Genomic DNA, 144,179 nt, shown 5'->3' with positions numbered 1-144,179 from the left:
CCCCCCCATAATTAAATCCCACTTATCCACCCACCTGTTAACCCCACCAGGCCTACAAAATACTATGCCTGGTGGTCTGGGGAGGGGGGCGTTGGTGCAGGAGCAATCCTCAGTTGCTCCTGTGACCTGTAGCAGGGAGCTCGCTGTACTAAATAGTGAGCACCTTCTACAGGGGGGAGTACTTAGCAGCAGTATAAGCTGCTAGAAAGGAGAGGTTAAAACTAAGTGCCAGTTGGGCAAAAAGGCGGAAAGAAATCAAGGAGAAGCCCCAGGGAGAGATATTAACAGAGTTGACAACTTTTTGACAGAGAAAAACCTGACACCTGCCCCGCTCTATGACCCTCCCTTGCTCTGCTCTAAGAGACACCAAAGATGGCCCATCCCAAAGAGTGACAATGAAGGTGAGATTTTTGTTGTGTGGCATCTGGGCATTTGGTGCAGTAGTGAAGGGACTCAAGCCTGACGAAGGACTGTTGGCTACTCTTGACTATTAAGGCTTTCATGTGCAGCTAAAAATGGATTTCTGTATCATGAGTGACATGTTACATTTTTGAAACTCAATTATTTCAAGCATTTACCAACACTAAATCACACACTCATTTATGGATACAACTCAACTGAATTTAAAGATCCCTCAAAAGCAGTATATCAGTTTAAACCTGATCACACACAAGTGTAATATAAAGACAAACCCCGACATACATCAGATTTGCAAAACGTTCTAAAACCCCGTCTGATCTTAAAACAAATTAAAATTAAAGTTCTGATGTCACCTCAAGCCAACACACAATCCCTTCACTGCCAAACACTATGCAGAAACTTGTTCAAAAATACACTCAGTAGTTAGTGCTGTTATGGTATAGTAAGGTCCTAAGACTGAAAAAGCAACAACCTTACCTGTGAAAAGGCAGCACTGTAAATATTAGATCAGGCCATAAAACACCAATACACCACCTAATGAGAAAACAGAATAGATAGGACTACTATAAGATCTCCATACAGAAACTATATGCTAGCAGAATACTGTACCTTTGTCACATGTGCAAAACACAGACAAACATGACACAAGAAACTACAGAATAGTAACAGAGATATGAATGCAAAACATTGATTTGGAAACTTCAAGAAGTCAGATTGGGCATCTACAGCAATTCTAGAGAAATAGAAACTGAAATGCAAGATATCAGAGATGTGCATTTCTAAAACGTGACATATTCCAATTAATAAATTCAAAATAAAATACTTTTTTCTACCTTTGCTGTCTGAACATTTTACTTTGGTCTCTATTTTTTTTTTCCTATCACTGCAGGGTCTCCTGTCCATTTTAAATTTCTTCTCTCTCCATGTTCACTGTTCATCCTCCCTCTCTCTTCCCTTTTCCAGCCTTGCTCCTCTGTGTCCCTAACCCCTCCCCATCCAGCATTACTCCTCTGTGTCCATATGTTTCCTCACTGCCCAGCATCCCTTCCTACGATACCCTCCACCTCCCACCCTGATGAAAGTATCTTTCTCCTGCCTCCCTGGGCCCAACCCTCCCTGGGTCCACTGGTCCTTTGCCTCTCTCCCCCTTCCCCCAGATCCAGTCTCTCTCACTCCCCCCTGCCCACCTATGGGTCTAGACTCCAGCAGCAATCTATCCCTTCCTCCGGGTGCCTCTAGCCCTCAACACCCAGCATGGCCGGCCTGGCACTTGCAGCAGCCATGCTCTCGGCAGTAAAAATTAATTTCAATTTTATTCTCTCATTACACTCCCCCCCCCCCCCCCCCCCCCCATGGTCTTCCAAATCTGAATTCAGTTAGTGGCCAGCAGCAATTAAGACAGGCTGCCTCTGGGGCCCTCTCTCTGCTGTATCCCACCTATGCAAAAACAAAGTTGCTTCAGAGAAGGGAAGGCCCTGTGGCTGGCCAGAAGCAGCCTATCTTAATCATGGACAGCCACCAAATAAAAGTTGAGAAGATCCCAGGAAGGGGGAGGGAGAGATGCTGGACCTATGGGGGAAGGAAGGGAGGATGACCATGACAGATGCTGGCAGGCTGGCGTGGGCTGATGTCTTTTTAATCACCTTGGCAGTGAAAAAAGAAAAGAAATGGCTCTACTATTGGTGGTTTTACAGGTCTACCAGCAGCCAGACAGGCCATTAAAAAATAGGCCAGACCAGTTGAAAACCAGCCAGTTGGTAACCCTAGAGACAGAGTAAAAAGGCTCCTGCAAGAGCAACCTCTTGTGACAGTCTGCATGCTTTGCTGCTCATTACTATGTGTCCCATGGCACCTAATATTGTGTGCTACAGTAATATAAAGCATGTTATTACTTTTTAATGCACATTAACAAGTAAATAACACAGGTTAGGGCCGTAAATCATCCTAATAATTACTATCCCCCACTATAAACTACAAACCTCCACAGGTCAATTTGTACCTGGACATCTATACAAAGACATATACATACCGACATCTATCTATATCTGCATACACAAAACTATTTCCTCTTCCTGGAGCCATTTTCACCTGGGTCCAACTGGACCTCCTATATTAACTGGTTCATATGGTATCAGCAATAATTGTGCTCAAACCAACACAATTATAAAATGACTGGAGATTCCTTTCATGCCCTGTTATCCCCTTTATAACAATTTCTCTAAGTGTTCCAATCAGTGCCTCTGATCCATCCCATCATACACCACACCCTCTGATATAAACCCAGCCTCCCCCTAATGACCTAAATTGGCCCAAACCCCCCCCCCCCCAAATCAACAGCCCTGCACTCCCTCACTCCCTGCCCCTAACAGAAAATCTGCCCCCCCCCAACCCTGACCCTTCCACTAAGGCTTACCCAGGGGTCAGACATGGTGAGTGAGGCTGGGTAGCAGCAATCCTCCAATGCTGCCACCTGGGTTGAGGACTGATTTCAACATGGCAAAAATGATCCCTTGTAGTTGTCTCACAGTACTTGCAGTAGTAGGATTTGGGTGCATTATTGGAAGTGGGGGGAATAGGAGGCTAGGGGCAGTATTGGAGAGTGTGGGGTGTGATTGAGGAGGCAAATGGAAGCTGGGGCCTGTTATCGGAGAGTGAGAGGTATGATGACAGCAGGATCGGGGTCTGTGCAACTGCGCCTCCTGTGACAGTTCGTTGCACTACTGACATTCCTGACAGCTAGTGCTTAGTAATGATTCTTCCACCCTCCCATAATGCACCCAGATCCCACCCACCCCCAAATCAAGAGTTAACATGGGGATTTTACCGCAGTAATTGCAGAATTAATGCAGGTGACAGCAGCATGGGTCTGCGATACTGTCTACCGTGCAGTAAACCCTAAGTTAGCTGCTTAACACAGCTTAGTAAAGGGTAAATTAGGCCTTACCTGCTAATTTGCTTTCCTTTAGTCCCTCCAGACCGGCCCAGAATGTGACTGATGGGTTGTGTACGCATTCCAGCAGGTGGAGACTGAGAAAAAAAACTGACTCTAGGGAGCCAATAAGAGCCCTTGCCAGCTAGAGAAAGATCCAGTAATAAAGTACCAAAGCAAAAGTAAAGCCATAGAAGAAATACATAACCTGTGCATCCAAAAAACCTGAGCAGCCACTGGCACATTGTCAACAAAGGGTGAGTGCCTCCACACATATCATGGTCCTTCAAACAGGACAACTTAGTAAACCAGAAAAACATTCCTTTTATATATATATATATTAATAAAGAAATCAACTAACACAGCTCCAATAAAGAACTTCTAACTTCTGAAAACACAGATACCTGAAGGGAGGGATCCGGGCCGGTCCGGAGGGACTAAAGAAAACCAAATTAGCAGGTAAGGCCTAATTTATTTATTTATCAGTTGTATCCCACATTTTCCCACCTATTTGCAGGCTCAATGTGGCTTACAATGTGTTGTTAAAGGCAATTGCCTTACCAGAATATATAACAGTAGTATTGCATAGAGAACATGTCTTGCATAGTAAGATGAAGTAAACAAACATGAAATGAGCAAATATGAGAGGGTTACAATTCCAAATTGTAGATAAGTAAGAAGTGTTACATTTACAGTTATTGATCACTGTGGTATGCCTTGTTGAAGAGATAGGTCTTTAGAGATTTCCAGAAGTTTGTTAGTTCATAAATGTTTTTTAGGTTAAGTGGTAGTGCATTCCATTGCTGCATGCATAGGTAGGAAAAACTGCAAGTAGAAGATGGCTCCCAGCTGGAGGACGTTTTTAGTCTATCTTAATTTTAATATTTGATATTGAAACATTTATTTATGCTAGACATCCCATGCCCTTATTTTTCACGTCATTATAATACATGTTCTATATTTTGGCACATGGGTGGAACGTGTACACACTAACTCATAAATCTAGATAGTCCTTCTTCGTTGTTGTCCTTTTTATCCTGAGATATTCCTGCTTATTAATTAGCGATTATTCTGCTATTATTTATAGGATAAAATACCTATATCCGGTATTACGTAACACCAATATATCACAGATAATAGAATATACAAAATAGTACACTATAAGGTCAGTAAAAAATGTATTCGTTTATTCATATATTATTTTTGATTTTGTCCTTAATTCTGCATTTTAAATAATAATGTTTTTTTAGGCCAGTGGTATGCATACATAATTCGAATATTTTTATGTGAGCATGAAACCAGCATGTAGATCTATAAGTTTATATAGCGAATGCTACATACCTGTAGAAGGTATTCTCCGAGGACAGCAGGCTGATTGTTCTCACTGATGGGTTGACGTCCTCGGCAGCCCCCTCCATCGGAAAGTTTACTAGCAAAGGCCTTTGCTAGTCCTCGCGCGCCCATGCGCACCGCGCATGCGCGGCCGTCTTCCCGCCCGAAACCGGCTCGAGCCGGCCAGTCCAGTATGTAGCAAGACAATACACTTCAAGGGAAGACTCAACTCCAAAGGGGAGGCGGGCGGGTTTGTGAGAACAATCAGCCTGCTGTCCTCGGAGAATACCTTCTACAGGTATGTAGCATTCGCTTTCTCCGAGGACAAGCAGGCTGCTTGTTCTCACTGATGGGGTATCCCTAGCCCCCAGGCTCACTCAAAACAACAACCATGGTCAATTGGGCCTCGCAACGCGAGGACAATAATGAGATTGACCTAAAAAATTTACCAACTAACTGAGAGTGCAGCCTGGAACAGAACAAACAGGGCCCTCGGGGGGTGGAGTTGGATCCTAAAGCCCAAACAGGTTCTGAAGAACTGACTGCCCGAACCGACTGTCGCGTCGGGTGTCCTGCTGCAGGCAGTAATGAGATGTGAATGTGTGGACAGATGACCACGTCGCAGCTTTGCAAATTTCTTCAATGGAGGCTGACTTCAAGTGGGCTACCGACGCAGCCATGGCTCTAACATTATGAGCCGTGACATGACCCTCAAGAGCCAGCCCCGCCTGGGCGTAAGTGAAGGAAATGCAATCTGCTAGCCAATTGGATATGGTGCGTTTCCCTACAGCCACTCCCCTCCTATTGGGGTCAAAAGAAATAAACAATTGGGCGGACTGTCTGGTGGGCTGTGTCCGCTCCAGGTAGAAGGCCAATGCTCTCTTGCAGTCCAATGTGTGCAGCTGACGTTCAGCAGGGCAGGAATGAGGACGGGGAAAAAATGTTGGCAAGACAATTGACTGGTTCAGATGGAACTCCGACACAACCTTTGGCAGGAACTTAGGGTGAGTGCGGAGGACTACTCTGTTATGATGAAATTTGGTGTACGGGGCCTGGGCTACCAGGGCCTGAAGCTCACTGACTCTACGAGCTGAAGTAACTGCCACCAAGAAAATGACCTTCCAGGTCAAGTACTTCAGATGGCAGGAATTCAGTGGCTCAAAAGGAGGTTTCATCAGCTGGGTGAGAACGACATTGAGATCCCATGACACTGTAGGAGGCTTGACAGGGGGCTTTGACAAAAGCAAACCTCTCATGAAGCGAACAACTAAAGGCTGTCCTGAGATCGGCTTACCTTCCACACGGTAATGGTATGCACTGATTGCACTAAGGTGAACCCTTACAGAGTTGGTCTTGAGACCAGACTCAGACAAGTGCAGAAGGTTTTCAAGCAGGGTCTGTGTAGGACAAGAGCGAGGATCTAGGGCCTTGCTGTCACACCAGACGGCAAACCTCCTCCAATGGAAGAAGTAACTTCTCTTAGTGGAGTCTTTCCTGGAAGCAAGCAAGATGCGGGAGACACCCTCTGACAGACCCAAAGAGGCAAAGTCTACGCCCTCAACATCCAGGCCGTGAGAGCCAGGGACCGGAGGCTGGGATGCAGAAGAGCCCCTTCGTCCTGAGTGATGAGGGTCGGAAAACACTCCAATCTCCACGGTTCTTCGGAGGATAACTCCAGAAGAAGAGGGAACCAGATCTGACGCGGCCAAAAAGGAGCAATCAGAATCATGGTGCCTTGGTCTTGCTTGAGTTTCAACAAAGTCTTCCCCACCAGAGGAATGGGAGGATAAGCATACAGCAGGCCCTCCCCCCAATCCAGGAGGAAGGCATCCGATGCCAGTCTGCCGGGGGCCTGAAGCCTGGAACAGAACTGAGGGACTTTGTGGTTCGCTCGAGATGCGAAGAGATCCACCAAGGGGGTGCCCCACGCTTGGAAGATCTGGCGCACCACTCGGGAGTTGAGCGACCATTCGTGAGGTTGCATAATCCTGCTCAGTCTGTCGGCCAGACTGTTGTTTACGCCTGCCAGATATGTGGCTTGGAGCACCATGCCTTGACGGCGAGCCCAGAGCCACATGCTGACGGCTTCCTGACACAGGGGGCGAGATCCGGTGCCCCCCTGCTTGTTGACATAGTACATGGCAACCTGGTTGTCTGTCTGAATTTGGATAATTTGGTGGGACAGCCGATCTCTGAAAGCCTTCAGAGCGTTCCAGATCGCTCGCAACTCCAGAAGATTGATCTGTAGATCGCGTTCTTGGAGGGACCAACTTCCTTGGGTGTGAAGCCCATCGACATGAGCTCCCCATCCCAGGAGAGACGCATCCGTGGTCAGCACTTTTTGTGGCTGAGGAATTTGGAAGGGACGTCCCAGAGTCAAATTGGACCAAATCGTCCACCAATACAGGGATTTGAGAAAACTCGTGGACAGGTGGATCACGTCCTCTAGACCCCCAGCGGCCTGATACCACTGGGAGGCTAGGGTCCATTGAGCAGATCTCATGTGAAGGCGGGCCATGGAATTCACATGAACTGTGGAGGCCATGTGGCCCAGCAATCTCAACATCTGCCGAGCTGTGATCTGCTGGGACGCACGCACCCGCGAGACGAGGGACAACAAGTTGTTGGCCCTCGCCTCTGGGAGATAGGCGCGAGCCGTCCGAGAATCCAGCAGGGCTCCTATGAATTCGAGTTTCTGCACTGGGAGAAGATGGGACTTTGGGTAATTTATCACAAACCCCAGTAGCTCCAGGAGGCGAATAGTCATCTGCATGGACTGCAGGGCTCCTGCCTCGGATGTGTTCTTCACCAGCCAATCGTCGAGATATGGGAACACGTGCACTCCCATCCTGCGAAGTGCCGCTGCTACCACAGCTAGGCACTTTGTGAACACTCTGGGCGCAGAGGCGAGCCCAAAGGGTAGCACACAGTACTGGAAGTGGCGTGTGCCCAACTGAAATCGCAGATACTGTCTGTGAGCTGGCAGTATCGGGATGTGTGTGTAGGCATCCTTCAAGTCCAGAGAGCATAGCCAATCGTTTTGCTGAATCATGGGGAGAAGGGTGCCCAGGGAAAGCATCCTGAACTTTTCTTTTACGAGATATTTGTTCCGGGCCCTTAGGTCTAGGATGGGACGCATCCCCCCTGTTTTCTTTTCCACAAGGAAGTACCTGGAATAGAATCCCAGCCCTTCTTGCCCGGATGGCACGGGCTCGACCGCATTGGCGCTGAGAAGGGCGGAGAGTTCCTCTGCAAGTACCTGCTTGTGCTGGAAGCTGTAAGACTGAGCTCCCGGTGGACAATTTGGAGGTTTTGAGGCCAAATTGAGGGTGTATCCCTGCCGGACTATTTGGAGAACCCACTGATCGGAGGTTATGAGAGGCCACTTTTGGTGAAAAGCTTTCAACCTCCCCCCGACCGGCAGGTCGCCCGGCACTGAAACTTGGATGTCGGCTATGCTCTACTGGAGCCAGTCAAAAGCTCGCCCCTTGCTTTTGCTGGGGAGCCGCGGGGCCTTGCTGAGGCGCACGCTGCTGACGAGAGCGAGCGCGCTGGGGCTTAGCCTGGGCCGCAGGCTGTCGGGAAGGAGGATTGTACCTACGCTTACCAGAAGCATAGGGACCAGTCTTCCTTCCCCCGAAAAATCGTCTACCTGTAGAGGTAGAGGCTGAAGGCTGCCGGCGGGAGAACTTGTCGAATGCGGTGTCCCGCTGGTGGAGAGACTCTACCACCTGCTCGACTTTTTCTCCAAAAATGTTGTCCGCACGGCAAGGCGAGTCCGCAATCCGCTGCTGGAGTCTATTCTCCAGGTCGGCGGCACGCAGCCATGAGAGCCTGCGCATCACCACACCTTGAGCAGCGGCCCTGGACGCAACATCAAAAGTGTCATAAACTCCTCTGGCCAGGAATTTTCTGCACGCCTTCAGCTGCCTGACCACCTCCTGAAAAGGCTTGGCTCGCTCAGGGGGAAGAGCATCAACCAAGCCCGCCAACTGCCGCACATTGTTCCGCATGTGTATGCTCGTGTAGAGCTGGTAAGACTGGATCTTGGCCACGAGCATAGAAGAATGGTAGGCCTTCCTCCCAAAGGAGTCTAAGGTCCTAGGGTCTTTGCCCGGGGGCGCCGAAGCATGCTCCCTAGAACCCTTAGCCTTCTTTAGGGCCAGATCCACAACTCCAGAGTCATGAGGCAACTGAGTGCGCATCAGCTCTGGGTCCCCATGGATCCGGTACTGGGACTCAATCTTCTTGGGAATGTGGGGATTACTTAGTGGCTTGGTCCAGTTCGCAAGCAATGTCTTTTTCAGGACATGGTGCAAGGGAACAGTGGACGCTTCCTTAGGTGGAGAAGGATAGTCCAGGAGCTCAAACATTTCAGCCCTGGGCTCGTCCTCCACAACCACCGGGAAGGGGATGGCCGTAGACATCTCCCGGACAAAGGAAGCAAAAGACAGACTCTCGGGAGGAGAAAGCTGTCTCTCAGGAGAGGGAGTGGGATCGGAAGGAAGACCTTCAGACTCCTCGTCAGAGAAATATCTGGGGTCTTCTTCCTCTTCCCACGAGGCCTCACCCTCGGTGTCAGACACAAGTTCACGGACCTGTGTCTGCAACCTCGCCCGACTCGACTCTGTGGAGCCACGTCCACGATGGGGGCGTCGAGAGGTAGACTCCCTCGCCCGCATCGGCGAAGCTCCCTCTGCCGACGTAGTCGGGGAGCCTTCCTGGGAGGTGGCCGCTGTCGGCACCGCACGCGGTACCGACGTCGGGGACCTCAACCTGGGCGATGGGCCAGCCGGCGCCACGCTCGACGGTACCGGAGGGGTAGGGCGCAACAGCTCTCCCAGAATCTCTGGGAGAACGGCCCGGAGGCTCTCGTTTAGAGCGGCTGCAGAGAAAGGCTGAGAGGTCGATGCAGGCGTCGACGTCAGAACCTGTTCCGGGCGAGGAGGCTGTTCCGGGCTGTCCAGAGTGGAGCGCATCGACACCTCCTGAACAGAGGGTGAGCGGTCCTCTCGGTGCCGATGCCTGCTGGGTGCCGAATCCCTCGGCGACCCAGAGCTCTCGGTGCCGACATGGGGAGGAGACCGGTGTCGATGCTTCTTCGACTTCTTCCGAAGCATGTCACCGGAGCTCCCCGGCACCGACGAGGAGGACGTAGAATCCATCCGTCGCTTCCTCGGGGCCAAGACCGAAGAGGGTCGATCCCGGGGGGGCTGTACCGCAGGAGCCCTCAGGGTAGGAGGAGACCCACCCGAAGGCTCACCGCCACCAGCAGGGGAATGGACAGCCCTCACCTGCACTCCTGACGATGCACCTCCGTCCGACGACATCAGCAGACGAAGTCTCGGTACCACCGACGTCGATGCAGTCGCCCGATGCCTCGACGCCGATGCAGAGGTCCGATGCCTCGATGCAGTCGATGGAGCGGCAGCCAAGGAAGATGGTCCGGACGCTGACGACGTCGATGCACTCGATGCCTCCGGTGCCGATGCCGACGAAGAGCCCGAGAACAAAACGTTCCACTGGGCTAATCTCGCTACCTGAGTCCGCCTTTGTAACAGGGAACACAGACTGCAGTTCTGAGGGCGGTGCTGGGCCCCTAGACACTGAAGACACGCAGAGTGCCTATCAGTGAGCGAGATTACCCGGGCGCACTGGGTGCACTTCTTGAAGCCGCTGGAAGGCTTCGATGTCATGGGCGGAAAAATCACGCCGGCGAAATCAAAAGCCGAAATGGCGAAAATTGGAGCACCAAAATTTAGAGGGAGAAAAATCTCGACCGAGGCCAAAAGAGGCCTACCCCGACTACGAAAGAAAACTTACGGGGCAAAAAATGAGAAATACGGGAAGGGCAGAAAACCCGAAAGGGTCTTCCGGAACACTACCGGAGCGCTTCCCGAACTTTTTCAAGGAAAAAACAGCAAAAAAAAAACACGTCGAAAAGGACGCGCGAGGTCGACTCTCTGGGGCACGAACGGCGTAACACGACCGTACCGAGCGCGGACGAAAGAAGACTGGCCGGCTCGAGCCGGTTTCGGGCGGGAAGACGGCCGCGCATGCGCGGTGCGCATGGGCGCGCGAGGACTAGCAAAGGCCTTTGCTAGTAAACTTTCCGATGGAGGGGGCTGCCGAGGACGTCAACCCATCAGTGAGAACAAGCAGCCTGCTTGTCCTCGGAGAATGATTTCTAATACTCATACATTTTTTATGGATATATGTATGATTATTTGTTAACCTTATTTGTGTACATAATATTTATAAGCTGTATACCACAGACACAAACGAATATACAAAATATTTCTCTTTTAAATGTTTTTTAATGTGTTTATATGTTTTTAATTTTAAATGACAAAAATTAATTACAACACCATTTTATGAAATAGTTTTTATAACTGTCCAATGGTTTATTATTTATTTTGTATACTTTTTTTTAAATAGGTTTGCTTGTGTGTCTAAAGTATATATTATTTTAAAGAGTTTATTTGTATACTTTATATTAAGATACATATGTGATATTTATTTCTCCTTTTTTTATATATGTAATATTTCTTTGAGAAATATTTTTTAATAGTAATACTTATTTTGTAGACTCCTGAGGAAGGCGCTTTTTAGCGCCAAAACACAGCTGTGTCGAGTCGAGTTTTTCACTGTGTAACTTGGAATAAAGGTTTGATTTACAATATACGTCTTCCCTGGTTTCTTGGAGGAGCCTTCCCTTCCTACTCCCTGCTGTAATCATTTCTTTAAGCCATCGAGAAATAGTGGGCGTAGAGGCCATGAACCCTTTACGCGAACCTCCAATCAGAACAAAGAAACGATCAGATCGCCAAATGTCATCAGTAGACTTAACATAGTGTTTCAACACCCGTTTGACATCCAAACACTTCAAATGCCGCTGCTCCTCTGAACCGGACAAAGAACCTAACACAGGCAATACCACCGGCTGAGAAACATGAAATCGAGTTACTACCTTGGGAAGAAAGGAAGGAACTGGTCGCAATACTACGTGATCGGAACAGAACTCCAAGAACAGCGATCTACACGACAATGCCTACAACTCCGAAATTCGCCTAGCCAAAGCAACGGCCACCAAAAATACTGTCTTCAGAGTAAAGTCCTTCAGAGTACAAGACGACAAAGGCTCCAAGGGAGGCCTAGTAAGAACCATAAGCACCAAATTCAGATCCCAAAGAGGAAAAGAACATTGAGAGGGGGGACGAAGGAGATTAACCCCCTCAAAAAACGCACCACATCCGGATGACTAGCTAGAGACCTCCCTTGGATATGACCACGAAAACATATCAAAGCCGCAATCTGCACTTTGAGAAGACAAAACAAGGCCTTTGTCAAAGCCCCGCTGCAAAAAATCCAAAATTTGCAGAACCGAAGCACTAAACGGAGATAGGCTACGCTCCTTACACCAGTCCTCAAATATTCTCCAAGTGCACACATAATTCAAAGAGGTACAACGGCGACGAGAGCGAAGCATAGTAGCAATGACCTGAGCGGAGTAACCTTTCTTAATCAGCTTAGCCCTCTCAAGAGCCAGGCCATAAGACAGAATCGATCCGGATCTGGATGAACGACCGGACCCTGCGACAACAGATCTTGTGTGACCGGAAACCTGAAGGGAAGCTCCACCAGAAGACGCCGAAGGTCGGCGTACCACGGCCTTCGAGGCCAGTCCGGTGCCACCAAAATCAGACGTCCCTTGTGAGTCTCGACTTTCTGAAGAAGATGCCCTATCAGAAGCCATGGAGAAAAAGCATACATTAGACCGGCTGGCCAGGATTGAAGAAGAGCGTCCATGCCCTGCACTTTGGGATCCTTTCGACGACTGAAGAACAGAGGAAGTTTTGCATTGCCGGTGGAGGCAAACAGATCCATCCTGGGAGATCCCCAACGATCAACCAGTTGCCGAAACGCCATTTTGCTTAGCGACCATTCTCTGGGATCGAGCCAATGACGACTGAGAAAATCCACTTGAACATTTAGCACCCCTGCTACGTGAGCTGCTAATAAAGCTTCCAGATGGATCTCCACCCACTGAAGCAGTAACGACGCTTCTCGCTCCAACAGCAAACTCCTGGTCCCTCCTTGATGATTGATATAAGCTACCACGGTGGCACTGTCTGACATCACTCGGACTGCCTGGCCTCTGAGAAGATGAAGAAACCTCTGGAGCACCAGACAAATCGCTCTGGTCTCTAACAGGTTGATGGAGAATAACCTCTCCTGATGTGACCAGAGACCCTGAGCAAACTGCCCCTGACAGTGAGCTCCCCAGCCCTGGAGACTGGCATCTGTCGTCACCACAGTCCAGCTGGGCTGATCTAGAGGCATACCCTTGGTCACATTGGCCTCCTGAAGCCACCATCGAAGACTGGTCTTTACTTGGAGCGAAAGCAGCAATCCTTGATGAAGAGAATCCATCTGGGATGACCATCTGGACATAAGGGACCGCTGGAGAGTTCTCATATGAGCCCTGGCCCACGGAACCGCCTCGATTGTTGCCACCATGGATCCCAGAATCTGAAGATAACTCCTTGCTGACGGACAGGGACACTGCAAGAACTGATGAATCTGAGTCTGCAACTTGTGGATCCGGGCTGGCGGAAGAAACACATGACCTTGCTTTGTGTCGAACAGAACTCCCAGATACCATAACAACTGAGTAGGCTGAAGATGGCTCTTCTGCACACTGACCACCCAACCTAGGAACTGTAAAAATTCTACCATCCGAGCAGTCACCTGAACACTCTCGTGGAACGACTTTGCCCAGATCAACCAATCGCCTAAGTAAGGATGGACTAAAATGACTTCCGTTCTGAGAGCCGCAGCCACAACTACCATGACCTTGGTAAACGTACGAGGAGCAGTCGCAAGTCCGAAGGGAAGAGCCCGAAACTGGAAATGGTGACCCAGTACCACAAAATGAAGGAAACGATGTGCAGGATGTATAGGAATGTGGAAACAGGCTTCTGTAAGACCGCAAAGTCTCCATACGAAACGAGGGCACCTTGAGAGCTTGATTGACCGCCTTGAGATCCAAAACTGGATGGAAAGAGCCCTCCTTTTTGGGCACCAGAAAGTAAATGGAGTAACGGCTTTGACGCTGTTCCACCAAAGGGACCGGACAAATTAACGGCTTTGACGCTGTTCCACCAAAGGGACCGGACAAATGGTCTGAAGGTCTAGAAGTCTGCTAAGAGTATCTTTGACAGCCTGGGCTTTGACGCGGGAACGGCAAGGGGATTCTAGGAAAGCCTCTGACAAAGGGTGAGCGAACTCTAACGTGTACTCATCTCGAATAATCTCTAATACTCACTGGTCCAAAGTAATCTGGCCGCACCTCCCTATAAATTGTGTCAAACGAGCGCCCACTTGGACGAGAGGCTGGGCCCGCAAACCTTCATTGCTGAGAGCGGGAGGAGGAGGAAAGGGAACTCCTTACCTCTCGACCTCCTCTACGGCCTCCTTGAAAGGACTGAGTCCTTTAGGAAAATCTTGAGCGTTGACCCTGAAAAACTCTGCCTGGCCAAAAACGGCGAAAATCACGGCCTCTACCACAAGCTGAGAAATTGCCACGACCAGACCCCCTCGGACAATCCTCCAGCAACCTAGGAACATTAGCCTCACCCAGGCTATGCACCAACTTATCTAATTCCTCTCCAAACAGAAAGGAGCCCTTAAAGAGAAATTTACTAAGCTTAGACTTAGAGGCCGCATCCGCCGACCAACCACACAGCCAAAGCGTACAACGAGCCGCAACAGAAAGAGCCATAGATTTAGAAGAAGCCCGAAGCAAATCATAAAGAGCATCTGCCAAAAAAGCTGAACCCATTTCCAGCTTAGCTACTTCATTATCAATAACCGAAAGATCATCTGAAGAACGGTCCAACACCCTCTCAGACCAGCGGAAACAAGCTCTTGCTACCAAGGACCCACAAATTGCAGCCTGCACTGCCAGAGTCGAAACATCAAAGGAATTCTTTAACAACGATTTATGCCAATCCTGGGGATTTCGCAGAGCCATACCACCATCTACCGGGACAGTGTTTCGCTTGGTAACCGCAGAAACTACCTCATCCACTACAGGGGGACATAAAAGATCTTCATCTGAGTCAGGAACCGGATAAAACCTAACCATAGACCTAACCAGCTGAAAAGCAGAATCAGGAATCTCCCACTGAACCTGAATAATATCCTTAATATCTTGATGCACAGGACAAGACTTACCTGCCCTGCGAATACCCTTGACCAGCAAATCCACCTTTCTGGGCTCCGACACCTGAAGATCCTGATCATCAAAACGCAAAGTAGAAATAAGCTCCTGAAGGTCATCTTTATGAAAAATCCTTACCACTGACAGATCCTCTCCCACAGGAAGAGATTCCTCACCTTCTGCTGTCTGCTCAAGCTCCTCAGCAAACTGCTCCTCAGGAAAAAAAATACCTCCTCTTCTAAGGAGGGCATGTCCTGGTCATGAGCATAAAACAAATCCTGCTCAGCTTCCTTAGAAAGCCTACACCGTTTTTTAGCCACAGAGGCCCCCTCCAGAGACCGTCTTCCCGGAAGGTCCACAGGCACAGCTTTATGCAGAAGAAAAGCCTGGTACATCTGTACCACGAATTCAGGAGGAAAACCTCCTTCCCCCGCTGACAAAACTGGATTTTGCAAAGCTGGGCAGCAAGAGAGGCCTGAGGAGCAACAGACGGTGTGGTATCCAAAATGGCGGCGTTTCCCGCCAAAATCGGCACCGAGAGAGCGGGAGACGCGACCGCCGGCAAGATGGAGGAATCAGACCCCCCCCCCCCCCCAACGACACCGACGGACTACCAACTCCTGCACCCTGGTCCTCCACAGCTGTGCAGTACAGACAAACACCAGCCACACCAAGACCCAGCTGCTGACATACTGAACAGCAGTGGAGTTTTTACGACATCAAAAAGAAAAAACAGCTGATCGCTCCGAAAACTAAAGACGCAAACCGCTAAGGAGCTGCCCTGCTTGTTAATAAAACACTGAGACAGCAGACTGGGTGGCCCAAATCTTTTTTTTTTTTTAAAGTAGCTGCCTCTCCCCACCTCTAAAGCTCCCCCCTTGAGGAGCTTGAGGTAAACTTTATATTACTGTCAAAGATCAAGAATGCTAGCAGCCAGCACTTACAGCAATCAGTGAGGATATGGGGGGGAGGGACTCAGCCTTCCGAGTGTAACCCCCCCGAGGCACTAAGAGACCCCCCCCCCCCCCGGGCCTCTGCCTCAAAGAGCAGGTTGTTTTTTGTTTTTTTAAATGCACAGGAAAAACAACCATAAATTAATACAACCATAGAACTTTAACCCAAAATAGAAAAAGAAGTACAGGACAGAAAGAGAGACTGAAGGGCTCACCACCTTCAACCTGCTGGAGACTGAGATTACTGGATCTTTCTCTAGCTGGCAAGGGCTCTTATTGGCTCCCTAGAGTCACAGTTTTTTTCTCAGTCTCCACCTGCTGGAAGGTGTACACAACCCATCAGTCACATTCTGGGCCAGTCCGGAGGGACGTAAAGGAAAGAGCTTTTTAATGTCACTAATAAAAGATACTGAAAAGAACTGGATCTAACACAGAGCAACTGGTGTCACCAATTGCACAAATAATGCTTCACTTCATGATAAAAAAGTTGCCTTTTATTTCACTTTTGCACATTTCCATTGCTCCCTAAATGTACAACATACAGGAACTACAACAAAAAGGAAACAAAATGTTTTTTTTTCCTTTGGACATATTCATGTGAGATATAATGTTTGCCATTGGTGACACTGTCATTAAACAAATTATTCTCTTTATCCGAGATGAAAATTTAAAAGAATTTAAAACTGGATTGCAAAAACAAGTTGGTATTTATTTTATTTGTTTACAGTCTTTATATGCCTTCTCCTTAGTTAAAACCCAATCAAGATAGTACACAAGTTATAGAAGCTTGTAACACTTCATATCATGCTGAAATCCTCCCCAACATGATGTCTTCTTTATAGTAACTCTTCCCTCATATGACAAGGTCTCTTTATTGTACACTGCCGTGAATCCTACCAGGAACAACTGGCGGTATATAAGAACCTGATAGAATAGAAGCAAATGAAACATAAGGATGAGATAAAAGGTATTACAGATAAGAGGGATATCAAAACAACATTAAAGCGATGAACAAAATGAAAGGTCTTCAATGTCTTCCAGAGTCCACATGAGCACTACAAGAGTAAAGAGTGGCACTTCTTGAAAATGAAGAACAAAAATGGTTGACCCATTCATACTTGTTTTGACAAGTATAGTGAAGGCCATATGTAAGTTTCCTAATTAGGTTTTCTGCCTGTCTGATCAGCTGGGATGGGGGTTGTTGCAGAGGCAGAATTCACAGCCCAGGTTTGCAAGAGAGAGTCGTGGTCATTGCTCTAAGGTGGCATCTGGCGGCAGAGTTTCAGAAGGAGTCTTGGTACAGGTCACCCACCAAGCGACAGATATAGAAATGACTACATTAAATATGCTGGGGAGAGGGGATAAGATGAGGAGAGAAAATATAGAAAACAAATCTCTATAAGTATATAAAGGCTCATGGCACCAGTATCCAGTTCCCAAGTCTGACTGACCTGGAAGCTCAAAATAAGCAGAAAATTGACAGGTCACAAAGAGATGGTAGGGCCTTTCAAGATTTTTGCTAGAGACTCCGATACAGAAAAAGAAATGCCAGCAAAATGCAAAAAGCAAGGGATGAAATGCTGGCCTTTTGGACAGTTCACATTTTTCCATCACTTATGTTTAAACGGTTTTTATTGATATTATAACAAAGGAACAATGATAATACTGGCATTGCATTCCTCATCTACAATCTGAACAATACAATAACTTGCAAATACAGAACAGAATCTGAAAACTTTTACATTTTTCACCCGGAACCCACCCTCCTCCCTCTCCCCTCCTCCCTCCAATGCTGCAAACTTTATAACACAACTATCAGTAGAACTAAAGCTCCACTGAATTAAACTATCATTTTGGGAAACAGAAGACCCAACAAACTGCTAAATAAAATTTGTATGTCTCATATTCAGTCTCTCCTCTCTCCCATGTATTTCCTTCCCCCCATCTATGCTTCTAGAGGTTTGGTCTCTGATAACCCCTGAGACGATGAACAGGATGTTCCTAAATCTAATCCTCTATACCCCCCTTCCCTTATCCAACACTCCCTAAACAAAAAAAGAGAAAGAAAAGAAAAAAGAAAAAAAATTCCACCTATTAAATGTTTTAGACGTGTGCAGCAGGCATAAGTCCCTGACCCAACATCATCCAATGGAGCTTATATCATCTTATTGAAGGTATTTCTACATAGTATTCAAAATCTGACTTCTTGCCCCATGAGATAGGGATTGTATGTATGCATCCCATATACTGAAAAACTGTTTCTTTTGTTTAGGAGAATTACCAGCACTCTTCCTCTCCAGTAACATCAGTGCATGTAGACGATTTCTCCATGCCCAAAAAGATGGTCTCCCATCTTCCATCACTTAACAACATTCATTTTCCCTCCCTCTTCAATTTCTACAAAACAGTGGGGGGGGGGGGGGGGCAGGGGAATAGGAGAAAAGAAACAGAACTGTAAGAAAAATCTTTTATCTGGAGCAGGATGATTTAACAAAAGGAAGAACAAATGGACGGTTGCCAAGCAGCACATGAAAAATGCCCATGATGTGCTAGGATAAGAAGATTCCTCTACCACTTCCCATGGACAGATACAGCACTACTAACTTAAGACATTAGCATAAGAAAGATCTCAGTAGTTCCCTGTTACTCAGCAGGAACTGATTGTTTGTTACGTCTAACCAACTGTGACAGTAAATAAATAGTTAATAAAGCTACCTCTACCCCAGACACTTAAAAATAGCTCTTAAGAATTCAGGGAAGAAAAAGTATTATTATTTAAAGCATCTCTGAATAAGATGTTTAATGAATGAGGGAGGACCTTCAGAGGTCTTATTCAAAATTTATTCTCCTCTGTACCTACAAAAAAAAAAAATCTTCCTCTCTTAGGGCCTCTTTTACTAAGCCACACTAACAACTCCTGTGCAGTAAATGAGAGGAAGCCCATTCAATTCCTATGGGCATCCTCTCATTTGCCACATGGGAGTTGCTAGCACGGCTTTGTAAAAGAAGCCCTTAGTAGGGATGATTAGACAAGAGATCATAGTGTCACTATTCAACTGACACAGTCACTGGATTAAGGGCTGGCACTGGCATTTTAACTTAATCCTTATATTCAGCACCACAATCTGTATAAAGTAGTGACGTTGAATAAGCATGAAATGTAGTGATAGCTCAGCATCAATTGTTTGGTTAAGGCCTGAACAGCAAGACTAAACTAAATAAATTAATTTATCCAGATAGCAGCTGGATAAAATTGGAGGAATGCCTCAGCAGCATCCCAATCTAACCTATATTTATATCAACCGTATTAGGCAGTTTAGCTATTTAAATGGTCAGATACTATCTATAAAAGCAACCTATGTATTCATTGGCCCCTGGCTAATACATAATTTGTTTTGGATATCAGCCCACATGTACTAGAGATAAGAAGTTTGACATTACTTTAGCTTATCAGCTAGTGTTACCACGCTATGGAGAAGTAACTCATGAGCACACTAGACATGTCATATTTAATGTGCAGAGGTTGTATCTCTGGAATTCACTCCCAGCTTCTCTTCACCTTCAGACATCACTAGATCAGTTTGATCTTAAAACACACTTTTTTAAGGGTGCATATAAATGAATCTCTATCTGAAATACGCGTACCGGAAGGTACCTGGAAGATACCTGTAGCTCTCCCTCTTGTTCCTTCCTCTCCTCTCTGTCCTATTAACTATTTAGTTCTCCCCCTACCCTAATGGTCATGTCTGAAATTCGTTTTACCTTTTCCTTTTCTATGATATTTTAGATTGTAAGCCGCCTTGAAGGCACCCCAAAGAGCGGGATGGTAAACCTATATTAAACCTGAAACTTATTCAGTTCCATTCTTCCTATCTTTCCTCCTCAATACAGGGCACCACAGTAATAGAACCAGATCCCACTATTTCTAGTACTGCAGGTAACCTTTGTGCTGAATAGAAGTCACATGATCTGTTATTTGATTTCAGTGTAAGAAATGCCACATAACACTGCTACTCATCTGAATACACACATCCAATTAAAGGCTCTTTTTATTAAGGTGCTCTAATGGATTTAGTGAACTCTAACAATTAAGGAGAAAGTTGTGGTAAGGTTTAAAAAGGAGATACAGAAGTTTTTGAACTAGAACCTGGGGGGAAACCAACAGTTGCTCAGAAGTGCATGGTTTGGAGTGAGATATATTTGAAAAGTACTATCAAAAACAGGGAAGTTATGGCACCCCAATAAACAAGTTACAATGAAGGCAAAACTAGCCTACGTGCCTTTAAGTAAAGAAGAGACATTTAAAAGATGGCAGATTATGTAATAAACTGGTTAAAAATATAAACAAAATCGAAGAAAAAGACAGACTTTGAAATGTTTTACTAATGCTAGACCCAAAGGAAAATAAAATGGGAGAGTCAGAATAGATAACACTAGATGAAAAGGTAGATATAATAGGCATCTTAGAGACACTGATACCAGGGTACAAATTATATCACAATGATAGTGTATCAAATTGGAGGAGGAGTTATGCTACATGTTAACGAAGGCATTAAGTCAACCAGAATAAAAGTTCTTCAGGAAACTAAATACACCACGGAATCTTTATGGTCAGAAATTCCATGTGTGAAGAGAAAGAGAATAGCGTTGTGGTATATTACTGTCTACCTGCATAGAAAGAACAGATACATTATGAAATGTTAACAAAAATTAGGGAAGCTAACATAATTTGGCAATACAAAAATAATGGGCAATTTCAATTATTAAAAATCAAAAAAGTTGCTCAAAATACAATGACGACATGGAAGCACTGGTACCACAAACTAAGGGGTCCTTTTAATAAAGCACACTAATTGATTTAGCGTACGCTAAATGCTAAGAAGCCTATTATATTCCTATTGCCATCTTATTTAGCACACTTTTATAAAAGGACACCTAAAACACTACCAAAAATACAAACAAAAAAAGCCAGCTGTTCCAAAACAAGGTAACATCTGGGGATATTTCCATCATTAAAGAAAAAATGTTTTAGTTAAAAAAAAACCCTCCACTCAAACCATATCACTTATTAAAATTATGGTGAACAGTGAAAAATCCAAGGACCTTGTTTACTAAGCCGAGCTAGCCTTTTTACTGCACGCTAATGATTAGCATGCGCTAAACACTAAAGTCACCCATAGGAACATATGGGCAACTCTAGCATTTAGCGCACTAATTTTAGTGTGTGCTAAAAACGCTAGCATACCTTGTAAACAGGGCTCCAAAACATCAAAAAAGTGACTTTAGAATTCATGAATGATCTTAAATCTCCAAGTCCATATGGTAAAATTATGTCTTACCTGATAATTTTCTTTCCTTTAACGCAGCAGATGAATCCAGGATCCCTCCCTAGTTCAACCGACGTTTTTTTCATTTTCCGCGCAGTATGGCTATTTTTTCCTTCCAGGTTCTCTTTTGCAGAGTTCAGACAGATATGGGTACACGGAAAGGATTCCGATTTCTGGATCAAGTTGCATTTATTTCAAAATTCTTATTTGGTTCTCTGTTTTTCATAGTAAGGATGGTTTCTGGTTGTTATTGGTTTCATATTTTTGAACTTGGCAAATGCTTACGAATGACATACTAACTGAGGAAAGAGCTGGCCGTCTGACATCACTGCCATTAATCTGTTTATCTCTATCTCCACCTGCTGGTAGGCGGACTTAACCCACTAGTTCCTGAATTCATCTGCTGCAAGTGACAAGGAATATATATATTCTTTTATAGATACTAGGAACTGATCTCCGCATGCCCCTGTCACCTAGTGGATCAGACAGCAGCCAGCTAAAGTTCATCACTAGTTTCATTTCTCTTTTCTCCTGCCCTGCTCAAGTACACCAATAGCAAATTTACAAACATAAATCCAAATTTCTCAACACTCATAAGAGCATAAGCGTTGCCATACTGGGGCAGACCAAAGGTCCATCAAGCCCAGTATCCTGTTTACAACAGTTGCCAATCCAGGTCACAAGTACCCTTAAAGATCCCAGAACAGTAAAACAGATTTTATGCTGCTTATCCTAGAAATATGTAGTCCATCTTAACAATGGCTTATGGTATTTTCTTTTAGGAAATTATCTAAATCCTTTTTTAAACTCTGCTAAGGTAACTGCTTTTACCACATTCGAGTTTAATCACACGATAAGTGAAGAAATATTTTCTCCAGTTTGTTTTAAATTTACTACTTAGTACCTGCATTGCGTGTCCCCTAGTCCTAGTATTTTTGGAAAGACTAAACAAGTGATTCACGTCTACCCATTCCACTTCACTCAGTATTTTATAGACCTCTATCATATCTCCCCTCAGCCGTCTCTTCTCCAAGCTGAAGAGCCCTAGCTGCTTTAGCCTTTCCCTGTAGGGAAGTCATTCCAACCCTTTCATTTTCATCGCCCTTCTCTGTAACTTTTCTAATTCTGCTATATCTTTTTTGAGATATGGTGTCCAGAATTGCATACAGCATTCGGGTTGCGGTCACACATGGAGTGATACAAAGGCACTATAACATTCACATTTTTGTTTTCCATTCCTTTCCTAATAATTCCTAACATTCTATTTGCTTTCTTAGACATCATTGCACCCTGAGCAGAGAGTTTCAACCTCCTGGTCAATGACTCCTAATGTGGAACCTTGCGTCACGTAGCTATAGTTCGAGCACCTCTTTCCCCACATGCATCACTTTGCACTTGCTCACATTAAACGTCATCTGCCATTTGCATGCCCAGTCTCCCAGCCTCGTATGGTCCTCTTGCAATTTTTCACAATCCTCTTGCAATTTAACAAGTATGAATAACCCAGGTCATATACACGAATGATGCTGAATAAAGTTTGTCACAACTTACTTCTGGCTGCCACGATTTTTTGGTCCACCCCTACTCTTTGGATTCTATCTTGGACTATACGTAGGGGTTTTTACCTTTACCTTTGGGTTTGCTTTTATATTAATAACTTTGTGTCATCAGCAAATTTAGGGGTATGTTTAATAAGGCGCGTTAGCGTTTTAACGTGCCTTTAAAGTTAAGGTACGTAAACATTAACACGCCAATACATTCCTATAGGTACGTTAGCATTTAAAGTGCGTTAAAACACTAACACGCCTATAGTGCACCTTTGTAAACACAGGCATTAATTACCTCATTAGTTATTCCCATCTCTAGATCATTTATAAATATGTTAAAAAGCAGTGGTACCAGCACAAAACCTTGGGGAACCCCACTATCTACCTTTCTCCATTGAGAATACGGACCATTCTCTACTTTCTAATCTTTTAACCAGTTTTTAATCCACAACGCCGCTTAGAACTTGTGGGTAAAGTAGGTTATAAATGCCAAATTAAATTACCTTCTATTCCATGACTTTCTAATTTCTTCAGGAGTCTCTCAGGAGGTACTTTGTCAAATGCTTTTGAAAACCCAGATGCACAATATCAACCATCTCACCTTTATCCACGTTTATTCTCCCCTTCAAAGAAATGTAGTAGATTGGCAAGACAAGATTTCCCTTGACTAAATCAAAGTATTTGGAAATGATTAATGTCAAGTTAGATTCTAATAATTCAAATTCTGAATGAAATGTGCATTAGCAATGCAGGAGGGAAGATTACAGAGGGAAAAAAAGATGCATGTCAGGCTAACAAATGACATAAGACTAAATTTTACGAACTGTATATGCATCTATGATTGGCCACTATGAACAATTTAGTCAAATGTGCTTTGGCCTCACTACATAAGTTACAGGGAGGGTATTTTGGGGCAAACTGCCTAACTTGTGCAGTACCTATGCATATAAATTCTAAGCTCTCAAAAAGCATGAAAGCAGACAGTCCACAAGATCCAGGCCACCAAATAGATGAACAAACCAAAATGTAGACTGAGATGATCCAAGAGGACTTTATTGAAAAAGCAGACCTGGAGGACTGTACACCCCTCTAGTTCTGTTGCTTTATCAATTCATACATCTTGGATCATCTCAGACTGCATTTTGGTTTATACATTTTAAGGGAAAGCATGTATATACTTTCCTTTTGAAAATTACTCTGGAAAGTGCTTCCATCTTACTTTTACATGCATAGTTAATAAAGTGTGCACCGAACACTAACCCCCCCCCCCCCCCCCCCCCCCCCACACACACACACACACACACACAGGAACGTTTCACTCAGATTGGATAAACTTGAGTTTATATAAATTGTGTGCGCACAGTCCAGACAGTATAAAAAAGGTTATTTCTGTGCATAAAACCATGGGTTTACCAGTGGAAATGCCTTTCAAAATTACCCCCTCAGGGACTAATTATTCCCTAACACTGCAATAACATGTTATGATTCACTTTTTATTCCTGAGTGCTGAAACTACTACAGGCATCTTGAACCTAATATAGGAAATATCACACAATAATCTCATCAGGGCAGACCATTAGCCAGCAGTTAATATTCTAGATGGAGGAAATGAAGAGAGCCTGGGGTAAAGCAACACACAGGCAGAGCATTAACTAACACCAGATGACCAGGTCTGAGAGAACAAACACAGCAAGCAGAAAATTGTCCATTTTTATGTTCCGATAAATAGTTTCTTTTGGGTCTGGCTTGAAAAATCATCTAATTCCCTTCTCTCATCTAGCCATTCAAAATTATTTAACTTTCAGTTGCAACCAGTGAAATGAAGAGGATAAAATGAATGGATGACTTGCTAAATATTAAAGCTGCAATAGTAAACAGTAGACTGGCAGATGATGGCATATAGTCTGCCAAATGAATCTCACTGCAAGCATATATTCCAGCTGCTATCTATAAAGACCATTTTTAAGATCTCTCTCTTCAAGGGCAGCTGGTGTCTTCCTCATGTGTACTCTACTGGCTTGTGTAGTCCCTTCTCATATCTAATCACGTGTAATAATCTAGGTATCCTGCACAGCCATTACAAAGACTCACGTATGTGAGTGCCTTGCATTTTCACTTCTGGTTATTGCTGTGCAAGCAGCCTACCAGATAGACCCTACTTTGCTATTCATTCTAGCTGCCCCACAAATCTTTACTGAATTGTTCATATATGGCACTAGATCATGCTTCAGGTTTCTTTACTTTTGAAGATAAGGATCCTCAAAGCTTATCATACATCTTAGGAAGTCATTTTCTAATTTCCTGTATTACTGAGAAGTACACGTGTACTATGCAGACTGACGGATTTTCAAAGCAAAAGTACACAAAATACTATTACTTTGAAAATTACACCTAGAAAACTGGGTGTGCATATTCACATCTACTACCTGGGGCACCCACTCATTTCTGGGCTAAAACATGGGCAAATTGAAAGGAGCTACTGTAAGGGCAACAAACCTTTTTGTAGGGAAAGTAAATAAAAATAAGAGAAAAAGGAGGCTGCTTTGGTTCTCAAAAGTAGTAGATGAAAAGAAAAAAAGAGGTTAGCCTTTATAAACTACAAGAGATCGCAGAAAGAGGAAGACGGGTGACAATATCTGGAAAAGCTAAGAGTAGTCAGGAAAGCAAAGATGCAAATGGCAGAAAAAAATAGCCACTATGGTAAACTGGGGGGGGGGGGGGGGGGGGGGGGAAGACATTTTTTAGATATGTGATAGGAGGAACTGCAAAAGTGGCATTGTGAGACTCAAAGGTGAAGGAAAGGAATTTGTAGAAGCTGATAAAGAAAGGCAGAATTGCTTAACAAATATTTCTGTTTGGTGTTCACAGCTGAAGGGCCGGGAGCAGGATTGCAGAAGATAAACAAACAGGTAGCCCCTTAACGATTTTCAAAGGACTGTGTTCATGAGCAGAAAGCAAAAGTAAAGGTGGACAAAGCAATGAGGTCGGATGGCATACATCCAAGGGTATTGAAGGAACTTTGGGAAGTTCTAGCGACTCCACTGGCTGACCTTTTTAACACTTCTCTGGAGTCAGGAGTGGTCCCGGAGGACTGAGAAGAGCAGATGTTGTCCCTTTCCACAAAAGTGGAAGTAAGGAAGAGATTGTGAACTACAAGCCAGTAAGTTCTGTGGTAAGTAAATTAACGGAAACGCTTTCAAAACAGAGAATAGTAGAGTTTGGAAATATGATGGATTACAGGACCCGAGGCAACATGGTTTCACCAGAGGCAAGTCTTGTCAGACAAATCTGATGAATTTCTTTGACTGGGTGACCAGAGAGCTGAATCAAAGGTAAGCGCTAGATGTGGTGTATTTAGATTTCAGCAAAGCCCTTGACATGGTTCTGCATAGACAACGAATAAACTGAGTGCCCTTGGCATAGGCCCTAAAGTGACTGAATGGGTTAGGAACTGGTTGAGTGGAAGACGACAGAGGGTAAAAGAAACTCATTCTGAAGAAAAGGATTTTACCAGTGGTGTATCACAAGATTCAGTTCTTAGCCCGATTCTTTTTAATATTTTTGTAGATGATATTGCTAAAGGGCTGTCTGGTAAGGTTTGCCTCATTGCAGATGATTCCAAAATCTGCAATAGGGTAGACACCCCTGATGGAGCGGATAACATGAGGAAGGACTTAGAGAAGCTAGAGGAATGGTCTGGAATTTGGCAGCTTACATTTAATGTCATACATTTGGGCTGCAAAAACCAAAGAGAATGGTACCGCTTAGGGGGTGAATAACTTTTGAACATGAAAGAAGAGTGGGACTTGGATGCGATTGTATGTGATGCTCTTAAGGTGGCCAAACAGGTAGAAAATTTGACAGCAAAAGCCAGAAGAGTGCTTTGGTGCACAGGGAGAGGAATGGCCAGTAAGAAAAGGTGAAAATGCCCCTGCAGAAGACTCTGGTGGGACCTCATTTGGAATATTGTATACAATTCTGGAGACTGTACCTTCAAAAAGATATAAACAGGATGGGGTCGGTCCAGAGGGCAGCTACTAAAATGGCCAGTGGTCTTCATCATAAAGTGTATGGGGACAAAGGTCTCAATATGTATACTTTGAAAGAAAGGTGGGAGAAGGGAGATATGATACACACATTCAAATACCTATGTGGCCTAAATGCACAGGAGGCAAGTCTCTTTCAATTGAAAGGAAGCTGTGGAATGAGGGGGCATAGGATGAAGGTGAAAGGGGACAGACTCAGAAGTAACCTGAAGAAATACTTCTTTACGGAACGAGTGGTGAATTTATGGAATGGCCTCCCATTGGAAGTGAGGGAAATGAAAATAGTATCTGAATTCAAGAGAGATTGGGACAAGTACATAGGATCTCTAAGGGAGTGATAGGGAGAACAGATGGCATGGATGGGCAGACTGGATAGGTCATATGGTCTTTATCTGCTTACATTTTTCTTTTTTTCTTACTTTCTTTTTCTATTTCCAAAAGTATGTGTGTAACCCCTCCCCAACCTTACCTTCAAGAACACTTTCTGAAATATACAGCAGCATGCACACAATTTTATCTACATATATAGGTGGGAAATCTTATAACATTTCTTTTTCTCTAACTCAAGTAACCAAACATCAAGTGTAAATTTCAGTAATATTTCCGTACTATATGCAGCACAGAAAACAAACCAATAATCAACCATAATTTTTATACTGATCAAAAAAAAACGTAGTTGCTTACGAACAGCCTGTTCAATAACCTTCGCCAGGAATGGAAAATCCAATATTGGGTGGTCACTACGCAAAACTTTGCCAGGAGTAATCCCACCATGATATTTGATCTTACTGCTAACCACAGATCCATCTCTCCCAGGTGTAAACAGAACTCAGGAAAAGACAAATCACATGGAGGCCTAATCTGAGCCTATTTTATAAAGGCACTTAGGTGCCAATGGGGCTCATTTTCAAAGCACTTAGACTTACAATGTTCCATAGGCTACTATGGAACTCTGTAAGTCTATAGGTTACTATGGAACTTTGTCAGTTTAAACGCTCTGAAAATACACCTCTAATGTTTCATCATAAAATCGTCTTTGAAAAGCTACAGAAACAGTAGCTAAAATGAAGCTGCCAACATGTACGCCAGTTCGGAGCAGGTGTAAAATGTTTGCACATAAAGTACAATACACACTCTGCACAAAATCCTCCCCTGAACATGCTTATGCTAGAGCTGTGTACAAGTACACACAATCTTGCCACTGTGCATAAATGCGTATGTGGGGCTAATTTTATAAGCAGCATTTTATACATGTGTGCTGTCATATATATGCAAAAAAATACCTTTATAAAAATCGCTCTTATAATGGTCAGACCAAGAGACTACCCAAACATCCAGAACTGGTGTAAAATTAATCAAAACCTTTCAGGAAAGCAAAAAGATCTAGACTGTGCCCCTTTTCATGGGTCACAAAAGAAACTACCTGTTCAAATCCAAGAGCTATCATAGCTTGCAAAAAAGTCCTGTGCTGCTGCAGATAGTGACAAAATAAAAATTCAACAGGACACTAGTCTCACCTAATATATTTGGAAATTTCTAAATTATTTAAATGCCTCTACAAGTGACAGTGGGTCAATTCCAGGTGACTGCAAGGGTCGGTATAATAGACAGATGTTCCATGAAAGGAAAGAAATCATTAACACCTCACAGCCTATTATAAAATCTTTTACAGGTGAACAGTTTAACTTGCTGGTAGCAATCAAAACTCTACTACCATGCCCATAAGTTACTGAGTAACATTCACATGTATAACCTGGCAGACACAACTGAAATTTAAATGTGTGATTATAGATCAGTTGAGTGCATAGTTAATAGGCCCCATTAAAAATGAGGATTAAGTTAATGTCCGCTAAATCACATTGATGTGCACTAACCCCAGGATTCTATATATCGTGATAACATTTTCGTTAACAAGCTAATCAGCGTTGATAGCGAATGCTACATACCTGTAGAAGGTATTCTCCGAGGACAGCAGGCTGATTGTTCTCACTGATGGGTTGACGTCCTCGGCAGCCCCCTCCATCGGAAAGTTTACTAGCAAAGGCCTTTGCTAGTCCTCGCGCGCCCATGCGCACTGCGCATGCGCAGCCGTCTTCCCGCCCGAAACCGGCTCGAGCCGGCCAGTCCAGTATGTAGCAAGACAATACATTTATGGGAAGACACAACTCCAAAGGGGAGGCGGGTGGGTTTGTGAGAACAATCAGCCTGCTGTCCTCGGAGAATACCTTCTACAGGTATGTAGCATTCGCTTTCTCCGAGGACAAGCAGGCTGCTTGTTCTCACTGATGGGGTATCCCTAGCCCCCAGGCTCACTCAAAACAACAACCATGGTCAATTGGGCCTCGCAACGGCGAGGACATAACTGAGATTGACCTAAAAAAATTCACCAACTAACTGAGAGTGTAGCCTGGAACAGAACAAACAGGGCCCTCGGGGGGTGGAGTTGGATCCTAAAGCCCAAACAGGTTCTGAAGAACTGACTGCCCGAACCGACTGTCGCGTCGGGTATCCTGCTGCAGGCAGTAATGAGATGTGAATGTGTGGACAGATGACCACGTCGCAGCTTTGCAAATTTCTTCAATAGAGGCTGACTTCAAGTGGGCTACCGACGCAGCCATGGCTCTAACATTATGAGCCGTGACATGACCCTCAAGAGCCAGCCCCGCCTGGGCATAAGTGAAGGAAATGCAATCCGCTAGCCAATTGGATATGGTGCGTTTCCCTACAGCCACTCCCCTCCTATTGGGATCAAAAGAAACAAACAATTGGGCGGACTGTCTGTTGGACTGTGTCCGCTCCAGATAGAAGGCCAATGCTCTCTTGCAGTCCAAAGTGTGCAGCTGACGTTCAGCAGGGCAGGAATGAGGACGGGGAAAGAATGTTGGCAAGACAATTGACTGGTTCAGATGGAACTCCGACACTACCTTTGGCAGAAACTTAGGGTGAGTGCGGAGGACTACTCTGTTGTGATGAAATTTGGTGTAAGGAGCCTGGGCTACCAGGGCCTGAAGCTCACTGACTCTACGAGCCGAAGTAACTGCCACCAAGAAAATGACCTTCCAGGTCAAGTACTTCGGATGGCAGGAATTCAGTGGCTCAAAAGGAGGTTTCATCAGCTGGGTGAGAACGACATTGAGATCCCATGACACTGTAGGAGGCTTGACAGGGGGCTTTAACAAAAGCAAACCTCTCATGAAGCGAACAACTAAAGGCTGTCCTGAGATCGGCTTACCTTCCACTTGGTAATGGTATGCACTGATCGCACTAAGGTGAACCCTTACGGAGTTGGTCTTAAGACCAGACTCAGACAAGTGCAGAAGGTATTCAAGCAGGGTCTGTGTAGGACAAGAGCGAGGATCTAGGGCCTTGCTGTCACACCAGACGGCAAACCTCCTCCAATGAAAGAAGTAACTTCTCTTAGTGGAGTCTTTCCTGGAAGCAAGCAAGATGCGGGAGACACCCTCTGACAGACCCAAAGAGGCAAAGTCTACGCCCTCAACATCCAGGCCGTGAGAGCCAGAGACTGGAGGTTGGGATGCAGAAGAGCCCCTTCGTCCTGTGTGATGAGGGTCGGAAAACACTCCAATCTCCACGGTTCTTCGGAGGATAACTCCAGAAGAAGAGGGAACCAGATCTGACGCGGCCAAAAAGGAGCAATCAGAATCATGGTGCCTCGGTCTTGCTTGAGTTTCAACAAAGTCTTCCCCACCAGAGGGATGGGAGGATAAGCATACAGCAGGCCCTCCCCCCAATCCAGGAGGAAGGCATCCGATGCCAGTCTGCCGTGGGCCTGAAGCCTGGAACAGAACTGAGGGACTTTGTGGTTCACTCGAGATGCGAAGAGATCCACCAAGGGGGTGCCCCACACCTGGAAGATCTGTCGTACCACACGGGAAATGAGCGACCACTCGTGAGGTTGCATAATCCTGCTCAACCTGTCGGCCAGACTGTTGTTTACGCCTGCCAGATATGTGGCTTGGAGCACCATGCCGTGACGGCGAGCCCAGAGCCACATGCTGACGGCTTCCTGACACAGGGGGCGAGATCCGGTGCCCCCCTGCTTGTTGACATAGTACATGGCAACCTGGTTGTCTGTCTGAATTTGGATAATTTGGTGGGACAGCCGATCTCTGAAAGCCTTCAGAGCGTTCCAGATCGCTCGTAACTCCAGAAGGTTGATCTGCAGATCGCGTTCCTGGAGGGACCAGCTTCCTTGGGTGTGAAGCCCATCGACATGAGCTCCCCATCCCAGGAGGGACGCATCCGTGGTCAGCACTTTTTGTGGCTGAGGAATTTGGAAGGGACGTCCCAGAGTCAAATTGGAGCAAATCGTCCACCAATACAGGGATTTGAGAAAACTCGTGGACAGGTGGATCACGTCCTCTAGACCCCCAGCGGCCTGATACCACTGGGAGGCTAGGGTCCATTGAGCAGATCTCATGTGAAGGCGGGCCATGGGAGTCACATGGACTGTGGAGGCCATGTGGCCCAGCAATCTCAACATCTGCCGAGCTGTGATCTGCTGGTACGCTCGCACCCGCGAGACGAGGGACAACAAGTTGTTGGCTCTCGTCTCTGGGAGATAGGCGCGAGCCGTTCGAGAATCCAGCAGAGCTCCTATGAATTCGAGTCTCTGCACTGGAAGAAGGTGGGACTTTGGATAATTTATCACAAACCCCAGTAGCTCCAGTAGGCGAATAGTCATCTGCATGGACTGCAGGGCTCCTGCCTCGGATGTGTTCTTCACCAGCCAATCGTCGAGATATGGGAACACGTGCACCCCCAGCCTGCGAAGCGCCGCTGCTACCACAGCTAGGCACTTGGTGAACACCCTGGGCGCAGAGGCGAGCCCAAAGGGTAGCACACAGTACTGGAAGTGGCGTGTGCCCAACTGAAATCGCAGATACTGTCTGTGAGCTGGCAGTATCGGGATGTGTGTGTAGGCATCCTTCAAGTCCAGAGAGCATAGCCAATCGTTTTGCTGAATCATGGGGAGAAGGGTGCCCAGGGAAAGCATCCTGAACTTTTCTTTTTCGAGATATTTGTTCAGGGCCCTTAGGTCTAGGATGGGACGCATCCCCCCTGTTTTCTTTTCCACAAGGAAGTACCTGGAATAGAATCCCAGCCCTTCTTGCCCGGATGGCACGGGCTCGACCGCATTGGCGCTGAGAAGGGCGGAGAGTTCCTCTGCAAGTACCTTCTTGTGCTGGAAGCTGTATGACTGAGCTCCCGGTGGACAATTTGGAGGTTTTGAGGTCAAATTGAGGGTGTACCCCTGCCGGACTATTTGCAGAACCCACTGATCGGAGGTTATGAGAGGCCACCTTTGGTGAAAAGCTTTCAACCTCCCTCCGACTGGCAGGTCGCCCGGCACGGACACTTGGATGTCGGCTATGCTCTGCTGGAGCCAGTCAAAAGCTCGCCCCTTGCTTTTGCTGGGGAGCCGCGGGGCCTTGCTGAGTCGCACGCTGCTGACGAGAGCGAGCGCGCTGGGGCTTAGCCTGGGCCGCAGGCTGTCGGGAAGGAGGATTGTACCTACGCTTACCAGAAGAGTAGGGAACAGTCTTCCTTCCCCCGAAAAATCGTCTACCTGTAGAGGTAGAAGCTGAAGGCTGCCGGCGGGCGAATTTGTCGAATGCGGTGTCCCGCTGGTGGAGAGACTCTACCACCTGTTCGACTTTTTCACCAAAAATGTTATCCGCACGGCAAGGCGAGTCCGCAATCCGCTGCTGGATTCTATTCTCCAGGTCGGCGGCACGCAGCCATGAGAGCCTGCGCATCACCACACCCTGAGCAGCGGCCCTGGAAGCAACATCAAAAGTGTCATAAACTCCTCTGGCCAGGAATTTTCTGCACGCCTTCAGCTGCCTGACCACCTCCTGAAAAGGCTTGGCTTGCTCAGGGGGAAGAGCATCAACCAAGCCCGCCAACTGCCGCACATTGTTCCGCATGTGTATGCTCGTGTAGAGCTGGTAAGACTGGATCTTGGACACGAGCATAGAGGAATGGTAGGCCTTCCTCCCAAAGGAGTCTAAGGTTCTAGCGTCCTTGCCCGGGGGCGCCGAAGCATGTTCCCTAGAACTCTTAGCCTTCTTTAGGGCCAAATCCACAACTCCAGAGTCATGAGGCAACTGAGTGCGCATCAGCTCTGGGTCCCCATGGATCCGGTACTGGGACTCGATCTTCTTGGGAATGTGGGGATTAGTTAATGGCTTGGTCCAGTTCGCAAGCAATGTCTTTTTCAGGACATGGTGCAAGGGAACAGTGGACGCTTCCTTAGGTGGAGAAGGATAGTCCAGGAGCTCAAACATTTCAGCCCTGGGCTCGTCCTCCACAATCACCGGGAAGGGGATGGCCGTAGACATCTCCCGGACAAAGGAGGCAAAAGACAGACTCTCGGGAGGAGAAAGCTGTCTCTCAGGAGAGGGAGTGGGATCAGACGGAAGACCCTCAGACTCCTCGTCAGAGAAATATCTGGGATCTTCCTCTTCCTCCCACGAGGCCTCACCCTCGGTGTCAGACACAAGTTCACGGACCTGTGTCTGCAACCTCGCCCTGCTCGACTCCGTGGAGCCACGTCCACGATGGGGGCGTCGAGAGGTAGACTCCCTGGCCCGCATCGGCGAAGCTCCCTCCGCCGACGTAGTCGGGGAGCCCTCCTGGGAGGTGGCCGCGGTCGGCACCGCACGCGGTACCGACGTCGGGGACCTCAACCTGGGCGATGGGCCAGCCGGCGCCACGCTCGACGGTACCGGAGGCGCAAGCACCGCCGGTACCGGAGGGGTAGGGCGCAACAGCTCTCCCAGAATCTCTGGGAGAACGGCCCGGAGGCTCTCGTTCAGAGTGGCTGCAGAAAAAGGCTGAGAGGTCGATGCAGGCGTCGACGTCAGAACCTGTTCCGGGCGAGGAGGCTGTTCCGGGCTGTCCAGAGTGGAGCGCATCGACACCTCCTGAACAGAGGGTGAGCGGTCCTCTCGGTGCCGATGCCTGCTGGGTGCCGAATCCCTCGGCGACCCAGAGCTCTCGGTGCCGACACGGGGAGGAGACCGGTGTCGATGCTTCTTCGACTTCTTCCGAAGCATGTCACCGGAGCTCCCCGGCACCGACGAGGAGGACGTAGAATCCATCCGTCGCTTCCTCGGGGCCGAGACCGAAGAGGGTCGATCCCGGGGGGGCTGTACCGCAGGAGCCCTCAGGGTAGGGGGAGACCCACCCGAAGGCTCACCGCCACCAGCAGGGGAATGGACAGCCCTCACCTGCACTCCTGACGATGCACCTCCGTCCGACGACATCAGCAGACGAAGTCTCGGTACCACCGACGTCGATGCAGTCGCCCGATGCCTCGGCGCCGATGCAGAGGTCCGATGCCTCGATGCAGTCGATGGAGCGGCAGCCAAGGAAGATGGTCCGGACGCTGACGACGTCGATGCACTCGATGCCTCCGGTGCCGATGTCGACGAAGAGCCCGAGAACAAAACGTTCCACTGGGCTAATCTCGCTACCTGAGTCCGCCTTTGTAACAGGGAACACAGACTGCAGTTCTGAGGGCGGTGCTGGGCCCCTAGACACTGAAGACACGCAGAGTGCCTATCAGTGAGCGAGATTACCCGGGCGCACTGGGTGCACTTCTTGAAGCCGCTGGAAGGCTTCGATGTCATGGGCGGAAAAATCACGCCGGCGAAATCAAAAGCCGAAATGGCGAAATTTGAAGCACCAAAATTTAGAGGGAGAAAAATCTCAACCGAGGCCAAACTAGGCCTACCCCGTCAACGAAAGAAAACCTACGGGGCAAAAGCTGAGAAAATTACGGGAAGGGCAGAAAACCCGAAAGGGTCTTCCGGAGCACTTCCGGAGCGCTTCCCGAACTTTTTGAAAGAAAAAACAAGAGAAAACACGTCGAAAAGGATGCGCGAGGTCGACTCTCTGGGGCACGAACGGCGTAACACGACCGTACCGAGCGCGGACGAAAGAAGACTGGCCGGCTCGAGCCGGTTTCGGGCGGGAAGACGGCTGCGCATGCGCAGTGCGCATGGGCGCGCGAGGACTAGCAAAGGCCTTTGCTAGTAAACTTTCCGATGGAGGGGGCTGCCGAGGACGTCAACCCATCAGTGAGAACAAGCAGCCTGCTTGTCCTCGGAGAAAATCGGATGTTAACAAGCAATTATCAGCACTAATTGGCATTAATTGGAAATTATGCGCACTACCCGCTAAGCGTATTCTGCAAAACAGTGCGTGTAAATTCTAATGTGTGCTGCCAAAAAGGGGGTATGGCTATGGGCATGGAATGGGCAGGTCGTGGGCATTCCAGAAAACTTCGTTCAGGGTTGTAGAATACACTTTCTCTGCGACTAACTTAGATGCCGGTATTTACACCAAGTTTTACTTTGCATAAATGGCTGTGCATAGAGTTAGGTGCTGTTATGGCCGCTCTGTGTATTCTAAATACCACGTGGAAATTTAAAGTACGCCTTAATTAAGGTGTACTGTATAGAATGCGCTTAGGCGAATTTCTTTTCGGTGCTAAACTTTTGGACGTGATATATAGAATCTAGTCCTAACTGGCTAAATGTACAATAGTAAATGCAGCCCAGTTCAATTAATAACTGTGTTGAGGGTTTAAAGTTTTAAAAAGTGCTAGTATGTTTATTGTTTTTAAATTATCAGTACTGTAATGACTAATCTGCAATGTAAAGGTGAAATAAGTTTCTAGAAATTAATTCACTCTCTGGAATGCTACTAGTCTTCATTTTTCCAACTCAAGTGAGGTCTCACCAAAGCCCCATACACTGGTATAAATCATCTCCTTTTTTTGGCTTGTTATGATGTTCACTATGCACCTTAGTATTCCTCTAGCTCTGGTCAGAGCACCGTTGCACCATTTTGCTACTTTGAAAAGACTGGATATATATTTCCTTCCCTGCTTTGCGACAATCAGTGCTATCCAAATACTTCAAAATATCAACTCGCCAGTTTCCTCTGTTCTCCTCTATGGCTCAGTATTTCATTTCTCACAAAAATGAAAAAAAAATATTTTTTTTGAATGGCCCAAGTGTTCTTCTTTGAATCTGCACTTCAATTGTTTGGAGCCATATTCACATTCCACAGTGATCAGCATAAAGCACTCCAGTTTATAAGCTTAATCTATAAAGCAGAGAGGCTAAGTAGGAAGAGCTTTGAAAACCTTTAAATGATGATGACAGAAACGTTAGAAAGGGAATCCTACCAATTTTGTGTTTTTGCTAGTTCTGCTGCTTTAACAGGTTAAAACAGTTTTGAAACAAAACCCCTTAAGACTCAGTGATTAAGAGATTTCTCATAATTCTTATCTCTTTGCAAAAGTGCACAGTAAACCTGCCCTTATTATCCTAGTCTATAAGAAGATTCTCCAGGCACATAGACTGGGTGGAAACCTTTGGTAGCATATGACTGCATTGCCTTCTTCAACAAGAATTCAGGAGGCGATGATGCAACTCAGTCTTACAAAAAAAAAAGCACAAAACTGGATTTGTGCCCTCTACAGTACTACAGAATACATCTGACCTCTCTTCTCATCCTTCTGACACAGCACACATACAAGAAGCAGCTCTGAGTAATGAGTCACCCAAAGTGCAACATTACCACAGCACAGAAAGCCTTGCACTTTTTTCAGGGCAGTAGGTTAAAAATGGGCTAGAAAAATAAGAAAAGAGGATGCAATGAAAGTTCAGCGTTATCTCTACAAACCACCTTAAACCAATATCCTGCACAACATGTTTCTGACACCATAGTACAGAAAGCTCTGTGCAACATTTTCCCAGCTGTTCTGACGCTTAAACAAACAAAAAAATTATATAAAATAATAACTTGATATGTTTTTATTGAGCTAAACTAATATATATCTTGTATTAATCCAGTTTTAAAAATGCTGTTTTTTTATTTCCATGCAGTCAAATGGACTAACATAGTAACCGCACTGCTAATCCCAGCTGTTCTAGAAAAGGAAAAACATTATTTACTTTACTTGACACAAGGTGCTCCATCAACTTTCAGTGCTGGCAGTACTTTGGTATTTATTATTTTCCAGACACAAGTCAAATAGAAAACCTAAGACTCTACTAAAAAATGTGCAAGACCATTTGGTTCTCAACACCAGAATTCAAAAGCATCAACGGTACCGAGGGCGCAAGCACCCCCGGTACCAGAACAGACTGATGCAGCAGCCCTTCCAGGAGACCTGGAAGAATGGCTCGAATGCTCTCCTCTAGAGTCGCTGTCAAGGAAGGCTGTGGGGCCGATATCGGAATCGAAGTCAGAATCTGCGAAGGCCTGGGAGGCGGGTACCGGGCTGTCCGAAGATCGACGCACCGACACCTCTTGTATGGAGGGTGAGCACTCCTCCCGGCGTCGGCGCTTTCCAGGTGCCAAATCCCTCGATGCCCCAGAGCTCCCGGTACCATGCCTCGAGGGAGACTGGTGCCGATGCTTCTTCGCCTTCGCTCGAAGCATGTCACCGGTACTCCTCGGTACCGACGGAGGCTGAGTCAAAAGAGCATCTTTCAAAGAATGAAAAAAAAAAAAAAAAGGATCTGAATGAAGAAAATAAAAAGCAACATAAGCAGTGCTACTTGATGCTAAGGTCCACCTTGGGCATCAGCAAGTAAGAAAAAGAGCTAGGTGTCGCTGTAGATAATATGCTGAAATCTTTTGCTCAATGTGTGGCGGCGGCCAAAAAAGCAAACAGGATGCTAGGAATTATTAGGAAAGGGATGGTGAATAAGACCAAAAATACTATAATGCCATTGTATCGCTCCATGGTGTGACCTCACCTTGAGTACTGCATTCAGTTCTGGTCGCCATCTCTCAAAAAAAGATATAGCGGAATTAGAAAAGGTTCAAATAAGAGCAACAAAATGATAAAGGGGATGGAACTCCCTTCATATGAGGAAAAGATCTTCAACTTGGAAAAGAGACCGATGCGGGGAGATATGATTGAGGTCTACAAAAACCCGAGTGGTAGAAGTAAGTTGATTTTTTTTTACTCTTTCCAAAATGCAAAGACTAGGGGACACTCAAGGAAGTTACATGGAAATACTTTTAAAACAAATAGAAGGAAATACGTTTTCACTCAATGAAGAGTTAAGCTTTGGAACTCTTTGCTGGAGGATGTAGTAACAGCGGTTAGCATATCTGGGTTAAAAAAAAAGGTTTAGACAAGTTCCTGGATGAAAAGTCCATAGACTGCTATTGAGACAGACATGGGGAAGCAACTGCTTGCCCTGGGATTGGTAGCATGGAGTGTTGCCATGATTTGGGTTTCTGCCAGGTACTTGTGACCTGGCTTGGCCACTGTTTGAAACAGGATACTGGGCTAGATGGACCATTGGTCTGACCCAGTATGGCTACTCATGTTCTTATGTAAGACTAGAGGCAAAGCACTGATAAAGGCTAAGAATATGAAGAAGAACTTGTCATAGAGACAAAAACTCATAGTATCATCTTTTTTAGGTACAACAAAAGCAGAAAACCTGTGAGGGAATCCATGGGACTGTTAGATCATGAAGAAGCAAAAGGAGCACTCAGGGACGAGAAGGCCATAGCAAAGAGATTGAATGAATTATTTGCTTCGGTCTTTATGGAAAAAGATGTAAGAGATCTACCTGTACCAAAAATGGTTTTCAAGGGTGACAATATGGAGGAACTGAAAGAAATCTTGGTGAACCTGGAAGACATACTGAACCAAATTGACAAGTTAAGGAGTATACCTGGATGGCATACACCACAGGGTACTCAAAGAACTCAAACATTAAATTGCTGATCTGTTAATGATCTGTAACCTGCCATTAAAATCATCCTTAGTACCTGAAGATTGGAGGGTGGCCAATGTAACACCAATTTTAGAAAGGGTTTCAGAGGTGATCCAGGATATTACAGTCAGGTAAGCCTGACTTCGGTGCTGAGGAAAAGTGGAAACTATTATAAAGAATAAAATTATGAAACACATAGACAAACATGGTTTAATGGGACGGAGTCAGCATGGGTTCAGCCAAGGGAAGTCTTACCCCACCAATATGCTTCATTTCTTTGAAGGCGTGAACAGAGAATGACACGGGGACAAAGTTTGTCCCCGTCCCATCACCATAGGCCCCGTCTCCATCCCCGCAGGTTCTGTCCCTATCCCCATCTGCAGAAGCCTTGAACACTTATGATTTTTTATTTAAATCTTTTTATTAAAGTATAAAAAGGTTAGGGATCCTCCGGCGTATTGGCACTGGAGGAACCAGCTGCACTTGTTGGTATCTTGGGAGGCTGGAGATTCTAGGCTCTCACAGAGGAAGAGAACCACTTTTCTGGCAATTTGGGGTCCTTATCTGCAGATCTTAAGCCCCAGAGGTCAGTTTACTCCTTAATGATGAGCCTACACCTGGCTAAAGAGGGGGAGGGGTAAGTTAGGAGAGGGGCGGTCTGGGGGGTGGAGAGGATTTGGGTAAGTTATAGATAGGCCTTCAATGTTAATACAGATCTCATTGTTCGGGACTTTGGGCGTGAAGTTAAGTGACGAGTTAAGGCTTTATACCACTATTAGGTATTAATACCTGCAGAGTTTAATAGAAGTGGGGGGTTCTGCATTACTTTGGCAAAGTAGATCATAATTTGCTGTTAGGGCATATTCGGGGAGTCCTTTCTCTCTCTTGACATCACTCTCTGAATAATAAGCTATAATTTGTAGTCTGTTGGATTTGAGGAGAGGGAGAGGGGAAGGACAAACTGAAGATGGGTTAGCCTTTGGAATGCTGTTGCACACATTGCATGCTTAAATGAGGTGCAGTTTAATATGAAATTGTTTATTTTGACCTGTCTTCAATATAAAAATGTTAACACAAAGAGGGGAGGGGGGGAAGGGGCAGGGTTAATAATTACGATAAAGGAAAGTAAAAGTTGAGAACGGTTGTATACTTACACTTTGTAATGATTGGTATATACTGGTTGTTAATACTGTGATAAACGAGACTGTATATTTTGTGGAGTTCTCAATAAAAATGCATGAAATTAAAAGTATAAAAAGGAACAATATGCTGTGCAACTGTTGAGTATAAAATACATATAGAGAGCAATAATAACAATGAGACGCATAATAACCCTGTGGGATCTGTCCCCATCCCCATTCCTGCGGTTACTGCAGTTCCCCATCCCCGTGTCATTTTCTAGGAATTATTAGGAAAGGGATGGTGAATAAGACCAAGATTATTATAATACCTCTGCATAGTTCCATTCTGAAACCTCACCTTGAGTATTGCATTCAATTCTGGTCGCTGTATCTCAAAAAAAAAAAAAAAAAGATATAGCGGAATTTGAAAAGGTTCAAAGAGGAGCGAACAAAATGATAAAGGGACAGGAACTCTTCCCATATGAGGAAAAGCTAAAGAGGTTAGGGCTCTTCACTTTGGAAAAGAGACGGGAGGATATGATTGAGGTCTATAAAATCTTGAGTGCTGTAGAACAAATAGAAATGAATCGATGTTCCACTCTTTTAAAAAGAACAAAGACCAGGGGACACTCAATGAAACTGCATAGAAATACTTTTAAAACAAATAGGAGGAAATATTTTTTTCACTCAAAGAATAGTTAAGCTCTGGAACTCATTGCCGTAGGATGTGGTAACAGCAGTTAGCATATCTGGGTTTAAAAAAGGTCTGGACAAGTTCTTGGAGGAAAAGTCCATAGTCTGTTATTGAGATGGACATGGGGAAAACCACTGCTTTCCCCAGGATTGGTAGCATGAAATGTTGCTACTAATTAGTTTTCTGCCAGGTACTTGTGACCTGGACTGGACATTGCTGGAAGCAGGATACTGGGCGAGATGGAACATTGTTCTGACCCAGTACGGCTCTTCTTATGTTCTTATCTATTGGGATTTATTAACCAACTTTATGAAGAGATTCACCCAAGGCGGTATACAACAGGTTCAGTTTAACATAAAACTTATAATTTTGTTAGCAACATAACAATAGTAAAATGACCAAAACTAAACAAATACAATAAATGATGTAAACTTGGAAATGTGATATCAGTATAATACAAACGATACTATAATAGAAAGTATGGAAGAATATTCAAATAACATAGATACAATACAGTGTCGCATAATACCAATGAAAAACCTAATAAGAGGAAAAACCTAATAAGAGGAAAAACCTAATGGAGGAGTGGCCTAGTGGTTAGGGTGGTGGACTTTGGTCCTGAGGAACTGACTTCGATTCCCGGCACAGAGTCCTTGTGACTCTGGGCAAGTCACTTAGCCCTCCATTGCCCACCGCATTGAGCCTGCCATGGGTGGAAAAGCGCGGGGTACAAATGTAACAAAATAAATAATAAGCAACACAATAGAACATTCAAATAGCATACATATGATGCTAAATGCTTTTCTATGTAGCTGAAGGGCCAAGTGCAGATATACAGATGGGGACAAGATGAGTAGTACAGTCAATTGGGACAAATAGATGCGTGGCTAAACTCTATTAAGTTGCACACGCCCAAATTTGGGCACTATATATAGATCTGGTTAAGAGGTAATTTTCTACAGGTCACCTAGGCACAAAGATGCTGTGCACTAGGCTCAAATTCTATATTGGCAATTATGCACATTATAGAATAGTGTAAGCACACGTTATGTGCCCAACTTTAGGTGCGAGCACTAAGACCAGCTTAAAGGCTGGTGTAACAATAATAGATAACAACTACAGTCTATGGTGTACAACATGGGATAATTGGGGGGGGGGGAATAGAGATAGGGATGAGGGGGAAGAGGGAGTAGGGAAAGGGGATCAAATTATCTTAAAGTTGTCAAATGCAAATGTTGTATTTAAATAGAGCAATAAGAGAGACAAATTGTGTATACACTATGCTTGAAGTTTATATTGTATTGCTTTGATTTTTCACAATAAAAAAGTTGAAATATAAAGGCTGGTGTAACTGCTCACAACTATTAGGCACATGTTAGTATTCTGTAAGCTGACCATGTAAGTACTAGGCACAAAATTGACCTGCCCATAACCCTCCCAGGTCCCCTCCCCACCTTACAGTTGCACACACAAATATGAACGGCAGTTACACATGTAACTGCTAATTAGTGCCAATTAGCACCAACTATAGCCTATTTATTTATTTTAAACCTTGCTATACCGCCTTTAGCTAACACAATATAGGTCAAAGTGGTTTACAATCTAGGTACAAGATATGGAGGAAAAAGCACTTCAATAAAATTAATAGAAAAGCAATATCCAGACCAAGAAAAAAAATACGAACATATTGCAGGGAATGTCATCCATCCCCATCTATTCCATTTAGCGTCACTTTCCATAAGCCCATTGGAAAAGCCAAGCCTTTACAGCCCTCTTAAATTGTTTCAGAGATAATTCTCCTCTCCTCTAATGGTTAGTGGATGTGAATTCTATACAGCAGGGGCCATAAAGAAAAAAAACACTATGCCATGTGTTCTCTAACAGCCTTTTTGACCATGATGCATTTCACTCGTTTATCCTAACTCTTTTCACAACTAGATTAGATTACTGTAACATTGTTTACCTTGAGGCATCTAAACATGCCCTTAGGAAACTACAGATGTTGCAAAATACCTCTATGCACTTGTTATGCAATCTACGAAATCAGACCATATCAGTCTTGCCTTGAGGTAGCATCACTGGATGCCTGTTGAATTCTGAATCACATTTAAACTTTTGTTTCTGACTTTCAAAGCGTATCATTTAGACACTATTATATACTTGTTGACCCTTGTGTACTTCGTTTTTTAATGGTCAGTGGCTGGTTCTCCCAGGCCCTCGTTCAACTCAATTATTGATCATAACTGTCTCAAAACGAAAAACAAAAACAGATTTACAAACTGCTGAAATTTGAGGGGCAAAAGACAATTGGGAGTCAAAAAGGATGCCAAGATACCGGAAAGTAGATATGGGGTGATAAGGGTACCAAAGACCAACTGCTATCAGGACAGCAAAGATGACCCGAAAGCCAATAGGCTACAGTTTTATCATGGTTCAAGACTAAATGATGTTCAGTTAATCACCTATCAACCAATAAAGGCCAGTTTTACAATGGCACAGTATCAGGATTGATTGAGTCAGTATGGAATAATAAAATATCATGGCATAAGTGTAAAAAGATCCCAGTCTCCTGTATAAAAGTATAGCCAGGGGAATTAAAGATTATTCGAGTAACAAAATAAATCTCAGCAGGACACCACAGAATAAAGACTTAGTTTCTGAATTCCCAGAAGGGGTCTGAATTGCAAAAGAACAATCTGAGAGAAATGAATGAAACTAGACTAGTACTGTACCAGATAAGAGAAGAGGGTGATCCATGCATCAAATGTCACTGAGGGATCTAAAGAAATGGCAAGGGTAATTTGCCCCCTATCTAAATATGAATGGGCCTCCCTCAGTACTGTGGTAATGATAGTTTCAGGCTACATTGCAGCCTAAAACCAGACTGGCAAGGGTGAAAGGCTAAAATCTGTTCAGAAAATTGCTAAGTTGAAGAAGAAGAACTTTTTCTATTACTTCTGAAAAGAAATTAAGGTTTGACACAGGATAATGCACCAAAATAGTAGAATCTAATCTTTTTTTTTTTTTTTCAAAATTGGTATTACCATGGAGGTCTTCCATTAAGAAAGCACAAAACCTTCTTGTTGAAAATTTAAAATTCTCCAATCAAAATATACCTCCAATAAATAAGATTTTCTTTCTTCCGGTTAAGAAAAGCCAAGAAGAGATTTCTGGACCATTAGATCAAGAAAATTTTGGGGAATTGAAAGATATTTCACTTATACTAGAGGACTCATTGAGTGAGGTAATTAACAGAGCTACTCTATTAATTTCGTTTGTATTCGAGCAAGACCTTAATTCTGTATTAAGATTATACTTTAAAAATTCTCAACAGAAATTTTGTGGTCAGAAATTGTGGATCTTTCCAGATGTTGTGAGAACAACACAGGAAAGAAGGAAACAATTCCTGGCACTGAGGGAAGAAACGAGGTCATTGGGTGCAACCTTTTTGCTTGCATACCCATGTAAATGCATAGTAAAATATTTGGGCGTAAAATATGTTTTCTTTGTACCGAATCAACTAAGAGAATTCATAGCCATGAAAAAGATTGTCAAGTCTTGATACCAGATTTAAAGGAAGAAGGTGGATGTTAGGGCTAATGCCTTTTCATGTTTAATATGTTTATTATTATTCAATTTTTAGATTCCCTGAATCTGTATTTTCTCCTCCTCCAGAATTTATATTGAGGTCTAAGGTAGTGACATTGTGATTTATTTATTCCTTGTATTTTATTTTAAGTATATTCATACTATATGTATCACAATGTACCTAATGTTACATGTAACAAGATACTTTCTTGTGAAAATTTAAAATTGCATAAATAAAAATTAAAAAAAAAAAAAAAAAGCACAAAACCCAATGTAGGACTATCATTTACTAAAGATAGCAAGACTGGTAATCAATCAAGATTAGATGATAAGTACATAAGTAATCTCTAACCACTATGGGAGAATACAAACTCTAAAGATAATATCCTAACCTCATAAAAGGAGTTTGATAATTATATATTGTTAGTTTGGAGGTGTCCCTTTAAATTGGTGAAAACAATTTTTTCACCCCATACACAATGTATATCTAGCAAATGGAACCTCAAACCTCCTAACAAGAAACCATGCCAAAATATCGCCAATATCTTGTGTAAATAGGAGTAGGTTAATATCATAGGTTCCTATTTAAGAGAGAAAAAAAGAGAAAAAAACCCCAACGCAAAAACTCATACTATATGAGAAAACCGTATGGGGTAAAAAACTCTATCTCCCTCTTAGAAAATGTGAATTAAACGGACACCAAAAACCCAAACAACCCAAAACTGGCCCCAGCCAGAAACAGACTACCTAAAGAAGCCCCATAGGGAGAAAACTAGCAGTTCAAAAAACGATAACAAAAACCTATCCAAATGTTTCTAACCATATAGATAGTAAAAACCAGGTTTACTTAACTTATTGCTGACATGACTGCTTCAACAAAATGTAGATCATAAATCCCCCCCCCGATAGGGCTCCGGAGCCTTAAAGTACTTGTGTAACGGCGAAAAAAACGCCGACCCTTCAACAAGAGCGCCTTGTTTCGCCAACCTCGTGGCTGCCTCAGGAAGGGCGCTTCACATCCATCTGAAAAATTAAAGCCAATTAACACTGAAGACTAAAGCTCAGTCATATGGATCTCAAAGATGGTGCAGGAACTGAATCTCCAGATCATTTTAAGTTATATTGAAAAAACGTATGTAAACGTCATGACGTCATAACGTCAAAACGTCATGACGTTACTTAACCTATCATGATGTGAAAAAGGCAGCAGAAACCACACCTCCCTCTCTACAGCTCATTAATAATAAGCATTCCACTCAATATTTCTGTTTAGTCCATGGGGAGCTACTGTTTTCAATGAATAAATCCAATGTTGTTCCTTGCGCCATAGAATTGTTTTTAAATCCCCCCCTCTCTTACCCATAACCACTTGATCAATAATCATACATTGCAACTGATTAAACTGATGTTGGGCTTGGTCACAATGACGGGTCATAGGTGCTTCCATCTTGGCATTGGTAATGATGGTCCTGAAATGCTTCCTGAGTAAGCATGACATTCCAATGTTTCCTTAGAATTGCGGAAATCTGGGGAGATCTATCTGTGAATTTCAAAGCATTTCAGGACCATCATCTTATGCTTTCCTATGTTCGGAATCAAAATTTACAAGATCAACTTAGCATGGCTGATGTATGGACAAGTACCATACAAGCAGAGGGATATCATCGGAAATGTGGACACTGTCCTATTTGTTCTATAACAGTGGAAAGTAGAGAATTTAAATCCACGGCTGGTAAGGTTTACAAATTGAAACATAGAACCACGTGTGAATCAAAAAATGTGGTCTATCTTTTTCGGTGTCCGTGTAATTTGCTCTACATAGGGCACACTACTCGTCAGTTTAAAACGAGGGTCATTGAGCATAGACATTGTATTACCAATGCCAAGATGGAAGCACCTATGACCCGTCATTGTGACCAAGCCCAACATCAGTTTAATCAGTTGCAATGTATGATTATTGATCAAGTGGTTATGGGTAAGAGAGGGGGGGATTTAAAAACAATTCTATGGCGCAAGGAACAACATTGGATTTATTCATTGAAAACAGTAGCTCCCCATGGACTAAACAGAAATATTGAGTGGAATGCTTATTATTAATGAGCTGTAGAGGGGGAGGTGTGGTTTCTGCTGCCTTTTTCACATCATGATAGGTTAAGTAACGTCATGACGTTTTGACGTTATGACGTCATGACGTTTACATACGTTTTTTTCAATATAACTTAAAATGATCTGGAGATTCAGTTCCTGCACCATCTTTGAGATCCATATGACTGAGCTTTAGTCTTCAGTGTTAATTGGCTTTAATTTTTCAGATGGATGTGAAGCGCCCTTCCTGAGGCAGCCACGAGGTTGGCGAAACAAGGCGCTCTTGTTGAAGGGTCGGCGTTTTTTTCGCCGTTACACAAGTACTTTAAGGCTCCGGAGCCCTATCGGGGGGGATTTATGATCTACATTTTGTTGAAGCAGTCATGTCAGCAATAAGTTAAGTAAACCTGGTTTTTACTATCTATATGGTTAGAAACATTTGGATAGGTTTTTGTTATCGTTTTTTGAACTGCTAGTTTTCTCCCTATGGGGCTTCTTTAGGTAGTCTGTTTCTGGCTGGGGCCAGTTTTGGGTTGTTTGGGTTTTTGGTGTCCGTTTAATTCACATTTTCTAAGAGGGAGATAGAGTTTTTTTTACCCCATACGGTTTTCTCATATAGTATGAGTTTTTGCGTTGAGGTTTTTTTCTCTTTTTTCTCTCTTAAATAGGAACCTATGATATTAACCTACTCCTATTTACACAAGATATTGGCGATATTTTGGCATGGTTTCTTGTTAGGAGGTTTGAGGTTCCATTTGCTAGATATACATTGTGTATGGGGTGAAAAAATTGTTTTCACCAATTTAAAGGGACACCTCCAAACTAACTTAATATATAATTATCAAACTCCTTTTATGAGGTTAAGTACATAAGTAATGCCACACTGGGAAAAGACCAAGGGTCCATCGAGCCCAGCATCCTGTCCACGACAGCGGCCAATCCAGGCCAAGGGCACCTGGCAAGCTTCCCAAACGTACAAACATTCTATACATGTTATTCCTGGAATTGTGGATTTTCCCAAGTCCATTTAGTAGTGGTTTATGGACTTCTCCTTTAGGAAACCGTCTAACCCCTTTTTAAACTCTGCCAAGCTAACCGCCTTCACCACGTTCTCCAGCAACGAATTCCAGAGTTTAATTATGCGTTGGGTGAAGAAACCTTTTCTCCAGTTTGTTTTACATTTGCTACACTGTAGTTTCATCGCATGCCCCCTAGTCCTAGTATTTTTGGAAAGCGTGAACAGATGCTTCACAACCACCTGTTCCACTCCACTTATTATTTTATATACCTCTATCATGTCTCCCCTCAGCCGTCTCTTCTCCAAGCTGAAAAGCCCTAGCCTCCTTAGTCTTTCTTCATAGGGAAGTCGTCCCATCCCCGCTATCATTTTAGTCGCCCTTCGCTGCACCTTTTCCAATTCTAATATATCTTTCTTGAGATGCGGCAACCAGAATTGAACACAATACTCAAGGTGCAGTCACACCATGGAGCAATACAACAGCATTATAACATCTTCACACCTGTTTTCCATACCTTTCCTAATAATACCCAACATTCTATTCACTTTCCTAGCCGCAGCAGCACATTGAGCAGAAGGCTTCAGTGTATTATCGACGACAAACACCCAGATCCCTTTCTTGGTCCGTAACTCCTATCGTGGAACTTTGCATTACGTAGCTATAATTCGGGTTCTTTTTTCCCACATGCATTATCTTGCACTTGCTCACATTAAACTTCATCTGCCATTTAGCCGCCCAGTCTCCCAGTCTCATAAGGTCCTTCTGTAATTTTTCACAATCCTATCGCGAGTTAACGACTTTGAATAACTTTGTGTCATCAGCAAATTTAATTACCTCGCTAGTTACTCCCATCTCTAAATCATTTATAAATATATTAAAAAGCAGCGGTCCTAGCACAGACCCCTGAGGAACCCCACTAACTACCCTTCTCTATTGTGAATACTGCCCATTTAACCCCAGTCTCTGTTTCCTATCCATCAACCAGTTTTTAATCCACAATAGGACATTTCCTCCTATCCAATGACTCTCCAATTTCCTCTGTAGCCTTTCATGAGGTACCTTATCAAATGCCTTTTGAAAATCCAGATACACCTTATCAACCGGCTCCCCTTTGCCCACATGTTTGTTTACTCCTTCAAAGAATTGAAGTAAATTGGTCAGGCAAGATTTCCCCACACAAAAGCCGTGCTGACTTGGTCTCAGTAATCCATGTCCTTGGATGTGCTCTGTAATTTTGTTTTTGATAATAGCCTCTACCATTTTCCCCGGCACCGACGTCAGACTCACCGGTCTATAATTTCCCAGATCTCCCCTGGAACCTTTTTTAAAAATCGGCATTACATTGGCCACCCTCCAATCTTCCGGTACCACGCTTGATTTTAAGGATAAATTGCATATCACTAACAGTAGCTCCGCAAGCTCATTTTTCAGTTCTATCAGTACTTTAGGATGAATACCATCCGGTCCAGGAGATTTGCTACTCTTCAGCGTGTTGAACTGCCCCATTACGTCCTCCAGGTTTACCGTGACATCAGTAAGTTTCTCCGACTCATCCGCTTGAAATACCATTTCCGACACCGGTATCCCACCCAAATCTTCCTCGGTGAAGACCGAAGCAAAGAATTCATTCAATCTATCCGCTACGTCTTTATCTTCCTTGATCGCCCCTTTTACCCCTCGGTCATCCAGCGGCCCAACCGATTCTTTTGCCGGCTTCCTGCTTTTAATATACTGAAAAAGTTTTGCTATGTTTTTTTGCCTCTAATGCTATCTTTTATTCGTAATCCCTCTTGGCCTTCTTTATCTGCGCCGTGCATTTGCTTTGACACTCCTTATGCTGCTTCTTGTTATTTTCAGACGGTTCCTTCTTCCATTTTCTGAAGGCGTTTCTTTTAGCCCTAATAGCTTCCTTCACCTCACTTTTCAACCATGCCGGCTGTCTTTTGGACTTCCGCCTTTCTTTTCTAATTCGCGGAATATGTTTGACCTGGGCCTCCAGGATGGATTTTTTGAACAGTGTCCATGCCTGTTGTACAGTTTTTACCCTCTCAGTTGCCCCCCTAAGTTTTTTTTCTTAACCGTTCTTCTCATTTTATCTTAGTCTCCTTTTTTAAAGTTAAACGCTAACGTATTTGACTTCCTGGCCTAGATGCACAAAACTCTAACGACCCTTTAACGACAAAATTTGCCACCGTTGCATGCATTATAGGCCTTTTTCTGAAGCCGCTAGCAGATAACGAAAACGGAATGCAAACCAGAAACTACCACTGAAATGTGGACAATTCGCAATGCACTAACCATACTGACAATTCTAACGAATCATTTAACGTGAGAAATTTAGCGAGATCTCAGACCTGTCGCTCAGGCCTGAGCTGTCATCTCCCCGCTCCCTCCTACTACTACTATTTAGCATTTCTATAGCACTACAAGGCGTACGCAGCGCTGCACAAACATAGAAGAAAGACAGTCTCCTGCACCTTAAAAATGCAAGCTGGCAAGTAAAAAAAAAAAAAAAAAGTTATATAAAACACAAACCGGTAGTTCCCCACTTCCCCCTGCACTAACCGAAACAAAAAAAAATTTCAAATAGATCGGGAGGGGGCAAAGGCGCTTGTCAGGAGCGTCCTGTATGGGCGCCCTTGCCCCCCCCCCCCCGAGATCGCCACTGTTCCCCGCTTCAGCCGGTTTTAATAAAAACAAATCTCCACATTTTCTCATCCTCGGTCCCCCTCCCTTCCTGTGTTTCCTGTCCCTTGCTCCAGGGCTCCACCTCCCGCCATCCTCCGCCTCTGCCCCCGTGTCCCGCCCCCCTGGGATCGTCGCCGCCGCTCCCACCCTCCACCGGACCCCCCCTCCGCATTACCGTCCCGCGCAGCACCTGTCACCTGTATGTGGAGGCGCTGCACAGGATAAAACATCTGATCGACAATTGCTTCTCCCTTCTCCGACGTCAGTCTGTTGTTCCTGTGGCCGCCCTCCATTGTGTAAACTAGGCTCCTACTGGCTAAGTCCGTGCAGCCTCCTCACCACCAGCACCGAGCTCTCTGTTTTCCTCTTTATGTGTTTCTTCTTCTTTCTTGGGCCTGTTTTAGGGATTTGCACCCCAGCCCCCTTTTCTTCAACAGCTCCTCGGCTGTTTTAAACCCAGTCCAATTACAGCCAGGCTTCTCTCAGCACAGCTCAATAAAGTCAGGCTGTTTCTAACACAGTCCAATTACAGCCAGGCTTCTCTCAGCACAGTTCAATGGAGCTAGGCTGTTTCAAACACAGTCCAAGTACAGCCAGGCTTCTCTCAGCACAGCTCAATAAAGTCAGGCTGTTTCTAACACAGTCCAAGTACAGCCAGGCTTCTCTCAGCACAGCTCAATAAAGTCAGGCTGTTTCTAACACAGTCCAATTACAGCCAGGCTTCTCTCAGCACAGCTCAATAAAGTCAGGCTGTTTCTAACACAGTCCAAGTCCAGCCAGGCTTCTCTCAGCACAGCTCAATAAAGTCAGGCTGTTTCTAACACAGTCCAATTACAGCCAGGCTTCTCTCAGCACAGTTCAATGGAGCTAGGCTGTTTCAAACACAGTCCAAGTACAGCCAGGCTTCTCTCAGCACAGCTCAATAAAGTCAGGCTGTTTCTAACACAGTCCAAGTACAGCCAGGCTTCTCTCAGCACAGCTCAATAAAGTCAGGCTGTTTCTAACACAGTCCAATTACAGCCAGGCTTCTCTCAGCACAGTTCAATGGAGCTAGGCTGTTTCAAACACAGTCCCAGTACAGCCAGGCTTCTCTCAGCACAGCTCCATAAAGTCAGGCTGTTTCTAACACAGTCCAATTACAGCCAGGCTGCTCTCAGCACAGTTCAATGGAGCTAGGCTGTTTCAAACACAGTCCAAGTACAGCCAGGCTTCTCTCAGCACAGCTCAATAAAGTCAGGCTGTTTCTAACACAGTCCAATTACAGCCAGGCTTCTCTCTCAGCACAGTTCAATGGAGCTAGGCTGTTTCAAACACAGTCCCAGTACAGCCAGGCTTCTCTCAGCACAGCTCCATAAAGTCAGGCTGTTTCTAACACAGTTCAATGGAACTAGGCTGTTTCAAACACAGTCCAAGTACAGCCAGGCTTCTCTCAGCACAGCTCCATAAAGTCAGGCTGTTTCTAACACAGTCCAATTACAGCCAGGCTTCTCTCTCAGCACAGTTCAATGGAGCTAGGCTGTTTCAAACACAGTCCCAGTACAGCCAGGCTTCTCTCAGCACAGCTCCATAAAGTCAGGCTGTTTCTAACACAGTCCAATTACAGCCAGGCTTCTCTCAGCACAGTTCAATAGAGCTAGGCTTTGCGCGGGCTCAAAGCCTTGAGTCCCACCCTCTGGGTCAGTCTCTATTCTCCTGACCTCCTCCCGCTTTGACCCAGGCCTCTCCCCTATACCTCCAGTGCTGGCTGAGCCATAGCCAAGAGCTCCATGGGTTCGTCTAAGACCAGCTCAGCCTCCTCTTGCTCCATCCCCTCTGGTTCATTCTCCCCCTCTCCTTCAGTAGCCCAGTCCATTTTCTCCTCCCCCCACCCCTTTTCCAGCTGATTACACTTTTCTTCATTAACTCTGCTAGGCTGCTTTTCCTTCTCCTGCCACCGGTTCCACCACCTCCTCCACCAGGTGGGAGAATCCGCTTTTCCTCTTCCCTGGCGGCCCTCTTCTGGAGCTCCTTGGTTCTGCACCCTACTTCTCCTCCCCCGTAGCTCTCCTGTGGCCTTCTGGGAGTTGTAGTTTCCCATCTTTATGTCCCTTTTGGGCAAAACCTGAGCATCCCTAGGGTCTTCCCTCCTACCCTCCGGCTCTCTTTTCTCCGGTGGGTAGCTGGGGTCCCTCTTTCTTTCGGCATATTCCTTACAATTGACGTAAGTTACCTACGTAGATAACTAACGTAGGTAACTTACGTCAATGGAGGGCGGGCCCAGGAACAACAGACTGACGTCGGAGGATGGAGAAGCAATTGGCGATCAGATGTTTTATCCCGTGCAGCACCTTCGCATACAGGTGAGAGGCGCTGCACGGGACGGTAATGCGGAGGGGGGGGTCCAGTGGAGGACGGGAGCGGCGGCGACGATCCCAGGGGGCGGGGCACGGGGGCGGAGGCGGAGGAGGAGTCCTGGAGCAAAGGACAGGAGACACAGGAAGGGAGGGGGAGCGGGGATGAGAACTACTACTACTACTACTACTATTTAGCATTTCTATAGCGCTACAAGGCGTACGCAGCGCTGCACAAACATAGAAGAAAGACAGTTCCTGCTCAAAGAGCTTACAATCTAATAGGCAAAAAATAAAGTAAGCAAATCAAAATCAATTATTGTGTACAGGAAAGAGGAGAGGAGGGTAGGTGGAGGCGAGTGGTTACAAGTCAAAAGCAATGTTAAAGAGGTGGGCTTTCAGTCTAGATTTAAAGGTGGCCAAGGATGGGGCAAGACGTAGGGGATCAGGAAGTTTATTCCAGGTGGAGGGTGCAGCGAGACAGAAGGCGAAGTCTGGAGTTGGCAGTAGTGGAGAAGGGAACAGATAAGAAGGATTTATCCATGGAGCGGAGTGCACGGGAAGGGGTGTAGGGAAGGACGAGTGTGGAGAGATACTGGGGAGCAGCAGAGTGAGTACATTTATAGGTTAGTAGAAGAAGTTTGAACAGGATGCGAAAACGGATAGGGAGCCAGTGAAGCGACTTGAGGAGAGGGGTAGTATGAGTAAAACGACCCTGGCAGCAGAGTTTTGAACCGATTGGAGAGGGGAGAGGTGACTAAGTGGGAGGCCAGCAAGAAGCAGATTGCAGTAGTCTAAACGAGAGGCGGCAAGGGTGTGGATGAGGGTTTTGGTAGAGTGCTCGGAAAGAAAGGGGCGGATTTTACGGATGTTGTAAAGAAAGAAACGACAGGTCTTGGCGATCTGCTGGATATGAGCAGAGAAAGAGAGAGAAGAGTCAAAGATGACCCCAAGGTTTCGAGCTGAGGAGACAGAGAGAATGAGAGAGCCATCAACAGAAATAGAAAACGGGGGGAGTGGGGAGGTGGGTTTGGGGGGAAAAATGAGAAGCTCGGCTTTGGCCATGTTTAATTTCAGGTGGCGTTGAGACATCCAGACAGCAATGTCAGACAAACACGCTGAAACTTTGGTTTGGATGCAAGGTGAGATATCAGGGGTAGAAAGGTAGATTTGGGAGTCATCGACATAGAGATGGTAGGAGAAGCCATGGGATGAAATTAATGAACCAAGGGAAGAAGTGTAGATAAAAAAGAGGAGGGGACCAAGAACAGAACCCTGAGGTACGCCAACAGGCAGAGGGATAGAAGTAGAAGAGGATCCACCAGAGTGAACACTGAAGGTGCGGAGGGAGAGGTAGGAAGAGAACCAGGAAAGGACAGAGCCCAGGAATCCAAGTGAGGACAGGGTATCGAGGGGTATGCTGTGATCGACAGTGTCAAAAGATTTGTTTTTATTAAAACCGGCTGAAGCGGGGAACAGCGGCGATCTCGGGGGGGGGGGCAAGGGCGCCCATACAGGACGCTCCTGACGAGCGCCTTTGCCCCCTCCCGATCTATTTGGATTTTTTTTTTGTTTTGGTTAGTGCAGGGGGGAAGTGGGGAGCCACGTGTTTGTGTTGTGGGGTTTTTTGGACGTTTGTGGCATGCGCAGAGCAGCCAGCATAACGCTTGGCTGCTCTGCGCATGATTTAGAGGCCCATTACCGACGGGGATTACGATTCATTGATTCTCGATACCGCAACGAACATGTTTGACCTGTTTTTTTGGTGCATGCTTCGGTTTTTCAAAATCGTTAAGGACTTTAACGATTTAGATTTTTTTACGTTTGTTTGATGCATCTGGGCCCCTTTGTATAGTTACTTCAAGGTTGATATCAAAACTGATCATATTATGATCACTTATCAAGCGGCCCCAGTACCATAACGTCCCTCACCAGATCATGCGCTCCACTAAGGACCAAGTCTAGAATTTTTCCTTCTCTCGTTGGCTCCTGCACCAGCTGCTCCATAAAGCTGTCCTTGATTTCATCAAGGAATTGTACCTCTCTAGCGTGTCCTGATGTTACATTTACCCAGTCTATATTTGGATAATTGAAGTCACCCATTATTATCACATTGCCCATTTTGTTTGCGTCTCTGATTTCTTTTATCATTTCTGCGTCTACCTGCTCATCCTGGCGAGGTGGATGGTAGTAAACTCCTATCACCGTCCTTTTCCCTTTTATACATGGAATTTCAACCCACAATGATTCAAAGGTGTGATTTGTGTCCTGCTGAATTTGTAATCTATCTGAGTCAAGGCTCTCATTAATATACAATGCTACCCCTCCACCAGTCCGGTCCACCCTATCATTACGATATACTTTGTACCCCGGTATGACAGTGTCCCACTGCTTATCCTCCTTCCAACAGGTATCAAGTAGAGGAGTGTGGTAGCCGTGTTAGTCCACTCTTAAGGTTATCAATAGAAATCAAACAAAATAAAACATGGAAAAGAAAATAAGATGATACCTTTTTTATTGGAAATAACTTAATACATTTCTTGATTAGCTTTCGAAGGGCAACTCCTCCTCGACAAAGGAGAGCAAGAAAATAGGTTGGTTTAGGTGAAACGCTGAAACCACGGTCTGAACCGTGACCCCGGACTCTGAAAACTGCAGAAAAGGGTCTCTACAGGACAGCACCTGGAGCTCTGACACCTGTCTCGCCGAAGTAATGGCCACTAACAAGACGGCCTTCAGTGTCAAATCTTTCTCTGAAGCACGCCGAAGCGGTTCAAAGGGAGCACCCTGAAGGGCCTTCAACACTAGTCCCAGGTTCCAAGCTGGACAAGGTGCACGCACGGGAGGACGGAGCCGAAGCACCCAAGAAACCGTGCCACATCCGGATGAGCAGCTAAAGACACGCCTTCAACCTTGCCACGCAGGGAGGCCAACGCTGCCACTTGCACCCACAGGGAATTATAGGCCAAGCCTTTTTGTACACCATCCTGCAAAAAGTCCAGAATCGGCGAGACAGGAGCCCGCAGGGGTGTGATCTCTCTGGAAGCACACCAGACTTCAAACTGGCGCCAAATCCTGGCATAAGCCACGGAAGTGGAACGCTTGCGGGCTTGCAGGAGAGTGGTAATTACTTTATTGGAATAGTCTTCTCAATTGCGCCCTCTCAATCGCCAGGCCATAAGACCAAATCGGCCGGCGTCCTCCATGGTCACCGGACCCTGTGACAACAGGTTGGGAACCAGAGGTAACTGAAGGGGATCCTCTACGAGCATCTGTCAGAGGTCCGCATACCAAGGCCTCCTGGGCCAATCCGGGACGACGAAAACCACTTCTCCTGGATGCAGCCGAATCCGCAGGAGCACTCGCCCTATCAAGGGCCACGGAGGGAACACATACAGTAGGCCCGGAGGCCAGGGTTGAGCCAAAGCATCCAACCCTGCCGCGCGAGGATCTCTCCGTCTGCTGAAGAAGCACGGGACTTTGGCATTGGTGCTTGTCGCCATTAGATCCATCACGGGCTTGCCCCACTTGGCACATATCTGCAGGAACACTTTGTCTGCAAGTTCCCACTCCGCTGGATCGATCTGATGCCTGCTTAGATAATCGGCTTGCACGTTGCTCTGACCTGCAATGTGAGCTGCCAACAGAAACTGTAGATGCAGCTCGGCCCAGTGGCAAATTTTTTTGGCCTGCGCGGCTAGAGCTCTGCACTGAGTGCCGCCTTGTCTATTTATGTAGGCCACTGCTGTCGTGTTGTCCGACATCACTCTGACAGCCAATCCTTCCAGGGTCACTTGAAAGGCCAGAAGCGCCTGAAACACCGCTTTCAACTCTAGGCGGTTGATGGACCACTCCGACTTCTCGGGTGTCCATAGACCCTGGGCATGCTTCCCCTTGCAATGTGCGCCCCAGCCTTTCAGACTGGCATCTGTCACCACTAGGTACCCATCTGTAATGGCTGCATCTGCTTGATGACAAGGAAATAGTAGATATTACAGCATCCACTAATTAATCTAGGAGTAAAACTCTCTCTCAAATGATTTAGTTATTTTAGGAATAAATGCCATTTCCTTTCTTAAGCCTCCATCTATTGTGAACCTAAGCAGCAGAGTACCTGAAAAGAATACAAATTCACTACTGGATAAAAGTGATGTGAAAACATCCTCCACTGACTAGTAACAGCTGTATCGAATAGCATATTCAGCCGAATATGAATAATGAAATATATTATTTGGCCAAATACGAATACCAATGGGTGGTTAGTGCAGCGGACTTTGATCCTGGGGAACTGGGTTCGATTCCCACTGCAGCTCCTTGTGACTGTGGGCAAGTCACTTAACCCTCCATTGCCCCAGGTACAAAATAAGTACCTGTATATATGTAAACCACTTTGAATGTAGTTGCAAAATACCACAGAAAGGTGGTATATTAAGTCTCATTTCCCTTTAATATAACAAATAAAAGAAGCAACGTGAAATCATTGAGCAAGTATTTATTTCAGTAGGATTTAGCACAGTACAGCCTTAGATTATTCATATTCAAATTTAAATCACTATTCAGCCGAATACGAATAATTCAAGCCAAATCAAATCGAAAACGAATATTCAGTACATACCGACTAATAATATGGGGCCTCTTTTACTAAAGGGCGTTAAGCCCTTAATGAGGGGTTAATGTGTGGAAACAGGCTACCAAGTGACCACATTAAGGGGTTTTGCAGTACTTAGCCTGTTTTCAATCATTAAACTGCATGTCACTGACAATTTTTCATTCAGGGGGCATGGCATGGTCATAGAGTAGGTATGGAAGCATTAGCCAGTTAGCATGAGAAAAGTATAATGTGGAAGCACTTACCGCCTCCAAAATATGAGGCAGTTAGTGCTCCTGCATTAACTCAAAGCAGGTAGTGTGCATTAGTCCAACTGTTAACGCACAACCTGCAATAAAAAATTGCGAGAACACACCTTCTTGATGCAGCGTTAGTTGTGGGCTTGTGCATTAAAATTCAGTGTTATACCGTGTAAAGCCCAAAACCTAACATTTTAGCAAAAGATCCCCTATATTTGATGAAAAATCTGAGCTGGAAAGATTGACAGGACTCTTTACCAACTCACCCCTTGGGTCGAAAAAGGGTATGATACATACCTGTAGCAGTTGTTCTCCGAGGACAGCAGGCTGATTGTTCTCACGACTGGGTGACGTCCGCGGCAGCCCCCACCAACCGGAAATAAGCTTCGCGGGACGGTCAGCACGCAGGGCACGCCCACCGCGCATGCGCGGCCGTCTTCCCGCCCGTGCGCGACCGCTCCCGCCAGTTGAATGACTAGCAAAAAATATGAAACACACAACTCCAAAGGGGAGGAGGGAGGGAAGGTGAGAACAATCAGCCTGCTGTCCTCGGAGAACAACTGCTACAGGTATGTATCATACCCTTTCTCCGAGGACAAGCAGGCTGCTTGTTCTCACGACTGGGGTATCCCTAGCTCTCAGGCTCACTCAAAACAAGAACCCAGGTCAATTGAACCTCGCAACGGCGAGGGTATAACAGAAATTGACCTACGAAGAACAACTAACTGAGAGTGCAGCCTGACCAGAATAAATTCGGGTCCTGGAGGGTGGAGTTGGATTTACACCCCAAACAGATTCTGCAGCACCGACTGCCCGAACCGACTGTCGCGTCGGGTATCCTGCTGGAGGCAGTAATGAGATGTGAATGTGTGGACAGATGACCACGTCGCAGCCTTGCAGATCTCTTCAATAGTGGCTGACTTCAAGTGGGCCACTGACGCTGCCATGGCTCTGACACTATGAGCCGTGACATGACCCTCAAGAGTCAGCCCAGCCTGGGCGTAAGTGAAGGAAATGCAATCTGCTAGCCAATTAGAGATGGTGCGTTTCCCGACAGCGACCCCTAGCCTGTTAGGGTCGAAAGAAACAAACAATTGGGCGGACTGTCTGTTGGGCTGTGTCCGCTCCAAGTAGAAGGCCAATGCTCTCTTGCAGTCCAATGTGTGCAACTGACGTTCAGCAGGGCGGGTATGCGGCCTGGGGAAGAATGTTGGCAAGACAATTGACTGGTTAAGATGGAACTCCGACACCACCTTCGGCAGGAACTTTGGGTGGGTGCGGAGCACTACTCTGTTGTGATGAAATTTGGTATATGGAGCATGAGCTACTAGGGCTTGAAGCTCACTGACCCTACGAGCTGAAGTAACTGCCACCAAGAAAATGACCTTCCAGGTCAAGTACTTCAGATGGCAGGTATTCAGTGGCTCAAAAGGAGGTTTCATCAGCTGGGTGAGGACGACGTTGAGATCCCATGACACAACAGGAGGCTTGATAGGGGGCTTTGACAAAAGCAAGCCTCTCATGAATCGAACGACTAAAGGCTCTCCAGAGATGGCTTTTCCTTCCACACGATAATGGTAAGCACTAATCGCACTAAGGTGATTCCTTACTGAGTTGGTCTTGAGGCCAGACTCTGATAAGTGCAGAAGGTATTCAAGCAGGTTCTGTGCAGGGCAAGAACGAGGTTCTAGGGCCATGCTCTCACACCACACGACAAACCTCCTCCACTTGAAAAAGTAACTCTTTTTAGTGGAATCCTTCCTAGAGGCAAGCAAGACCCGGGAGACACCCTCAGACAGACCCAACGCAGTGAAGTCTACGCCCTCAACATCCAGGCCGTGAGAGCCAGAGACTGAAGGTTGGGGTGCAGCAACGCTCCGTCGTTCTGCGAAATGAGAGTCGGAAAACACTCCAATCTCCACGGTTCTTCGGAGGACAACTCCAGAAGAAGAGGGAACCAGATCTGACGGGGCCAAAAGGGCGCGATCAGAATCATGGTGCCGCGGTCTTGCTTGAGCTTCAGTAAGGTCTTCCCCACCAAAGGTATGGGAGGATAAGCATACAGGAGGCCGGTCCCCCAATGGAGGAGAAAGGCATCCGACGCTAGCCTGCCGTGTGCCTGAAGTCTGGAACAGAACATAGGCAGCTTGTGGTTGGTCTGAGAGGCGAAAAGGTCCACCGAGGGGGTGCCCCACGCTCGGAAGATCTTGCGTACCACTCTGGCATGGAGCGACCACTCGTGCGGTTGCATGACTCTGCTCAGTCTGTCGGCCAGACTGTTGTTTACGCCTGCCAGGTACGTGGCTTGGAGGAGCATGCCGAACCGACACGCCCAACGCCACATCCCGACGGCCTCCTGGCACAGGGGGCGAGATCCGGTGCCCCCCTGCTTGTTGACGTAATACATTGCAACCTGATTGTCTGTCCGAATTTGGATAATTTGACAGGACAGCCGATCTCTGAAAGCCTTCAGTGCGTTCCAGATCGCTCGGAGCTCCAGGAGGTTGATCTGCAGATCCTTTTCCTGGAGGGACCACAGACCCTGAGTGTGGAGCCCATCGACATGGGCTCCCCACCCCAGGCGAGATGCATCCGTCGTCAGCACTTTCGTGGGCTGCGGAATTTGGAATGGGCGTCCCAGGATCAAATTGGTCCGGATGGTCCACCAGAGCAGTGAAGTGCGGCAACTGGTGGAGAGGCGGATGACATCTTCTAGATTCCCGGTGGCCTGGAACCACTGGGAAGCTAGGGTCCATTGAGCAGATCTCATGTGAAGACGAGCCATGGGAGTCACATGAACTGTGGAGGCCATATGACCCAGAAGTCTCAACATCTGCCGAGCTGTGATCTGCTGAGACGCTCTGGTCTGCGAAGCCAGGGTCAAGAGATTGGTGGCCCTCGCTTCGGGAAGGTAGGCCTGAGCTGTCTGGGAATTCAGCAGCGCTCCTATGAATTCCAGAGACTGAGTTGGCTGGAGATGGGACTTTGGGTAATTTATCACAAACCCCAGCAGCTCCAGAAGTTGGATAGTGCACTGCATGGACCGGAGGGCTCCTGCCTCCGAGGTGTTCTTGACCAGCCAATCGTCGAGATATGGGAACACGTGCACTCCCAGCTTGCGTAGATAGGCCGCTACCACCACGAGGCACTTGGTAAACACTCGTGGGGCAGAGGCGAGCCCAAAGGGCAGCACACAATACTGAAAGTGCCGTGCGCCCAGTCGGAATCTGAGATACTGTCTGTGAGCTGGCAGTATCGGGATGTGAGTGTATGCGTCCTTTAAATCCAGGGAACATAGCCAATCGTTTTTCTGAATCATTGGCAGAAGGGTGCCCAAGGAAAGCATCCTGAACTTTTCTTTGACCAGGAATTTGTTCAGGCCTCTCAGGTCTAGGATGGGACGCATCCCCCCTGTTTTCTTTTCCACAAGGAAGTACCTGGAATAGAATCCCTGCCCTTCCTGCCCGGGTGGTACGGGCTCGACCGCATTGGCGCTGAGAAGGGCGGAGAGTTCCTCTGCAAGTACCTGCTTGTGATGGGAGCTGAAAGACTGAGCTCCCGGAGGACAATTTGGAGGCAGGGATGCCAAATTCAGGGCGTATCCGCACCGCACTATTTGGAGAACCCACTGGTCGGAGGTTATGAGAGGCCACCTTTGGTGAAAAATTTTTAACCTCCCTCCGACCGGCAGATCGTCCGGTACGGACACTTGTAGGGCGGCTATGTTCCCGTGGATCCAGTCAAAAGCCCGTCCCCGGCTTTTGCTGTGGAGGCGCAGGGGGCTGCTTAGGCGCACGCTGTTGACGAGAACGAGCGCGCTGGGGCTGTCCCTGTGCCTGACGAGGCCTTCGGGCCGGCTGGTTGTACCTACGCTTTGCAAAAGAATAGGGTGCAGCCTGCCGTGCCCGGGAAAAACGCCCACCCGTGGGGGCGGGTGCTGAAGGCGCCCGGTGGGAGAGCTTGTCGAGAGCGGTTTCCCGCTGATGCAGTTGGTCCACCATCTGCTCGACCTTCTCACCGAAAATGTTATCCCCCCGGCAAGGGACGTCAGCCAGTCTCTGCTGGGTGCGGTTGTCCAGGTCAGAGGCACGCAGCCATGAGAGCCTGCGCATCACTATACCTTGGGCCGCAGCACGAGATGCCACGTCACAGGTGTCAAAAATCCCCCTGGACAGGAACTTTCTGCACGCCTTCAGCTGCCTGACCACCTCCTGATAAGGCCTGGACTGCTCCGGCGGGAGCTTATCGACCAGGTCCGCCAGCTGTTGCACATTGGTCCGCATGTGGATGCTCATATAGAGCAGGTAAGATTGGATGCGGGTCACGAGCATGGAGGATTGGTAGGCCTTCCTCCCAAATGAGTCCAGAGTGCGAGACTCCCGCCCCGGGGGCGCTGAGGCGGTATCCCTCGAACTCCGTGCCCTCTTGAGAGCAGAATCCACGACCGCTGAGTCATGGGGCAACTGGGGCCGCATGAGCTCTGGGTCAGAGTGGATCCTGTACTGGGACTCTGCTTTCTTGGGAATGGTGGGATTAGTTAGTGGTCGCACCCAGTTCCGGAGCAGCGTCTCCTTCAGGACATTGTGCAGCGGTACCGTGGAGGACTCTCTAGGTGGTGATGGATAGTCGAGGACCTCGAGCATCTCGGCCCTCGGCTCTTCCACAGAGACCACGGGAAAGGGAATGCTTATAGACATATCCCGCACAAAGGAGGCAAAGGAGAGACTCTCAGGAGGTGAGAGCTTCCTCTCCGGTGACGGCGTGGGGTCCGAGGGAAGGCCTGTAGACTCCTCGGAGGAGAAATATCTCGGGTCCTCCTCTTCCCCCCACGAGTCCTCGTCCTCGGTATCGGACATTAGCTCATGTAGCTGAGTCCGGTACCGGGCCCGGCTCGACGTCGAGGCACCAAGGTCTCGGTGTCGTCGAGCGGTGGACTCCCGCGCCGGCGGGGACGGAGCTCCCTCCATCGACGTCGACGGGGACTCCACCTGCGTGGCTGTCGAGACCGGCACCGCAAGCGGCGGCGGTGTCGACTGCCCCGGCGCTGGGCTAGAGCTCGCCGGCGCCACAGTCATCGGCGCAGAGGGCGCAAGCACCCCCGGCGCCGGCACAGCCTGGCGCATCAGCCCTTCCAGGATCCCCGGAAGGATGGCTCTGAGGCACTCGTCCAGGCCCGCTGCCGGGAAAGGCGGTGGGGCCGGTAAGGGTGTCGGTGCCGGAAGCTGCTGGGGGCCAGGAGATGGCACCGAGGTGCCGGAACCCCGACGCGTCGGTACCTCCACCACCGACGGAGATCTCTCCTCTCTGCGATGACGCTTCGGCGTCGACTCCTCTTCAGGGTGCACCGAGGGCTCCCGGTGACGGCGCTTCTTGTCTTTTTTCCGGTGCACGTCACCGGTGCCGGAGGGCATGGAGGAGGAGGAGGTCGATCCCCCTCGGTCTCGGGGTACCGGGTCCGACAGGGTTCGGTCCCGTGGCTCACGAGTTGAGGGAGTGACCGGGGCCGACTGCCCACGCGGGTCTCTCTACCCCACTCTCGCCGGCGGACCGGCGGGCCGACGGGACCTGTTCTCCTGGGGTCGCTGCCATCGGTGCCGATGTCTCGGGCATCGATACCGGTACCGAAGAACCGGTCTTCGATACCGATGCCGTCGAGGTCGACGTCGAGGGGCCGGCGCAAGTTCCAAAAAGACGGTCCCGCAGAACTTGCCTCGCAACCTGAGTCCGTTTCCGGAGACCGAGACACAAACCGCACGACTTGAGATTGTGCTCCGGCCCGAGGCACTGGAGGCACCAAGCGTGGGTGTCGGTCTGCGAGATCGGCCGGCCGCAGCGACCACACTTTTTAAATCCACTCGGGACCTTCGAGGACATCGACGGAAAAATCGCGTCGGCGAAGTCAAAGTCGGCAATGGTGGCTAAAATCACACCACGAAAATTGTAACCGACCGAGCGGCCACTAGGCCGCAACGAGGCGTCCCCGCTAGAAAGCGAGGGAAAAGAAGGAGCGCGTGCTCCACACGCGCAAAATTCTTTTTTTTTTTTTTTTTAATAAAAGAAAAGAAGAAAAAGAAGAGGCCGAACAGGCCAAAAGCGACGATCCGCGTAAACGCGGTCGAAAAAATCCGGCGGCTGAAACGAGAGAGAGGGGAAAACACAACTCTCTCAGTCGCGGAAAAAAAGTAACTGGCGGGAGCGGTCGCGCACGGGCGGGAAGACGGCCGCGCATGCGCGGTGGGCGTGCCCTGCGTGCTGACCGTCCCGCGAAGCTTATTTCCGGTTGGTGGGGGCTGCCGCGGACGTCACCCAGTCGTGAGAACAAGCAGCCTGCTTGTCCTCGGAGAAATAAAATTACACAATCATGTTATAGAACATGGCAACAAAACAGGCAGCATGGTTTTATTGATTAGAACCAGATGAATATGGTAAACTCAGTTTCCAATGATATTTCAGCACACATTTCTCTTCAAAGTGAAATCTTTCATTAAACGTCAACAATTTGCTTTGCACTTGCCATTAAAAAGGAACTAAAAAGGATGCTGAACTATACTGATATTTTAACTTTGAAGTTCAATTATTGCTTTATTTTTATTTAAAATATTTGTTTCTCCATTTATCTACAGAGCGCTCACAGGAAAATACAAGCAAAGCAGATTGTAAACTATACAAAACATAATAATAAAACACAACTAAACTAGAGAATTGGACTGAAAGACAAACACTAGGCGGTTGATGCAGAAAGGTACTACAAGTCTAACTGTGGTGTTACCTAGGGTTGTAGGCATATTAATGGCCAAGGAATGCAGGGGGGAGGGGTCGAGGGAGGGTGTTAACTTGTGCAAAAGATGCGGCCGAACATTCCATTAAAATGTATGGTAATAAGGCCATTAAGTATTCCACAGCCGTGCAAAGCAGGAAACAATGGCTTCTGACACACGGACAACGCAAGAAATTTTCTCTCAGGTTCAGGGTAGCATAGACAGGTTAGTGAAAAGGATTTCATGCCAATTTTTTAGATTTACCTGTTAGTTTTGTGTTCCTCTGCAACTGAAAAAGTGTCTGCAACTTTAAAAGGCTGCCTGGAAGTAATAGATCACGTGCGTGTGTCTGAACAAAAATTAAAAGTGACAGCACATGTCACCTGTCCTTCTGTGGCGTGGCAAAATTTTTTATGTGCAAGAAATTTTGGTGAGGCCGATATTAATGTATGAACAGGCGCAGATGCGAGATGCACTTTCGTTTTTCTTCAGACATGCGAACAAGATGATGTGCTGGACAGGTTTTCTCTGATGAGCGCAAAAGTTTTGTGCACATAAAATTTGCATGTCATTTGCTTTCTGCATGGCATAGAATTAAGTATGCAATAGAAGCTGCACATGGCTCTACTGCATGACTTTCTCCATCGGCCCCTTGATGTGGTATAGTAAGATTTCAGCAAGCGTTTGACAGGGTTCCAAACAGACAGCTTATAAATAAATTAAACACTCTTGGTAAGGGCCTTAAAGTTACTGACTGGGTAATAAACTGGTTAATTGAGAGGCAACAAAAAGTAACGATAAAAGGAGTTCACTCTGAGGATAAGAGTGTTACCACAGATATTGGCCCTTAGTCTGGTTCTTTAACATTTTTGTGATATTGTGGAAGGGCTTTCAAGTAAGGTGTGCCTTTTTCAGATGACACCAAAATATGCAATAAGGTAGACACCCTGGAAGGTGTGGATAACATGAGGAAGGACTAATTCAACCACTGGACAGGGTTAGGAAGTAGCCTAGGGCAGCAGCTTCTGGGTTGAGGTGGGGAGGCACCAAAGAACAGTGGCAGTCAAAGCAAAACAATAGGTTCTAACAACTACACAAAGAAATACACAAGAGGTACATTTAAGTTGTCAAACTTCCTCTTTACCCAGATTATTCTGGGAGAAGTGATGCAAAGCTGAAAAGCTTGCCTAAGGTGCCTGATAGCAGCCCTGACAGGAGGAGGGATTTAATGAAGCTTGTAGAACAAATTTGGCAAGGGACATAAATCTGGACTACAAAAAAAAAAAAAACTTAATGGAGTGCACTGTAGCGTTGAAGTAATTCTGTGCACGAAAGAAGAGTGGGCTTGGGGGTGATGTACCTGATGATCTTAAAGGTAGCAAAACAGGTAGAAAGACAACAGCAAAAGCCAGAAGAATGTTTGGTCAGTAGGAAAAAAAAAAAAAGGATGAGATAGTGTGTCTGTAGAAATCTCTGATGAGACCTCAGCTGGAGTACTGTATATGATCCTGGACACTGAACTTTCAAAAATGATATAAACAGGATGGAATAGGTCCAGATGTCAGTGATTTCCATCATAAAGCATATAGGGACAAACAATCTCAATATAGTGAAATTATATTGTACCTGTTACTATCGTTTCCTTTAGTCGGGCCATACCAACGGGTGTTATCCTCTCCTACTAGCAGATGGAGGTAGAGAAAACAGTCATTGGACCTTCGTATTTATTTTTATGCAGATGACATTCAACTTTTAGTGGTGCATGAAAACTGGGATTCTACTTTATTAAATGACCTTCAGATAAAGATTTGTACTATTACTTCATGGCTATCTGACCAAAAACTTGTGCAGAATATAGAAAAGACTAAAGAACTTTGGTTCTCCCACTCCTGGCCTTCCATCCCTCCACAAGTGGCTCTGGGGCAGGTTGCGATACCAATTAAAGAAGAACTTATGTCACTAGAGGTTCTAATAGATAATACTTTATCATTTAAATGTCACATTTCCTTGGTAGTGAAGAAATGTTTTGCTTCCTTACATAAAATTAGATCTTTAAAACCATTTTTGCTACCATGTGCCCTGAAAATTTTAATCCATGCTCTGATTCTTAATAGGCTTGACTATAGCAATGCACTTCTTAATGATATTCCTTTAAATTTATTTTATTTTTTTAATTATTTTAAACCAATTTATCAATACAATCAAGCATATATCACTCCACTACTTGAGATAGATTAGAAACACAAAATCACAATATTAACTTTAAGGAAAATTACCAATATCTAATCCACAATTATAGAAGGAATCAAATCAGGTAATAAAAAAAAAAAATAAAAAAAAGAAGAAGAAATTAACACAAAAGGTAGTGGAACAGACTCAGCAGAATCCTGCAGCCAGTACGTACTACTCTAAGACAAGGCATCAGAACCAACTAGTACCTTAATCCCTTCCTTGGTCACAACAATTTCAAAATGAGCATGGCACCTTTAGCCTAAGGGCCAGAAATTCTTTTCAGTGCTTCTGCGTCAACTGAGACAAGTCAGGAAATCTCTATCATGCTCAAAGGCAAAAGTTACCAGGAGTTGTCCCTGCTGTTACAACCTCTAGGGAGCTGAATTCAGATCTTCCGAGCCATCTCTCTTGGTCTCCACTGGAGTAGAACTTCTCGGTGGTTCTCCTGAAGACAAATACTGCATTCTCACAATAGGAGGACTATTCTCAGGTGGTATTAACAAAATCTCTCGAAACTATTTCCTACCGTCTCTAATGGTAGTCACGTAGTGCTCTGATCTCAAAGACCTTTACAGGCGATATACACATACAGTTTGGGTGAAATAAATGTCACAAATATAAAGCCTGATGTATCAAACATAATACTTTGTACTGAACCCTATAGGCCACCAGTAGTCAGTACAGTTGTTTCAGGTTTTCACTAAAAGTTTGGAAGGAAAGATTCAATACGAGTGTCAACGGGTAGGAGGTTCCAAAGCATAGGAGCTGTGCAGGAGAATGCTGAATCCCAAGAAAATGCAAAAGTCAGTTCTCTAAGGGGCCCTTTGTTTCAGCAATTGTGCTATGTCATTAAATCAAGGGGTGCCTGCAATAAGCCTTGCCGCAGTATTCTGTACCAATTGAAATGCCCTAAGAATTCTATAAGACATCTCCAAGTTGTTCAAAATACGTCCGTAAAGCTGATCTACAATGCAAGGAAATTTGATCAAAATTATCTCCCTTTTGTATGAACAACATTGGCTGCCACTGAAATACAGGATTTGGTATAGCATCTTGGTTTTGGCCCATAAAGCCTTTTTCACTGGTACTCCTTTATACCTTGGATCTTTGCTGATCCCATACCATCCACTCAGAAATCTCTGTTCTTCGAATACAAATCAGGTGGTTATTCCCTCATTTAGGAGCATTTTATTATGCTGCAGTAAAATGGGCCCTGTGGTGTCCTCAGCGCGTGAATTTCCCATGTGCTGAGGCCTCTTTTACCACAGTGCTGTTTTTGTGAAAAAAAGGAAATGGCTGTATGGTAAGTATATACTTGCCACGTGGCCATTTCCTGGGGGAGCCGTTACCACCTCCTATTTAGGAGGCGGTAGGACTCATGTGCTAACCCTGTGGTAACCAGGCAGCATTACCTCCAGTTAAGCCCCCAGTGGAAAAAAAACCCAAAAATTATTTTACCGCGCACAGGAAATGGGGTGGCAGTACTACCACTGATTCTCGTGGTGAGACAGCGGTAGTGCCAAATTGGCGTGTGACAATGCAGCGGTAGCTCTACTGCCGCTTTGTAAAAGGGCCCCTTAGAAAATTGACTTTGGCAGACTTGAAATCAAGATGGCTACCAATGTTAAATAATTTCATAGAATCATCATTGGATAAAATTTTTAATGTTGTATTTCCTTTCAAGTTGCCAATTATGTTTCCTTGATCCTGCTCACCTGGAAGCTTTTTTTGTTAGATAAGCAGTTAATTACTACGTTATGTAAATTTGATTTCCTACTTTATTTTATAGCAAAACAAACAGCAGACCACCAATGTAGAAGGTAGAAATAGGGCTTTAATTTCACAGTCAAGATGAAACTCAAGTCAACAGATTTAAGAAATAGCACTTTTCAAATCATGGGACCACAACTCTGGAATGCTTTGTCTAATGAACTGCCTAAGTATAGGGGTCCTTTTACAAAACTGTTGCAAAAGGGGGCCTGCACTGGCGTCGGCGCATGTTTTTGCGCCAAGGCCCCCTTTTTCCACAGTGGGTAAAAGGCAGTTTTCTTTTTTTAAAAGAAATGGCTGTGCCACAAGTGAAACACTTGCCGCGTGTCCATTTTGGTGGGGCAGCACTTACCGCCACCCATTGAGGTGGCAGCGAGGGCTCTCGCGCTAACCCGGCAGTAACCATATTACCGCCAGGTATATACTGGTACTACAATATTTTTGTAGCACCAGAAATGGCACACACTGGGGGTGGGAACTACCACCAGGCTGCTGTGGTAGCCCAGCGGTACTTCCGTTTCAGCAAACAGTAAACCCGCGTTGGGCTTACCGCCACTTTGTAAAAGACCCCCATAATACTTGATTATCCTTTCAAAAAAGTTTGAAAACATATCTATTTAAACAGGGATTGGTGTTATGTGACATAGGGCCCTGTTTACTAAGCAGCGTTATAGGCATGTTAACATTTTTAACGCGTATTAATCATGTACATGCCTACAATATCCCTATAGGCGCCTACATGGTTAATGCGCGCGCTAAAAACACTAACGCACCTTAGTAAACAGAGCCCTTATTGTGATACCCATATGAAGAGAAGTACTGTCTTATTATAGGTACTTGGATTGGCTAACGGTTGAAAAGGAAATTAAAAAACTTCATTTATTGTTATGTTATTGTAGATAATTTAATGTTGATTTTTAGTAGATTAACAAGACAACTAAAACAAGTAATTATGTATGCTTTTTTTTTTTAATCCCCTAGAATTTTAGATAGAGCAGAATAGAAACATTTTAAAATAAAGTAGTTGGGTCCTGAAGTGCTTTTAAACCGCAGGCATGGTATGAACCAAGACTTCAGAAATTCGCACAATTCTTTCTCTACAATGATTTATGGGCAGTCCCACCAGATGCAAAATTATTTCTCTATGCTCAATTTATCATCCACTTTATTCTCATACTGAGCAGTCTCACTCTGCAAGCAGATCCTCGCCTCCTCTACCACTCACACCATATCTTCCACAGCTGACACTCTGCTTCAGGTGCAGAAGTTATTTCCAAACTCCTCCGAACAACTATTCATTGATTCCAACTTTTCAAATATTAGTTTAACTTTTTACCCAATGCTTGTTCTATTGCTGCTGTTACTTCTGCGGTGATCTCCATTGCCCAGGCCAATCCCATTGTTGGGAACATGCGATTCTGATGCTCCACTATCTTTGCTTTTGGTAGGGACTTTAGTTGTCATATTGCCCTCCAATTGCTACTGCCCCCAGCTACCTGGCACCTTCCAAAATAACATAACACTAATATCTGCTCTGAATTTTTCAGGGGGGGGGGGAGGCAAGGGCAATCCAATGGACCTAATCCTGCTGGAATTCTGTGCGACTGAGCTCTGGGAGAATTGGCTTGCTGGCCACCTCGTAAGCCTTGGTGGGCCCTTCCCAGCCCACGGTGAATGCTGGCTGGCTTCCCCACCACCACCTTGGTGGACCCTCCCTGGGCCTACCTGATCACACTCCGATAGTCTAGTGGGTGGCCTCTTCGGGGTCAGGAAAGAACCCCACTGTTTCCTGTACGCTGCCATTGCTCTCTGGCTGGTGCCACTGCTTCTTCAAAATGGCTGCCAAGACTGCACACGGTAATCTCATGAGACCTCTGCAGGCAGTCTCGGCAGCCATTTGGAAAAAGCAGTGGCACCAGCCCAGAGCAGTAGCAGCAAGCAGGAAAGAGTGATGCTCTTTCATGCCCCGATGAGGTACTCCCGATGCAGCTCCTCCTCCTCCTACCTCACGGGCGAGTGGAGGGGCAGCTGAAAAAAAATATGGATGACATGTGGGTGCAGGCAGGCAGGGTGGGAGGGGGCTGTAAAAAGAAAGTGGATGTTATGTGTGGGTGCAGGGAGGGGAGTATAATAAAGATGGATGCTACGGGTGCTGGGAGGGTGGTTGGGAAAATATGGATGGTATTTGTGTACAGGGAGGGGGGCTGTGAGATTGGTCAAATTATGACAAATAAACTTGAAGAATTTTGATTTTTTTTTTTGGCACAGAATTTTGGCACGAGTAAATGGACCAAAGGGCCAGACAGATTACCTCCTGCTCATTGCCACACATAGGCACCTTGTTAAACTAGGAACATTCAGCTGTGGAATCTATAGAGTGGATAGAGGCAGGCAAATTATATTAATTTATGAAAACTACAACCTTCAAAGAACCCATTTCTGCAATTAGAATTACAACTGCTTGATTTAAACATTAGGACTATGGGGCAATTCAAGAAACTACCTGGCAACAGATGTGAAAACAAGCCTTCTTTTTCAGTTGCCACACAATTGTTGTGAAATCTGTTGTCAGAGATGTGGCCGCGGATAACAGTACAACTGGGTTACAAAAGACTGACAATATTCTAGAAGATAGGTCCATTAAAATTATTAGCCAGGCAGATATAGACATTGTTACCTCTTATTTGTGGTAATGAGCACAAGGAAGTAAGTGATCTTTATTTTTTCCCCCTTATACGCTGCCTACAAGTCCGAAAAAAATATAAATCTTCTCAGCAAAATCTGCTGGCTAGGGTTAGCACAGTGATTCTGGTGTTAAGTGTTGTGTGTTGGTTCCTGGTTCAAACCATGTGTTGGGCATTCTATTCCTTGGGTTGTCCAGAGCAGGGAAGGCTTTGGAGAAGCATTCAAAGGCCCTGGTGGGGAGGCTATTAGCACCATAGAGCCCTTGTGCACAGACCTGTAACTGCAATGACCAGAACAGTTGTTAAGGGGGAGAAGGAGGTATGTAAGAGAAAAAATCCCCAGGAAATTGTGATTGAAGAAGGATCATTGTATTGGGTCCAACTGAGCTGAAAGTATAAAAGGAACAAGAGGAAGCCTGCCAGATGCTTCCAAGTAACCCAGTTTGGCAATGTCGGACACCAGATGCTGGATTCAGGGGGACATTGCTCTACTCAGCATGGAATCTCTTATGCTCTTATACTAAAAACAAGTCCAGATGGAGCAGGAGTTATGAACTCAGCAGAAAAATTTACACAGAATGCAAGAAACTATACTTCAGAAAAATGAAGACAAAGACAATCTTCGAGTTGAGTCTGCATCAGTATGATTTATACTCATTAAAGTATGCAAATTTCTTTTGAAATTGTGACTTCATATCCATGAAACAGCTCTGAAATGCTTCAAAATGATGTGTGCTAGCTAATAAGGAAATTTTGCTAAACATCTCAAGTGGACCGCACATTGGATGTCTCTGGCTTAAGAATATATCCAAACTTGAAACTATAATTAGATTCCACAAGGAGCACAAACTTCAGCGTTCAAAAATTGAGTATCAGTTGTCTATCTTAAAAGAGAAAATGAGTAGAAAATCCTAATGGATAAAAGTTTATAAAACCCTCAAATGAAAATATCTGATCAAATTGTGGTCTAAAAGGTCATACACTATAAGAATAAACCTGGAATACAGAAATTAAGAGTTAAGATCATAATGACTGAATGGAGAGTTCAGAAGCTAACCCTACCAAAATAATTACAGTATTTTTATATCATTTCCTGGACTTTGTAACCTCAATGCCTAAAGCAAGCTTGTGAGTAAGAGCCCAGAAACCAAAACTGCTTGAAACACTTCAAGAAAAATGCAGATATAAATTATGTACAAAACAACTTTCAATTCATTTGGGAAAACAAACTACAGCAGACTATTCATACTCTTTATGACTATCTGAATATGGAACTAGAAAGTCACACTAATGTTGGCCATTAACTGGAGATACTTGCTACATATTTTGAGTCTATGAATGTTGGTGTAGTGTGTTGATATCAAGGTATAACCATGGGTGGGTCTGGCTGTGCATCCTTGACAATGCTAGCATTGGGGAGCAAGCTAGGCTCCCACTGCTGTCTTGCATCTCCCTCTGTATCTGTCTTCAAAGGGTTGCTGGCAGCGGTAAGAATCGCTGCCACTGCTGCCAGATGACCCGCAAACCTTCCCTCCCAACTCTGATGTAACTTCCCGTTTACAGCCTGGCAGGAAAGTGGTAGAGGGAAGGCTTCCAGGTCAGTCGACAACAGCAGCAGCGATTCTTACATGCTATGACCCTTTGAAAGATGCTCATTGCCACACATAGGCTCCTTGTTAAACTAGGAACATTCAGCTGTGGAATCTATAGAGTGGATAGAGGGAGTAGGAAAGAGTGAAAACTGTTGGGCATGGGAGTACAGTGGATGGAGAGGAGAGATGCTGCAGGGGGAGTAGAAAAGAGGACTAATTGTTGGACATGGGGTAGAGGAATAATTGTTGGACATGAGGGGGAAAGGAGGGAGAGATGCTGCACAGGAGAGGTATGAGAGAGGAAGAAATGTTAGACATGGTAGTGGAGGGGATGGAGAGAGAGATGCTAGACCTGGGATAAGAGAGAGAGGTGATGGACAATGGGAGAGAAGGAAGAGGAAAAAGAGATGGAGCAATGTTGGGACATGAGGGTTGAGAAGAGGGAAGGAGTGGGATAAGAGAGAGAGGTGATGGACAATGGGAGAGAAGGAAGAGGAAAAAGAGATGGAGCAATGTTGGGACATGAGGGTTGAGAAGAGGGAAGGAGTGGGATAAGAGAGAGAGGTGATGGACAATGGGAGAGAAGGAAGAGGAAAAAGAGATGGAGCAATGTTGGGACATGAGGGTTGAGAAGAGGGAAGGAGTGGGATAAGAGAGAGAGGTGATGGACAATGGGAGAGAAGGAAGAGGAAAAAGAGATGGAGCAATGTTGGGACATGAGGGTTGAGAAGAGGGAAGGAGAAATGATGCAGTAGAGGGGAGGAAGGAGGGAGATGTTGGATCCAGGGGTCGAAGAGAATGAGAGAGAGATGCTGGACTATGGCTGGGAGGGAAGAGAGAGGGAAAATGAAGGATCGTGGAGGAGGAGGAAAGAAAAGAGAGAAAGGACAAGAAGATGCTGGGGGGAGGGTGAGAGGAAGGAAGAAGGAGATGTCAAGCTACAAGGGTGGGGAGGGGAGAAAGAGGGAGCAGATACAGGGTTAGAATGGTGGAGGGAGGGAGGGAGGGAAATACTGAGAATGGTGGAACCATGTGGAAGATGCCAAGGGGGGGAGGGGTGGCAATGAAATGAATGAGAAGAGGATAATGATTATAGGGGGTAGAAATATGGTAATGGGGAGTAGATTAAAAATGGAAAGCTAAGGAAAGAGTGAGATGAAGAACGGGAGAGCTAGTGGGTGAAAGAAGGAAAGGGGTTAGAAAGAGGGTGAAATATGAGAGGACAGAGATGCAGAAAAGAAAAAAAAAAGAGATAAAATGGAAAGATGGAAGGCTAAGGAAAGTGAGATGAATAACGGGAGAGTTCGTGGATGAAAGAAGGAAAGGGGTTAGAAAGAGGGTGAAATATGAGAGGGCAGAGATGCAGAAAAGAAAATAAAAAAGATAAAATGGAAAGATCAATATGTCAGAGGCAAGAGTAGTGAGGGAATGGAACGAGAGGAGAAAAGACAAATGGACAGCAGCTGCTTGAAGGAGAATTAGCAGAAGACAGACAGGAGAAAAGAGAAACTGGAACCAACCTGATGGAAAAATAAATGACCAGACAACAGATGTAGAAAAGGCATTTTATTTTAAATTTACGGTATTAACTGACATATGCTATCTTGGGAAATGTGCATAGTGGATGTCTTTTTATTGTGTTTAGTAGAAAAGGAAATACAATTCTGTTTTGTTTTGTTTTTTATTTCTCCACTGTTGCAGTACATGCCAAGGTTCTCAGTTCAATTTTTGAATACATCAGTGGTACCCAAATCTGCTCCTTCACGGCATACAAATTTCTCTCATGAATATTTATTGTGGATATCCTGAAAACCTGACTGGCTGGGGTGCCTTCAGGACCAGGTTTGGGAACATATTTTTACTTCTAAATTTGTGCTCCCTTGTTCTGTATTTGGTGAGGGTCTGTTGGTGTGATTGTAATGGCAGGTGGGGAGATTGGAGAAAGGCAGGGAGGAGAGGGATTTTTTTTTTGGGGGGGGGGGCTCTTTATTTTCTGCCCTGGGCCCTAGCACGTCTAGCACCAGCCCTGATCCTTGCTGTAGCTGGTGGGGATCCCCAAGCTCCATCAGCTGAGGACCTCCTCTGAAGACAGCCAAAACTCCCTTCTACTAAGCTTGGCAGATGGCGGAAGCCTCCTTGAGCCACTGACAACTAAGCATGCATGGGGTGTCAGCATCAGTGGTTCAAGGAGTTGCTGTTGCTGCTCCTGCCACCTGCCAAGCTTGGTAAAAGGGAATTCTGGCTGTCTTTGGAGGAAGTCTTCAGCTGACAGAGTTTGGGGATCCTCATGAGCTAAAGTATTTACATTTTCAGTTGGGAGGTGCCAGAGGAGCGATGGAGAGTGGAGGGAGGGAGGGGCGGGAGCAGAGAAAAAAATTTTGTGCCTATCCACTATGAGCTCAGGCCCACCAAAAATTGACTGTGGAGCTATACCATAGGTTGACATCTGGCTGTGGGGCTATACCACAGGTTGACATCTGGATACATGCCATACTTTGTCCAATCAAACATATAAATTGCGAGTGACCGTACTCACCCGCAAATGCGCAGTAGAGACCGAACATTCAAGGAGCAACACTCCAAACCCCGCCTCCACCAGCAGCTCCTGTACCGAACGTAATGCAGCCAATAGGGAGGGAAGGAGGGGGCGTGGAAATTGGAGGAGGATGTAATGCAGCCAATAGGGAGGGGAGGGGCGTGGAAAACGGAAGAGGACGTAATGCAGCCAATAGGGAGGGGAGGGAGGGGGGCGTGGAAATTGGAGGAGGACGTAATGCAGCCAATAGGGAGGGGAGGGGGCGTGGAAAACGGAGGAAGATGTAATGCAGCCAATAGGGAGGGGGCGTGGAAATCGGAGGAGGACGTAATGCAGCCAATAGGGAGGGGAGGGGGCGTGGAAATCGGAGGAGGACGTAATGCAGCCAATAGGGAGGGAAGGAGGGGGCGTGGACATCAATGGGGGAGGGAGGGAGGATGGAGAAGAGAACCACCATGTACAAGGGCACAGCAGGAACGACGAAGTGGCCGAGGCAACTAAAAAAACCCACAGCAGAAACCAAGCAGGGATCAAAAAACGTTCTGGGGCCAACAGAAAAAGGTAAACAGGTGTATTCACTCACAGCGCACACACACACAAGTCCTTCTTTGCAGCATGAAGCAAAGACATAGCTGTCCCGCCCCTTTGGCTCACTGAACAGCAGGAGTCAGCAGAAGGGGCGGAACAACAACATGTATGCGGGGAGGGGGGAAGGGGGGAGGGAGACCGGCACACGACTGAAAAATGAGCCTGCGTTTCAAACTGCTCTAACAACTGCCTAAAAGGAGACACTGAACCTCCACTGCCACACAGCTCCAACAACTGACTACAAGGAGACACTGAACCTCCACTGCCGCACAGCTCCAACAACTGACTACAAGGAGACACTGAACCTCCACTGCCGCAAAGCTCCAACAACTGACTACAAGGAGACACTGAACCTCCACTGCCACACAGCTCCAACAACTGACTACAAGGAGACACTGAACCTCCACTGACACACAGCTCCAACAACTGACTACAAGGAGACACTGAACCTCCACTGAGACAGGGAGTACTAACAGCTCACAAGCACTCTCTCTCACTCACTCACACACTCTCTCTCATTCACTCACTCACACACACACACACACAGAGACACCCAAGCACACACACACTAGCTGCTCACTCTCACACTCACTGTCTCTTTGGGAGGGCAGGGAACAGAGGACTGTGGCTTGACATGGGGTGAGGGAAGAGGACAGAGGAGGGTTGCTGGACATGGGGGGAGGACAGGGGACAGAGCAGACTTGCTACACATGGAGGTGAAATAAAAAAAAACTCGCCCGTTTTAACGGGCTTAACGGCTAGTACTGATATAAAATACTCCTCATTAATGTCACAAACCATCCTATCCACTTTCATTCTATGCCATGTCATTAAAAGGCATACCAAGTGCAAGAACACATGACAAGCAACTATCATGAGCTGTTCCTTCAAGTAACTGCCAACCTGCATCCCATGCGCTACATTATGAATCTACAGTATGAGCATTCAAAACATTTGTGTTTCATCATGAATCCAGGGATACTGAGAACATTGAAAAACTCAAAGTGCTTTCTCCAAAGCAAGTTTCAAATTCCCCAATAAGCAACTAAAATGAATTCAATGGCCACCTCCTAAAACCATCAAACAATAAAAGACTATACAGCTATCAAAACCTATACAGATTTGTAGAATGTCATTGAAGTGTACTCCAGAAGAAAAACAGTTTTGCAGTGACAGAATTTGAAAACTGCTAAAATGGCATCAAGATCAAACAAGGAGCAGGGTGAGAGGCAGAGGTGCAAAGCCAATTAAAATGTCATCATGAGACCCAAAATTTGCCATCTGCACAATTTTAGTTAAACACAGGACCAAAGGCAAAGTTCAAGGGACAAACAATACAGAATTAAGGCTCAGATGCACTAAACTTAACGAGCCAATAACGAGGCATTAACGAGCTAGTAAACCTTAGCATGCACTAAACAGCAGACTTTGATGTCAGTTGAGGAACACAGAATAGCCTTACTAGATCCACTTAAGAGCCCCCCCCCCCCAATACCCATTCATAAGGAAGTCTGTACATCCAAGGCATACCACAAAGATCAACAAATGTGAACTCCTATACATATATCCATAATTGCCTTACGATATTTGCTTGTTAAACCACCATCATACTTTATCATTATCATGTTACCCAAGATCATTATGTAATGCTAAATGTCTATTTTCTTATATATTTCCACTATTCATGATGTATTGTAAGCCACACTGAACCTGCAAAGAGGTGGGAAAATGTGGGATACAAATGCAATAAAATAAATAAATAAGATAATCACTGTGGTACTTATCTAGTCAAGAAGCACCAGGTGCCCTGACCTCAAATCACACTGGGGCAGAAAGAACTAAGGCCCATCTAACTTACCCAAATTACCTCTAGTTACAATACCACAGATTCCAAATGATCTCTCAGCATACGGAGAGGACAGAAACACCCTCTTTCCTATGACACTTTATCATACTGGCCTTAATTTCCCGATCAGAGAGAGAGGTGAGAGGGGGGACACAATACTTTGTAACAGTAAAAACTAGGTGAAGAAAAGCAGAAGCAAGACAGCAAACTCCTCCCAACAGATTCTAAGTAAGCCTATGAGGTACATCATTCACCATGTTGGTCAAGAGAATAGAGCAAATGTTTTTCATTTTGTAAGCCGTTATCCTCTAATTCTATGACCTTGCACATCAATTTTTGAAGTTAGCATGCAAAATTGTGCATAAAGGTTTGGAATACTCAGTTACGTGCATAACTTGTTTATTTAGGTACTAATTGGCATTATCAATAACTGACTATAAAGAAAAATTATACCTTACCTGATTAACAGAGTAAAGGAAAGAAAATTACAGTGTTCTACATAAGTGGGTGCTATCCCCTCGGGCCAACACCCACTTGTGCAAAATAGTGGAGCTGATGCTAAGGAACTGGAGTTAATTGGCACTAACTTGCAGTTACACAAATAACTTAGTCGGTATTCTATAGCCTTAGCATATAATTCCTTTAGCGAACAACTGCTAGGGGTGTGTGGACATGGGAGAGATATAGGCATGTTGAGGCGTGCCAAACACTAAGGTTATAGAATATTGACAGCAATTAGGCACACACATTTAAACCAGCTAGTGTAAACGTTCACGGGTTACTTATTTATTTAGATAGACTTTTGCTCACACCTTTTTCAATAGTAGCTCAAGGTGAGTTACATTCAGGTACTCTGGATATTTCTCTGTCCCAGGAGGGCTCACAATCTAAGTTTGTACCTGAGGCAATGGAAGGTTAAGTGACTTGCCCAAGATCTCAAGGAGCAGCAGTGGGATTTGAACCGGCCACCTCTGGTTAGGTGAATAACTGCAGACTTACATGTGCAATTGCCATTACAGAATTCATTCTTAGCACACACACTTTAGGTGCCCTTTTGAGAATTACCCACTTAGTACCTAAGAATCATAAAAACAAGCAAACAAGAGAAACTCCTCTCCAAGAAAAAAATGAAAAGACAGATGGAAGGAAGATGGCATAGTAAACCCAAATAAACAATTGCCAGTTGGTGCTATCCCTTGAGCACAGCAGAATTCTATATTCTTTAATTCAGGCAGGTATAGAAGAACAGAGTGGCTCCCATCATCTTCTCTGACACACCTACCTCCATGTCTTCAGAATCTTTGTGCCCCTCCTCTCCACATCCTTATTTTTTTAAATCTCTGCCTCTTCCTTCACATTCCCTGTCACACTGCACAATCTTTCCCTTCTCTGAGTTGCCATTTTTTTCTCAGAACACTATCCCCTTTCCATTTTGCACCCACTCCTGTTCTTAAATCCTCAGTTTCACCAATATCCTCTCTCTGTAAATCTGGTGTCTAAACCTGAGCTTTACAGTTATATCCTAGAATTTGACTCCTACTGCTGTATATACTTCATCATCATACACATATAAAATAAGAACCACTTTAACAAGATTTTTTTTAAGATATCAAAGAACAGATTTTGACATTCTACCAGATTTTGTCCTTGCCTCTGCCCCCCACCTAAATAATCTACATCGCCACCTGCTGGTAGAGGGACACAACCTACAAGTCTCTGGATTGATCTGTGGGATGCCATGCAACTACATTTCCCCTCTCCAACATTCCTCATTTTTTATTCTGATACCATTCTCTGTTCCCCTCCACTAGGACTACCAAATAAAAGACCAAGAACAAAAACTAGAACTCATAAGTTTAATATACTTTTGTTGTGCTAGGCTGTGATGGGCCTTCTCGGACTCTCCTTTTTTTCTAGATGCCCCTAAATGGCATTGGGCCACATCTGTGGTTTGGAGCAGTGGTTCCCAAATCGTGGATCAGAAAGCGCTACCCTAGTAGCGCTCTAGAAATGTTAAGTAGCAGTAGTAGTAGTAAAGAGGATTGCTCCCCCTCCTTTTGGGCCTCAACTGTGATCTTTGCCAGCGTTTCTCAAGTCGGTCCTGGAGTAACCTCTTGCCAGTCAGGTTTTCAGGATATCCACAATGAAAATGCATGAGTTTGATTTGCATACACTGCCTACATTGTATGCAAATCTTTTTCATGAACATTCATTGTGAATATCCTGAAAACCTGACTGGCAAGGGGGGTACTCTGGGACCGACTTGGGAAACACTGATGTATGCTCAATAGCAGCAGTTTGCATGGGGCTTGTGAGAATTAGAGGAGGCACGTTCCCAGGCTCTGCCATCTTCTCCTGTGTGGGTTTCCTGTCAACCTATGCAGAGTACTAGAACATTGGGGTGGGGGGAGACGGGAGGTCTGCTATTTTGTTTTCATCATCATGTAGGGACACATGAATTTTTAGTGGGGTCTTATTAGATAAAAAAGTTTGGAAGAACATGTCTAGAGACAAGAGAGCACAGTCAATAAGTATGGTTTGGATCTACAAGCCAAACATATCTTGAGCCAAATTTGCCACCACAGAAAACGTAATCAGTTATTGCCAAAATTAAAATAAACCATTTTTTTACATTTGTGTATAGTTTGAGTTATTCTTGTCTCTACTTTTCCTTCTTTCCTTGGCCTTTTCTGGGTTCAGTTTCTCTTCTCAATTTTAGTCTTCTCATATCTTCAGCTTTTTCTATCCTTGTTCCTCTATTTGTGGTTATTGCACCACCATCCACATCCTGTCTCTCCAGCATTTCATCCTACTTCTCCCACCACTGCTTGTTATCCTCTCTCCTTCCCTCCGCTTACTGCTCTTAGGCCATGTCCCTTCTTAAAAGTTTCAAGTTTATTTTATATTCACCTATTCTCTTCCTCCCTCATGACATTTCCCTTACTCTCATTTCACCCTTTAGTGCATAAGTACATAAGTATTGCCATACTGGGAAAGACCAAAGGTCCATCAAGCCCAGCATCCTATTTCCAACGGTGGCCAATCCAGGTCAAAAATACCTGGCAAGAACCCAAAACAGTACAAAACATTTTATAGTGCTTATCCCAGAAATAGTGGATTTTTCCGAGTCCATTTAATAACAGTCAATGGACTTTCCCTTTAGGAAGCCGTCCAAACCTTTTTTAAACTCTGTTAAGCTAACCGCCTTTACCACACTCTCTGGCAATGAATTCCAGAGTTTAATTACACGTTGAGTTAAGAAAACTTTTCACCGATTCGTTTTAAATGTACTACTTTATAGCAGTGATGCCTTCTCGCTTTCATTCTATGCTGTTTCTTTCTCCCCCTCCCCCTCATATTCATGCGCCACCCTTCCCTCACTGCAGGGCAACAGAATCTTTCCACTGTCTCCTGTTGGCAGAAGCCTACCAGGTAATGGGTTTTGTAGGCCACTGGTCCAGAAAGGAGAAGTTTTTCAGGTCATGGCTCCCCCTGATGACAACTCACCATTAGCTGATAATCAACTACAGGGAGGAGAGGTTGTCTTCTCTGGCATTGTAGTTCCCACCTCCTACTGGTCGGGTATTGACCAACTACAGGCGACTGTTTTCTGAATACCTATCAACTGCTCAGAGGACAGAGCTGTCCAACCCCAGGCAGCCCTGAAAACCTTGCTCAGACCTCTCCGGACTGAGGGCCCTTAATAAGAAGGCATATCCAAAGAAAACCCAGACTTCTAGCCTCCCTCTTTCAGTTGTCCAGTCTCTCTCCTCACCCCCTTTTCTGTATTTCCCGCCTGTCAACCATCTCCCCCTCTCTCCCATCAATTCTCTCCTCATCCCGTCCCTCCTCCCTGCACTCTCTCGCTCTTCCTCGACTCATCTCGGTACTGTCTCCCATGAATCCTCCCGCTCTCGCCCCCTTCTCTCCCCCACACCTCACAATCCGCCCCTCTGCTCTCCGCACTGTCCCTCACACAACCTCTGCTCTCTCTTGCGCTCGGTTCGGTTACTCGGTTTTGTTTTTTAGACACATACAGTTTGCGCCCGTCTTCCACACGAGTACCGCAGTCCCCGCGGGAGCCCGTTTATTTACCTCATGGTTAACACGACTCCGAGCCTCAGAGGCGGGAATCCGGCTCACAGACGCAGAGATTTGTCTTTTCAGTGACGGCGGCGGCTCATCCTCCCGGCTCCTCTCTCTCTCTCTCTGTCTGTACCTCGCTCTCTTCGGCTCCTGTAGGCCACCGTATTGTAACTCAACCCAACTTGCTTTCGCAGGCAAAGAAACCCACTCGCCCCAAGAACCCGCCTAACAACAAGGGGAAAATTGTACGACTCAGCCAATCGCAAGGAGAGCGAAGCTACAATGACCAATCGTCTGCCGTAGTTTCTCTTGCGGAAACCCAATGGTGTTTCTTGTGTTTGCGCGTTTAGAGTTCTGCCCTGCTCTGCATCTCTGTTTTCTTTTCGTCTCGGACTGATTTGATGCTTTTCCACCTCAGTAGCTGCTGCTCGTTGTTTATAGTGGTGCAGCTGCTAAGTTTCCCCTAGCACGGACAAAAGAGGCTGAGAGTTCGGCCTTGTCACCGGGATCTCCTGAGCGAAAGTAAGAAGTGACAGCTGAGGTATAGGAAACGAAGAAGTGAGAGGGTTGAGCATGGTTGTATCAGACTACCGAGCTTTACTGCACACGATGGCTGTGTTGGAGTAGTTTCGCAGTGCATTTCCTGAGTAATGGCAGTGGTAAACAGAAATTGTCTCCTGCAGTTTCTGCTACTCCTGTTGTCTGGTCCCCCTGGCTGATGGGAGGTGGGATCAGGACAGGTGCATATTTAAGTTCTAATGTACAAATCAACCCCAATTCCCGTCTTCAGTATAGATGGAGTGATGAAGGAAGGAGTGAGAAGTGAGGTGGACTCGGGAGAGAGAAGGGAAATGAGATTTGATATACCGCGTTTCTGAGGTTTTTGCAACTACATTCAAAGCGGTTTACGTATATTCAGGTACTTATTTTGTACCAGGAGCCATGGAGGGTTAAGTGACTTGCCCAGAGTCACAAGGAGCTGCAGTGGGAATTGAACTCAGTTCCCCAGGATCAAAGTCCACTGCACTAACCACTAGGCTACTCCTCCAAAAGGTTGGCTAGGAAGGTAGAGTTGGATAGCAAACTACAGATAATAAGGTACTCAAATAGAATAAAGAGAATATAAATAGCTAATTTTATAAGAGGGATTTGTGAATAATTTGCCATGAGAGGAAAAAGTGAAGAGGTAGACTTGAAACTCCGAGAAAACCAATTAACTTAAAAAAAAGTAGATGCTGCTGGAAAAAAATACATGGTGTGAATAATACAAAGTGATATTGTGGTGGAATGAGGTACATGTATGGCAGGTTGTATTGGGTCTTAGAGAGGGAGAGGGGAGGAAGAGTCAGGTAATGTTGATTAAGGTCTTTGGTTTCATTGTGACATAGGTGCCCAGGTATTTTATGTTGGGATGGTGGGGTATGCTCTTCTGAACAGGTCTGTCTTTAGTGCTTTCTGGAAGTCTCTGGAGATCTGAAATGATCAAGTTTTTGATGATGGACAAGATGTGAGAGGGGAAGCTGGAATCTGTAGCTGGTAAAAAGTTTACTCACATTTGGGAGCATGACAAAAGGCACATAAAGTGGTAAAATCAAAGCAGACAAGGAAGGGGTGAAAGTACTGGGGGAAGTGGATTTTCTAATGTTTATCCACAGAACATGTTTTAGTAGGTTTTGTTTTTCTTTCATTAGTAAAAACATAAAATCATAAGTCCTATGTATTGTATTTTGTAAACTGCTCTGGGTTGACCTTTTATTCGAGAAGGATAGTCAATGTAATCATTCCACATCCCCTTATTATAGTCTTGCATTTGGTTCATCACGCACTCTCCTACTGTGAATTCTGAGAGAGTAGTTTAAGATGACGACTTTCTCATGTTCCTCCTCTTCACCATCCACCTCATTATTTCTTACTGTTCACTTTTTGGTTAATGAACACTGTGTTGGACTAGGCTGGAAGCTAGTCCTAGAGAAAGAGCTCTGACAATGATATCTGAGGAATCAGAGAGGAAACAAGAGACTGTATTGGTGCTGGACTAAAACTTGTGAAGTAACAGGGGTGCATATGTTGAGTGAAATAATAAAATTATTTCCCTTTTTCTTGAAAATCCTATGTGTCTGAGTTTGTGCCTGATCTAAGCCACACCCTTGACCACATTATCACAGGTGAATATTGTGTCTGTAGATTTACATTGGTTGCCAGTCTCTGCACTCATAGCTTTTAGTATATTACAGGGGAACTATTCTTTTTTTTTTTTTTTTCTTCCACAACAGCTTATCCAGTTTTACAATTAAATTCTCATTTCTGTTTTACTCCATTGTTAGGATTTCCATCTGTTAAAATCATCTGCTATAAGAGAATCCATGGTGACTTTGTTTTTCTTTTCAAGCTAATAAATTATAGAAGTCTATACCTGTAGAAGTTCATATACTTTCTAGTTACTTACAGTTGTGTAAAGGACTAAAAACTTAGCTTTTTAGTAAGTATCTGAATGAATAACTCTGTAGGTCTTCATGATCCTTAATTGTGAGTCTTAAACTTGTGTAACCCGTTTAGACTCTGTATTGATATTAGAGGGATATAAATACCTTGAATAGAATGAAATAGAATAGAATTCTTGTCTTAGTCATCTGACCTGTCTTTCCAGCATATCATGTTTCTTCACATTTTTTGCACTGAACGATATATACTGCATTTGAAGGTGAGCATGTATAGGATCCCCTTATGCTGAATGTTTTTCCCATGTGAGTGACTGTGGGGTGCTTTGATATGTGTTGGCAGTTTGCAGCTTGGGTCTAATAGATCAGGTCATATTACTCCTGTGCTTTTTCATTTGCATTGGCTGCCTATTGCAGCACACATCAGTTTCAAGCTGTTGTGTTTGGTTTTTAAATCATTTCATTTTCAACATCTAGTCTGTATTTGCAGTAAGTTACAGAAATATATTCCTCAGATGGAACATCGTTCTTTACAGAAGTCTTTTGCAACTTCCCAATCTTGATGTTATGAAACTTTCAACCACTAGGAAATGTGTATTCTCTTACGCAAGTGATTAAATTTGAAGATGACACAAAACTATTCAAGGTGGTTAAAACATATGCGGACTGTGAAAAATTGCAGGAAGACCTTAGGAAACTGGAAGACTGGGCATCCAAATGGCAGATGAAATTTTAATGTGGATAAATGCAAAGTGATTGAGAAAAACAATCCAAATCACAGTTACTGGATGCTAGGGTCCACCTTGGGAGTCAGCACCCAAGAAAAAGATCTAGATGTCATTGTAGACAATACGCTAAAATCTTCTACCCAGTGTGCGGCGGCCAATAAAGCAAATAGGATGTTACGAATTATTAGGAAAGGGATGGGTAAGTAAGACCGAAAATACTATAATACTTCTGTATTGCTCCATGGTGCCACCTCACCTTGAGTATTGTGTTCAGTCCTGGTTGCTGTATCTCAAAAAAAGATATGGTGGAATTAGAAAAGGTTCAAAGAAGAGCGACCAAAATGATAAAGGCGATGGAACTGCTCTCATATGAGGAAAGGCTAAAGAGGTTAGGGCTCTTCATCTTGGAAAAGAGATGGCTCAGGGGAGATATGATTGACACTAGGGGACACTAAATGAAGTTACATGGGAAATACTTTCAAAACAATTAGGAGGAAAAAAAAATTTCACTCAACAAATAGTTAAGCTCTGGAACTCTTTGCCAAAGGATGTAGTAACAGTGCATTAGTGTATATAGATTTGGACAGGTTCCTGGAGTCCAGGGTCGTCTCATCTCGTCGCGGGAGGAGTGTGAAAGATTACAAGAGGACCTCATGAGACTGGGGGATTGGGCGTCCAAATGGCAGATGAAGTTCAACGTTGACAAGTGCAAAGTGATGCACGTGGGAAGGAGGAACCCGAATTACGGCTATGTCATGCAAGGTTCCGCTTTAGGAGTTACGGACCGAGAAAGGGATCTGAGAGTCATCATGGATAGGACGTTGAAATCTTCCGCTCAATGGGCTGCGGCAGCTAAGAAGGCGAACAGAATGTTGAGTATTAGAAAAGGGATGGAAAACAAGCATGAGGATGTTATAATGCCGTTATATCGCTCCATGGTGCGACCGCACCTGGAGTATTGTGTTCAGTTCTGGTCACCTCATCTCAAAAAAGATATAAAGGAATTGGAGAAGGTGCAGAGAAGGGCAACAAAAATGATAAAAGGAATGGGATGACTACCTTATGAGGAGAGGTTAAGAAGGCTAGGACTCTTTAGCCTGGAGAAAAGGCGGCTGAGGAGTGATATGATAGCGGTGTACAAAATAATGAGTGGGGTAGAGCGGACAGATGTGAAGCATTTGTTTACGCTTTCTAATAATAATAGAACCAGGGGACACAAGATGAAATTAGAATGTGGTAGGTTTAAAACAAATTGGAGAAAGTTTTTCTTTACTCAGCGCGGGGTTAGACTCTGGAACTCATTGCCGGAGAAGGTAGTGACGGCAGCTGGCCTTGCTGAGTTTAAAGGGGGTCTGGACAGATTCCTGAAGGAAATGGGGGTTTTGCCAGGTTCTTGGGGCCTGGATTGGCCGCTGTCGGAGACGGAGTGCTGGGCTTGATGGACCTTTGGTCTTTTCCCAGCGTGGCAGTGCTTATGTCCATAGTCGGCTATTGAGACAGGCATAGAGAAGCCACTGCTTGCCCTGGGATGGGTAGCATGGAGTATTGCTACTGTGGGCTTCTGCCTGGTGCTTGTGTTAGAAATAGGATACTGAACTAGATGAACCATTGTTCTGACCGAGTATGGCTGTTCTTATGAACTTCTCTCTGGAACTTTTTCCTGTGTGTGTTTCGTAAGCTATTAAAGTCTTGAATGTTTGATCAATATTATGTATGATTTATTGCAGATATTTGCCTGGTATTGTTGATTTTTAAATTTTGTACTTACTTTATGTGATTGCGTTTGTAAACCATTTTGGCACTAAAGCGTAATGCGGTATATAAAATGAATAAATCCAATCCATATTGCAAGGATGTGTGCCATGCTTTTCTTTTTCAGTTTCTACTGGGAGTTTGCTTTTTGCTAATTTTTGCTTCAGATTAGGTGGTTGTCAGAAAGCCAGCATCGGTGGAGCTGGGAATATCTCTTTCAGTAATTCATCCTCCTGGAGTAGTGATTGTACATCTTTTATGATTCTTCTTAGTTTTTCCAGTTTTGGATTGTATGTCACTTCAAGGGTGTCTCTCTCTCTCATTTTCTTTTTTTTTTTTTTTTGCACTGTCTGGGTTTTGTAAGGTAAGAGGTAATCGGAGATTATTTTGGGGTTGCAGCCTTTTTGTTTGAAGGATTCAGTCAGGATTTCGAGATGTTTCTCTTGGGTTAGAGAAGATACGATGGGTATTTTTGTACGTGAAGGATGGTAGCTGCATCTGTCAGCTGGGTTCTTGTATATAGCCCACTGTTGATAGAAACTGTGGTGTCTAGAAAGGTGACTTTTTTTCTGTGGAGTAGTTCATTTTTGAATTTGATTGAAGGATGGTATGCACTGAAAGAACTGTAAAATAGTCTGAGTCTCTTCTCCCTCAGTCCAAATCATGAAAATGTTATCAATGTAGCAGTAGTATTTTACAGGTTTAATCTGATTATATATTTAAACATTTCCAGTTCTGCCATGAAAAGGTGTACATATTGTGATGCCATCCTGGTGCCGATAGCAATACCCATGATTTACATAGTAGCATAGTAAGTGATGACAGATAAAGACCTGAACGGTCCATCCAGTCTGCCCCACTGTCACACTATATCAGTTCATGATTAAATCAACAATGAATGTGATGTAAAATACTTGACCATGGTCTTTCTTTGGCATTTCTGGGACAGAGACCATAGAAGTCCACCTGGCCCTGTCCTTACATTCAAACTACTGGAGTTGCTGTCGAAGCCAACTGCGGCCTATTTTTATTTATTTACTAGTAAAAAAGCCCCGTTTCTGATGCAAATGAAACGGGGGCTAGCAATGTTTTCTTTTGTGTGCATGTGGGAGTGTGTGTGTCCCTGCCCTCTGGCCTCTCTCCCCTCCCCCCTCTGAGTCCTTCACTGTTACAGAGCCAGCGATTTGATTTCGTGCTCTGCTGTTTTCCTTCACTGACTGTGTTACAGAGAGGGCGGGGCAGACACTCATAGGGAAACCGGATATCTCGCCCCCTTCACACTTCCGGCTGGAGGCTTCATAGAACGTTGGTGTTGCTTTTTATATAGAGAGATTTTAGATTTTGCTCACACATTTTCAGTAGTAGCTCAAGGTGGGTTACATTCAGGTACTTTGGGTATTTCCCTGTCCCTAGAGGACTCACAATCTAAGTTTGTACCTGAGACGATGGAAGGTTGATTGACTTGCCCAAGATCGCAAGGAGCAGCAACTCTTTTTGTGTATGGTGTACAGCGCTGCGTATGCCTTGTAGTACTATAGAAATGATAAATAGTAGTAGTAGCAGCACTGGGATTTGAACCGGCCACCTCTGGATGTCAAGAGCATCTGTCTTGTCATTTTGTGGGCTAGACCGTAAAAATTTGTCCAGCACTGTCCTCAGGTTCCAGCCATTGAAGTTGCTTTCGAAGTCCTTTCTAGCCCATCCTAGACTGGATTGCCATATATGGGACACAAACCACACCAGTCTGCCTGGCACTGGCTCTAATTCATCACAGCCAGAGTTGCCATTTAAGCGTCACTCGACATATGCAGCCATTTAGGTTTAGGTCTTTTTTTTTTTTTATACCATTCATTTTCTAATTGGAGAGCCTCTGTGTTTACCCCATGCCATTTTGAATTCTCACCGTTTTTGTTTGTACCACCTCCCTCGGGAGGGTATTCCAGGCTTCGACCACCCTCTCTGTGAAAATAATTCCCTGACATTACTCCTACGTCTGCAGCCCCGCAATAAATATAAATTTTGAAACGGAAATAGTTGTGATTTAGAATGAATTAGATTAATTTTGTAATAGTTTCTGCTGTGAATTGGTGGTCCAGGGCGGACGGTTTTAGGAATTTATCACATGCAGATGTGCCATATGCATGACCAATGTTGCTGTATAGTGATTCTACATCCATTGTGACTAGAAGAGTGCCAGATGGTAGCTGCTTGATGTGTTTTAATTTGTTCAGAAAGTCTGTGGTGTCTTAGATGAAGCTGTTTTGCCTTGTACACTAAAGGTGTAAGAGTCCCCTCTGTAGATCTAGATATTTCCTCTGTGCGTATGCCAATATCAGATAGGATTGGTCTGCCAGGGTTTCCAGGTTTATGAATTTTAGACAGCATGTACCCACAGAAGGATGGTTTGGTACGGGTTTCTTTAGATGTCGGCTGTACTTGCTTTAGAAGTATCTTAAGATTTTTTTTCCAGTTGTTTTGTATAATTCTCTGTAGGGTCCGGAGTAGTTTCCTATAGTATGTATTGACTGAGAACTGTCTGTACTCTTCTATGTAATTTTTTGTATCCATAATCACTACAGAGCTTCCTTTGTCTCAGGTGCGGTGATAATGTTTTGAATATTTTGTAGGCTTTTAATGGCAGCTCTTTCTAGTGGAGAGAGGTTATACAGAATTTTCTTTTGTTTGCTGGAGATTTGTGATATCACCCTATGTCTGAAACTTTCTTTATAGTTGTCTAGTTTATTGTTTTACCCATCTTGAGGAGTGAAATATGCGTTCTTTTGTTTAAAATTGTATTCTGGTCTGTTGGAAGTCTCTCTTTTGTGGACATATACTTTCAAGCTGAGTTTTGTAAAGAATTCTTTGAATTTTCATCTAGTTTGCTGGAAAGACAAAATGAAAGTCCTTTAGACAGTACAGAGATGTCATGCTGTGATAACTGATAGAGGTTTATTATATCCATTTGTTTTGTACTTCCATCAGTGTGGTCAGTGGGAATTTTCCTGCAAGACATATGCTGACTTTCTTGATCTCCTACTCTGTTTGAATTCTGATTTCCATATTCCACAGATGGATTGGAAAGTGTCTCCAGACTGTATGGGTCTGCTTCATCAGGTGTTGTCCTGGTGATCTGAGATGAGATGCTGTTCTCTCTATGATTGTTGTACTCGATACTTTTTTATTGGCAGTGGCGTTCCTGGCCTGGATGGCACCCGGGGCGGAGCGCCAATGGGCCCCCCCCCCCCGGGTGCAGCGCCCCCCCCCCTGCTAAATGACACCCCCCCCCCCCCCGGGTGCACGCCGCTGGGGGGGGGGGGGGTGCCGCAGCGCGCGCATGCTCCGAGTTCGCTAAACTTCGCTTCGCTGCAGCTCCCTCTGCCTCGGAACAAGAAGTAACCTGTTCCAGGGCAGAGAGAGCTGCAACGAACGAGCAACGAAGTTTAGCAAACTCGGATCAGGCGTGCGCTGCGGCACCCCCCAGCGGCGTGCACCCGGGGCGGACCGCCCCCACCGCCCCCCCCCCCCTTGGTATGCCACTGTTTATTGGACTAATTATCTTATATATTTTTTTGTTTTGTTGTATTTCTATTTATTACTAACACAGCTACTATACTACTTTATCCAAAAAAGCATGAGAAAGCACAGAGGATCTCTGAGGAAGAAGAAGAGTTAGTGGTTTGTTTGCATATCATTGCAGCTGCAGTGGTTGATGGAGCATGAGTGCATTGCAAGGGTCTTCTGCCCCTTGGGCAGATGCATACTGGAATCTTCCAGGGGGCACCACAGCATATACTGGTGATGTCACTGGTAGAGTTCAGTCTTTTCTGTACCTTCACCTACTGTTAGGAAGGGATAGCACCCGTTCCTGCAGAATAGTGTCGCTGACTAAATTATCAGGTAAGACATCTTTTCTCCTTAACTGCAGGGATCATTTATTAACTTTACTGTGGGTAAAGGTAGTTGTGGAGTTTAGATCCTTGATATTACAGACATTACCTGTAATGGGAGGTGAGGAGAGGGACTTAGGAGCATTTAATACTGCATGATAACTGAGACATACTTCCTGCCGCTCCGTCCTCCTCCCAACTTAAAGCTTGATAAAGAAGCATGGTATCTCATAGTTGGCTGGCTATCGTTGAAATGTGGCTTTTGGAATTAATTGAATTTGTTTTTCCTGTTTTTATCCCTTGCTGTTTTTGTTTTCCTAAAGCATTATCATCTGACAGTTTCCTGTAGGAAGACTTCTTTTTGTTTGACCCGAAAAATTAGATTTTATTTCCGCTCTTCCTTGCACTAGAATCAAGAAATAGAAAACATATCGCTGGAGGAGTTAGAGATCTGTGTTACCTTTTCTTTCTTACCTCCCCCCCACCCCCAAAAAAAAAATCCCCTCTGGCAATTGAAGATTAATTTTTAGGACAATCCTTTTATATAGTTTTTTTTCCAGTAAATTTGTGTTAGTATTATTGTGCAATGCCAAACAAAAGCAGTAGTTACACAATAAATGAGTAAAACGCCCCAACAGTAAGTAGCATACCAGTGAAACGTAGCCGCAACATATTGCTATTCCCTCCCCCCCCCCCCCCCCCCCCCACACACACACAGGTCTACTTTCAAACCATCAATTGAGTAGTCAGTAGGTGAGCAAGAATTCACTCAAGGCTCCTTTTTACAGAACTTGGGATACTGCTAGACAGTGGCGTAGCAAGGGGGGGGCGGGAGGGGCGGTCCGTCCCGGGTGTCAGCTCGGTAGGGGGGTGCTCCCTGCCAGCTCCCCCCCCCCCTCGGCGCATCGACACCCCCCCCAGTGCCCACCCTCCTCCGTCCAACCAGCTTCCCCTACCTTTAAAAGAAATATCGAAATCCTCGCGCCTGCACGTAAAAGAAATGTGCAGCGTCTCATCGGGCCTTCTCTCGCTTTGTCTGTCCCACCCTTGCAGAAATAGGAAGTTGCGTCAGCGGAGGGCGGGACAGACAGAGCGAGGGAAAGCCCGATGAGACGCTGCACATTTCTTTTACGTACAGGCGCGAGGATTCCGATATTTTTTTAAAGGTAGGGAGCTGGTTGGACAGAAGGGGGTGGGCACTGGGTTGGGGGGGGGGGGGTGTCTGCGCCGAGGGGGGGTATATCATCGTGCTGCACCCGGGGGGGGGGGTGCAACGGCAAACCGCCCCGGGTGGCAGCCCCCCTCGCTACGCCACTGCTGCTAGACCCATCTTTCACTCTGATCCCACAAATTCAAGCAACCTTAAAAAATTGTCTATCACAGCAGCTACGAAATCTCTCTTCATATATTGAAAAGACGAGTCTGACCACGGTGGTCCATGCCGTGATAACATCACAACTAGACTACTGTAATGCCCTGTACGCTGGCCAAACCAAAAAGAGTTTGTACCAGCTCCAGCTAATTCAGAATGCTACAGCACGACTGATAGAAGGCTGCAAGTGGTGTAACCACATCACACCCTTCCTACAAAAGCTACACTGGCTACCAGTACATAAGTACATAAGCATCGCCATGCTGGGACAGACCAAGGGTCCATCAAACCCAGCACCCTGTCACTGACAGCGGCCGAAAGAACAAGCAATTTGTCCTGCCCATCCTAGAAATACTGTATTATTCCCTCATCCATTCAATAACATTCTATGGCTTTTTCCTCCAGGAAGCCATCCAACCCATTTTTTAAGTCCGCTAAGTTAACCGCCTTAACCACCTTTTCCGGCAGTGAATTCCAGAGTAACTACGTGTTGAGTGAAGAAAAATTTCCTCCAATTCGTTTTAAATTTACCACACTGCAGCCTTACCTTAAAGGGCTAAATTTAAAACTCTATGTTTGATTTTCAAGGCCCTCAGACAAAATGGGCCAGAGTACTTAAAGAATAAGTTAACCCTTTGCACACCTTTTAAGGCCTCTAAGGTCTTCTCAAGGATCATCACTATCTATACCCAGCGAGCCTTCTCAGGAGTAGCCCCCATGCTCTGGAATTTACTCCCAGAGGGGCTACGTGTAACTCGAGAGTACCTCTACTTCAGGAAGCAGGTGAAAGCCTGGCTCTACTCCCAAGCCTTTAATACATAGGATGACTAACTGTATACTCATTCTGCACCTGGACTAGCTTGCTACACATACACTTAGATCAGTTCCTTATCTCTTGCTTAACTATACAAAGAACTTGCCTTGATTTTAGCTAACCATCAAATTATCCCAACTCACTCTGTACCATGCATCATGTTCCCATCATATATATGTGCTCTTGGTCCCTCAGCTATATGGTAAGCCATATTGTAGAAAATCATTAGCATTATGTGCCGGTTCCAAGATGGCGCTTTGACCGGACGCACCTGTGTTTGCTGCTGAGGTGACTCCGTTTTTTCTTGCTGTTCTCGCTGCCTCTGTAACCTCTACGATGGGGAAACGGAGGGGGAAAGTCAAGGAGCATTCCTCGGCTCCTGAGGCACCTTCGGCGTGGCGGCAGACAACTCTGCAGTTCCCGAGGCAGCTACCGGGACCTCGGGGAACTTCGACCCCTTCTGCAGCTCTCGACGCGTCTGCGTCGATTGAGAGCGCCAACGGGGCTTCCCTGAGCCCTGTGGAGCGCATTGCTCCGCCTCAGCCCGGAAGGGAATTGCTGGCAGCCCAAGCAGGGACGGAGAACGAAGGAATTCAACCCAAACTGCCCGAGGGAAGGACTGCAGCGATAGAGAATGAACCCCAACTAAGAGAAGAACTAATTCAATCAGCACTACAGGTATTTCCCCTTGACATTGTTACTAGACTGTCTCAAGTTGGTGCTCAAACTCAATCCCCTCTTGGAGCTGGTGGCGTGGTTAGACCAGCAACTGTGACACTAGAGTCACTATGGGACATGGTACACAACATTCAAATCTCTATGCAAACTACATTAAAAGATAATACTGACAATATAAAAACCCTTTCTGAAGCTGCGCTACTCCAAGCACAGGCGTTCGCGCAGCAGTCCTCAAAATTGGAAAATATGAGTACCAAATTGCAAGAAATGGGAACTTTAGAGACTGCTTTGGTTAAGGACAATATTTTTCTTCATAAACGAACGGAATACTTGGAGAATCAGGTTAGGAGACTTAACCTTAGGTTCCTTAATTTTCCTAAGTCTCCTTTAATTCCACCAGTTGAAATGGTCAAGAAATATATGGTGGACATTCTTGGAATGGACAAGGATTCGTTACCCCCCATAACACGGGCCTATTACATCTGGAACCCAAAGGGGGGTGATGGAAACTCCCCAGTGGTGGGGGATGGAATGAATCTGATTTCATTCCTCGAGAGTTCACTGGAAATTATTACTCAGAGGTCTACTATGCTTGTCACTTTTGTTTTGGAGCCTGATCGCAATGCTATATTAAGACTTTCCTTAAGACATTTAGAAAATCTGTTTATGGGATCAAAGGTCCGTATTTTTCCAGATCTCTCAAAGCCTACACAAACTAGATGCAGGGCCTTTTTGGAACAGCGTCCTAGAGCGTTGGCATTGGGAATAAATTTTGTATTACGATTTCCTTGTACATGTAATTTACTGCTGGAGGGCAAACAGTTTCAATTTGTGGACCCTAAACAGTTAAAAGAATTTCTTGATGCTAGAGTAGATATGAATGTTGTATGCCCTCCATAAATAGCAGGCTAGGGTCGTTAACCCGAGGTAGCAACTGGTTGTGTGTTTTTTTTTTTTTTTTTTTTTTATCTTCTGTTATTCATATTTCCTGATTCTTGGAACCAAATGTTTCTTAATTTGTGGACGAATAGGCCTTTAGATTTATTCTTACATGTATTTCCTGTTTGTAATGCCGATTGCATATTCACAGTTTGTGGTGAAATAATGAAATATACTAATAAATGAATTAAAAAAAAAAAAATCATTAGCATTATATTTATGTTAGTTGAATGCTCTAATGCATGGTTATTAGGTGTATCAGTACTCTGCTAACATTGTGTTATATCTCTGGTATTTGAATTCCACTGCTGTTATATGTGTATATTTTTGATACTGTTTCATGGTAGTTCAATTATTAGGTTTCAATTTACTGTTTTCAAGTTTACCTCATTTATTGTATTTACTAGTAAAAAAGGCCCGTTTCTGTAGGCAAGGAAACGGGCCTTAGGCAGGCAATTCCCCCCCCCCACCCCCCCACCCCCGTGCTACAGCCCCCTCGAACCCCCCCTTCCGCGAACCTGTCGTTCCCCCCACCCCCCGTGCCAGCGAAAACTGCCGCCACCGCCGTTGTTGTGCTACCTTCCCTTCCCGTAGGTTCTTCAATCATCTTTACTGGAAGTTCCTATGTGTGCGTCTGACGTCAGACGCACGGAGTTAAACTTTCTGAGAAGATGATTGAGGAACCCACCCAAAGGTAGTGCACAACAGCGGCGGGAGGGGGGGTGCGGTTTTCGGCGTTCCGGGGGGGGGGGGGAATCGACAGGTTCGCGGGAGGGGGTGGGTTTTGAGGGGGCCATAGCGCGGGGGGGGGGGTGACAGCTGATTCCAAGGCAGTAGGAGGAGTAGGGAAACACGCTGCGCGTGTTTCCCTACTCCTCCCCTTGCCTTGGAATCAGCTGTGTTGACGTCAGTGACGTCCGTGCGTGTCTGCCTCACAGACCACTTGCAGCCAGGGAGCCACGGTCCCAAGCATAGAACGTTGGAGGTGAGAATTATTATATAGGATGTTTATTCTTGGTTGTTACTATTGTTATGCTGTTAACAAAATTGTAAGTTTTATGTTAAACTGTACCTGCTGTACGCTACCTTGGGTGAATCTCTTCATAAAGGCAGTTAATAAATCCCAATAAATAATATATAAAACAGCGCTACCTATTGGCAGCGTGCTGAATATGAAGAAGCCCATTCAATTCTCATGGGCTCAGCGCATGCTAATTGGTTGCAGCACTTTCTAATGTGGGCCCTCAGTTTGCTATAATAGGTCTGAGTGATTTTAGCAGTCTGCATATATGACATTCCTGCTTGTATTCACATATTTTTTTTATTCTCTAGCCCTTTGCAGGTTGACATGAAGGGCTTGTATTGTCAGCAGAATTCAGCTGGAGAGGAAATAACATTTGCATTTCAGGAAAGGGTGAGTTTCATGGCATGGTTAAAGACTCTGGATTAATCTAGGGGAAAGGATGGGAAGCGAGACTGGATGAATGGTTACAAGATTACAAATAATATAAATCTCGTTATTCTTTACTGTACTTCTCCACGAATGACATTCCTCACCTTGTTGCTGTGCATACAATAAAGGGGCTCGGATCTTCCAGTGGCTTTCATGGCTTTCTCTTAAATTTTATTTTTGGCTTGTTAGTACTGTACTCTGGCTTTGCTTTTGTAAAAATAAGATTCAAGACTATTCAAGAATAAGTTAGACTCTGTTTTGGAGCCTGCACTGTAGCTTTGATTTCATGTAGTCCTGCCATTAACCCAAGCCTGCTCAAAACACTATTCTACTAGGTGATATTAACTTAGATATTCCAAATGATCCTCATACTAAGGAACTTAACTTTCGAAACACTTCTCCTCAAGTTCTTTCTTCCCATCAGAATGGACATCTTTTAGCTTTATTTGCATTCAAGTTCCCCTCTCAGGGTTCACATTGCATAGATAATTATGACTGGAAGTCTACAAAAAATGTCAGACCACAAAATGCAAACTTTCACACTTAATTGGAGTGAAATGTTCCCAAAATCTAAGACTGTTCACTCTACCACGACTTATATAACAAGGGGCAAAATAGACATAACAGAATTTTGGTCCCAGTTCCAAGTCAATTCACATTTGTTTCTAGATATCCAAATAATTTTTCCCAACTCTGGGATGAAACATCAAAAAAGACCTTAGACTGCATAGCTCCTGAACAAATAAAAACAAAAAAGAAAACTAAGTCATCACCATGGTTTGATGCTAACACAATGCAAAAAGATTATGCAGAAAAGTTGAAAGGAAATGATGTAAACACAAAACTGAGGAAAACAAGACCAAATGGAGGAAAGCACTCACAAAATACAAATCGGCTACAAATTTTGCCAAATTCAAATATTATGAAAAATTAATTGGGGAGGGTCAAAAATCAGTAACTAGACTTTATAATTTAGTTAATAATCTACTTGATACCAAAGACCTCCAACTGTCAAGTGAATCTGTTCCATCCATTCCCTTGAGTTAGCAACAATCTTCAAGCAAAAAATTACCAAAATTAGAACAAGTCTAACTAGCGCCAATCCTTGTAGCAGTTTCATCAACTACTTGAATATTGCACATCAATACGAAGGCATAAAAACTGATAGGATTTGGTCCTATTTCAATCCTCCTACCACAGAGGTCAGATCCTTCCTCAGCAAATACGCTCTTGACGCATGCCCCAACTACATTCTATCAAAAGCCCCTTTTTTCATCAACATCCTACATAATTACATATGCTCCATGTTAAAAAGTGGCTCCTTTCCAACTGAGAAGGGAAATATAATTTTTAGGGCTGAACATTAATTGCAATTAATGCTGCAATTAATTATTAACTGTGATTTTAAAAATTAGTCGTGGTTAATAGTTGACCGCCAATCCGCCCAATCCAGCATCTCTTGCTTCCCTTCCAGACTGCAGGCGACTGTCTAATATGCCTCCCCTCTTGTATTCTCCTTCACTCTTCTGCCCGTCATCTCTCCCAGACCGTGGCAGCGGTGGCGGCGGCTCTTCCCTCCCCTCCCAGTTTTCCTCCTTATTTGTCTTGCAACAAATCTTTGCCTTGCAGTGGCCGGCAGCATATTGAAATGCTGCCTCACCCTGTACCGGGCCTTTCCGTCTGACCCGTCCCGCCCACTTCCTATTTTCAGAAAGGGGCGCTGGGACAGAAGGAAAGGCCTAGTGCAGTCACATTTCCTGTCAGTGCCTGAGTGGTAACTGGCATAGGCACTGACAGAAAGGGTGACATTTTAAAATAAAATAGTTAAATGTACCCCTTCCACCACCCTTTGCCTGCCTCTGTCCCCACCCTCAACATCAACAAAAATCCCTGACAGTCTAGTGGGCCTCCTCCCTTCCTCACCCTGACAAGCCCGCCCCAATGGTAAAATAAACCTTCCTGGTGTCTAGTGGCACCCACCTATCCTCTGACCCTTTTTTGTAAGCCCCCCTGGGACCCCTATACCGGACGAGGCAGGAACTATGCTCACACGATCCTGCCTCTGAAATGGGGTCCCTGGGGGGGTTTGCAAAAGGCATTGAGGGGTGAATGGGTGCCACTAGACACCAGAGAGGTTTATTGTACCATTGGGGTGGGGTCCTCAGGGTGAGGAAGGGAGGGGGCCCACTAGATTACCAAGGATTTTTGTCGATGTGGGGACAGGGGTCAGAGGATCAAGGGGCTCACTAGACCACCAGGTGTTCCTTTTTTTTTTTTTTTTTTAACTGTTAGGGTTTAGTGGATGGGGGGTGTCAAGTTGGGGAGAGAGGGAGGCTGCCAGACTCGGGGCAGGGTGGTCGGGTTGGAGTGAGAGAGGAGTTGCCTCTAGACACCTACTCTGCTCAACCAACCCTTCTATGCTGTCCCGGACCTGGCACAAAGTACGCGGGAACAATATTTTTTTCTGCATGATTGCAGGATAGCTAATGACTGCATTAACATGCAAATATAGACGCACTCATAGCACCGAACATGCCCATGCCGAAACCCTTCTCGTACTTGCTATCCTATGCTAAAACTATCCTACGCCTGTGTTAACCAGTCTAACAATTTTCCTTACCTTATATTTAAACCCTCTAGCATGTCAGTTGGGTTAGTCTTTTATTTTAACAGTCTGACATGTAGTGAAAGTGTTATGAAAGTTTATTTGCTCCATTACACGTTTGTTATTGTGACTTATCTCTGTGCTTTTTTTATGCCAGGAAAACCTTCCTCCTCCAACTGAATATTTGGTGAAAATACAAGTTAAGGCATGTTCTCTAACTTGTATAGATAGAAAGGTAATTATTACTTATATTATTTGCATATAGAGAAGCCTAACGTGCTGTCAAAATTACTAATATGCTGGTTTTATGAGCTATCCTATTGCACCTTCCATCTGCTGTATGTGAATCCGCACTAATGGGTGGCATCACTGATGGTGCCCGGCACAGGAAACCATATCCCAGCTATTTTTTTTTTTCTAGAAGTGTTTGGGCAGTCTCACTCTGCATGTTTGCCTATTCCTACCTGCCACTATTGTGCTGGACCTCCTCAATCTCTTACTAGTTGAATACAACTCTTTGGGAAGGTGAGTGGGTTGTCAGGATTCAAGTCCTGCTGTCCTTGGAGAACACCACCTATTTATATTTATTATATATTTTTTTTATGTTTGTACCCCGCGCTATCCCACTCATGGCAGGCTCAATGTGGCTTACATGGGGCAATGGAGGGTTAAGTGACTTGCCCAGAGTCACAAGGAGCTGCTGCCTGTGCCTGAAGTGGGAATTGAACTCAGTTCCTCAGGACCAAAGTCCACCACCCTAACCACTAGGCCACTGCTCCACTGTTGCTACTATTTGAGATTCTACATGGAATGTTGCTATTCCACTAGCAACATTCCATGTAGAAGTCGGCCCTTGCAGATCACCAATGTGGCCGCGCAGGCTTCTGCTTCTGTGAGTCTGACGTCCTGCACATACGTCAGACTCACAGAAACAGAAGCCTGCGCAGCCTTCTACATGGAATGTTGCTAGTGGAATAGTAACATTCCATATAGAATCTCCAATAGTAGCAACAGAACCTCCAATAGTAGCAACATTCCATGTGGAATCTCCAATAGTAGCAACATTCATTCCATGTAGAATCTCCAATAGTAGCAACGTTCCATGTAGAATCTCCAATAGTAGCAACGTTCCATGTGGAATCTCCAATAGTATCCATTTTATTTTTGTTACATTTGTACCCCGCACTTTCCCACTCATGGCAGGCTCAATGCGGCTTACATGGGGCAATGGAGGGTTAAGTGACTTGCCCAGAGTCACAAGGAGCTGCCTGTGCCTGAAGTGGGAATTGAACTCAGTTCCTCAGGACCAAAGTCCACCACCCTAACCACTAGGCCACTCCTCCACTCACATAGATAAGTAATTCTGTTTCCTTCAAGAATAAGCAGGACTGTGAATCCTCACTCCCGGGACTCCCTTGCTACAGGGCTGCCTTCAACAGAAAAAGGGGAAAAGAGCAAAACAAATGGTGCCATAACAAAAAAAAACAACAACAACAAAAAAAAAAGGGGGCCTTCCTTACTGAAGATGTTGATTAGTTTTTGCTGAGGCAAAATTCATGGATAATCTAAATAACCCAGTATGAGTCTAGGAACACATCCAAATTAATGTTAAGTTTACTGACATGAATTGAACTATCTTGGGCTTGAGAATAGCGTATGCCACAGGGATCCATACTGTCTCCCATTTTATTTAATGTCTACCTCGAGCCTCTGGCTGAGCTGCTTCAGTCAATGGACACAAAATTCTACATCTGTGCTGATGATGTGCAGCTACTCATACCCACTGAAACAGATCTACCCACAGCTCTGAGTAAACTGGGATGAGATGCAAATATAGGCGTGCTCAAAAGCGTTGAGCATTAGGGAATTCAGCAGGAGGATTGTGTTTTGCGCATATGCAGAAGCGTTCCACGGTAAGCTCTGCTCTTTTGCGCATGTGCCTGGTAAAACCTGAACGTGAAGCACATGTTGGCGTCTGTTTTCTGCAGCCTATCTGCAACTCAGAAATGGGCAAACAGCAACAAACTTTGCCTGAACCCAAATAAAACAAGAGATTCTTTGGGTACAAAACACAAGTAGCGACTTTGGCCTTCCGGGGGGGCAAGTGTCAGGCTCTTCGCTGGCTTTGCACCAAGATGTGGTGCAGTTTTTGAAGGGGGTTCTGCATCTTTGCCCTATGATTCGCCAAGCCTGTCTTCCTGGAATGTCATTCTAGTTCTCTAAACTTTGCAGAGAGTGCCCTTTGAACCGTTACAGAAGAGTTCTAATAAAGATCTCACTCTCAAAGCTGTGTTTTTGGTGGCCATTTCCTCGGCGCGTAAGGTCTCTGAAATTCAGGCCTTGTCGTGCCAGGACCATTTTCTGCAGTTTTCGGAATCTGGGGTGAATTTGCGTGCAGCTCCTTCGTTCTTACCAAAAGTGGTTTCCTCTTTTCATCTCAATCAGCCACTCTTTCTACCTTCATTTCGGGAGGAAGATTATCCTTCAGATTTCACAACTCTTTGACTCTTGGATGTTGGGTGGGTTCTCCTCTGCTATTTGCTCAAGTCGAATGAGTTTGGCGTTCAGACCATCTGTTCGTTCTTCTGGTTGGGCCTGGCGTCTAAGGTGACTATTTCCTGATGGATTAAGGAAGCGATTGTGTCTGCATATGTTATGGCTGGCCACGCTCTACTGGAGGCTTTGAGATCCCATTCCTCGAGACTGCAGTCAGCCTTATGGGCAGAAACAGGTGTGCTTTCCCTGGATGAGATCAGTCAGGCTACTTGGGCCTCTTTGGGGCTCATTTTCAAAGCATTTAGACTTACAAATTTCCATACCGTGTTTCCCCGAAAATAAGACACTGTCTTATATTAATTTTTGCCCCCAAAAATGCGCTAGGTCTTATTTTCAGGGGCTGTCTTATTTTTCGGGGAAGCATCGGGGTTGGATCGGGGTTGGCCCGCCCGCCCTCAGTCGCTCCCGGAACTAACTTTAAACGCCTCCTTTCACTTTCGCAGCAAGCAGCAGCAGGGCAGGCCACTCCTTCCTTCCGTGTCCCGCCCTCGCCTGACGTAACGTCCGTGAGGGTGGGGCATGGAAGGAAGGAGAGGTCTGCCCTGCTGCTGCGAAGGTGAAAGGAGGCGTTTAAGGTTAGTTCCAGGAGCGACGGAGGGTGGGCCCGACGACCTCGGGTGGGGGGGGGGGCGGCCCGGGGGCGGCCTTGTCTGGCTCTCGGCAGCCCTGCTTTCAAACAAAAATTTGCTAGGTCTTACTTTCGGCGGAGGCCTTATATCTACCAATTCAGGAAAACCTCTACTAGGTCTTATTTTCAGGGGATGTCTTACTTTCAGGGAAACAGGGTAGGTTACTAAGGAACTTTGTAAGTCTAAGTGCTTTGAAAATACGCCTCTTTGCATACTTTCTCAAAGCGTTATCGCATGGATGTAGGTGCTAGATTGGATGCTTCCTTTGGAGCGGCAGTTCTATCTCGGGTGGCGGTGGCTTCCCATCCTCTTTAGGGATTGCTTTGGTATATCCCACCAGTTTCTGGATTCATCTGCTGCAGATGCTAAGGAAGGTAAAATTATGCCTTGTCTGCTGATAATTTTCTTTCCTTTATTTTCAGCAGATGAATCCAGGATCCCTCCCTTTGACAGCCGTGTTGTTCCTGTGTGATTTCTCTTGTTTCTAGGTGATAAATTATGAACTAAATAAATAAAGTACAAGATGACTTAACATATTATTACATGACAGAACATAAGTACGAAGGAGAATGTTTCTGGATCGATTTAACAATGATTTCTGTCATACTTCGGTGTGAGGAAGGCTTCAGGGTCTCTTGTCTGTTGCTGCTTTGTGATGAGACATACTGAGTGAAGGAGGATCTGGCCGTCTGGTATCACTGCCTTCAATTCATTATCTCTATCTCCACCTGCGGTAGACGGGCACAACCCACCAGTTTCTGAATTCATCTACTGCAAGTTAAAGAAAGAGAATTATCAGCAGGTAACGCATAATTTTAGCTTCCTCCTCCTCTTTCCCTCCTCCCTCTGGCATTCTAGACATACGCTGAAGAGCTGTGCTTAACACACAGATCTTGACTGCATGCGCCAGGCACCATCATCCTCCTAACATCTAAACAACTGTCTAATGCGCAACGTTATGAGTGCACCTATATTTGCATTTCATTAGCATTGAGCATTAGGGAGTTGTTCTGGCGCTGTTTCTCCGGCGTTGGTCAATACAGCGCCAGAGTTTTGATCATCGGGGTCTTAGTGAGCTGAAGTTGACACACCCTCTGCATAGTGCAAAGCGAAGTACATCTTTCTGCTAATTTGAATACATAATTATTATTTTTCAGTATTTTACAGATTCAAAATAACAATGCCATGAGTAAAGCAGTTGCAAACATTTGTGAATACTTTTCAGTTGGAACTTTGTAACACCTTGTTTTTAATTACCCCTCTCTAGACTCCCGCAGGACCCTTGCCCACGGAGGTGGAGAGAGGGTTTCAGAAGGCTCATAATAAGTCTCTTAAATATGACCTCTGTTTTCTGGCTCCTAATTTCCAAGGACATCCTAGGGCATCTATTCTCCCACATGATGTACTAGAGTTTAAAAGATGTGATATAAGGTGTGAAATGAAACAGGGAAATTAACACAGAGACTAGAGAATATTGAGATAGAAATAGTCTTTTATTCTCACCAATCAGGACTTCAAGTTGGTACACACATCAGTCAGATTCTGGGTTCAACCGGCCAGAGCTTCGCCCTCTGAGATTCGTTGGGGAAAGACTCCGATTTTAGCTCAGATTTGCATTTCTTATATAGTATCTGGTCCCCCTACAAGTCTATGGAGAGGGACTTTTTTTTATCTTAACCACAGGTCAGGTGTCCACCTGTTTCTTAATCTTTTTCCTGTCTTGTAAACTCCTAATATGGTCAACTCCTAACATGGACTGTTCCTAATCTTGTGCAACCATCTCTTCTAAGATGACGAGATCAGTTCCATATCTTGTGACTCTGGCTGCCATTTTAACTGCAACAGACTCCATGTTCTGAACCAAACTTTTTAGGATTTTAGCCATCAATTCCTTGATCTTGGCTTTTGCACTGCTTTTGAATGTCACATTAAATTCTAATAAGGCTTACCAAGCAACCCTGCTACTGCAGCAACAAGGCCATCATCAGATTTTTAGGCCTAGTCAGTGCTTTTCAGCAGTTTAAGCTATATAACTCGGCCCACCACTATTCCAGTGGATGGGTCTCAAGCTGGGACACATATTAACTTGCTGGAAAAGCAAGTCCTTGCTCAGCCAGTCATAGATTTTTAAACCTAGCTGGTATTTTTACAGCCTGAGTCCTAAAATCCGGCCTTCCACCCTTCCGGTGGGCATCCAGTGAGGGCCTCTTGCTGTACTATAATTATACAACCTTTTACAGAGATAATAGTTTCCAGGTGTTTCCTAGCTAAGACCCCGATGCTCAAAACTCTGGTTCTGTTCTACTGGAACAGTGCCGAAGAACAACTCCCTAATGCTCAGCGCTAATGAGATGCAAATATAGGCGCGCTCCAAACGTTGAGCATTAGGGAATTCAGCTGGAGGATTGTCTTTTGCGCATGCGCAGAAGCATTCCATGGTAAGCTCTGCTCTTGTGCACGTGTGCCTGGTAAAAACCTGAATGTGAAGCACGCGTTGGCATCTGTTTTCTGCAGCCTAAGTGTTTTTTAAGCTTGGATGCTTTTTTTATTTTTATTTTTTTGTAGCATGACTTTTTAAATTTAGGTGCAAGAAACAGGCTTTTGCATAAGGCTGCTGTTTCTCACAACCAGCGCTTATGGGTTTGCACGGGCTTGCTTCTGCTTCCAAAAGCAATCAAAACTGTCAACTTTTGCAGAAAGAAGCATGAGAATCGTGAGAAATCCTGTCTTCCAACACCCCAATGCCTGTTCCAACCTGGTGTTATTTTTTGCACTGGTAACTCAGTTTTGTTTTGGGCACTCTTTTTTTTTTTTTTTTTTTTTTTTTTTTTTTTTGGATCATTGGGGAAGAATACAAAATGACCTTGACATGAGCTTGACTACATTTGCATGCTATCTGCATTAGTGTCTGGCATGCTCGTTTCCCACGCTAGACCCTTCTGAACATTCTGCGCAGGTAAATGCAGGTGCTAGTATGGTGCTAATGGCCTCTATTTATTTTATTTATTTACTTTATTTGTATTCCTATCCAAAGCTCCCATGTTTACTTTTGAACATCAAAGCCTAAGAGTCTTTTCTGTAGACGTATCCTAAGGTCTCCTTGCTTGCGTATTTCAAATCTCCCACAGATTACAGTAAAAAGTTTGGAGATTGTGAAAGCTATTTGAAAGCTTTTATCTTTCTTTTCTGTTAGTACTTAATGGTTGATTTTGAAATATGTTTTGGATCATTTTCTTGCTGAAATATCAAAGTTCTCTTCAGTTTCAATTTCTTCACTACTTTGGGGCATTAACTTATAGTCTTCCTTCCACCTGCCCAATATGACTCTTGTCATCTGAAGTATTTGATCTGGAAGGTTGTGTTTTGGTGGCAGTCACTTCAGCTCACATAGTCAGTGAGCTTTAGGCCCTAGTAGCTGTTCCACCTTACACAAAGTTTCACCACAATAGGTTAGTTCTTCACACGCACCCAAAGTTCCTTCCTATGATAGTGTCAAGTGTTCCATCTTAACCAGTCAATTGTTCTGCCAACGTTTTGCCCAAAACTGCATGCCCATCCTAGCGAGAGTATACTGCATACTTTAGACTGCAAGCAAGCCTTAGCCTTCTGTCTGGAGCGGACTAAAACCCATAGAGGATCCACCCAGCTTTTTATTTATTTTGACCCTATCAGGATGGGGGTATCCATTGGCAAATGCATATTTCCATTTGGCTAGCAGATTGCATCGCCTTCACTTATGCCCAAGCTGGGTTGACTCTAGAGGGTCCTATCAAGGCTGAAAAAGTCAGAGCCATAGCTATGCCAGTAGCCCGCATGTTGTCAGCCTCCATCGAGGAGATTCACAAGGCTGCAATGTGGTCTTCGATCCACACATTCACATCTCACTACTGCCTTGAGCAAGATACCCAACGTAACAGCCAGTTCGGTCAGACAATTCCGCAGAATTTGTTTGGTGGCTAGAATCCAACTCCACCCTCCCAGGCCCAGTTTTATTCTGTTTTCCAGTCTGTACCTTCACAACTAGTATGTATATAGTTTAAGGTTGGTTGACTACAAGACCACGTTTGTCCTAGCATCATTGTTTTCAGTGAGCCTGGTGGCTAGGTATACCCAGATGTGAGAATACCATTGGCCTGCGTGTCCTCGGAGAAAGCTGTCACTCACCTGTAACAGATGTTCTCCATGGACAGCAGTCCGAGTATTTGCACATACCTTTTCACCTCCCCCAGGAGTTGCATCCTCCAGCTATATTATCCTGCTGAGGAACCTATGCTCATGTGTTGGGCAGGAAGGCACCCACGCATGTAGAATTAATAGCTGTATACTCTAGACAGCGTCTGCACCAGTTCCGTCGGATGACGTCAGTGGTGTAGCCAGACAGCCAATTTTGGGTGGGACCGAGAACACTTTAAAACTTTGAGCAAATGTTTAGAGATTTATAAAGCCTTCCACTGCTTTGTAAGAATGAATTACCTTCATTTTCAAATGCTCAGACAGCAGGTAAAAGGCTGTCCCAACTTATCTGTTTAGTTATCCAGGTACCAGTTTGAATATTGTCCTTGGCTAGGTTATGCCCAGATATTCAGCACTGGCTAATATCCAGATACCAGTGATGAATGTCTGAATATAAAATAAAGCCACAGCAGCCACATTTAAATCACATGCTGACTGGCACGGCTGAAATGAGATATATACTAGACCTATAGGGATAATTTTTATAAAAGAATTTTTTGCGCATATATGAGAGTATACTCAGATAAAACTTAAAAATAAGCACAATTAAAAATATGCACATTGAGTGTGTACCTCTTTTTTTTTACTCTATCTTGGTTTAAGTGTGTTCAGGACCAGCTTTTGGGTGGAACATGAGTAAAGTCACTATTTACATTCGTAAATGTTTAAGTTCAATATATTTTGATATACCACAAATCATGGTGAAATGTCTAAGTGTTTTAGAGAATCAAAATAATTGGAGGACAACTTAGGCAAAAAAATAAAACACAGGTAGGATAAATCATCCAAAAAGAAAACACAAAAAAGTTAAAAACTGTAACAATCTTTTATAACCAACAATGGAGCAGAGAGAATTGGGCAAAACATAAAGTATAATGCTGTTGCCAACCAACAGGCACCAACTCAGTCTAAGATATCCGGTCAAGATTGTGGAAAGGCCAGAATAAAGAAATAGGTTTTGAGTGTTTTTCTTGAATTTCTGAAAGGAGAGTTCAATCCTGAGAACACATACACCTGCTCTCAAGCAGACATAAAATGTCCATGACTACTTTAGCAGCATTTTATGCAGGATTTAATTCCTTTTTAATATGGCATTTCTGTACCACTTTTACTTGGAAACTCTAGTTCAAGGTGGTCTATAATAAGAGCATAAAATACAATAGCTATCACTGCATCAAATAAAAAAAACTAAAAATAAAGCAATCATCATAAAATATAATATTACTAAAAAAAAAAAAGAATAAAATCTAAAATCCAGTTTTAACAAATATTAAATTCGACATTCAGTTTTTCTTTTACAAAATGTGCAAAGCACCACGTTTTTAACTTCTTCCTGAATAACAGATAATTTGATTCTAATTTCAGTTCAGCAGGAAGATGATTCCCCATTGTTGGAAGGCTGCCTCATAGCAGTATTGGTCAGCCTAATTTCTCTCACAGAATGAATCTTTAAACAAACATCAATTTGTTGGAATGTGCCATTTGCGTTTATTGATTATATTTAGGGCCAAAATAATATTGTTAACAATTTTAATATAATCCTTATATTTTATAGATAACCAATGCAGAGAAATAAGCTGAGGGGTGTCTCTGCCCAGCTTAAACCACCTTTAGTAATTTTAGCCGCAGTGTTTTGAATGAACTGAAGTTTTGCCAACATCTTCTTTGGCAAACCCACATAAACTATATTGCAATAATGCAGGTGCTTGAACTGCTTAGATTGTGATAAATGTGGTTTAATTTGTTTTAAGGTGTAACTTTAAGAATATCTTTTTATACTACAATATTGATTTGTTCCTCCACTGTTAAACCATAATCTATGATTACCCCTAAACTAATAATCTTTTTAAAGAGATGTACACATGTCTCCTGTCATCCCTGTTTTGAAGGATTCATATTAGCTACTTCCATCCAGATTGAATTTTGTCCCCTGTACAGTTTCCTAACCTGGCTCTTTCTGCTTCCATGCCTCTTGTTTTTTGATTTGTTTTGTTTTGTTTATTTCTTATTGTCACCTAGAGTACAGCACTGTACATGTTTTGGTTAAATTTTGTCCCTCAAGCTTGTTGTCCTACTGCCTCCTTTGACCTTGGGTATTTAGTCTTTTTTTGGAGAGGGGAGGTGACATTTGGATTTAGCCCATGCCTTTTCAGTGTTAGTTCAAGGTGAGTTGCATTCAGGTGAATGGTTTTACACTCTAATTTTATACATGAGGCAATGGGAGACTGTGTTTCCCAAAGTCAGAAGGAGCAGCAGCAGGGTTTTGGACCCTGGCTTCCCTGGTTGTCAGCCCATTGTTCTAACCACCAGGCTACTCTGCTGCTCCTTGTGAATGAAATGAAATAATTGGGTTGTTTTCTTATGGAATTTACTATTCGGAATGAAACTGTAAATGTAGGCTGGAAACATTCTGACTTTTGTGCTGTGATTTAGCTCTTGTCAGTGATAAACTTGGAGAGTGAATCCTTACCAGTTGGAAGGGAAATTGCTGGCGTGGTGTTAGAGGGTGAGTCTGCTTATATCCATTTAATGTTAACTTATGCTTATTTGAAAGAAAATATTGAATTATTGAGCCTTCTTAAACTAAATATCAGACAAAGTGAATATCCCACAACTTATTTTCTGCCACATTTTATGTTAAAAAAAAAATAATTTGTATATATGAACTGTCTTATTCAACAGTGGTCAATATGTAAGACTTATTTATGTGGTGTACAGTCACCAGCAGCAAAAAGCAGCTTTCTGTCCCTTATTTAGAATATACTTCACTCAATGAATACATTACATTTAATCCAGTGTCGTAGTTATCCATGGTGTGACTGCCTTTGAACATTGTGTGAACGTCTGTCACCTCATCCAAAAAAAACAGATATAGTGAAACTAGAAAAAAAATCAGAAGAAGGAGAAGGGCTAAAAAGGCTAGGCCTCTTCAACTTGGAAAAGAGATGGCTGGAAGGTCTATATTTTATTTTTTGTTACATTTGTACCCCGCGCTTTCCCGCTCAATGCGGCTTACATGGGGCAATGGAGGGTTAAGTGACTTGCCCAGAGTCACAAGGAGCTGCCTGTGCCTGAAGTGGGAATTGAACTCAGTTCCTCAGGACCAAAGTCCACCACCCTAACCACTAGGCCACTCATAATAGAGGGCTATGAAATACTGAGTGGAGTGGCTCGGGTAAACGCAAATTGAGTGTTTACTTTTTTTCAGAAAGAACAAAGACTAGGAGACATGCCTTGAATTTAATTAGTACATTTAAATTAATCAGGGGAAATATTTATTCACCCAGCACACCTCTAGAACTTGTTGCTGGAGGATGTGGTGAAAACAGTTTATGTAGTTGGATTTAGAAAAGATTTGGAGAAATTCATGGAGCTGAAATCCATAAATCATTGTTAAAGTAGACCAGGGGAAAGCCACTGCTTATCCCTGGTGGTAAGTAGCATGGAATCATGTTATTTTTTGGGACGATATATTACACCAATAAAGGGGAAACTAGATTTGCTCCCAGTAATCATAGTCATACAGAGTAACACGGAGTAATGTTCACGTGGCAATGCACATACATTTCTAATCCAGTAAGGGGCCGATGCACAGCAGCAATTGTTAAATATGGATGTCACTGTAAAATTTACTGGGTCGCAAATAGCGGGCGGTGTACAAAGGGGATCGCATGCAAATGAGATTCAAGGATCCCCTTTTGAGCATCGGTTGCTGTTCGTGACCGGGAGCTGTCAAATACATTTGACATCTTACCGCAACTGAAGTTTTTGAGTTGCCTGGGGGGGAGGGGGCGCAAGAGTCCCGATTTGAAAAACTAAAAGATAATTTTTAGGTTGGAATGGCTTACTTGCTTCTAAGCAGTATCTGTATGTCCAGTGTTGTCCATTTTAGTGTCTGTAGGGTTTTTGTAGACCTCAACTAATCCAAACTAATGCTCAGCTGTTGATTAGATACTTTTCTCATTTCTTTAACCAACTAATTGGGTTGTGGAAGTCCCTTCTGTTTACCTTCGCATATCATAGTAATGTGGGCTGTGGCTGTTCTGCATGTTTCAGTTTTGAGGAATACGAATGCTAGAGAATAGCACAATTGTCATGTATTTCTGAAAACTTGCAGATATTCTCCTTGGATTGTCTGGTATTTATTTATTTTTTTTGTTAATGGTTGGTCTCTCTCTTTTGTTTTGTTTTTTTTGTTTGTTTTAATGGGGTGGTAAAGTTGGATCCAAGGTGTCCTTTTTTCAGCCGGACGATGAGGTGGTAGGTAAGTGAAAATTAAAATTCAAGTATTTTATAAATGTAAAGTTATAGTAGCTATATTCATTCAGAAGAAGTTGCACTCTTTGCAGGTTGTGGCAATGTTTCAGCATATTGCCTGCATTGGGGTAAATTATTACAGTAAAAACATCAAATAGAAACCTTTATTTTCTTTTTGTAATTTTTTTTAAATAACTTCATCAAATAACCATCTGGTGTACAGTTGTCCCTCTTGTGTACTAGTCTTACAGTCACCACTGAAATCAATAGATACACAATTTTCCCAGTTTTTTTACCATGTCATTTCCCCCCTCCTCCACCGCTTTCCCCTCCATATCTTCCCCCTCTAAATTCCCATCAATAGTAGTCTCCCACTTATCCCAAAATTTCTAGCCTAGGTCTCGGTGATAACCCAAAAGCATACTCTGAGTTCACATCTTTAGCTTACTCCATATAATTCTCAAGTGAAGACCAGTAATTCATATATTTCTCCAGCTTTTCTTGTCCTAGTGATGTCAGGTTATGTCATTATGCCTCTTTGTTTTGGCCTATTTTTCATTCCTGTAGCACAGTTGCATTTTCCTGCTTCCAGTGGGCTGCTGTCTCACAACATGAAGTTGCCACATTATACCTATTACTCCTCGGTCCACAAAACTTATTCTAGTATTGACTTTTGGTTGGGTGATGCCTCTGTACTCAGACATGTTCAGTCTCAACAAACAGAGACGCGTACTTGGTCTTACCATGCCCTGGTGGTGTTAGTATTGCAGCCGGTACTTCTGTGACGAGACACCCTCCTCTTCACCCCCTCCCCGAGGTGGCATCTGATAATGGGAAGGTTTCCCCAGGCATTTTGTGCGAGGGCTTTAAGGCAGTCATGTGGGGCCATTTTATAGCTTTGCAAGCTCACCTAAAGAAAACGCAAGTCTAGAGCAGCGAGCCCGGGGCGGGGGAGGTTTGTCGCAGCTGGAGAATCAGGCCTATAAACTTAGGATGGAATTGCATTATTTACAATTGGCAGATATCTCGGAGCAATTGCAGTGAGTCCGCCAGGCTCACTTTGGGTTTGGAAATAAGGTCAGCAGGTTGTTAGCTCATAAACCTAACCAGCAGATAGCCCAAACCCATATACCTCGTCTCCGTGATGATCAGGGTACATTATATACTGATTCTCATACCTTACAGAACCTGTTTGTTCAATTTTATAAGAACCTGTATACCCCAGATATTCATCCCTCCATAGATAATCTCTTCTTACCTGCTGGGTTGGTATTGCCACAGCTTGTAGAAGTGGAGCAGTATACACACTCTAATTCGATAGTTAAAGAAGAGATTCATCAGGCAATTCGGGATCTACCTAATGGAAAGGCACCAGGGCCTGATGGCTTCATTAATAGGTTTTAGAAGACCTTCAGGAGCCTGGTAGCTCCATTGCTTCTGCAGGTGTTTCACTCGTTTGATGATGGAGATCCACTACCGGAGATGTGGACTTTAGCAACGATTACAGTTTTACCTAAGCTGGGTAGAGACAATCAATTTTGTAGCTCTTATCATTGCATTTCGTTACTGGAATCTGACAATAAGATTTTTATGAAAATCCTAGCTACTTGATTACAGCATAAGTTACCATCATTGTTTCATGAAGGCCAGACAGGCTTTGCACATAGTCTGCAGACCTTTGATAATATGCGTAGAGCACTGCATCTTATCTATAGTGCCTGGGACAGAGAAATCCCTATGTACTTACTGTCGCTAGACACGGAAAAGGCATTTGACCGCGTGCACTGGCCATTTTTGTTTGCAGTTTTAGACCGAGTAGGCATTAGAGGTCGCTTTTTAAGTTGGCTTCATCTTCTTTATACCACCCCTAGAGCTTCGATCTGTGTAAATGGCAGCTACTCTTCCCCTTTTACATTATATCGGGGAACTTGGCAGGGATGCGCTCTGTCATCCCTCCTTTTTGCTGTATCAATTGAGCCTTTGGTTACTGTGATATGGGCGCATGCGGAAGTTAGGGGATTACGTCTGGGCCCTGTCGAATTTGATTTTTGCTGGTGACATGCTACTAGCTCTAGCTGATCTAGAGGTCTCTCTTCCGGCTGTGGGGACTGAGCTGCAGAGGTTTGACGTTGTTTCGGGGTTCAAAATTAATATGAGCAAGCCTGAGGCTCTGAATTTTATCCTCTCAGATCACCAGGTGACTAATTTCAAATTGCACTATCCCTTTCGGTGGGCGTCTCGATATATATGTTACCTAGGGGTTAATTTGACTAATACTTTGGAGGGTCTGTATACAGCCAACTTTCCCTCTAAGGTTCGTGGATTGCTATTGGAGCTAGAGCGTTGGGAGGGCTTAAATGTATCTTGGATAGGCCATATTCATGCAGTTAAAATGATGTTGCTTCCCAAATTGCTTTACTTATTTATTGCCCTTCCTATTTCACTTCCGAAGAAGTTGTTTCGGGTTCTGTAGCGTAAAGTGTTTGCCTTTATCTGGTGGAGAAGGCCACCGTGGGTGCGCTGGGAGGTATTATATCAGCTACGGGATCAGGGGAGAATGGAAATGCCCTCATTTTCTCACTACTACCAAGCAGCACACCTAAGAATATTAGCAGATTGGCTCTGGGGCCCTAGTAAGGCATGGATGGATCTTGAGCGAATCTGGCTGGATTCGTATCCTCTGTGGGTGATTTCATTGCTTCCAAGCCAGATATTGTCGGAGCTTACGACAAGAGCCCGCCTCTTCTGCATTGGCCTCTTCAGGTGTGGAGTCGGATCTGAGCAAGATTCTATCCAGATGGAGCCTTTTTCCTCCAGATGGCTATTCGATTAGCTCCCTATTTTTTGCCAGGCACCCTTGATCCCTATTATACTTATTGGGAACGTTGGGACCTACAAGGACTGGGGCAAATATGGAAGGAAGGGGAGTTTCTTTCCTTTCAAGATCTTCAAGAGGAATATGGTCTCCCAGCTTCTCATGTATATCAGTACTATCAGCTACGAGACTACATTGCTTGTCGAGCTAAAGGGGAGTTGAGTTTGACTGAGACCCTCCTGGAATGGGTGATGGGGGCTGGAGGGGTGTATCAGCGGCAGTGAGCAGGAAAGAATGGGGATCTTTCCTGCCCTGAAGAGGCCACTAGACCACCAGAGTGCATTGAGGTACGTTCGGGGAGGGCACCCATGGATGGAGGGGAGGAGATGGATGGATGGAGTCGTGCGGTGGTTCGTGGGTGGGATGGAGGGAGCTGTAAAAAGGTCGTAGGGAATGTGGGTGCAGGGAGGAGATGAAAAAAGATTGATAAGGGGGAAGAGAAAAGGGGAACTAGAGCACATGGGAGAGAAGGGGATGGAGAAGAGAGGGAGACATGCTGCTCACAGATGGAAGGGAAAGGAAAGAGGGGACATGCTGCTCATGGATGTTTTGTTTTTGTTATTTTTGGAAATGTGTATCTTTTTTTAAAATTTTGTATTTAGCAGAATACTGAAGAAAATGATTTGAGTAGTGACGGCAGCTGGCCTTGCTGAGTTTAAAGGAGGTCTGGACAGATTCCTGAAGGAAAAGTCCATTGATCGTTATTAAATTTTGGGTTTTTGCCGGGATCTTGGGGCCTGGATTGGCCGCTGTTGGAGACGGAGTGCTGGGCTTGATGGGCCTTTGGTCTTTTCCCAGCGTGGCAGTGCTTATGTACTTATGCTTATGTACTTGTGTACTTTTACTAGTATTTTTACTGCTTATAGAATCTGGCTTTCTGGGAGTAGGGGAGAGGTGGTCAAGGAAACTGTGGTGTGGTGCAGCAAGGGCTGGGTGGGCCAGAATGGAGGAGATCACTTCCTGCGGGGATGGGTTAGATTTCTGTCCCCGTGCAGTGATGCCAGGCTTTCTGTTTGCTTTCTTGGCTGCCGCCACCACCACACACTGGGCAGAGGGTTTCAGTGTATCATCGTTGATGACGCCTGGATCCCTTCCTGGTTGGTGGCTCCTAGTGTGGAACCTTGCATTATGTGACTGTGGTTCGGGTTCCTCTTTCCCACATACATCACTTTGCACTTGCTCACATTGGATATCATCTGCCATTTGGATGCCCAGTCTTGTGGGGTCCTCTTGTAATTTTTTACAATCCTGTTTGGATTGAACAACTTTGAATAACTTTGTCCTCTCAAGGATCATCACTATCTGTACCCTCATCAAAAAAAATTGTACGATGTAATGCCCGCCAGGGAGCCTTCTCAGGAGTAGCACCCATTCTCTGGAATTTACTCCTGGAGGGGCTACATGTAACTCGACACTACCTCTACTTCAAGAAGCAGGTGAAAGCCTGGCTCTTCTCCCAAGCCTTTAATACATAGGATGACTGACTATACTCTTCTGCACCTGGACTAGCTTGCTACACATACTGTAACGTAGATCAGTTCCTTTTTTTCTTGCTTTATACAAAGAACTTGTCTTGAGTTTAGCTAACCATCAAATTATCCCAACTGACTCTGTTCCACGCTTCTTGTTCCCATCATATATCTGCTCTTGGTCCCTCCACTATATGGTAAGCCATATTGTAGAAAATCTTTAGCATCCTATCTAACGCATGCTTATTAGGTGTGTGATTAGTATTATGCTAACATTATATCTCTGGTATTTGAATTCCAGTGCTGTTAAATGTGTATATTTTTGATACTGTTTTAAGGTAATTCTATTATAAGATTTCAATTTACTGTTTTCAAGTTTACCTCATTTATTGTGTTTAGTTTTTTTCTTGGTTATTTTACTATCGTTATTCTGTTAACAAAATTGTAAGTTTTATGTTAACTTGTTCCTGCTATACACCACCTTGGGTGAATTTCTTCATAAAGGTGGTTAATAAATCCCAATAAATAAAATAAATTAACTCTCTCTATTTAGCAGTGAGAGCTTAATTTTTGCAGCTTCTGCCATGGACTCCAGGGGGCACTGTGTATAGTTCTATAAGAAATTAATCTCTCCAGTAAATATGGTTTCATGTTGATTTATATTACACAATAAATCATTGTCCATCCAGAGTATCAGTACTTAGGGTCTAATTTGCTAAGACTTTTTTCACATCAAGTCCTAGAGTTTGTAGCCACAAATTGACTTTGAACTGTGGAAGTGAAAGTTGCTGTATAAGTGGAAATGAGATCCTGGTTTTTTTTTGTTTGTTTGATTTGCATGTTATTTAGCTTCATGTCAAAAGAGATTTCCTGGTTTTGTTTTTTTCAGGAATTTTGCCTCTAGATTCCAAAGAATCTGGCCTCTGTGAAGTGCTTCTAATTCATGAGCAGTATGTGGGTATGTTACATATTTTGTTACATGGTGGGAGCTATAATTTCTGATATTGTATCAGTTGCCCAAAATGTCAGTAGCATTTTTTGATAGCGGTTCTCAGACTTCACAAAAAAACACCTGTGCAGACACAGAGCAACAATATTACAGTAGTTATGCTGAAGAAATTATATTCAAGTGAATTATTGTCTTAGAAGAAAACTCTAAAATGACCATAGCTTTTTAATAAATGGGAATTTGATTCTGAATTTGAGTGACTTGTATATATGTCAAATTATCCTAGAATCTGTCATTGATAAAGCCAGAAAGCCAGCTGACTCTCTTAAATGTCAGTATTAGCCTTCTTCCAAATTAGAATAATACTTACTCGTGTCATGCCTAATGAATTTTTTGATGACAGAATATTTTTTTTTCTAAGTGATGGAGAAAGGGCAGCCAAAAAAATGATTTATGCTAGTTTTCACCAAACTAAATGTTGGCTATAACTTTAAATCACTCACAGGGCTAGTCTGCAAATTGTCTTAAGTGATGCTGATAAGGAAGATTGCTTAGCAGGACTTCCCAGTGTTTACATATTGCTTAATGGTTTCATGGGCTAATTTGCTTGTTGCTTCCCTCAAATAAATTACATTTGCATAAATAGAAGAGCATGCTAGGAGATGAGTATTATGCCATATTAGGTGGAAGGCACACTCCTGCACTGATGGCATTCGGTATCAAAAATAAAGTTAACAGATCATTCCTGTTCGGGTTAATATAAAGACCAACCATTAAGCATGGCAGGCAAACAGAAATTTCACTTCTTGTTAATATTGTGCCACTTCCACTATTGCCAGACAGCTGAGGTTTTCTCCCTGGGTTTGCATTGGTGAATCAGTTATGAATGCTTATGTTTTGGGATGCTTCAGCACCCTAATTTAGTAACCTGGCAAAAAATAAGTCTTTGGTACTGACAAGTGGATAGCATGTAGAGATATTTATTTATTTATTTGGGTTTATTTACCACCTTTTTAAAGGAATTCACTCAAGGCAGTGTACAGCAAGATGGTATATAAAATATGTAAAATGACATTCTTGAGTTCATTCAAAGCGAGATTATGCAAACATTTGTATATCAAGGGGGTAGTCCTATAAAGTAGGTGCTGACATTTATAAGCTGATTAAATGCATAAATAGAATTTTGGCATTTGCACATGTAAATGCCAAAATGCTACTTATATGCATATTTGTCAGATGAGCATTGTGACAGAACAGTATGTTTTAAGCCTGTAAACTGCCAAAATTAATTCTGAAGTGTATTTCTCTAGTTTGGCCAGCAGGTGGCACATGTTTATGCTTAAAGCTGTTACAGATAAGTGAATGATTCCTTCTTTAGTTAACACAGATAATAGGGAGTACCTTGCAGGGATGTAACCAGCTTTTTTTCAAATGTTGTTGTTCTGGGCTCTGATTGACCTGGAGTTTGAAATTACCTCAGCAGTTTGCTGGCTGTTGCTTCAGTTTCAGCCCAGGAGAAGAGAGAATGAAAGCTCTTTTCTGAAGCCCTGTAAAAAAAAAAAAACAGTTATATTTGATAACTGGTGAGCAGCTATATGTCCTGATGTCCCCAGGTACTTTCTAGGAAGTAAACAAATGTTTAGTTAGTATTATAATTGATCCATATTTCAGTTGCCTGTTATTGTTTTGCTGATTGCACATTTTTCCCATTGTTCAATATTTTTTATGAGAATAAACACAATTGTTTGTTCTCCCTGTTTGTCTGGACTGATAAAGAATCCTGGTGGTTTGTGTGTTGGGTCTGTGAGTGCTTTCTGGGAACTGTGGGACCACTGTGAGTGTGGCCCCAGTAACCTAGAAACCACTGGGGATAATTTGAGAATGGGAGACTCACCTAGAGGCGATTGTGACCCATTCGGTGGGAGGAAGGTGCTAGTGTAGAGCGCAAGCGGACCTGAGCTGTGCTGGGGATAGACCCTCTTGTGGCCACGGGGTTAACCCCAGGTGGGAGGCTAGGCTTTTTCTGACAGGCGTACACATGGGCAGGACTCACATGGGCATAATTTATAGAATACTACTCTAGATAGCTTCAATCTTGCTTTAAGAATAAACTTCACTTCCCACAACAATACAAGATGTATTCTGTTCTATCAAGTATAACACTAAATTCTTCAGATCTTTAATAAAAAGAGAGGAAAAGGACTTCAGACGATCAGACTTTGTCCCCACTTTCAGTATATGACTACAACTGAACAGCTTCCTCATAAGTCCAGAAAAACCTCTTGTTATTTTAACAATAGTTTTAATTTACTATTAAATTACTATATACCTTTCTATTTTTGTGCTGTTTTTTAATTCATCAATTTAAAAAAACCTCATTTTCAATAAGAACTCTCAACAAGAACTTTTCAAAAAGCAATTTGAAGTGCAGACCACTTATCTGAATTGGTGTTTGGGGCGCTCAATAGAATGCACTGTTTCACTGCAGCTTCATCAGGAGCGACATCAACTCCACCAGCTTATCGTGCCAATTATGTGATGCTGCTGGCTTTGGGCCTCCCATCAATTGGGGGCAAAATGCAGCATTTTATTGGAGATCTGAAGAATTTATAATGTTATACCTGATAGTGCAGCATACAGTTCACTGGACCTGAAGAAATTGTGGTTGGCCTTTGTGGACCAGATGCCATAAAGTGGATACCATGTCTGAGGAGACAGATAAGACCTGTCACATCTCAGTTTTAACATGGCAAGTGGGATTTGAACCTAAACACAGAGGATCCCAATTAGAAAGAGGGTAGTATAAAAACCAAATTTGAATGACCTCTTGGATGTTGATGTGTTGAGTGGTGCTTAGAAGGTGACTCCAGCTTTGAGGAACTAAGGCCAGAGCTGGGCAGATTTCTGCAGACTGTGTCTTGAATATGGCAAGACAGATCAGGATGGGCTGAAGTGGGCTTCAATGGCAACTTCATTGTGTCATGAAAATGGCAAAGAGAATATGTAGTTATACAACATTCATTGTTTTTAATCATGTATTGATAATGAATGTGACAGTTGTCCAGACTGGATGAACCATTCAAGTCATTATCTGCTGTCGTCTATTATACTATACTATAAACTTCTCCTGTCTAAGTGTCTGTGGAATTTAGTGAATTAACTATCTTAATACAACCGTCTTTGTGTAATACCCAGAGTTCTCCTTGCTCTCTGCTATAATTTCCTAACATAAAGGATCCACTAAGATTTGGAAAAATAAGAGGAGCTTAAATTTATTTCATTCTTTTAGTTAGATGCATTGTGTACCTATTTTTGGTGAACTTCTTACACGTGTAATAGTCTTGCACATTCTGTTTTTGGTTTGCAGTCCATAAGCCTGGGAATATTTCCTGGATAGAAGCAGCAGGAACCATTCGAGATGGATTACGTGCATACACAGCCTTTCATTACCTTGCTCACCTGTCTCCTGGAAAAACAGTGTTAGTACTGGATGGAGCCAGCGTAGGTATCTAGTCTATACAGTGACACTACCTGAAAAAGAAAAGAGAACTAGAGGCACGCTTGTATCATTTTTTTCCTCCGGCTTCAGTTTGTTGACGTAATTATTAGTCACTGTACTAAATGGGAAACCAAGCCACTCTCCAACTTTCACAGCCAGGCTCATAAAAATCAGCATTCCCTCTAAGCTGCATGGGAATCATCTGCCTATGTTCTTGCTGATTTGGGGGGGGTGGGGTTCAATATCACATTATAATGGACAGGCAGCTCCCCTGGGAATCCTGCAGAAGCTGCCTGTTTCTCACAATTGAAAATGTGACATTGAAGAACTACTGCCTACCAGCAGGAATGTGGGTGAAGGACCGCAGTGCAGTTCAGAGACAAAATTACTAACAAGTGGGGCATGTAATCTTGTTTTAAACCCACCCCTTCAGTAACTGTCCTTGTCATCCTATATAATAAAAAACACCTGCAACGTTCTGAAGCTGACTCCGTGGCAGTGTGTAGGGTTCGTAAGTCTGTCATTCAGCGTTTCATTGGCTCTCTCTATCCGCAACGTCACAAGAACGAGGACCCAATGAACGCCCAACCAGCCTGCCCAGACCGTCATTGCCACACAACACAAACCCATGGTGGCAATTCTCCTCTCACTCCTGCCCCCCCTCCAGGCACCCACCGATTTTCCATTGCTCCTTTGAAAACCCTGCCCGTCTGTAGTCTTCTCTTCCAGTTCGTTCCCTCAGAGTCCTGCCCTCGCGGAAAGAGAAAATGACGTCAAAGGCAGGACTCACAGGGAACGAACTCGAAGGGAAGGCTACAGACGGGCAGGGCTTTCAAAGGAGTGACAGAGAATCGATGGGTGCCTGGAAGGGGGCAGGGGAGAGAGGAGAATTGCTGGCTCGCTACAGGGGGGCAGGGGACAGAGGAGAATCGCTGGATGCCTGGAAGGGGGGCAGAGGAGAGAGGAAAATCGCTGGGTGGCTGGAGAAGGGGGGGCAGGGGAGAGAGGAGAATTGCTGGGTGGCTGAAGAGGGGGGGCAGGGGACAGAGGAGAATCGCTGGGTGGCTGGAGGGGGGGGCAGGGACAGAGGAGAATCGCTGGGTGCCTGGAGGAGGCAGGGGAGAGAGGAGAATCGCTGGTTGGCTGGAGAGGGGGGGCAGGGGAGAGAGGAGAATCGCTAGGTGGCTACAGGGGAAGCAGGGGAGAGAGAAGCATTGCTGAGTGGCTGGAGGGGGGGGCAGGGGACAGAGGAGACAGTCTCACTCTCTGTCACACACACACACTCGCACATTCACTCTCTCTCACACACAGTCACTGTCAAACACACTCTGTCAAGCATACACACTCCGAGGAAAACCTTGCTAACGCCCGTTTCATTTCTTTCAGAAACAGACCTTTTTTACTAGTAATTTCATAATATTCACATCCGTGAAACCATCAGAACAGGATCTGTACTACTGCTCAATGACTAGCAGAAATCTCTCTATCCTAAATGGCACAGCAGAGTGATGTTTGCACCCATGCCACCCCATGCTTTACACCGAGTCTCTTGATGTCCAAACGTTCTTTCCTTAATATAATTACAGATGTTGCTTTTTTTTTTCCCCCCTGCAGCCATCTGGTACAATAGCTATTCAGTTAGCACACTACAGAGGATCCAAAGTGATTTCCACAGCATATAGTGTTGAAGATAAACAGTACCTAGAGAGGCTTTTGCCTACTGTAGGTAAGTTGGAGGTTTTTTTCATACTTTAACATTGGAGAAAATGTACTGAGTTCCCTGCATATATTTTTGGGGCAATGGAGGGTTAAGTGACTTGCCCAGAGTCACAAGGAGCTGCCTGTGCCTGAAGTGGGAATCGAACTCAGTTCCTCAGTTGTCCAGGACCAAAGTCCACCACCCTAACCACTAGGCCACTCCTCCACTCCAACTTGCCTCACCAACTTACTTCATTTCTTTAAAGGTGTGAATAAACATGTGGATGAAGGTGAGCCAGTTGGTGTAGTGTATCTGGATTTTGGAAGGCTTTTGGTAGGGTTCCTCATAAGAGACTCCTGAGAGAGGTGGGCAGTCATGGAATGGGAGGCGGGGTTCTGGTGTGGATTGGGAATTGGTTGTTGGACAGAAGGTGGAGGGTGGGGTTGGATGATCATTCTCTCAATGGAGGAGAGTGAACGGTGGAGTGCCGTAGGGATCTGTGCTGGGACCGGTGCTGTTTGACATATTTGTAAATTATGTGGAGATCGGATGTGGATGATACGAAACTATTCAAGGTTGTTAAAACATGTGCGGACTGTGAAATATTGCAGGAAGACCTTAAGAAATTGGAAGACGGGGCGTCCAAAAGGCAGATGAAATTTAATGTGGACAAATGTAAGGTGATGCACATTGGAAAGATTAATCCGAATCACAGTTACCTGATGCTAGGGTCCACCTTGGGGATCAGCGCTCATGAAAAAGATCTGGGTGTCATTGTAGATAATACACTGACATCTTCTGCTCAGTGTGCGGCGGCGGCCAAAAAAGCAAGCAGGATTCTAGGAATTATTAGGAAAAGGGTGGTGAATAAGACTGTAATGCCTTTGTTTCGCTCCATGGTGCGTCTGCACCTTGAATATTGCGTTCAATTCTGGTCAGCATATCTCAAAAAAGATATAGCAGATGACCAGTTCTTTTGGCTGGAATAGATACAGGCATCCTCTACTTGAGCGTTTGCAGGCACTCAAGAAGCTGCTGTTGTATGAGGCCAGATATCTCAAGGGTCTCTGTCCTGTTGGCAACTGGATTCTTAGAATCATTGCACCTAGAAGTTGAAGGCTTCTCTATAGATGATTCTTGAAAGGTCTGTGCAGGAGTAGACTTTCTGTTCAGAGAAGGCCTTTTTGTGAGGCTTTTCTAAGAGCAACTAAACTTTTTGGTATCCAAATGCTCTCTTGAAATGATTTAGATCAGAGCTTCCCAAACTGTGGGTTGTGACCCCATTTGCATTTGGGGACATGATCTGGGTGAACGCTCCGCTCGCCCAGATATCATTAGTCCGTGCTGACTTTCTGTGGCTGCACAAATTGGGACTGCAGCTACAGAAGTTCAGTGGATGCTCCTTTTAGATGATCTCTTCCTGCTTTTGGTGACACTCAAGCACAAGGCTTACAGTTCTTTAGGTCATGTTCAGGACCAAATCATTCAGTAATTGAGTATTCATGTCAAAGTTTCTGTTCTTTTGTTCTATTACGTTTCGGGCACAGTCAAAATCCAGACTTAAGTGATTTGGAGCCTCATTTTATATAGAAGGTAAGATTAGAATTGAGACATTCAGGGTCAGGACGTGCTCAGATCAAGTGGTACTTTAGAAAAGGCTTTGTTGATGCAGAGACTTTTCTAAAATACCTGCAGGAGTGGATGTGTATATGTTTTCCAGCAAAGACTTGGCAAAGTGCTAATATAACTTGCGTTAAAAATTTTATTAAAAATTGTGTTAACGCGTTAAATGTACAGCCCTAATAATATTTTTTTATGTTTGAAAAGCAAGTGATAATTGATTTGAAAATCTCTTCTTTGCTTTGCTGTTTCTCCTTTTTCCAGGTATTAGACAGCCGCTAGTTGGTAAGCATAATTTGTTTTAATTTTTTTTTCTGTTTGAATAATCTGTAGTTGTTAGTTACAAAAGGTGTACTAATATTTCCAACCTGAGGACAAATTTAAAAATGAGGACACCCATTGGCAGTTGGGGTTCACTAGGGTCTTTTAAAATAACCTCTGTGGAGGGGGGGTGTATTCCAGTCTCCCAAATATCAAGTGCAGGGAGATAAGACCCTTGCCCATATCCTCTCTTCTCTCCTAGCATCACTCTTGCCTTCACCGTTTGACCTGTAGAGCAGTAAGTCTCAACCTAGTGCTTGGGGCACACCCATCCAGTCTGATTTTTTGGATATCTATAATAAATATGCATACAAGAGTTTTGCATTCATTGCCTCCAGTGTGTATAGATATATCACACGTATTCATTGTGGAAATCCTGAAAAACTAACTTGCTGGATGTGTCCCGAGGGTTGGTTTGAGAAATAGCTACTATAGAGAAACCTGGTCGAAGCTCCACAACAGCAGCAATTCCTTCTCCAGCAGGAAGTTTAAGCACAGAGCCTGCAAGCTCTTATTCATTGAGAAGTCCTGTAGCCAACCCAAGGAGGTTTGATAACAGGAGACAGCATGATGTCACATATCTGAAGCCGGTCTCCACCTAAGGAGGTTTTAATTTTCCCCAGTCCATCTGCCGCCATCTTGGTACACCCAAAACAATGACATTGATAGGGCAACAAGCTCCTCGTACTGGCTTCAGCCCACATAATGGGCCAGATAGGCTCATGCCATCTCCTGTTAACCTCCTTGAGCCAACCTGCCTTCTCCTCCAGCACAGGCTTCATGTTATTATAGGAAGTTGTGTGAGAGGGAAGGTGCCAGTGCACAAAGGCTCACAGGCTCCATGCTCAGTTTTCTTTGTGGAATTGCTGCTATAGGTCTGGATCTGCTCTATTGGACAAGAATTAATCAAACGCTAGCTTTTCCACTAAGCCTTCCCAGCCCACAGTCCTTCTTGACAGTGTAATTCCCCTTGCCACCCGTTGCTCTGTCAATATGCTCCCCTCTTTCTACTGCCACTTATTTGTTGATTCACTATTTTGTAAACTGCTTTGCTGCATCGCCTGATGTGATTGGCAGTATAAGGTACTGCTGTAAATAGATAAATAAAAGCACCATAGCAGCAAGCCCAGATAGAGGCATGGCAATGATGCTGTAATGTCTATAAAAACTAAGCACTGGAGGATGTTGCTCATGGCTAAATCCAGGCCTGTGTCCCGGCAGAGATGTTTTCTCACCTTCTCCCCCATATTCCAGTCTGAGCAAACAATATGGTATTAAAGAAAAAGTAATCTTTTTTTATTATTATTATAGTTCAAATATACACTTGTTACAGCACTGCAGAATTAGATCACCAAAGAAAATAAAACAGATAACAATGTAATACAATGAATATAGGCAATCTAAATTCTTCCTTAGACCCCCAACCCTCACTTTAGGGAAAGTGGCAGAAAGAAATAGAGAAAACAAATGAATAACATTATTAAGAAAAAGCCTAACCAGACTTTACTCTGCATTAATTTACAAAGCCAACTAACTAGATGGACCTATGCTGGATATCTTCTTAAGGTCTAAAAATGATCTAAGCTGTTCCGAAGTAAAGAAAACATACTTAATTCCTAAACACTTAACAATGCATTTACAAGGATATGCCAAAAGATATTTTGCCCCTAAACATGTAGTCTCTTCCCTCATTGCAAGGAACTCCTGGGTTGATTTTGTCACATCAGGATACAGCCAAATTCTCTGACCACAAAACAAAAAGCCGGAGTTCCTAAAGTATAGTCTCATAATAACATTTAAACCCTGCTCAAAAATGAAAGAAACCAACAAGGTAGCTCTGTCAGATTCTGACAAAGAATCTTCTAATATACCAGAAATATCATTCAGACCATCTTCTTGTAATGGAGCCTGAGATCAAATGTCCACTCCAGTTTCCCCAGTGGAATTTTTTAGAACAGTGGGCCAGCCAGTCAGGTTTTCAGGATATCCACAATGAATATTCACAAGAGAGATTTGCATGCACTGCCTCCACTGCATGCAAACCTCATGAATTTTTATTGTAGATATCCTGAAAACCTTACTGGCTGGGGTGCCTCCAGGACCAGGTTTGGGAACCACTGGCATAGAAGGTAAATAATATATTAAATGGGGGAATAGCTTCTGAGGGAACCTTCAAGTTTTCCAAAAGAAACTTTTGAAATAAATCCACTGGGGAGACCCCAACAGCTCTTGGAAATGTAACTGTCTATTGTAATTGTCCAAATGTTCTAATTTTCAATGAATAAACTTCTGGTCTGTAACTACAGTTGAAACAGTCTCCTCAAGAGAAAAAGTAAACTTTTTACACAGAATATGTCTGTATCTAGTCATTTAACAATTGTTAAGACGCCATCTATATGCCATGAAAGGTCAGATCTCCTACGTTTTGAAAGACAGGAATAGTGTATACAATAGTCTACCTTTTTCCCTATTTCCATCATGTAAATTATCTGTATTCAGTCTTCTGTACAAGTTATGTTTTGCTTGGATGTGTTTTGAAATGTATATAAATAAAAAGGAAATCCAATGTGGTTTTAGTTTTCTCCTTTTTAGCTATGAAAAAATCACTATTGGTGAATATACTTCAGTGCAAACCAATCAAAACTGTCATATTTAATCATAATTTTAAAAAAATCTGTGAATTTTTATCTTTTATTTCTAACTGATTTATTCCTTAAATTTGGTTCTTTAGGTTACTTGAGGGGAGGGAGAAATGACATTTGTGAACTTTTGACCTCCTTTGGCAGGAATAGAACTGCATTGTAATGTTTTTGTTTTTCCATATTTGTGATGGGTGTGCATGATATAATTCAAAACTTCTGTCTTCTGCAGCTCGGGTGATAGATGTGTCTAGTGGAAAAGTTGATCTTGCAGAAAGTTGCTTGGAAGAAACAGGTGGCTTAGGCGTGGATATTGTTCTTGATGCTGGAGGTGTGTGACTTCTGCAAAACTTCCTGCACTGCAGTATTGAAAAAAACTCGTTTGAAGGGTTTACGGTTATGATTTTTAGTATTGTCTGGTTTTCTAATTGTTGAACACTTGTTTATACACTGCAATTCTTTTTTTAAGTTATATATGCTTTCTAAATTTACAGTGCCTTGTAAAATTCTTCACACCCTTGTACATTTTTCATATTCTGGCTAAAACATGATTTCAAATTACATAGAATACAAAATATATACAAAATATGCTATACTTTCATCATGAAAGTATGGTTATAGAAGTATTAAAAAGTAATTTTGCAATCATGACTTTTTAGTCTCTCATTCTTAAGTCTTCACACCTTTTTGTCATTGAAAACCCAAATTAGCTTCACTTCCAAAAATTGTTTTTACAAAGCCCATAATAAGTTAGAGACCACCTATTTTCAGTTCTAAAAACGGATTGGAATACTACTGGATGAAGAATCAAGATGTTTCTGTTGTATGAAATGAATTTGAACTAAACATGTTGAACACAGAGCTGTCGAAAGAACTCTGGGTTAAAGTTATTCAAAAGCTACAGCATAGGGGAAGGCTGCGAGAAAATTAGTGGGTTTTTTTTAATATCCCCTGGAGCACTATCAATTATATCGTAAAGTGAAAACAGGCAAACCAGAATACTGTCTTAATCAGGCCAGTCATTATCTGTGAGTTAAGAAAACTACTGCTTACGGTCACTGTGAGGTCCAAAATTAGAAACTGTGGAGAGGCATTTTTAAAAGAACTTCCAAGTCAGAATTGGGATATCCTGCTCATAAACTCCAAAAAAAAAAAAAAAAACGTCTGTCTCCTGGCCATTTTCAAACAGGAAAAACAGGGTTTCCTGTTCAAAAATATGTGAGAAGAATGTTCTTGCACTGAAAATGTCCAAAATGGGCAGCCTTTTTTCAAAATATCCAAAACATGAATGCCAAAAAATTCAAGCACAAAAATGGCCACCCAGACATCCCTGCAGTGCAGAGGGGCAGCCTAGTGGTCAGTGCAGTGGATTTTAAAATAATGGGACCCAGGTACAAATTCCACCTTAATTCCTTTGGTATGGTGAGCCCTCCAGGAACAGAGAAAAACCTAATGTACCTAAAGAACACCACTGCACTAGCCATCATGCTTGCAGATGTCTCATAAATTCAGGGAGTGTAGTTATTTCTGTGTTCCAGGATGGCTAACGTATTTATACAGATGTAAGAGTTAGTAGAAGTTACACCTGAGTCCCATTGTTCAAAGTCTACTGCACTGACTACTGGGCTACTCTTTACACTTGCTTGCTGCTCTATTGGGCATGGCTATAATACCTGAAGCTGTCATAGAGTCTGGTATCCATATGTTTTGTCCTATACAATTTGCAAGGAAACACTTAGGGGACAGTGCACACGTATAGAAGAAAGTTTTGTGACGTGATGATACCAAAGTTGGAACTTTTTGCTCTTGATGCTAAGAGATTTGTGGTGTAAATCGAACACAGTACACTACCCTGTTAATACCATATGTGCATTAGGGTTGCCAAATAAATCCAGATTCTTCTGACAGAGTTGATCCAGTCCTGGGCTTACCCCAATGCATGCAGGGACTTATATCCGTGCTTTTTGTAAGGAATCAAATGGGGAAATCAGAACCACAAATCTTTGCATGCAGTGGGGTAAGGCCAGGACTGGATCGACCCTGTTGGGTGAATCTGGATCTAGTTGGCAAACCTACTGTACAATAAAGCATGGTGATGCCAGCCTTGTGTTGTGGTAATGCGAGGAGGCTTGTGAAAACTAAGGAAAATATGGATGGTGCAAATTAAGGCAGATGTGGAAGGAATCCTATTCCAGTCTGCTTAATACCATGATTGGGGAAGGGATTCACCATTCAGCCAGGACAGTGTTGCTTTTTCGTTTAGCTTAGGATCATAATTACTTCTAGGCCTAGAAGTAATTATGCAGAGCTGGCGCTAAAAAGATTTCAGGGGGAGTGTCCTTGAGACAGCTCGCTTTCGAGCGAAACATGCATGTCTGACAATAAAACCCCTGGGTCCGACTGAACAAGAGTCTAACAAGATAAGTTAAATAATCTAATAAGCGTTTTTTCTACAAAAGGTAGTAACACTTCAGAGTGAACCTGTGAAGAGGTTGATGTCTACATTGCCATAAAAAAACTTTTGGTTTGCTGGCGGTGAACATCACTGAGGTCACTAAAAAGCTTAAGTAAAAGATAATGAAGTAGATTTTGATAGGTGTTTACATGAATAACGGTTATTTCTTGAGCAGCCATGTTAGAATGAGCATCACACATGGTATCTGGTTTGTACTGAGGTAAGTTGTATAAACTTATTTGCTAGTGTGAATCTGCAGGATTTAGAGTGTATGAAGTAATTTGTGAACCTCTTACTACCAGGGATGCAAGAGAAGAGCTAAAAGCAATGTTGAAATGTACATAACGTTTATAACCAAGAAAGGGACATTACTATTGTTTTATGTAGTTTAAGTAGAGAATTGATATTGTTTTGTTAGTTCACTTGGATATGTAGAAGTAAGAATCACTAGCCAAATCACATGTAAACCAGATGCAAAATGTTACTTTTCTTGTTTCTAACAGAAGAGAAAGCATATCAGCCTTGATTTCAAATCTGTTTTGAGGAGCATTGCATGTTTGATTGTCACTTTTTCTGTGTTTATTTCATGTTCTGTCCCAGTGAGACTATATAATTCAGAAGATGTATCCCTTGGAAGAACACAACCGCTGCCACACAAACATGATATTCTGATGCTTCTGGCTGTGGGAGGCCACTGGGTAACCACCGTAGCAGATCTCCAGGTAATGGAGAAAGTTTGCTTGGGCCCTGTTAGTTTATTGAAGCTGACTGTAAGACAGATCTTCCTGTTGTCTCTGTGTCGGGTGTCAGTTCATATCTACTCAGTTCACTGGTAAAATTCACTTCTTTAAACAATCTACTGCTAAGCAGTGGCGTAGCCAAGGGTGGGCCCAAATGGGCCCAGGCCCACCCACTTTGGCCTCAGGCCCACCCAATAGCAGCACACCTCTGAAGTGGCTGGCAGGGATCCCCAAGTCCTACCAGCCAAAAATTCTCAACAGCTGTCCCTCTTGCATACCTTGTAAATAGCAGATCTTCACCTGCAACGAGCAGTGACTGATACATGCTGTTCGCACCGGTCCTACAGTCTTCCCTCTGATATGTTCCGGCCTATGCAGAAACAGGAAGTTGCATCAGAGGGAAGGCTGTGGGGCCAACATGAACAGTGTGTATTAGTTGCTGCCAGTGAAAATCTTCTACTTAAAAGGTTTGTGGGGGAGGAGGGATGTTTGAGAGACCATATGGCATGCAGGCAAGAGACATAGAGACCAAATCACTCGTGGGACAGGATGAAGTTCTTCTGCCCACCCATGTTGGGCCCAGGCCCACCCAAAATTGGGTGCCTGGCTACGTCCCTGCTGCTAAGAGGAATTAGAATAAAAATCTCAGGATGAAGGTGGTGGTGGGCTTCTGTAATTTGTCACCTGACATGAAACTGTAACTAATCTATTAAATGGTGATACTGAGGCAGCCTGGGCAGAGAAATCATATTTGTTCTGTTTAAGTTTGGTTCAGTCCTGGAAAGTGGTAGAATGCCATCTGGGTTTAATTACTCAGAAGTCTAGCTTTTGCTAGACTAGAGGTTAGAAAGGTCAGAGAGAAATGAAACTTTCTTTGTCCCTTTTTGAGTGATGGATTGTTAATGTTAGTTCAAAGGTATTATTTACCACATCTGGATGCCATTCTGAGCAAGGCATACTGGACAGTTTTGCAGGCAGTTTAAAAGATTAGGCTGAATGTTGTCTAGAAGAAGATAGTTTAGATATAGATATCTTGATAATTTAGATTTGTCTTATAAGGAATTCTGATTTCTGCTTATTTTAAAATATGTTTTATTCTGTTTAATTAATAAGTTCTATTTCTATGTAGAATATCTTTTCAATTCAGTGTTACATCAGTGTCTGACTTTCAAGTGAGATTTGTCTGCAGTTTAAGAGGTCATCATCTGGTTTGAATTATCCACAGTCCTAGCTAGGTGAAAGAGGTCAGGGAAAGTCTTGATGAATTATAGCTAAGTGTAGGACTGGCCTCCTGAAAGTAATAACAAACCATGTCTGTGTGCCATTAAGCAAGACTGGCCCCTTAGCCCCTCAATGAACCCAGCTCAAGTTATGAATTAACCGGGAATCTGATTATGTGAATAATAATAAAATGCAGGAGATAGGTGCCACATTGTCTAGTTTGAGAGGCCCCAGGTCATAGGTCAGTTTAGGAAATATCTCAAACCTATGTAACTGATATTTTTTAGTAATGTGTAAGTAATAATTAGTTCAAGACAGGGTAATCAATCTATTTTTTACCATCTGGTGAGAAAGGGGGGCTAGAAGGGTTTAGGACCCTATATAAAGGAGAGCAGAAGCAGCTTACATTAGAGAAGGAGCTGAGAAGAGAAGGAGCTGAGAAGAGAGAGACAACAGACAGGAGAAGACAGGAGGCAGGATCCAGAGAGCTCAGAAGAAGAGACACAGAAGGACAGGACACAGAGAGAGCTAGAGCTGATGTCTTACTTTGTTTGCTGGCAAATAAAGAAGATTTCTCTCTCATTCTGGTGTCTGGTGTTTGACTCCTGAAGTACCACAGATTCTGCTAACAATAGTGGTAATTCCTGCAACAATACAAATTATGGAAACTATACACACCAATTTCTCTGCACAGTAGCTGAATGTGTAAAACGAAGATTCTGGTTACCAGATCTGAACTTGAAGTCCTGGATCAACCATCATTGGGTACTTTAAGAACTGTTTTTCACTGTTATTTTTATTCTGTTTTGAATTAAAATCCTAACAATTTTCTTTGTATTCATTTTGCTTTTAAAGCTGAACCCTCCTGATAGCCATTGCCTGTTCCTGAAAGGAGCCACAGTTTGTTTCTTGAATGAGGAAGTCTGGAATTTGTCCAGTGTTCATCAAGGAAAATATCTTCATATCCTTTCTGCTAGATGGGAAATAGAACAAGGAAGCAGCTATATAGATTATTTATTTATTACATTTGTACCCCGCGCTTTCCCACAGATAGCAGGTTCAATGCGGCTTACATAGTAAATAGAATTACAAAGTCTTGAAGGAGAATATTACAAGTTGTAGTAAACATAGTGATAGTGGGGTTTTGAGGATATGTGAATTGAACATGGAGAGGTAAACAAAGATAGGATGAGCAGAAGGAAAAGAGATTGGGAGAGGGGTAAGGAGTAGGAAGGATGGAGAGGAAAAGATTAAGGGATGAGCATAAGGCGATTGGGAGACATGGTCTAAGGGTATAATAATCGTCAGGGCAGGAATCATGTAGGTGGGCTTAAAAAGTTAAGTTGGGTCATTAGAGTAAGCTTTCTTGAAGAGATGGGTCTTCAACTTTATTAGCAGTTAGCATTTGTCTTCTATTTTATTTGGTACACTGGTGTTAATTGGTGGGATTTTCAGCGTGATTGATTTCTAGCTGTGGCTCTTGACATGCATTTATTGAGCTTTTTTGCTCATCTCTCAGCTGCAGTTTTCCTTGAAAGCTGCAAGATACATTTCAATCCTTTGTCTCTGCTGAAAAAGCTAAGCACTTGATTTACCTAAAAATGAAAAAAAATAATTAGTAAATACTATTGGTGTCATGTGTTTCTGCCCCACAATTGGTTTCTCAAACACTTTATCTCTCTTTCATATTTTCCAGTTTTGGACTGTTTTGTCATGCAGCCCACAGCAAAACGTGATCCTGCACAGGTTCTTTGTGGCCCGCTGCTGCTAACTTGTCTGTGTGAGATGGTATTTCAGCACTCAAACATCAACGTATAAAAATCCTTTTGCTCCTTCTTGTCCTCCATGACTTGCAAAGTCCAGGGGAGATCAGGTCCTGCACCTGCTCACTGCTGTGGGGTCCTCTGCAGGAGGGAGAGCTGCCCCAAGCAGTGCCTGTAAAGGAGGACAGCTTTGGTTCTTCATCTATCTTCTTCACAGGCACCACCTCAGGCAGTTGTTCCTTCTGCACCAAAGATCCTGCAGCAGCTGGCAGGTGCGGGTCGTGCTCTCCCCCAGACTTTGCAGGGCAGGGAAGAAAGTAGGGAAATGACTTTTATACGCCGCTCTTTGGGTGCCCAAAATCCAGCGGCAATGTGCATAGGCACCCAAACAGCTGGGCCTCAATGGTGATGTCCAAATGGCAGCACCCAGAAGTCCTGCTTTGGTTCATAAAGTAAGCAGTGTCTTGATGCTAGATCCATAAAAGTTTTTAAAAATATATAAAACTGCTTCATTAGAACAGTTGTAATTATTAGCACTCATCATCCCCATCATAAGTGTGCCTTCCAACAAGGTGATATGGAATATGGAAAAACAGTAGCCCTGTAGTTTTGCTATTCATTTATAGTTCTAGACTGCCTTTCCAGTTTTAGCACCAGGTACTTTGCAACAGTTTTTCGGTTAAGTGAGATAAATTTGATGTATTCATTTCAGTAACAAGGGGAGTGAGGAAAATGTGTGTATTTCAGTATTGTCTGATGTGCTTGATGTTCAAAGGAATTTTCTTTGCCTGCTCTAGATAGATAAAATAGCAGTGGGCACAAACAAAATTGACTGCTTTTATTCTTTGAAATATTACTATATCCAAACATTCTAATAAATAGGTAAAATTGTCAGAACAGTTTATAGTCTTATAAAAAAAAGTTGCCATTAACTATTTTGACTCAAGTGATAATTGATTCCATTGAAACACCATAGGGAACCTGGTCTCCTGGAAGTATTCCTATTACCAACCAGCCCCTTTACGTGTTTTTTTTTTTCTGTTACAAAACATGGAAGTGTTTTTTTATGTTACAAAGGTTTGCATTGTGGTTGTATTGATGTTGACCAGGAAATCTTGCAAAGTAACACTTATAAAGTGTGCATACAAAGAACTCTGCATAGGTCATTTTTAGACATGGTGGCTGAGGCTGCCATTAAAGGAGAAATTTTATAAAGGTTTTTCCACATGTAAAGGCCTCTTATTTCATCAGCTAGTAGATTAACTAATCTGTTCGGATTATTGATCCAGAGAAATGCCATTTTGGCTGGAAGAGGGGAATCCTAGAAATCTGCTATGAAGGCAAAGGTGGCTATTCCAGTATAGGTCTTGTTATTCCCCCCCCCTCCCCCATTGAAGTAAGCCCACTTACATTAGAGCAACCTTATATCTGAGATGCAGGGGCAGGGAGAATACGTTTTGGGCTTGGTATGGGAATTTGTATATGCATCTAGCCAAAGTGGACAGATTGCTGCTGGGTTAACCAGGTGGATGGTACGTCCTAGGGCGGTATATTAAGCTTATAATAAACTTGAAGTAAAACATAAAAACAACAAATTCCCCACAATATAATGAATATAAAAAAAACAAACTGTATGGGCTGTTGTCATCTTAATCACTATCATGTACTCTATAATGATGAATGAACTTGGGTTTCCTTTTAACCTGCTCTACTGTTTCTATCATATATACTATCATATCTTGCAAATTTATTGTCAGCGGCTGTATTTTAAAGCCCACTTGATGTGTAATAAATCTCAATTAGTAGTACATCTGATAGGAGACTCATGTTTGGGAACTGCTTATAACAGAAACCAGGATCTCAGATCCATCCTCTCCGTATATTTCAAATATCTGCCATTTGGGTTATAAAGCTATTCATTCACCTAGGCAGGGCAGAAAGGGAGGAGGCCTTGCTCTTATTTATATAAATTGTTATCCTATATAATAATTTGCACCTCCAACGTTCTACGTCTGGATGCCTGGGTTCGTAACATCCATAACAACTCATTGCCCCGCCCTCGCATCAAAACGTAATGACGTCAGAGGGCGGAACAGTGAGAGGGAAGGTAAGCCAGTGCCAGCCAGCCAGAGAACGTTCAGGTACAAATCGAGGGGAGGAGAGAATCGCCCCCTCCCCCCCTCTCCTCCGAGTTCCAGGCCCCCCTCCCTCCCTCCCTGTCCTCCGAGTTCCAGGCCCCCCTCCCTCCCTCTCCGAGTGCTAGCCCGACCTGCGCTGCCCGCCCTCTTCTCCCAGTCCTTTGCCTGCTCCTCACCTTCCTGCGTGCCGCCCAGAATTAAAAAGTTCTTACCTCGGGGTCCGGAGGCAGCAGTGAAAGGCGAGCAGGCACGGCGCTTCAGCCTGCCTTCCCTTCTCTCTCAGCTCTGCCTCTGGTCCCACCCTCATTTCCTGTTTCCGCAAGGAAGATATTCAGAACGGTTGAATATTTACTCACTGTCTTATGAGGATATCATATTTGTCCTTTGTCCAGAATTTAGGAACTATAGATGATACTCTTCAAAATGTAAAATGTCTTATAGTTATTGTAGATAATTGGGCTGAGACCTTACTACCACCCATTGACTTAGCAGTAAGGTCTCGCACACTAACTAGGCGGTAAACGTCAGCGTAAACTGCCGATTACTGCCGGGTAAGCGCCACACAGTAGAAAATAGAAAATATTTTCTACCGCGTGTTTTGGACACGCATCAAAAATGGAATTACCATCCGGGGCACGCGGTAGCTGGGCAGCAGTTCCAATTTGACACGCGTTGGACGCATGTAGGCACCTACGCCCCTTAGTAAAAGGGCCCCTTTGTTTTGGATCTAGATAAACACAGCCACCATGTAGATAATTTACCTTAATAATTTTCTCAGATATATTAAAAGACGTCATGGAGAAATTATCAGCTGGTATCTTCAGGTAAGACTGGTCCAGTCATTTAGACATTTATATGAACCAAATAAGTCTGTATGAAATGGTTGAGGCTTAAGACATTTAAGCTTTTGCCTTAAGCTTTCTCATTACCTGTCCATGGATTTTTATTTGCGCGCACACATCATACCTAATTGTAATACTTTTCTATCCCATATAGCCATTCATTCATGTTTTAGATAAAACTTATTATTCAAAGCAACTAATATATCTAGCCAAATTTGTGACATAGCAATTCCATCCTGCAAAGCAAACACTGAGACAAAATACAACTTCTTACAAAGCTATTTTTCTACTTTTTAGTCTAGTTTCTAACAGAGAGATAGGCATTATAAAATCATTAAGGCCAATATTCAGAGCGATTTTATGCAGGCAGGAGAGAGTCTCTGGCCCACTTGAATTGCAGAGAGCTGCCTAACTGCTGATTATTCTGCATCACTAAACCAAGCAGTGCTGCTGCATTTATCATCTTTGACCACCCATGTTAAAAGTGGGCAGGTCAGGGGTGGTACTGGGGAGGAGGCGGTTATGCAGGTGCTGGCACTATTCAGTGCCAGGACCCACATAGTTAACCCAGACAAGTTTGGACAGCTGGGTTAAGTATATGGGTCCCAGTTCTGAATATCCGCGGAAACCTGCATAACTATTTTTCCCTTAAAAAGTTCCCCTATAATCCCCCCCCCCCCTCCTCCGGGCTACCTGATATCCCTGGTGGTCCAAATGGGGGCAGGGGTGAAGCCCACTCACTCCTGCCCTTTGCGGCTGCTGTAGGAAAATGGCTGCTGCGACTTCTCACAATAATTCACAAGTACCCATGAGCTGCTGTGAGAGGTCACAGCTGCTATTTTTCTATGGCAGCCACAAGGGGCAGGAGCAAGTGAGCTTCGCCCTTGCACCCCACTTGGCTTACCAGGGATATCAGGTAGGCCTGGGGGAAGCCTACCTAGACCGAGGTAGGGAGTTATGGCATATGTGGTGGAGGATTCTGAATGGTGGTGGGCTGGGGGAGGGGGAAGGAAGGAGGGGAGAATGCTTCAGGTTTCAGGAAGGGGATCAGGGGTACTTAAAAAAAATTGTCTAGCTGTAGAACTGTCTTATGTGGACTATGACTGAACATTGGCTGAGAACCTCATAAGCCCAGCACCGGGCAAATTAGCCCCGAATATTCAGTGCCACAGTCAGCATTTTTTAAAATGCTGATCACCACCAGCTGAATATCGGCCAGATTGTGTATATCTGTGTGGCCTCCCTCTCCCCAAATAACTTTGGAGCCATCTTTCTACTTTATTCACATTCACACCCCAGATAGAGTGACTAGGGATCTCCTCTTTTACACTTGAATGGATTTAGATGTAGCTCACACCTTTTCCCAGTAGATCTAGTTGAGTTGCATTTAGGTACAGTAGGGTATTTTCCTGTTCCCAGAGTGCTTGCAATCTGTTTTATAACTAAGACAATGGACAGTTAAGACTTGCCCTAGATCACAAGGAGCGGGAGTGAAAAAGTTTCCCCTGACTTATTCCCCCCCCCCCCTTTTTTTTTTCACTTGGGGACATGAGCTAGTTGAGTTAATCTGAGAGGTCAGAGCACATTGAAGTAATCAAGCATTTTTAGACCCTCATTGTCATTAGTTAATAGTTACAAATCATATGCCAAATTCCTGTACCAGTAAAGGAAGCTAGATATCATGAAATGTTCACATACCTCCTGGTAGTTTGGTTATTTCCATTTGTTTCATCATTTAAGATCAGATGTACTAAGAATACCAAGAATTTTTCACCTGTAAATAAAAAGTGAAAAAGTGAAGTTAGTCACCTGTAGCAGTTGTTCTCCAAAGACAGCAGGACATGTATTCTCACATATGGGTGACATCATCCAACAGAGCCCCGGTGTGGACACTACAACAGTGTTCTTTTACTTTAAGAAACCTTTGGCAGCATCGCACTGTGCATGAGTGAATGCCTTCCCGCCCAGCGTGAATGCACAGGACCAGCAGTACAAAATCAAAGCTAAAAGAAGGGAGGGGATGTGAGAATACATACCCTGCTGTCCTTGGCAAACACTACAGGTGAGTGAGTAACTTTGCTTTCTCCGAGGTCAAGCAGGACATTGTTTCTCACATATGGGACTTCCTAGCTACCAGGCTCATCGAAAAACAAATCAAGGCCAACTAGTAACCAATCAGCCTTAAATTATGTATAGTCTTCTTGTGAGGATGCAACCTGTAATAGAATAAAAATGGGCCTAGGAAGGTGGAGTTGGATTATAGACACCAAACAAATTCTGCAGAACTGTCTGACCGAACCAACTGTCGCATCGGGTATTCTACTACTACTACTATTTAACATTTCTAGAGCGCTACAAAGTGTACGCAGCGCTGTACAAACACAGAAGAAAGACAGTCCCTGCTCAAAGAGCTTACAATCTAATAGACAAAAAGTAAAGCATTTAAATTTAAAATATTTAAGCAGTCAAGCACAAGAGAACAGTCACAGAAGGACAGAAGATGTTGAAGGGTGGTCAGTGTGATTAGGTGTAACTCTGGTTGGAGTAGTGGGAGAAGGTGATAGAAGAATAGAAATGGGTGAGGTAAAGTAATGAGTGGGTTGATAGGGAGGTTATATAAGACATTTCACTCTAGGGGTGGGTGGGTAGAGGGGTAGGGTGGGTAGGATTAAGTCTAAAGCAGGAGAAGGTATTCTCTGCAGCCTATCTGTGAGATGGAAAATGCTCTCTGAAGCTGCTGCTATAAGTTGTTAGTTTTCTCTCCCTGAAAGAGATCCAAGCCACACCCACGAAGTTCAAACTGTCAGTGGGGAGGAAATGGCAGTGCTTGATGAAAAAGAGAGCTCAGTTTGATAGGAGATATACTATAGGATGTCATTCTGAGGCCAGGCTAAGTCTAAAGCAGGAGAAGGTATTCTCTGCAGCCTATCTGTGAGATGGAAAATGCTCTCTGAAGCTGCTGCTATAAGTTGTTAGTTTTCTCTCCCTGAAAGAGATCCAAGCCACACCCACGAAGTTCAAACTGTCAGTGGGGAGGGTGAGGGGAGGAAATGGCAGTGCTTGATGAAAAAGAGAGCTCAGTTTGATAGGAGATATACTATAGGATGTCATTCTGAGGCCAGGCTAAGTCTAAAGCAGGAGAAGGTATTCTCTGCAGCCTATCTGTGAGATGGAAAATGCTCTCTGAAGCTGCTGCTATAAGTTGTTAGTTTTCTCTCCCTGAAAGAGATCCAAGCCACACCCACGAAGTTCAAACTGTCAGTGGGGAGGGTGAGGGGAGGAAATGGCAGTGCTTGATGAAAAAGAGAGCTCAGTTTGATAGGAGATATACTATAGGATGTCATTCTGAGGCCAGGCTAAGTCTAAAGCAGGAGAAGGTATTCTCTGCAGCCTATCTGTGAGATGGAAAATGCTCTCTGAAGCTGCTGCTATAAGTTGTTAGTTTTCTCTCCCTGAAAGAGATCCAAGCCACACCCACGAAGTTCAAACTGTCAGTGGGGAGGGTGAGGGGAGGAAATGGCAGTGCTTGATGAAAAAGAGAGCTCAGTTTGATAGGAGATATACTATAGGATGTCATTCTGAGGCCAGGCTAAGTCTAAAGCAGGAGAAGGTATTCTCTGCAGCCTATCTGTGAGATGGAAAATGCTCTCTGAAGCTGCTGCTATAAGTTGTTAGTTTTCTCTCCCTGAAAGAGATCCAAGCCACACCCACGAAGTTCAAACTGTCAGTGGGGAGGGTGAGGGGAGGAAATGGCAGTGCTTGATGAAAAAGAGAGCTCAGTTTGATAGGAGATATACTATAGGATGTCATTCTGAGGCCAGGCTAAGTCTAAAGCAGGAGAAGGTATTCTCTGCAGCCTATCTGTGAGATGGAAAATGCTCTCTGAAGCTGCTGCTATAAGTTGTTAGTTTTCTCTCCCTGAAAGAGATCCAAGCCACACTGCTCAAGGCAGTAAAGAGATGAAGACCACTTTGCAGCTCTGCAAATGTCTTTAGTGGGAGGCTGATCTCAAGTGGGCTACCGACGCAGCCACAGCTCTGACATTGTGAGCCATGACAAGACCCTCCAGAGTCAGCCCAGTTTGGGCATAAATGAAACAGATGCAGTCTGCTAGCCAATTGGATAAAGTGCATTGGATTTGGATAGGCTGGAGTGGGCTTCGACAGCATCTCCAGTAGTTGGAACTTAAGGATCGTGCTGGGCAGACTTCTACAGTCTATGTCCCAGAAATCACATTCATTGTTGGTTTAATCATGAATTGATAATGAATGTGACTGTTAGGTAGACTGTATGGACTGTTCAGGGTCTTTATCTGCCATCATATACTATGTTACTGATGGCTTCCCACATCTTGTTTGGGTCAAAAGAAACAAAAAGCTGGGTGGACTGTCTATGGGCTTTAGTCCACTCCAGGTAGAATGGTAATGCTCACTTGCAATCCAAGTAGTGCATTATGCTTTTGCCAGGATGGGCAAGAGGTTTTGGGGAAAATGTTGGAAGGACGTTTGACTGGTACACTACCTTAGGAAGGAACTTAGGATGTGGGTCGAGAGCTACTCTGTTATAGTGAAACTTTGTATATGGTGGATCGGCTAATATGGCTTGCAGCACTCTGACTCTGCAAACTGAAGTGACTGCCACCAAGAGCAAGACCTTTCAGGTCAAAAGGAGCTTTCATGAGCTGGGTCAGGATGGCTTTGAGGTCCCATGGCAGTCAGAGATTGATAGGGGCTTTGTCAACAGCAAACCTCTCATGAATCGTACAACTAGAGGCTGTACAGAGATGAACTTATCTCCTACATGGTGATGGTAAGCACTAATCGACTGACGTCAACCCTTACAGAGTTGTTTTTTTAGACCAGACTTGGAGGTGTAGATGGTACTAAAGCAGTTTTTATATAGGACAAGAGAGAGGATCTAGTGCCTTGCCCTCACACCAGATCTCTTCCACTTAGATTCCACAAGCAGTGGTATGCTTTTTTCTTGGAAGCCAGCAGGATCTTGGAGATACTCTAAGGCAGCTGAAGAGATGAAGATTCTACACTATCAACATCCAGGCAGTGTGAATCATGGACTGGAAGTTGAGATGCAGAACAGACCTCTCCTGCATGATGAGGGTTGGAAAACAGTCTTCACAGTTCTTCAGAAGACATCTCCAGAAGAAGAAGGAATCAGATTAGTCTGGGCTAGTAAGGTGGTTCCCTGGTCCTGAGAGGGAGGGAAGGATATGCATACAGAATGCCCTCCCCCCAATCGAGGACGAAGGCATCTGACATTAGTCTGCCATGTGATCTGAGTGTGGAGGGATTTGGGGGATTTTTTTGTTGAGATGAGAGGCAAAAACATCCACCATGGGGTTGCCCCACACTCAGAAGATCTTGCGGATAATGTCCATGCTAAGGGACCACTCATGCATCACCCTGCTCAGTCTGTCCAGCAGACTGTTCTCTCCCCACCAAGTATGTGGCTCAGTCATAATGCCATGGTTGTTGGCCCACTGCCACATCCCGATTGCTTCCTGACAAGGGTAGAATCCCGTACCCTTCTGCTTGTTGACATAGTTCATGGCAACCTGATTGTCTTTTTGGATTTGAACAATTTGGTTCATCAGCCAGTCTCTGAAAGCCTTTAGAGCATTCCAGATTGCCTGAAGCTCTAGGAGATTAATGTGAAGCTTGGTCTCCTGAGCAGACTGAGTGTGACGACCCTGGATATGAGCTCCCCAGCCAAGATTGGATACATCCGTGGTCAGAATCTGCTGGGGCAGAGAAATTTTGAATAGAAGTCCCAGAGTCAAATTGGACTGAATTGTCCACCAGAGATGCAACTGATCTAACTCCGGTGTGACCAAGATGACAACCACATGATTCCCTATGGCCTAATGCCACTGGGAAGCAAATGTCCATTGGGCTTCTCTCAAATGGAAACATGACATGCACTGTGGAGGCCATGTGGCCTAACAACCTCAGCATCTGCCATGATGTGACATGCTGGCCGTGCTGGATCTGAGTGGCAGTGCAAATTAGAGCATCTTCCCGCACCTTAGGCAGGTAGGCCTGAGTCTAGCAGGGCTCCAGTGTATTCCAGTTGTTGTGCTGAGAGCAAATGTATTTATAAAGCCTGTATTTTGATATTTAAGATACATTTTTTTTGTCTTGCCCCAGGGCATATGCTATCATTATTATCTTTTTCATCTTATGCACTTTTAAAAATTTTGAGTAATAAATTAGTTCTGCATCTGCTTCTTTTAAAGCAGTTAGATATAAAAGGATGTATCAGTCCTTCTTCTCCTTTGTAGGTGTTAAATTTTGGAAAGATCTCCCTGCCTCTGTTAGACTTTGATAGTCTTATGCATTTTTGAAAGTTACTTAAAACATGGTTATTTAATAAGTTTCTGTATTAATTTCTAGAGTGGTTGATAGTTCACTTTAATAATTGTGCTCCAATTGTGCTCCTGTTAATTGTAATTCTCCAGATATGCTGGTCTCGTAAACTGCTTAGAACCCACAGGGTCATTGCAGTATGTAAATACTTTTTAGTTTAGTTTATAACAAACTCTAGTAGCTCCAACACCCGAATAGTTCTGTGCATTGATACTTTTACACCCTTCTTTGATGTGCTCTTGACCAGCCAATCGTCCAGATAGGAAAACACATGAACTTCCAGTCTACATATCAACGCTGAGACTACAGCTAGGCATTTTGTGAATACTCTAGGGGTGGACATGATGCCAAATAGCAGGATGGGATACTGATGGTAGTGTTTCCCTATCCAAAATGTGAGAAACTTCCCAATCACGGGAAGTATCTGTATGTGAGTGTAAGCTTCGTTTAAGTCCAGAGAGCATAGCCAATCATTTGCCTGAATCATGGGAAGTAGGGTGCCCATGGCAGCCATCCTGTCCTTTTCCTTGGCCATGTATTTGTTCAGGGCCCTTAGGTCTAGGATGGGACAAAATCCCCCTGTCTTTTGGTTACTAGGAATAGAGTCCCTACCCTTCATCCATTGGTGGAAGGGGCTTAACCATGAAGGACACCCTTGGGGAAAATTTGAAAAAATGTGATACCAGTTGAGGGTGTAAGCTCCTCCCCCCCAGACTATTTTGAGCACCCACTTGTCAGAGGTTATAAGGGGCCACCTTTTATGGAAAAAACCTGAGCCTCCCTCCCACTGGTAAGTCGTCTGGGATGGTCACTTTTACTGCGGCTGTGCTCTCCTGGAGCCAGTCAAATCTTGTCCCCTGCTTTGACTGGGGATATAGCTGGGACTTCTAGGGATTCTGGTGCTGAGATCTGGAGCGGGCCCCTTGGGACTACTGTGAAGTTCAGGCCAGAGGAGCATACTTCTGCCTTTGAGAATAGTAGGGCCTCCTCTGCTTCTCACCTGAATGCCTCCAAGAAGTGAAAGCCACAGAAGTAGAGGGCCAAGAAAGGGTTTTCATGGTGTTGGTTCTCTTTTCAATGAGATCAGCAACCTCCTCCACCTTGTCCTCCGAAAAAAAAAAACTCTCCTCTTCAGGGGACATCTGCCAGCTTTTTCTGAACAGCTGGTTCTAGATCTGACAGATCCCAAAACAGTACAATACATTTTATGCTGCTTAGTATAGAAATAAGCAGTGCATTTTCTCCAAGTCCATTTTATTAATGTTCTGTGGACTTTTCCTTTAGGAAGTCATCCAAACCTTTTTTAAACCCCACTAAGCTAACCGCTTTTACTACATTCTCTGGCAACGAATTCCAGAGTTTAATTATATGTTGAGAGAAGAAATACTTTCTCTGATTCATTTTAAATATACTACTTTCTAGCTTCATTGCGTGCCCCTTAAACCATAACCAGTTAAGTGTGATATTCAGCGCTTAAGCGGCTATGGCTAACCTCATAAAGGTAGTGTGACGAAACAGTGGGTTTCTAAGCCTGAAAGCTGTATTATTTCATGAAGTATATTTCTCCTAATTGGCCAGCAGATGGTGCTTGTTTTGAGTTTTAAAGCTGTTGCAGTAAAAGACTTTCTCGTTTCCAGTTTAAGCTTATGAAAAGGCAATCTACAGTACCATTAGGCAGCTACTTTCAAAATTTATGCCTTGGGCTCTGATTAGCCTGGATTTCAAACCTAGCCTGAAAGTACTGGATTTTCTCTAGTCTCAGCCAGGGAGTGGAGAGAGAAAGATCTCTTTACTGAGGCCCTGTGAGCAGCTACATTTCCTGAACTCCTCAGGTAGTACCCAGATAGTAAACAAATGTTTAAATAGTTTTATAATTGATCCATATTCAGCTACCTGTTATTGCTTGCTGATTTCACATTTTTCTGTTCAAGTTCTGTGACAATAAACATTATTAGTTTGCTGACTCTGCTGTCCTGGACTAACAATTCTGGTTTGCGTTTTTGGGTCTGTGGGTGCTTTCTAGGAACTGCTAGACCCCTGGAATGTGGCCCCGATGTCCTAGGAATCACCTGGGAATGACCCAGTCGGTGGGAGGAGGGTGCTATCATAGAGCACGTGCCCAGGTGCAGGCAGGCCTGAGCAGTGCTGGTAACAGACCCCCCCAGGTGGTTGCAGGGTTAACCCCAGGAGGGTGCTAGGCAGATAGGCCTGACTTTGATGCAGTCTTATTTGTGGTTACCTTTGCTGTTTAAGTCCTGAATATCGGCACTTAACCAGCCAATTGCTGACTCCACCCCCAGAACGCCCCCCCCCCCCCCCAAATAGCTGGTTTTGAGTTAAGTACTAACCAGACATTTTCACTGGCACTAAGCAGTTAAGTTAACCCTGAACAAGCAGTTTAACTGTTTCAGGGCAGTTACATTGCTTTGAATATTGACTCCATGGAACTCGCTGGCCTCTAAGTCACCACAATAAAATACTGTAATGTAATTATTATTGAAATGTCTCACAGGGAAGAAAGTAGTTGGAAGCCATGTCAAATAAATTGCTTCTTTGGAAGAAAAGCAACTTTGTATTCAGTCTTTTTATTTCTTGCTTGCCTAGCTGTATTGTGAAAGTTCCTTTTTTTTTGTCCAGAAGAAAAGCTTTTAAATGAAAGAGTGCAGCTTGTATTAATAGGCTAGGGACTGGTCTTTTATGTTGCTGATGGGCTCTTCTTTTGTTAGACCTCTGTTGGATGAACCTGTCCCTTTATATGAAGCCAAAATTTCTATGGAAATGGTTCAGAAGAATGAAGTAAGAATGAGGCGGGTCGTCCAGCTTTGAAGTGCAGTTTCCTGGCTTCAGACGCTTATAGAGGCTTAGAGATTTGTAACATATTACAGAAGAAAGTTATTGTGCAGTGAATTCATAGAATCTTGGTACAGTGTGGTAAGCAGGGGGTGAAATCTTTTTTTGTTTTTTTTTTTTGTTTCCCTAGAGTTATTGGCTGTGAATTCCAACCGGTATAGGTCTCCACACCACAAGCTGAGCTAGTAAAGCTTACAGCACACTAAAGTGGTTACTGCCATATTTCATTTAACAGTGACAGGAGAAAGAGATAAGCAGCAGTGTGTTAATATTTAATACACTTTACATAAAAGTTAAACTTAACCACGGTTGTCAGCAGTTAAAGGTTTACAGCTCTCTTGTTATATTAAAGTGGTCTTGAGACAGTCTTGGTCTAGTCTCTATACTTCCCCCCCCCCCCCACCCCCCTTTTATAACTTCCTGATCTCAGGCTGAAGCTAGTTTCTCCATATATCAAAAACACCAGGCTGCCTTAAATCTGTTAATTTGGCAGTGTTCTGTGGTTCAGACTTAGAAAACTTAGCTTTTGAATCCACTAACTTCAGTTGTAACCGTATTGGTCCTTGGCAAAACTGGATTCTTTGCAGGTGGTAAAACTATACAGTTGTCTACAAATAATCCAATTTTTACAGCCATGAGTGTAAATGTACAAATAACACAGTATAAGGACAAAAAAATCGTGCATATTATATTAACTTTATTTTTGACCAGACTGCCATTATAGGGAGGGTGAGGGGGGGTTGGTTGTTTGTTTAATTTAATTATCTCCCTTTCCAAACCCATGCTGAGGTGAGTTTCAGTTCAGGTACAGAAGGTAGGTGCCTACACCAGAGGAGTTACAATTTAACAGCTAGGGTTAACAGATGTGAGCTATCGCATTAGCATTCATAGTACCATAGTAAATGACGGTAAAGACCTGAATGGGCCATCCAGTCTGGCCAACAGTCACACTTGTTATCAGTTCATGATTAAACCAACAATTAATGTGATATAAAATACTTGATAATGGTCTTTCTTTGGCATTTCTGGGACAGAGACTGTCGAAGTCTGCCCAGCACTGTCCTTACATTCACCTACACCATTAACACGTTATTGGTAACTAAATCCCATTGCGTGAAATAATGCATGTTAGTAACTCCAGCTGCAAGTTTATACCTAAGGCAGTAGTAGAAGGTAAAGTGACTTGTCCAAGGTCACAGCGAGCATCAGTGGTAGAAGTGACACTACAACGCTGATTTCCCTGGCTCTCAGCACACTGCCTCAGATATTAGGCTTCTCCTCGATTCCCTTGAGCAGTTTAAATGGAAATTATATAAAGACAAACATACAGGGTGAAACAAAGTAAAAC

The 144,179-nt window shown here is 44.2% G+C and overlaps 1 protein-coding gene across 2 annotated transcripts; it reads left to right on the top strand.

Moving 5' to 3' along the window:
* Nucleotides 1-81,345: 81,345 nt before the first annotated feature.
* On the top strand, nucleotides 81,346-143,799 carry CRYZL1 (crystallin zeta like 1). 2 transcript variants are annotated; one of them, XM_030202168.1, is made up of 14 exons: nucleotides 81,346-81,549; nucleotides 94,968-95,049; nucleotides 97,851-97,928; nucleotides 107,545-107,617; nucleotides 109,331-109,375; nucleotides 114,602-114,670; nucleotides 118,029-118,162; nucleotides 119,775-119,886; nucleotides 121,744-121,764; nucleotides 124,672-124,770; nucleotides 127,495-127,616; nucleotides 129,711-129,816; nucleotides 133,535-133,580; nucleotides 142,708-143,799. In XM_030202168.1, the coding sequence occupies exons 2-14, from the start codon at nucleotides 94,984-94,986 to the stop codon at nucleotides 142,805-142,807; spliced, it is 1,071 nt and encodes a 356-aa protein (XP_030058028.1). In that variant the 5' UTR covers nucleotides 81,346-81,549; nucleotides 94,968-94,983; the 3' UTR covers nucleotides 142,808-143,799. The 2 variants fall into 2 exon arrangements, with proteins under 2 accessions (XP_030058028.1, XP_030058029.1); XM_030202169.1 differs by having other exon boundaries at nucleotides 81,346-81,561; nucleotides 94,966-95,049.
* Nucleotides 143,800-144,179: the final 380 nt, after the last annotated feature.

This window comes from Microcaecilia unicolor, chromosome 4 (genome assembly GCF_901765095.1).
Source record: "Microcaecilia unicolor chromosome 4, aMicUni1.1, whole genome shotgun sequence".
Taxonomy (NCBI): Eukaryota; Metazoa; Chordata; class Amphibia; order Gymnophiona; family Siphonopidae; genus Microcaecilia; species Microcaecilia unicolor.
This window is presented reverse-complemented; position numbering and strand designations above follow the sequence as displayed.

What these genes read in the sequence shown, in the direction of transcription:
- CRYZL1 (XM_030202168.1), top strand. Translation starts at nt 94,984, where the DNA reads ATGAAGGGCTTGTATTGTCAGCAGAATTCAGCTGGAGAGGAAATAACA. An exon ending in CATTTGCATTTCAGGAAAGG is followed by an intron (nt 95,050 to 97,850) that starts GTGAGTTTCATG and finishes TTTTTATGCCAG; the next exon opens with GAAAACCTTCCTCCTCCAAC. An exon ending in TGCTGGCGTGGTGTTAGAGG is followed by an intron (nt 107,618 to 109,330) that starts GTGAGTCTGCTT and finishes GGGGTGGTAAAG; the next exon opens with TTGGATCCAAGGTGTCCTTT.